The sequence below is a fragment of the Panicum virgatum genome, chromosome 3K, assembly GCF_016808335.1.
Source record: "Panicum virgatum strain AP13 chromosome 3K, P.virgatum_v5, whole genome shotgun sequence".
NCBI classification, from domain to species: Eukaryota; Viridiplantae; Streptophyta; class Magnoliopsida; order Poales; family Poaceae; genus Panicum; species Panicum virgatum.
Genome location: NC_053138.1, coordinates 16,338,767 through 16,445,568, shown reverse-complemented (window position 1 = coordinate 16,445,568; position 106,802 = coordinate 16,338,767). Strand labels below are relative to the sequence as shown.

Below are 106,802 nucleotides of genomic sequence, written 5' to 3'. Positions count from 1 at the left end.
CTTCACAAGCCTCTCATGTGGGACGATAGGTACGCACCGTACCTCAAACGGCTGGATTCGTCCCTTTGGCGTGGTTGGTCAAGGAGGGGCTCCCCAAGATGGATAATGCAGCTTTGATAGCACTTGTGGACCGGTGGAGGCCTGACACACACATATTCCACCTTCCCGCCGGTGAGATGACAGTGACACTTCAAGATGTGACCATGCTATTTGGGCTTCGTATAGATGGCAGAGCCGTGACGGTACCATCTCTCCAACTGGATGGAGGGATACTTGTAATGGAGTTTGTTGTAATGTGCTATAACTATCTGGCTCCCTTGTTGGTACTAATTGTGGTTGGTACTAATTGTGGTTTACCTATTTCTTTATTTTTTTTGTTGTCTATACAGTTATTACCTCTTGTATTCAATTTTACTGTTAAAATTGCCGTCTCTAAGTGATTGCATGCAAGTCTGACAGAGAATATGTTGTTGTAAATTTTTGTCCACCTTGAAATATTTAGAACAACCTTCTTACAACTTATTTTGCTTGGTCCAAGGTAATTATCAGATACAGCAAGGAGTCACGCCATTTATATTGGCATGACAAGTTGGCAAGGATTTGCCTGGGCTAAATCTGGAAGAGTCGCGCCAAATGGAATGGCGCGACTCATTGAAGAGTCATGCCAAGACGCTCGGCGCGACTCATTGGGGAGTCGGTGTGGCGCCGACTAGATCTGGCCTAGGCCAATTATGTACCAAGTAGTCATGTCAAAGGAAATGGCGTGACTCTATGATGAGTCACGCTTTGGCCGTCGGCGCAAGCCAATTTAAAAGAGCATCTTGGCCCCTAGTGTGTTTTGGTGGATTGATTGACACCACGATTAAAGGGCTAACTATCTTGTTGAGTATATGAGCAGGAATTGATTAACACAATTGTAATCTATGTGATGAAATGAATCAAGATTCAAGACACATGCTCATATGACAAGATGAATGACATGTTCTAGTATGAGAATATTAACAAGCAACAGCTACCATGGAAATTGGGATATGTATCAACGATAATGAATTTATTAGTATATCCAAATGAAGCTTGTTGACGTAAGTGGAATTCAAAATGACAAGCCAAGGTATTGTGAATGAGACAAAGGTGTATGCTTAGGCATAGTCTCACAATTGGAGAAACTTATCATAAGAAATGTATGAGATAGTTGATGATCAAGCTAGCATGAAAGAAATGATATTCATTGTAATGGCAAAATCAATGTGAGTTCAAGAGGGCTCTTGAGGATAAATGGATGAGATCGAAAGGCGTGTTTCTAGAGGCTATGTAAGCAAAGGCTTGGCATGAGCAAAGAAACCGATAATGATCAAGTCCAAGAATTCTAAGAGACATGAAGAATTTCATATTGACAAGTGTCATTCATTAGAGAAGAAAAATTGCTTGTGGATCAAAATAGTTTTCATTGTAAGTTAAATATGATACAAGTCTACATGAAGCTATATGTGATGCAAGGATGAAGAGTTGGAATTTGGGAATGGGTTTCTAGGTACTAAGCTTGGAGAAGGGTAATTGTGGTTGTGCCGAGGAACCAATGCTAGGGTGACGAAACGTTCTTTGGGTTCAACTTGAAAAATCTTGGTCATGTGTGGTGTTCATGTTGGAAAGTATCAATCTTTCTAGAATCTTATTGTGAAGATGGTGACTTGAACTAGAGGTGGATTTCATTCAAAGATAAAGGTTCAAGGTCACTAACTCAAGGAAGATGTGCTCAAAGTAAAGAAGCCAAGATTGGATGCACACCTCAGATTGTGATTGATCAACACACGGCATAGGATGAAAAAGAGAAGCTCGAGAAGTTGAAATGTAATTTATCTTTGATCTTGAGTTTAGGTATGCCGTACTATCAAGAGGGATGCATCACAATGGTTTTTGGTGTAGTCACAGTGCTCAAGTAACCCATGTGAGTTGAGAGAGACACAAAAGACTAACGTACACATATTAACTTTGCTGCCAGGGCAAATCCGGAAGTTCCGGATTTGGAATCCGGAAGTTCCGGATTTGGCACACGTAGTACTAACGGCTAGTTGGTTTGAAAATCCGGAGGTTTCGGGTTGTAGAATCCGGAAGTTCCGGATTCTAACTGTCACATAACGGCTAGTTTTATTGGGACCAGCTATTTATACCCCTTAGCCCCCTCCTTAGTGGGCAGCTGTTTTCAGGCTCCATTCTGTTGATTGCTGGTCGTCCCAAGAAGCTTGGTAGCCATAGTTGAGCTCTCCCCAACCTCTCTTTGTGAGATTGTGTGATTAGTGTATATCCTTGAGTTGGGTTGAGAGAGTGATTGCTTGAGAGCACTAGAGAGCACAACAAACCTTGAGCACTTGAGATTAGCCGCGGTTTGTGTGATTTGCATTTGTTACTCTTGGAGGTGAAGCCTCCTAGACGGCTAGGCGTCGCCGGCTAGCTCCCAAGGATTGTGGTGATCAGCGGCAAGTTTGTTGCAGCACCGATCTTGTGCCATGAGGGCGCATGGTCATATAGTGGAAGGAGGAGATAGCTTGACCTTGGGGTCGATATAAGCTTCCTCAACGGAGACTAGGATTCACACGTGGGTGCACGGGGTGAATCTGAACTTCGGTAAAACAAATCCTTGTGTTCATTGCATTTACATTTGTTTTGTGGATTTGAGGAGCTCTCCATTAGACACTTGTGTCTTGGAGATATTGTGTTTTCGTATGTGCATGATCTGTGTGAACCTGCTCAATGAACTTCTCTGACCAGACTCTACAATTGGGGTTTGAATTTACATTCATTTTTTAGCGCTACTCTTTGTGTTCACTCTGTTCTGAGTGAACTCGGAAGTTCCGGATTGACAAACCCGGAAGTTCCGAGTTTACCCACTGTCTAGCCCAAATCCGGAAGTTCCGGATTTGAAACCCGGAAGTTTCGGATTTGGCAGACAGTGAATTTTATCCGCTGCGTTTGAGTGAAAATTTGCAGGTTCGCCTATTCACCCTCCCTCTAGGCGACATCACGGTCCGACATCACGGTCCTTTCACAATTATGTGCCAACTTATCACACCAAGGGAAATGATGCGACTCCTTGCAAGACAAGATACTTGATTGGCCACCACAAGATTGTCGATATCACATTACAAGATAGTTGATAGGACATCCCAACATATTTGATAGCACATTATAATATACTTGATTGCGCAAAGTGTCATCCATTACACGTCTAATAATAGTAGTACCAATACATGACCACAAAGTGCACATTAAGAGTCCACTACAAGTAGTTAAAGATTACAATAGTCCACAACACAGTAATTCATGTGGGAATAATTCAAATTACAACAGTTCATGATAGATACACAAGGTCCATGTGCATCAACAGACGCTCTCTTCGCCTAGTCGAAATTGCTGTCGTAAAGGAATTGAAAATATCACAGACGAAATTAAGGGCAAAGGGACGGACGGAGAGGGCAAGATACAGAGAGGAGGTAGCAGTGCGTATCTTTTACTAAAAAAAGGTAGCAGTGCGTACCTGCGCGGAAATAGCTGCGCTTGCAGGCGTGCTTGCGGATCTTGCCGGAGCAGCGAGCTGTAGGACGGAGGCGACAGCGCGGTAACAGGGGACTGCAACGGGGAATCTGGGACGACCGGTCGAGATGCCAGCGAGCCGAGGTGGAGCGCCAGTGCACGGCCCCGGTGGGAGGAGCGCGCTCGGGTCAAACCCTACATAAACCGTAATCAACTCAAACCCTAAAAAATTCACGAAATGGAGAAAAAACAATCGGTTAGAATGAAGGAGTTACTTTCAAGGATCTGTTTCCCTTCGTTTCCCATTCGAATCGGGTGGAGGATGGAGTGGATCTAGAGGGAGAGGGGGAGTGGCGGCGCCATAGAGGTTAGGTCGAGTGGGGAGTGGAGGAAAAAAGAATGGGGGGAGGAGGAAGAGAAGGCTGACTGGGGTGAACCTGTATAAGGCTGAGTCGCGCCACATGCTTTGGCACGACTCACTCGCGCCAAAGCATGTGGCGCGACTCAGCTTTGCCACGTCAGAACCACTGGCACGCGTGTGCCAGCGTGGCAGTTTGGTCGCGCCGAAACATATGGCGTGATCTGTATGAGCTATTATTAAAATATTAAATTAAAAAGGATTAAAATTAAAAAAAATCGGGAAGCGGTCGCGAAGGCTACAGGCACCGATCGACAATTCGAGGGGAGGGGAGGGCGTCTTCACCTACGTACTTTTATATTGCGCACGAGGGGAGCTCTAGTTCATCACGCCCGTATCACATCAGAGCATGTTTTATAATTTCGCCCGCTCGTCGCCGATTGCGGGCTGCAAGGCGCGAGGCAGAGGAATGGGTCCCGCAGCTCTTCAATGCGTAGATGCTTGCTCATCCAATCGCGTCGCGCGAGGCGCGTTTTCGCCGACCGCGGCCGGCGCGTAGCTACGCGCCCGTTCCCTCTTCTCTCTCCGTTTCTCTCCCCTCCACGTTGGATCTCGCCCGCATCTCACCTCTTATAATACTTGCTCTCACGAGCCAAACAATCAAACAGCACCATTTCAAAGGAACAGGTCACCTCATCATTTTGCATTTTTCTTTGCTCTGTAGTGACTGGGATCGGATGTGGTCTCTCTTGACAACTGGACTCTGGACACGCGACAGATGATTTGACTAACACAAAACGTGCCGGCGTCGTACGCATCGTGGCAGCCTTGATTTCAATTTTCAAATCCACGTGCACAAGCGCAATGCCGCTGAGGGGTTGATGTGTACGGGTATCGCGTACTCTACCGCCGTCCTCTCTCCTCCCGGGGCAGAACAATGTGGATAAGGGCGGTGTGCGCGCGGGGGGTGTAGCAAAAGTGCAAGGCCCACGAACCTTTTGCAGCGCGCGCGCGCGCCCGCACACTCATTGCTGGTGCGGTGTGCACGCGTGCGGTCAGTTCACGCACGTTCAACTGCGCGTGCCACAAAGCATGACCATTTGCTCCCCGCTTGCCAAGTTGCCAGTTTCAGGGGTGCATGCTCAGGCAGGACGCGACGTGACACCGGCGTTGCGCCACTGCTAGGCGCCTACTACTACTCGGCGGTGGCGCGGCCAGGCACACACCAATCACTCTGTTCGCTACATCCAACTAACAGTATTTTTCTTTCACACCAAACCAGCACCAGCCATCAGTTATCAGCCAACCAACAATATTTTTTTCTCGCAACAAATCAGCACCAGCCACACCACAACAAACAGAGCCAATGTCCTGCGTGCGCCGTGCGGGGCTTCGAGCCTAATGCGCCCGGACCAGTGGCGGCGGCGCGGCATCTCGACACGTCATAGAGACATAGACCACCATTCGTCCGCGGCCGGCATTGTGGGGGCTTCCTCGAAAGGCGAAAACGACTTACGGACGGACGGGCGTGTTGTCTCGTGCGCACCTGCTGACCTGCCGCGCCCGATCCCGCATGTTTTCTGGTTTCCTGTTTGAGTTAATTCCCTGAATGCCATCAAAATTTAAGACAATTTCTTCAATGCCATCAAAATTTAGATCATCCCTTCATTGCCACTAAAATTTTACTTCAATCCCCTCAATGCCATTCCGTGAGTCTGCTGTTAGAGTGACCATTAAATGAGGACAAAAAGACGTTATTGCCCTTGTAATACATGGATGGCGGCGCCCCTCCAGTGGTGCTGCGCACGGTCGTGGGCGGAGCTTCTCCGAGGCCCTCCCGCGGCGACGGCAGCCCTCGGCGGCGGCCGGCGGCGCCCCCTCCACGGTGACGGCTCATAGCGGCGGCGCCCCTCCACGGCGGCCCTCCCGCGGCGACGGCCCATGGCGGCGGCCGGCGGCGCCCCCTCCACGGTGACGGCTCTGCTCTTGGGTGGCCGCTGCGGCCCCGCGCCGCCGCTCTCGGGTGCCCGCTGCGGCCCCGCGCCGGCTCCCGGGTGCCTGCCGCGCGCCTTGGGAGAGCAGTGGGGAGGGGAGTGGTCCCGCGCGCCGCCGCTGAGGGGAGGGAGGGGGAGATCCGCGCGCTGGCCGCCACGGCCCTGCCCACTCGCCGTGTGCCGTCGACCTGAGCTGCATCGAGGGAGGGAGGAGGTAGTGTGACATCCTGAAAATTCACTAAACAAATCATGCGCTAAGTTGTTTGTCGTTGAGCTCGACTCTCTCTTAAACCCTGAACCCTAGATTTTCTCCTGAACGACCGACACCCGAATTCATTTCGTGTCCCATCTCTTCCCATCCAACGCGACGCGTCGCGACCGACCGCCGCGAATCCCGCTCCCTCTTTTTCCTCCTTTCCCCCCTGGCCGCGTGCCCCGTTCCCCGTGGCCCGCACCCGCGTGGCGACGCCACGCGTGGCCGACTGCAGCCGCGGTCGCCGCTGGCGCGCACCGCCCCCCCCTTTTTCCTTTCTCTTTTTCCCCTTTCCCCCATTTTTTTTTCTTTATTCCTTTTTCCTATTTTCTTTTTCCTCACCCCCCTTCTTTTCTTTCTTTTCTTTCTTTTCTTTCTTCCTTCTCCTCTCTCCTTCTTCCCCGACGCGCGCCTGAGCCGCTCCCAGCCCCGGTCCGCCAACCCCGCGCGCGCCTCACCTCCCTCCCGCACCCGCACGCGCCTGCTCCCACCGTGCGCGGCGCGCATCCACGCGGCCGCCATCACCGCCGCGCCGCTCGCCGGGCCGCGTCCCGCCCTCGCCGCCTGCGCCACCGCCCTGTGCTCGCCGCTGCCGCTCGCGTCCCGTCACCAGTGGCCGCCCACGCACGCCGCTGCACGCCCCGCCGAGCCAGTCCACGCACGTGGACCGCGTGCTCGGAGCGCCGCCGCGCCGCCCGCCGCTGCCAGGCTGCCCGCACGCGCACGCCGCGGCCTCCCCGCCCGCGCCTCCCCGCTGCGCCCCGCTCCGCTCAGCGCCGCTTGCGCGCGCACGCACACGGAGCGCCGGGCCGTGGCAAACGCGTTGGGCCGCAGCGACGTGAGCTCCGCCGAGCCCACGTGCACGCCGGGCCACGCCGCGCGACGCCCGCCGCTACCCTGTCCGGCCGCACAGTGCGCCACTGCTCGCCGCCTCGTCGCCTGTGCTACCGCCGCACGCCGCTCCACGACGAACGGACGCGGCCGGAGCACCATTACTCCGACCCGTGCCGCTCGCCGGCTGCCTCACCCACCCTCACCTACCCCGCTCCGCCTCGCCGACCTAGCACGCCTATAAAAGAGGGCGCCGGCACCGCTCCTCCACACACCAAGTTGTCACAGCCGCCGCCCGCCTCCTCCCAAGCCGCAGCCGCGCCGCCACCGCGAACCGCTCCGCCCAGTGCCGCCCGCTCCCGCCGAGCCGCCTCTGCGCAGCACCCCAGCTAGAGGTGAGGATGGGGATCGATCCGTCGAAACCCTCTCTCCCTTTTCCCCCCGGTCCCGGCCGCCCCCGAGGCCCGGAGCGGCCGGATTGACCGCCGCCGACGCCCCTAAGCCGCCTCCTCTGTTCGGCGTCGGGAGGAAGGGGATGAGTGGCCGTTTTGCGTCTAGGCCCTCCCTCTCCTCCCATTCTATTAAGGAACCCTTTCCCCTTATAACCCTTTTTCAAAAAGAACCCTGCCCTTTGTTCTAATTTCAAGTAAACCCTTTCACATAAAAACATAATTCCAAGTATACCCTTGACCCTTCCAGTTTAGTCCGAAGGTTTCTAGAAATTTCAAATAGGCCCCTGCCTTCTCAAGAAATAATTACCACTAGGTCCCCGATTCCTAATCTAGCCCCTGAACCCTCACAAAACCTATCATTTCATGCGCCAAAACAACCTCGATCGACCCCAAACTTTATCATACCATTTCTAACATAATTTTGGACCGTGCCTTTAGCAAACCACTCATAGATGTTACTTCTAATTCTATATTTTATGTTTCTCCGTTTCGAGCTCAATGATAAAACTTGTTTTTCCTGTTTCTTGATTGTATGTTTGTTTGTTTGCGTCGTAGACCACGGAGTGAACGAAGGAGAGCCCGTCAACGAGCAGTACTGTGAGCAAGAGAACGAGGACCAGTTCCGCGACCCCGAGCCCGAAGGACAGGACTTCCCCGAAGGCTTCGAAGACGGCAAGTCCAATCCCATCCTTTGATGCATGTTTCTGTCCTAGTTTTTATGAACACAACCCAATGGCCTGTTTTATAAAGTTGCATATGTTTTACTTGCATGAAAACACGGTTGGATAGCCACCCCTTGATTTGTGTTGACCATTCCTTGACCACCTAGATTAATGTCTGATTTTGCTTGGACGTTAATCGATATTAGAACGCTTAGGACTCTACTCATAATATAATTTATTTGATAAAGAAAATGTGTGCGTGTGGGAAGGGAATAAAATGTGGATTTTCGAAAAATGAGTATGGGCGAGATGGACGGCATTTCTGCGTGATTTGCCGATTGGTGTGCTTGTGCCTGTGTGGCAAGGCAAAGAAGGGAGATATCCATCTTGTCGCGTCTAAGGACCGAGTTGGTGTGTCATCTCACCTAACTCCACTATCGTGCAAACCACTCGACCGTTGTATGGGCAACGGCGTAGCATAAATCCCACTAGTTGGTGTGGTAGCCATCAGGAGAGCTGAGAGCAACGGGTGACTAAGGAAAGGGATAAGCCCTGAGCGACTTATGCCCGGTTATACCTGAGTGAACGGTCGATGACCCCTTGGTGCATCCCGTGATGGCTAGTCAGGCTTAGCTATGGTGGGTAATGGCTATGTTGGGATCTACACCGACACGACGGTGTTCGAGTTGTGGTATCCTACTTGTGGGCAAAGTTGCACACCTCTGCAGAGCTATGAATCTATTCGAATAGTCCGTGCCCACGGTATTGGGCGAGTTACGGTGTGGTCACATAACTAGTGTTTCTTTGGGATGGGCTGGTGTGAGTTGTTTTGGATTTGTGTCCGGCCGTTGTGCCGTGTGCTACGACGGACGGGGAGTCCGGTGGCAGATTTAAGATGTGAATTCCGTGTCGCTACAAAAACCGGTTTTCTAAAAGGATTTTCTTTAAAATCAACCCTGCTTAAAATATCGTTTTTCTGCAAATTAAACCATAACCTTACCCTTGATTTACCTATGCATATTACCCTGTTTTAACCCCTCCGTGGGTGTGGTTGGACTTGCTGAGTACGTTTGTACTCACCCCATTCTCACTTTTTACAGAAGAAGACCCGGACTTCGTTCCAGACGACGCCGAGTAGGGTTATCGTTCTACACCCAACCTTGCCTGTGGAACCGGCCCTGTCGAGATGCCTCCGCTGTCGCAGTACTCTGAGCCCGTAGTAGACCCTATGTGGTTTGCGGTCTGGTGTTATGTTGTAGCTTGGTTAATAATTATTATCATCTGTATCGAGTGTCCGCCAAGGTTTGTAAGGTTTTGAACCATCTGATGTAATAAATGTGGCATCAGCCTCCTGGGACTGATGATTTGTATCACATTTAAGTCTTCTCTTATGAGGGGACGCTTCAGGTGGTATCAGAGCCGTAGGTTGGCCGTAGGACGTGACCCTAGGAGCGAAACCCGTTTTTAGACCCTTTACCTTAGGACTTTTCTATCCTTAATCCTTTCCTCACACAAACACTTACCTTTGGTTCTTGCCCTGTTCTAGATGGCTGACAATGGATGGATTGGCGGAATCTGTTTCGCAGAGCCCGGCCTTCCCAAGTTGTTGATACTCAGCCTGGAACGCATCGGAGTTGTGGATCCACCAGAGTTTCTCTATCGGGAATACGACTCCAAGGGTACTCTTCGGTGTGACCTGATGATCTTCATAGCAAGAAGCACCCGCTATCCTGATGTGGACCCTTGGTTCATCTCCACCACTGGATTCCGTTTCCCGGATACCTATCGGAAAGCCGCCCGTAAAGCCCTGCGACGGCTCCGAGTGATCTACAAGCATCACCTTCAGCGGACTCCTATGGGATTTTTCCCGCCGACTGAAGGAAGAGGACGCACATGGATTGCCAGGATGAGAGGACTTGGAAGAGAAGAAGAAGACCTAGAAGACACGGTCTCTCACCTATCCATCTATCTCACCGGTCTGGACGAGCTCTATCGCGAGCAAGCAGCACAACTGAAACAGCAGGTCCACAGAGCAGAAAAAGCAACCCAGGAGATGGAGGAACAACGGTCGAGGACTTTCCACGCCGAGTATTCCCTGGCTGCTCTCCAAGTCCAAATGGATGAAAAAGAGGCAGAATTGGAGGAGCAGCGGACAAGGGCCGCACGTGCCGAGAACTCGCTAGCCGCTCTCCAAGCTCAGTTGCGGAGATACGAGGCTCGCTGGGGAATAGGTGGATGGATAGAGGAAGACGAAGAAGAGGAAGAACCCATGGAAACCCATTGGGACGTTGGCACTCAGACTGAAGAGGAAGAACCCGAAGAAACCCACTGGGATAAAGGAACTCAGACCGAGGGTGGTGTGATGGATCAGTACCTTCCACGGAGGAAGCGCTCCTTTAGAATTGAGGAAGAATCCCCATGATAGGAGTAGTCTCTAAGCTAGAACCCTTGCTCTAATAATCATGTACCCATGAAGTTGTACCCCATCGTGTTGCCATAAATAAAAACCATCTACCCCTTTTGTGTACCGCAAATATTCGCGCAAGATATTCACTCTATCTTTATTTTCAGATGGCTGAGGAAGGATGGACCCAGGGCGACTGCCAAGCTGCACCTGGCTTCCCCAGCCTGTTGATCAACGCCCTAGAAAGCCTTGGCGTTACGGAACGCCCAAGGTACTACAGCAGAGAGTACGAGCATCATGGCACTCTCCGCTGCAGGGTGATCATTGTCATCGCCAGAAGTGAGCGCCACCCCAACATCCAGTCGTGGCGAGTGACCGCTACGGGATTCAGGCACCAAGACACCTATCCCTTGGCCGTCAGAAAGGCACTTCGGTACCTATGCCGGATTTTCGAAGAACACCTTGCACCCACGCCAATGAGGTTCTTTCCACCGGCCATCAGGACCCCTGTCTGGGAAGCCCGCATGAGAAGCCTGGAACGGCGCCGCCATGAAGTAGACCCTTTGTACCAAGTGGCTAACTATCTGGCCGCTTTGGACCAACTCTTCGATAAGCAGGCCCACTTGCTGAGGGAGCAGACCAATCGTGCCGAGCAAGCTGAACTCGCGGTGAGGCTCCAACAGGTCCGAGCAGCCCAAGCCGAGGCAAGAGCCGCAGCCGCGATTAGCAGCGAAGCAGTGGCACAGGAGAGCCTCAGACAGGCCCGAGACCGGCGCATGCAAGAATGGACCAGGAGTGGGACCCCGGTTCCGGCCATCGGAGAAGATCATGTTTTACTTGGGACACCCGTCATAGGATGGGGAACGCTCTTTGGAAGCCCTCGAGCTCCACCCGAGAACCCCGAAGGGTCTACTGCTGTCAGAGAAAGAGAAGTTGCTGCTCAGCCCCAAGAGAACGGGAACCCGGAGGACGACGAGCCGTTTGTTTCCCCGGAAGCTCGTATCACCCCAGAAGAAGACTCGCCCCGCGAGTAGAGTGTCCAACCCTACCCTGTTGTTGTACCCTTCTAGCCCTTTTCGGTTTAAGTTGTACCCTTAGTTTGAACCTGTACCCGGACGTGTAGTACGTGTTCTAGTCTTGTTTCCGTGTTGTACCCTACCTCGCTTTAGTAGAAGTTGCTTGTTTGCCTTGTTGTGTGCTTGTTGTGTGTGTGCCTTTCGGCAGAAGGTTAATTCTGCCTTTTTCAAAAACACGAATTAAATAACTTAAACATCACCTAATCCCAATCTCACAAAAACCCTACCAAATCTGCAGATGGTTTCCCGAAGCGTCACGAGGGCCTCCCGTGTCAGGGACCCTGCAGCTGCTGATGCAGGAGTACGCCTTAACGGGCAAAACCATCCTCAGGAAGAACAAGAAGTGAGTCAGGGCAGAGGAGAAAATCAGGATGCACAGCTACCACCACCACCACCCTTCGTGGACCTGGCACAAGTGATCCATAACCAGACTCTCATACTGGAGACACTGGCCAATGCTCTAATGAACAGGCAGCCACGAGAGCAGACCTTCAACGACAAGCTTACAGCTTTTCTGAGGGCTAAGCCACCTACTTTTGCCGGATCCAGCAACCCCTTGGATGCAGATGATTGGCTCCGCGTGATCCAGAGGAAGCTCGAGCCGTTTGGGTGCCAGGATCGAGATAAAGTCCTCCTGGCAGCACATCAACTCACCGGGACTGCCTTAGCCTGGTGGGAAAATTACTGCGCTGCTGCCAGAGATGCCTCCACCATCACCTGGAATGAATTCGTGAGAGAGTTCCGCCGCTATCACATCCCTTCAGCTACCATGAAGCGCAAGGCAGATGAATTCCGCGCACTTCAGCAGGGGAATATGACGGTAGAGGAGTATACACACCAGTTTATGGAATTGGCTCGCTATGCACCAGACGAGGTGAACGACGATGAGAAGAAGCAGGATATGTTCAAGAAGGGACTAAATCCAGAACTCAGGACCCTGCTCACCCCGCAGATCTATCCTGACTTCAATACCTTGATGAACAAAGCAATCCTCACCGAGAAGGCCAAGAGTGATGAAAGAAAAGATAACAAGCGCAAGTTCCTGGAGAGCAAGGCCCGCCAGCAGGATCGTTCCCAGAAGGCCAGAAGCTTCAGTTACAATGCACCAAGGTCCCAAGCCCCAATGCAGTACAGAACTCAGTCGCAAGCAACAGGACCACGGGCCCCTAACACACAGCCCAGAAGCCAGAACACCATGAGGGCCTCACAGAATAATGCGAGCCAGGTCACCAATAACAACAGCAATGTGAGGGCCTGTTTCAACTGCCGAGAGACAGGGCATTTCATCGCCGACTGCCCTTATGCCAAGAACAGGCCAGCTACTTCAGCCTTCTCCAACACAGTAAACGGACCCAAGCCAGTGCTGACCGGTGCCAACCGAGTGCCCCTCCGTGGCAACAGCAACAACAACAACAACCAGCAGAGGCAACCCCAGCAGTCTTTTGGACGAGCCCGCGTCAACCACATCGACGCACAGGAAGCTCAAGGAGCCCAGGGCGTTGTACTCGGTGAGTACCTAGTTAGCTCAACTCTTGCAACAGTACTGTTCGATTCTGGAGCATCACACTCATTCATATCCTCGAGTTTTGTGGAGAAACATAAAATACCTACAGTACTACTAAAAACACCCCTATTAACCCGGACGCCCGGAGGAGACATCAGGTGTCAACTGGGTTGTCTACGGGTAAGGATCAATTTAAGTGGGGTAGAGTTTTTAGCAGACTTAGTAGTGCTTAAGTCAGAAGGGATAGATGTGATCCTCGGAATGGACTGGCTGAGCAAACACAATGGCCTCGTAGGTTGTACGGACAAGGTAGTCCACCTAACAAACCCAGAGGGAGTCCGAGTGACCTGTCACACCCGGGAAAGTGGAGCAAACCCGATGGTGTTTAGCATGGAAGCCAAGTCCTTGGAAGAAGTCCCAGTAGTGAGTGAGTACCCCGATGTCTTTCCTGAAGAACTTCCCGGTATGCCACCAGATAGGGACATAGAATTTGTCATTGATCTTGTTCCTGGAACCGCCCCCATAGCCAAGAGACCCTATAGGATGGCAGCCTCTGAGTTGGCAGGGTTAAAGAAACAACTAGAGGAGTTACAACGAATTGGCTTCATCAGGCCAAGTTCGTCACCTTGGGGAGCCCCGGTTCTATTTGTCAAGAAAAAGGATGGAAGTATGAGGTTGTGCGTTGATTACCGGGCACTGAACGAAGTTACTATCAAGAACAAGTATCCTCTCCCCAGGATCGATGACCTTTTCGACCAGTTAAAAGGAGCCAAATACTTTTCCAAGATTGACCTGAGGTCCGGTTATTTTCAGCTCAAGATCAGGGAGAGCGACATTCCGAAGACAGCCTTTGTCACCCGATACGGACAGTTTGAGTTCACAGTAATGTCATTTGGACTGACAAACGCACCGGCCTATTTCATGAACCTCATGAACAAAGTGTTTATGGACGAGCTAGATAAGTTTGTCGTAGTTTTCATTGACGACATACTTATTTACTCAAAGAGTATTCAAGAGCACGAGCAACACCTGAGAGTAGTTCTGGAGAAGTTAAGAATGCACAGGCTATACGCCAAATTCAGCAAGTGTGAGTTCTGGCTGGAGAAAGTAGCCTTCCTTGGTCATATCTTGACCGCGGAAGGAGTGGCAGTAGACCCCGAGAAGGTCGAAGCAGTATCCAACTGGCAGCAACCAACCAATGTCAGTGAGATCAGGAGTTTTCTCGGATTAGCTGGGTATTATCGGAGATTCATTGAGGGATTTTCCAAGATAGCCCGGCCCATGACAGAGCTGCTCAAGAAAGAAAAGTTCACCTGGACGGAGTCGTGTGAAAGGAGCTTCCAGGAGTTGAAGCGAAGATTGACGACAGCCCCAGTGCTAACCCTGCCGGATATTCATCGGGACTTTGTCATCTATTGTGATGCGTCCCGACAAGGATTGGGTTGTGTACTGATGCAAGATGGGAAAGTCGTTGCATATGCTTCCCGTCAACTCAGGACCCATGAGCAAAATTACCCGACTCATGATTTGGAACTTGCAGCCGTAGTGCATGCACTCAAGATCTGGAGACATTATTTGATTGGAAATAAGTGCGAAATCTTTACCGACCATAAAAGTCTGAAGTATATCTTCACCCAGCCAGACTTGAACTTGAGGCAAAGAAGATGGCTAGAATTAGTCAAAGATTATAACTTGGAAATTCACTATCACCCTGGTAAAGCCAATGTGGTAGCCGATGCCCTAAGTCGGAAATCCTACGGGCCCAAGAACGACCATTTACAAGAGGAAATGGCACGATTAAATGTGCACATTGTCCCTCGAGGTTCCAGCCAAGTGCTGAACGTTCAATCCACTCTAGAAGAACGAATCAGGAAAGCCCAGAGAGCGGACAAGGGACTGATGGAAATCCGGAAGCAAACCGGAGAAAATAAGGCACCAGACTTTAGAGTGGATAATAGGGGAACATTGTGGTACAAAGATAGAATTTGTGTGCCCCAGAAGGGAGATTTCAGGCAAATAATCATGGATGAAGCCCACAACTCAGCCTACTCTATTCACCCAGGATCCACCAAGATGTATATGGACTTAAAACAGAAATATTGGTGGAATGGGATGAAGGCAGATATTGCACGATTTGTCGCCCATTGCGATACTTGCCAGAGAATCAAAGCTGAACACCAGAAGCCGGCAGGATTGTTGCAGCCCCTACCCATTCCGGTTTGGAAATGGGATGAAATAGGGATGGATTTTGTGGTAGGACTGCCCAGAACCCAGAAAGGACACGATTCCATATGGGTAATAGTGGACCGACTCACTAAAGCGGCTCACTTCATACCCGTACGGACCAACTATGGCGGAGAAAAGCTAGCCAAGCTATATGTGGAAAATATAGTGAAATTGCATGGTGTGCCCAGTCGAATTGTTTCCGATAGAGGGACCCAGTTCACCTCTAGATTTTGGAAAAGCTTGCATAAAGCTATGGGCACCAAGCTAGACTTTAGTTCCGCTTATCACCCGCAGACAGATGGTCAGACAGAAAGGGTGAATCAGATTATGGAAGATATGTTGAGAGCATGTGTTCTCACCTATGGCAAAGATTGGGAACAGAGTTTACCCTATGCTGAGTTCTCATACAATAATGGGTATCAAGCAAGCTTGGGCATGTCACCGTTCGAGGCTCTCTACGGAAGGAAATGCAGGACCCCTCTGATGTGGTCAGAAGTTGGAGAACGTGCTTTAGTCGGGCCCGCCCTCATAAAGGAAGCAGAAGAAAGAGTAGCCGAGATCAGAGAGAAGCTGAAAGCAGCCCAGTCCCGACAGAAGAGTTACGCTGACAAGAAAAGGCGGGAAATAAGTTTCAGTCCAGGGGATTTTGTGTATCTCAAGGTTTCACCCATTCGAGGAACCCGAAGATTTCAGGTACAAGGAAAATTAGCCCCTCGGTACATTGGACCATACCGAGTTCTGAAGAAAGTTGGAGCAGTAGCATACCGTTTGGAACTGCCAGAAGAAATGTCAGATATACATCCAGTGTTCCATGTCTCACATCTAAGAAGATGTTTGAGGGTACCCGAAGCAGAACATGTGCCAGTAGAAACGATAGATCTACAGCCAGACCTACGATACCAAGAAGTACCGGTCAAGATTCTCGACACTGTCACCAGAAGAACCAGAAATTCTGAAGTACGGATATGCAGAGTCCAGTAGAGCAGACACGGAGTAGAAGAAGCGACGTGGGAACGAGAAGACGCTCTGAAGAAGGAGTTTCCCCACCTGTTTAGGAACCAGCCGAATCTCGAGGACGAGATTCATTTTAAGTGGGGTAGGTTTGTGACATCCTGAAAATTCACTAAACAAATCATGCGCTAAGTTGTTTGTCGTTGAGCTCGACTCTCTCTTAAACCCTGAACCCTAGATTTTCTCCTGAACGACCGACACCCAAATTCATTTCGTGTCCCATCTCTTCCCATCCAACGCGACGCGTCGCGACCGACCGCCGCGAATCCCGCTCCCTCTTTTTCCTCCTTTCCCCCCTGGCCGCGTGCCCCGTTCCCCGTGGCCCGCACCCGCGTGGCGACGCCACGCGTGGCCGACTGCAGCCGCGGTCGCCGCTGGCGCGCACCGCCCCCCCCCCCTTTTTCCTTTCTCTTTTTCCCCTTTCCCCCATTTTTTTTTCTTTATTCCTTTTTCCTATTTTCTTTTTCCTCACCCCCCTTCTTTTCTTTCTTTTCTTTCTTTTCTTTCTTCCTTCTCCTCTCTCCTTCTTCCCCGACGCGCGCCTGAGCCGCTCCCAGCCCCGGTCCGCCAACCCCGCGCGCGCCTCACCTCCCTCCCGCACCCGCACGCGCCTGCTCCCACCGTGCGCGGCGCGCATCCACGCGGCCGCCATCACCGCCGCGCCGCTCGCCGGGCCGCGTCCCGCCCTCGCCGCCTGCGCCACCGCCCTGTGCTCGCCGCTGCCGCTCGCGTCCCGTCACCAGTGGCCGCCCACGCACGCCGCTGCACGCCCCGCCGAGCCAGTCCATGCACGTGGACCGCGTGCTCGGAGCGCCGCCGCGCCGCCCGCCGCTGCCAGGCTGCCCGCACGCGCACGCCGCGGCCTCCCCGCCCGCGCCTCCCCGCTGCGCCCCGCTCCGCTCAGCGCCGCTTGCGCGCGCACGCACACGGAGCGCCGGGCCGTGGCAAACGCGTTGGGCCGCAGCGACGTGAGCTCCGCCGAGCCCACGTGCACGCCGGGCCACGCCGCGCGACGCCCGCCGCTACCCTGTCCGGCCGCACAGTGCGCCACTGCTCGCCGCCTCGTCGCCTGTGCTACCGCCGCACGCCGCTCCACGACGAACGGACGCGGCCGGAGCACCATTACTCCGACCCGTGCCGCTCGCCGGCTGCCTCACCCACCCTCACCTACCCCGCTCCGCCTCGCCGACCTAGCACGCCTATAAAAGAGGGCGCCGGCACCGCTCCTCCACACACCAAGTTGTCACAGCCGCCGCCCGCCTCCTCCCAAGCCGCAGCCGCGCCGCCACCGCGAACCGCTCCGCCCAGTGCCGCCCGCTCCCGCCGAGCCGCCTCTGCGCAGCACCCCAGCTAGAGGTGAGGATGGGGATCGATCCGTCGAAACCCTCTCTCCCTTTTCCCCCCGGTCCCGGCCGCCCCCGAGGCCCGGAGCGGCCGGATTGACCGCCGCCGACGCCCCTAAGCCGCCTCCTCTGTTCGGCGTCGGGAGGAAGGGGATGAGTGGCCGTTTTGCGTCTAGGCCCTCCCTCTCCTCCCATTCTATTAAGGAACCCTTTCCCCTTATAACCCTTTTTCAAAAAGAACCCTGCCCTTTGTTCTAATTTCAAGTAAACCCTTTCACATAAAAACATAATTCCAAGTATACCCTTGACCCTTCCAGTTTAGTCCGAAGGTTTCTAGAAATTTCAAATAGGCCCCTGCCTTCTCAAGAAATAATTACCACTAGGTCCCCGATTCCTAATCTAGCCCCTGAACCCTCACAAAACCTATCATTTCATGCGCCAAAACAACCTCGATCGACCCCAAACTTTATCATACCATTTCTAACATAATTTTGGACCGTGCCTTTAGCAAACCACTCATAGATGTTACTTCTAATTCTATATTTTATGTTTCTCCGTTTCGAGCTCAATGATAAAACTTGTTTTTCCTGTTTCTTGATTGTATGTTTGTTTGTTTGCGTCGTAGACCACGGAGTGAACGAAGGAGAGCCCGTCAACGAGCAGTACTGTGAGCAAGAGAACGAGGACCAGTTCCGCGACCCCGAGCCCGAAGGACAGGACTTCCCCGAAGGCTTCGAAGACGGCAAGTCCAATCCCATCCTTTGATGCATGTTTCTGTCCTAGTTTTTATGAACACAACCCAATGGCCTGTTTTATAAAGTTGCATATGTTTTACTTGCATGAAAACACGGTTGGATAGCCACCCCTTGATTTGTGTTGACCATTCCTTGACCACCTAGATTAATGTCTGATTTTGCTTGGACGTTAATCGATATTAGAACGCTTAGGACTCTACTCATAATATAATTTATTTGATAAAGAAAATGTGTGCGTGTGGGAAGGGAATAAAATGTGGATTTTCGAAAAATGAGTATGGGCGAGATGGACGGCATTTCTGCGTGATTTGCCGATTGGTGTGCTTGTGCCTGTGTGGCAAGGCAAAGAAGGGAGATATCCATCTTGTCGCGTCTAAGGACCGAGTTGGTGTGTCATCTCACCTAACTCCACTATCGTGCAAACCACTCGACCGTTGTATGGGCAACGGCGTAGCATAAATCCCACTAGTTGGTGTGGTAGCCATCAGGAGAGCTGAGAGCAACGGGTGACTAAGGAAAGGGATAAGCCCTGAGCGACTTATGCCCGGTTATACCTGAGTGAACGGTCGATGACCCCTTGGTGCATCCCGTGATGGCTAGTCAGGCTTAGCTATGGTGGGTAATGGCTATGTTGGGATCTACACCGACACGACGGTGTTCGAGTTGTGGTATCCTACTTGTGGGCAAAGTTGCACACCTCTGCAGAGCTATGAATCTATTCGAATAGTCCGTGCCCACGGTATTGGGCGAGTTACGGTGTGGTCACATAACTAGTGTTTCTTTGGGATGGGCTGGTGTGAGTTGTTTTGGATTTGTGTCCGGCCGTTGTGCCGTGTGCTACGACGGACGGGGAGTCCGGTGGCAGATTTAAGATGTGAATTCCGTGTCGCTACAAAAACCGGTTTTCTAAAAGGATTTTCTTTAAAATCAACCCTGCTTAAAATATCGTTTTTCTGCAAATTAAACCATAACCTTACCCTTGATTTACCTATGCATATTACCCTGTTTTAACCCCTCCGTGGGTGTGGTTGGACTTGCTGAGTACGTTTGTACTCACCCCATTCTCACTTTTTACAGAAGAAGACCCGGACTTCGTTCCAGACGACGCCGAGTAGGGTTATCGTTCTACACCCAACCTTGCCTGTGGAACCGGCCCTGTCGAGATGCCTCCGCTGTCGCAGTACTCTGAGCCCGTAGTAGACCCTATGTGGTTTGCGGTCTGGTGTTATGTTGTAGCTTGGTTAATAATTATTATCATCTGTATCGAGTGTCCGCCAAGGTTTGTAAGGTTTTGAACCATCTGATGTAATAAATGTGGCATCAGCCTCCTGGGACTGATGATTTGTATCACATTTAAGTCTTCTCTTATGAGGGGACGCTTCAGGTAGGACGGCCGGCGAGGGAGGGGCTACGCCCGCCGCTGCCGCTGGAGGGAGCAGGGAGGGTGCGGCGCGGAGGGGCGGCTCGCCGGCGGAGGGAGCAGGGTTGGGGCGGCGCGGCGGGGCGACTCGCTGGCGGGGGCGGCGAAGGGAGCAGGAGGGGTGGCGCGTCGAGAAAGAGAGAGGATAGAGTTTCCTTCCTGGGGTTGGGGAAGATTTACAAGGGTAAAAACGGAACAAAAAAAATTGGCAGATGCAGTTTAATGTTTCGGCACAGTTTTTTCACGAAGCAGTGCACCAAATCTAACGGAAATGGCATTGAAGGGATTAAAGTAAAATTTCAATGGCAAGGAAGGAATGATCTAAATTTTGATGGCATTGAAAGAATTAGCTAAAATTTTGATGGCATTCAGGGAATTAACTCTTTCTGTTTCGCGTACAGGCCGGGCGGATGGCCGACCTTTTCGTTCTGCCTTTTTCTTTGAGACTCCTTGATTTGATCTGCCTAGTTTTTTTTTATTAATGATCTGCCTAGTTTTGGCCACAAGTCATGCAGACATTTTCCGATCAGCACTATTTTGCCCAGCGAGATATGTGGGCTACGGTACGGCCTCTCTATTCACTCCGGGGGGAAACTGGGTGTTGGGCCGCCCCTGCTAAAGTCGGACGAGTTCCCGCTCGCTACCGCGCTTTTTTCTTTTTTATATTTTTTAAAAATAAAAATTTTAAAAATATATGTCAGTTTTGAAATATTTCAAAAATACTCCCCGGTCGCCCTCCATAGGGCGACAGGCCTTAAGTGTAATTTTTTTTCTTCAAATTCGCAATGAGGTCCCTAGAAAAAAAAGCCCTGTCGCCCTCCAACGGGCGACAGGGGCCTGTAGCCGCCATTCCCTTTGTCATTTGAGCATAAAAATTCAGAAAAAAAGAGAGGGGTGAGAAGAAGAAAAACGGCGAAGCTCTGCCGAATTGCGTACTTTTTGAAATGGTGGAAGGTCACTGCTATTGGGTCACTTATGTCTGGGCAAAGAATGCCACATTTGGGAAACTCGTGATCGCCGTGCTGAGCAGTGGCAACCTGTGATCTCATACTCGCAGCTATATACAATATGATTCCTATTTTGAGCTATTCGAGCGTGTAGTCCCGTTGGGGGGGGCGACAGGGCTTTTTTTTCAGGGACCTCATTGCGAATTTGAAGAAAAAAAATTACACTTAAGGCCTGTCGCCCTATGGGGGCGATCGGGGGTATTTTTGAAATATTTCAAAACGGACATATATTTTTAAAATTTTTATTTTTAAAAAATATAAAAAAGAAAAAACCACCTCGCTACCGGACCCCGCCCGGCCCAGATGAAACCCGGAAACCGCCGCCGGGCTCTCGCGCGGCCCCGCCCACCGAAGCGTCGGCTCACGCACGGCCGCTCGGGCTCGCCATCTTCGCGGGCGCCACGTTGTTGTAAGTTGTAACTTCATCGTACCACGCCGCCGCAGCCGGGTCGCCGCGGGAGAGTGGAACGCACGGCCGCCGGCGGGGCGAGTGTCGGCCGCGGCCCGCGGTGGGGTGGGGCCTCGGCACGGCCGTGGGGTTGACCCTGCGAGCTTGCTGCTCTTCACAGCCCGCGCAACCGTGTCGCCGCGCTGGCGCGCGCTCGGACTCTTCCGACGCGGCCGAGCACGGCGACCGGGCACGCTACTTCAGTTAACCATTCCAAGTCAACCACCGTATCTGTGTGCCGAGCCCGAGCTGCTCGTGCATGCACGCACGCCGCTGCGCGCGCACGTAGACGACTCCACCGTACGTGTCGGTCCGCGCCCGTGCACGCCCGCGGCGCGCTCGCGGACTGGCTCCGAGACACCAGCCAGCCGGACAGGGGGACGCCCGCACCAGGCATCGAGTTTGTGTGTACCACGCTACCGCCAGGACTGTAGCGATGACGGCGTAGACCGGGAACCGTCTTGTTCGATGACTTTACAGGCAAAATTCAGGGAAGGGAGACGGGTTTTTAACGGGACATCTTTGCTAATTTCCTGCTGGCAAGAATGCTTTTCTTCGCCTTATTAACAACGCATTCCTCTGTTGACAAACTTTGGGTTTTGCTTTCTTCATCGAGTAGTAGTACTCCCGGTTAGGCCAGCCGTCCCTTGCTTTCATCGGTCAGTCTGCTCCCCTCTTTACCCTGTTTTGGGGGACATCATGGTATCTTTGTCCGCAAACAAAAACCTGTATCAAACCGCGGATAGGCTGATGTAGTTACCAATGGAACATGAGTACCTGACAGCGACCGATTTCTCTGTTTCGCTGTCTGAATCCGAAGGAACTTCACATCGGTTCCTATGTGATTTTCTTTGTAGGATGAAATGCTACCTTCTCCGGTCCGAGGGATCCTAATCAATTATGATCCATGCATGTGGTCTTCAACGTGGCACTTTGATTGGAGTAGTACTCAAGTATTCATAAAAAATATATTATTTCTAATGAAAATGATCGTGTAACATCAAAGCATGTTCCATGACAAAACTATTAGTATTATCAACCATATGTTTTCAATCTATACGAGTTTTAGACATTAATGATTAAAACTAAAAATGTTTGACATTGGATGGATTTAAGAGCAAGTATTATAATGGGAGACTAGCTGGCTTATATCTACGTGGATGGAAGAGAAACGAAGAGAGAGAAGCAGATGGGCGTTTCGCGAAGCGCCGCGGTGGCCGGCAAAGAGATGATGTGCTGCTACTGGCTGAGCAGCCCTCTATACATTTAATAGCGGTGAGCCCCGCCATCACGGCGCGTGCTTTATCGCAAACAGTGGCGAGGAGCGAATCTATTAGAATTGCTCTAAATGGACCTTTTCCGAGCAGAATTCAAATCGTCTTTTATTTAGGATAGGAAAAAGTCTAAATTACTCCCTAAACTATAGCCAAAGTTTGGATAACCCACTAAACTATTGTTTAGTTCATTTTACCTCCCAAACTATGCATTTTGGTTCAAATTACCCCCTAATACAATTTGTCTTTTTCATTTCTCCTTGCATAGGTCGAGTCTTAAGCTGAAATTTTATAAGATGATAGTACACATCATAACACATCTTAGAAAAATATATCATAATTTATTATTATTATTTTGATAGGTTAAGATATTTAATAATAAATTAATAATTGGAGTTCATAATTATATGAAAAATAATGATGAAAATTTTATACCAATTTTTTAATATGCATTGTGATGTCCACTACTACTGTACAAAATTTGAAATTAAAATTCAACTTGTGTATGGAGAAACAAAAAAAAGACAAATTGTATTATGAGGTAAAATGAACTAAATTGTATAGTTTAGGGGATAAAATGAACCAAATTATAGTTTAGGGAGTTATCTAGACTTTGGCTATAGTTCAGAAGAGTAATTTAGACTTTTTTTCTTTATGATATGAGGTAGAAGCGTATCGTTCCTAATAACGAAAGCTATAACTAATTGGAGCTTTCAGGTCATCTTTCATTCTTCTGAACGTCCTTTTCTGAGTATGCTTCTGCGTATTCTTGTAAGCAACGTTCAATATCATTACTAAAAGTTTTCTCTCTCTTTTTGTTAGGTCCCGCCAAACTGTATAATATATTATCTATCCATCTCTAAAACTTATCCCTTTTTATATTGCCATGTTTGTCCAAGACCGCCATCTCATGTCAGAATAATTTGGTTTTGGTCATTGGCGGTCTTTTAAAGTGCAACTTTAGCTAACTTTTTTTTTACAATGTACCCATTTAAAACATGTAGAGTTGCAATGCTATGATGTGAGTATTAATTCTTCAAGGCGATCCTTCCATTGAATTCAACATAGGAGCTTAATTCTAGTACTCAAGAGAGATATTGATTGGTGTTTCTTTTTTTTTCTTTTCAAAACTAGTCGCATATACTGCAGAAAACATTGTTTGAGAACACATGGTTTGTATGAGCGAAAGTTACTAGTGATAATTCTTTGAAAAAGTTTAGTACAAGCATCTTACTTTCTTCTATAATTTATTGGAAAAATTAGATAAATATAATATCACCACAAAGTTTGTAGCTATCAAAGTGGCATTGTTTTGCGTCCTTCCAGTGTTACTAAGCAAGAAAAGTATCGAAAAGTATCAAGTTTGGGCAACTATGGAGTTGTAGTAGGTGCAGTAACTTGTGACGCCCAATATGAACGGTACAAAGCGTGGAACCAATCTCCCTCTTCTCCTGAAGAAACTTTTGCGCAGTCAACTGGCTACTGGTTAACGACGTTAATAATATGAAAGGAACCGGTCATTCCACGCTAAACTGGTGGATGTAAAATGAGACACGACTGCGCAAGAGACCAAAGCTAAACAACTGAAATGCCTGACCTAGTATATCTGTATATGTATTTTTCTTTTCACAAAAACACGGTCGTCTGTACAATTTGCTTACCTCAAGTAAGCATCTTTTGGAACTCCAGTTCAACTGAATGCTCCAAAATTGAAACGAAAAAAAAAAGGTAAAGCGCGTCCTTGAATCGCATCTCAAAAAAAGCTCTGCCACGCCACGCCTGTCCTAGGCTCTTGACGACAGGTAATGCTCCTCCTCTATGGTCTCTAGCGTCGGCCTCCTCCTGGTCCTGGCCCGCTCATTGCTGAGCCGGTGCTTGAGCGCGCCGAGTTCCGCGGCCGCCGCGCCGTCCACCTCCATGTCCTCCAGCCGCAGCCTCGGCGCCTTCTCCTCGGCGGCCGGCACCGCGGCCACCCCGGCGGGCGGCGCGTCGTCCGACACCTTGGCGGACGACCGCCGCGCCTCCCTGGTGGACGTGGCGGCCAGGCGTGCGGCGTCCGCCGCCGCCAGGGGCGTGCCCAGGCGCTTCATCGGGAACGCGGCGTACGCGCCGCCGAGCTCGAGCTCCTCGTCGGCCGGCAGCGCGGCCAGGCGCGCCCCGGCGCTCGCGGCGCGCGCGTCGACGAGGAAGTGCCCCGGCGCGTCCATCATCAGCTCGGCCGCCGTCGCCGGGAGCGCCACCTGCCGGACGCCGCCGTCGGGGAGGATCACCCTCGCGCCCCTCCCGCCCGGCGCCTTGGCCAGCGCGCACGACATGTAGTTGCCCATGGCCGGTCCAGCACCCAAGAGAATCCGGACCAAATTGGCCTGGCTGGCTGGCCTGTGGGTCGAGGCAAGCACTCCGAGTGCGAGATGAGAGATCGTTGAGGCGGGTCGGGGTTTGGTCGGCGCTCCAGCCCTGGCGGCCCTGGCCGGGGACGCCGCGGCTTTATATAGAGCGGGCCGCGCGGGGGAGGCGCTTGGGAACGCGTGCGGGCGAAGGCGAGTAGGCGACGGTGATGGATGGCAAATGAGGGGGGAAAAGGAGGCGTGTGTTTGGTGGGTGGTGGTGGTGGCGCCAGCGCGCGCGCGCGTTCCGGACTCCACTCGGACTCGGGTTCGCTTCCCGTGTCGTGGCCTCGTGGGTGATGGATGGGGTCCGGTCGTCGGTGGTTTGCGCGTGGGGGCGTGTTGGGGGCTGGGCGGTGGGGAATTCTCCCGGCTTTGCCCTGCTGGGGTTTTCCGTTGGGGACGCGCCGTCTCGGCGGGCACCTGGGGGGAGGGAGCACTGAGTAGTGAGCCGCAGCCGCGTCACGGAAAGAGGGTCCGCTCGGTTGCCATTTACAAGGCGCGCCGCGCGTGTGCCCGGCCGGCCGGTCGCCGTGCGCTGCACCTGCACCCGGTGCTAGGATTGCGTACACTGCACAGTGCCCCGCTCTGCTTCCACTGTAACAGAATGTTTGTTGGGGCGGCCGCTGGGAGTTTTCGGGTCAATGCCGACACCTCGTCGGGAGATGTCAGATGTATAATACGTATCTCTTTCAGGTTTGCTAGGAAAATTCTCCGCGTGAGATTCATCTAGGATGAAGTCGCTATTACCCAACCACCTTTTATGCAAAGACTATTGACCTATCTAGCGGCTCTGTCATATCTTAAATTTGGGGGCACTGATTATCCACATGTAGTCTAGCTAGCTTCACAACACATACCAAGCTATTCAAATTACTTGTATGTGTTGCTCCTGATGAAATGAGCAACACGTGTGGCGATACTGGAGAATTTGAACTCTGCTTTAATTTTCTTGCACACAATTTTCGAGGATGTTCGGTTTGTCTTGCCTCGGCTTGTTTCGACTTATTTCCTCTCACAGAATATTATTCATTCTACCAACTTTATACTATTTATGCAGTCAACTGAACAGTCTCTTCAGCTCATGAGGGGATTTTTGGTATGTTCTACACGTTTGCTAGGAAACTCCCGTGAGGCAAGTACAGAATGAAGTCGCTATTAGCCAACCACCTTATACGCAAGGCTGCTGACCTATCTGCGATACCGTTCTATCTTAATCTCGGCTACAATGATCGTCCACATATAGTCCTGCAGCTTAGGCTGTGTTTAGTTCGCGAAAAAGTTTGGGTTTTGGTACTGTAGCATATTTCGTTGTTACTTGATAAATAATGTCCAATTATAGATTAATTATTCTTAAAAGATTCATCTCGTGCTAATCAGTTAGATTGTGTAATTAGTTATTTTTTAATTATATTTAATGCTTTATGCATGTGTCCAAAAATTCGATGTGACGAGTATTGTAAAAAAAATTTTGGGAACTAAACAGGGCTTAGTATCTTCACATCGCGTTCCAAGCTGTTCAATTTACTTGTGTCGGTCCTGACAGAATGAGCGACAGATGGTGGTCTTGAAGACCTTCGGAGTTTGGAGTCTGCTCTCATTATCTATCGTTCTGCCACTGTTTTTTCACAGTTCTTTCAGATTTTTCTCATCTGCTCGCTGACCTAAAAGCTCACATCGGCACCGCAGCGACTTTCAACTCTCACCGCCATGCCATGAGAAGCGCAGGATTGTTTGTTGTTGTGGCTTGAAGTGTTCCAGACTCGTCGGTAAGAGACGAGTCCTTTCGTCTTTATCTATTTTCTTGGCATCTGTCTTATTGGACGTCGTTTTCCCTGTGCAGTGTGCTACCTACTATAACCCAAGTGAGTGCCCTGATCAACACTTCCACAATTTAAACGTACCGGCAGTGTGCAACACACTTGTAACATGCAGGAAAACTTCGGACGGTCTGCTCTGGAGCGGCGAACGGTCCGCTAATGGTAACACCCAGATATTTATCTAGTTGTAGGACCCGGCTATCATCTCCTCCATCTTCTCCTCACATCGACCAGAGACGAGCGGAGCTCGTTCGCTCGCTCCACCGTCGTCCTCTTCCTTCGATCTCCTTCCTCCAGCCACCATACCTCGATTTCTTGCGCGAGCATCTTTCCCAGCACCTCCTCCACCTTCCCCAACCCCAGCGCAGCTTCTTCCGGCCGGAATCGCCCCCGCCACCACCGGTCACCATTGGAGCCCGCTTGAAGCTTTACTCCACCGTCGATCCGCTTCTCTGGTCATCCTCCGCCCGAACCGACCGCAACAATGGATTCGTGGTGAGTTATTTGTGCTCCCCGGCCTTTTTCCCCTTCCGTTGTGCGCCGCCGGCGCCGGTGAACGGCCGCCGCCGCCGCCGCGCTTGCTGCCGCCTGTCGTACGATGTAAAAAACGAACCGCGGACGGTCCACTCAGGGGGGCCAGGCAGTCCGCAAGTTAGGTTAGAGTTTGTCCAGAGGCGTTGTATTTCTGGTGGTCTCGCGTAAATGAATCGCGGACGGTCCGCCGGTTAGATTAGAAATTTGTCGAGAGACGTTGTTGTCTCTGGTGGATTGGCAGAGTGAACTGCGGACGGTCTGCTAATGGGGAGCGGACAGTCCACCGTAGAGCTTGAATTTCGTCCAGAGACGTTGTTGGTTCTGGTGAGTTTGCAAGGGTGTACTGCGAACAGTCCGCTACCGGATCGCGGACAGTCTGCAGTATAGTTTTAAGTTTATCCAGAGACGTTGGTAGTTAGGGTAGGTCGGCAAGGTTGAGCTGCGGGCAGTCCGCTGCCGCATAGCGGACAGTCCGCCAGCTAGTTCATTTTGAGTATGGTTCTTTTGTAAGTAGGGAATTTTAGCTGCACTAATTTGTGTCATATGCTTGTGCATTAATTGGCTTTTCATATATATTCATGCATATGCATTATTGCATCTTATTTAGGTACGCTAGATGTACACGTGTGGACGTGAAGCACGCGGTGTTGGAGTCGACCCACAAGACGGTGTTCGACGGATATCGCCAGAAGATGGAATGACCCGCTGAAGCAACCAAAGACCCGACCCAAGGTCGGAAGGGCCCAAGGCCTTGATAGTATTAACACTAATTTAGTGTTACCCCCAGACAAGCCCCGGTGCACATCCTATTATTTTAAATTATGACACATATATGTCTCTATTACTTGTGCATCTGGTTTAGGAGTTGTTTGGAACCCTAATTGCATGACCCCTAGGTTTTCTTGAGTTATACTAGTATGTATAGGACGATAGAAGTGCTATGCTTAAAGGTTCCCGGTAGAAGACGAGTGATCTCTTATCACTCGCGAGATATAGGATGTTTAGAAGTCGAATAATTTCCGGTTACTCGCGAGATGTAAGATATATTTATATTCTAGTACATGAGTTGTGTATTTGATATGGAATGAATAGAGAATTGAGACCGGACGGGAATGATAAAGATATGTAGGTATGGCAGCAGGACAGGGTTCCTGGGTGTCTTAGTTCCGTCTGTGTCGATTAAGGACCGTACCGTTGTTGGCCCTGGTGATCATGTTGAATTGTACTAACAGCATGCCGGGAGTAGGAGGTAGTCGAAACGGGTAAGCCGAGTACTGCTTCGCTTCGAAAGTACAGAACTTCATCACCACCCCTTAGGGCGAGTCGAGTAGTCGCGGAGAAACGGGATGCATATGTTTACTTTGGTGGTCTCACGTTGAGCTCGACTGACTATATGTAGGTGGGGCGGTTCTGTAGTTCGAGGCGGGGAGAGGAAAGGTCGGTGCGTGGGGTCCGACGGGGCTTTTGCGTGCCGTGTTGGTTAGGTCCACCTTGCAAGGTTAAATCGGATCGATTCGCCGTCAGTCGCTCTCGGATATGAGCACCTTGATCAACTGCGTCACATCGTAGTAATATGATATGGAACATGGATTATATTATATATGTTGATGTCTACTTTGAATTGTGATTTAATACTCTATCATGTTTGCTCTAGTTTGGTTTATGCAAATATTAAATCATGGTTAATCTATATAGAACCTGGAGCTAAAATATTGAAAATAAGGATCCACTCTTAGACGCCTTTCTGCAAAATAAACCACCAGCCATAAAGGTTTGCATGTCTAGATATGTGGGCTAAGTATACCCAATAGTCGGGTAAGTCTTGCTGAATATTAGTATACTCATGGTTTGTTGTTTACCCTTATTTCAAGTACAGGAGCTAACCCGGATTCACATCGGTGGGCTCGATGTGACGTCCTGTCTTCACGCCTCGGTAGTTCTCGATTTATTTGGTTTATTTTATTTGTTCTCTAATTAAAAATGCTCCTCAGGTTAAATTCTCGCTGGCTGCTATCCTTTCTTATGTTTATTCTAAATGGAAAGCGGTTTTGTAAATAATTTAAAATTAATTATTATTGTTGTAAAATTTTATCATGCTGGTACCGTCTGCGCTCGCCGTCGTGCGAGACTACTGGTGTGTTTCGATCGGCCTGTGGGTTGGAAACAGGCTGTCAGGTTACACTTAATTAAGCTAATACGTCTGATGTGTTTAAATAATGGCGGTTACGCTTAATTAAGCCGTTTAACCGGGCGGTTCTGTCGCAACACTGTCCTGCGCGCCTACATGCTCGCTGTGTGTCTGCTCGTTCCCTCTTGGCCGTTTTAGCAGAGATGCCCTCTTTTCCTAATCTGGTGACAGGAGATAATGACAAGAGCCGACAGGTTCCAGCCTCTAGGCATGCTCACTTGCCCTCCTGTCGCAAAGATCGTTTACCCTTATACTATCCTACTAAAATACTGTAATTGGTACACCCCTGGGGTCGGAAGCCTCCAGAAAGAACTGAAACTCTGTGCAAGTCTTTCCAATTTGAGGTGGAAACATCCGGCAGTGAACTAGTCCAAAACTCTCCTACCGCACCACCCAAACCCACCAGGCCACCACACAATCGCAAGAAACTTTCTAACCGGGACAGGTAATCAACCAACCGACACTTTTATTGAAAAAATAACAATAACCGGATGACAAATCACCTTGATAAAACTCATGCTATATTAGATCACAAAAGACCAGTTCCATAAAGCTAAATTAAATAGTCTTCCCAAGTTCACATCCAATCGCCTGGGACTCTGGAAGTCTAACAAACCGCTGCCTGTGACAGAGATGCTCCTGTCTGGAAAGCTAATGACTGGCTCGGAGATGGACGAAAAGGATAAGTGCATGTTGACCACGGGAACCGCATCACCTCAAGGCTGATGGTGATCAGCAGCTGACATGATCCTTCATCAGCTCATCATCAGAATGTCGCCGACGAAACTGCCGGGAACCTGCAGCCGGGGTGACCGTGATCGCTTGAGCAGACAGAATGATAGAACTGGTACCAGGCTATGAACGCGCACCGCCGTGCTGTACCAGCGCGTGGACTGACTGAGCGTCTGAGCTGCGGAATCAATCGATCACGTTGGAGAGGTGGGGTGAGCGCGAGCGTCTGATTGAGTGATTCTGGAACGATGGAATGAACCTTTTTTTTGGGGGTGGGGGGGGGGGGGGGGTGACGAAACGATGGAATGAACCTGAACCATTTGGTTTGACCTTTGAGCTAGGTCTTGCGTGGTGCTAACACAGTAGCCAGGTGGCCTCGCTGACCTACTGCTGCAGCTTGGCACTTTTGAATATGCCTGTGGTGTGGCTTGCAAAGGGTTGACCTACCCTCAGTATACGTTTAGTCAACCCAGCCTATTAGTATCTTCACTGCTAGTCCAGCTTATCCCATGTAAATATGTACTAGTTTTTAGGTCCAAAAACAGAAGCATTCATCCCAATTTTAGTGCCAACCCTGGTGGCCACCGTGGAAGGCCTTTCGGGCTCTACCCTTGTGTCTGCTGCTCCAAAAAGGGTAACAACTTTGAGGCTTGTCTACACTCTACAATGCAGAACTCCATCAGAATTTCACAAGAATTTCGCATGAAACAATTGTCCGGCGTCAACGACTCAAGCGTCACAACATGCACCCAGCCCTTTGTGCGCCTTGTGAACGGCAAGGGACATCAGAGTAACAATGTGTGGGTTGGTAACATGGTTACGGTTTGAACTAGAGAGATGTTCGCTGCTGTCGACCCAGACATGCACAGGCGTCTCTGAAAAGATAACTACGCTTAAAGGATTCAGACATTCGGCCATATAACAGAAGATTTCCCAGCAGTCTTGATAATCACAAGCGACTTGTGTGGTACGATAAACTCATGTTTCGATATGTTTTGGAAGCAACAGAGCTCATTTTGCATCAATAATGCATTGGCTAGTGTTTTCTGGGGTAACCCAATGATTTTTAGGTCAACCCAGAGTGCATATTTTTCCCACTAGATTCAGTGGGTTGGACACTGATTGACCCAAAACCGACCCAGTTGCATGGTGAGTACTCGATATATCCTGAACCTCAAGCGAGGTAAGCTCTGTTCTGTCAAAGACGAGCCAGACTGATGAAGTTTTCCTGGGCTTGTGGCAGTAAGAGCATGTGTGTTTAGTTGGTGAAAAAGTTTGAATTTTGGAACTGTAGCACATTTCGTTCTTACTTGACAAATAATGTCCAATCATGAACTAATTAGGCTTAAAAGATTCATCTCGTGCTAATCAGTTAGATTGTATAATTAGTTATTTTTTCAACTATATTTAATGCTCCACGCATGTGTCGAAAAATTCGATGTGACGAGTAGTGTACAAAGATTCGATGCCTAGGAGTTTTTTTGTTGACACTGCCATAGCCTAGGTGTCGGCGCTGCAAGTATTCTGGGTGTTCAGTTCTTGCACGGAAACCCCAAGGGCGTCAATCAAATGCTGTATTCCTGCTATGATCCGAGTCAGGGATTTGTAGCTGCAATGTCCCCCCAATCACTTGGGTTTAAATACAGACAGCTTCTATACTGCATTATACTGTCAATTTCTGAAACTCCACTATCTAAAGGTGCTTATTTTGCATTAGAATCGATTCAGTACTCAAGTCCATAACCATCTGAGGTCCAACAAGGGCCATTTTTCCTCTTTACCGATCTGCAGTATGCTCATCTAATGTAGCACTACAGAGTGGCTTAATTGAAATGGTGATCCGCTTCAATCCAACTGATGACTTCTTTTTTTTATGGACAAATATTCATGGACCCATCTCAAACAACGGTCAAGTGATTCTGCCCAGCAGTTGAACCATCATACAACGTTTGCAGTATTACAAGAGTGAAGAGTAGAAAATACCGAACGGCCAGTTTCAGGAACAAGCTAACTTCACAGTGCAAACATTCCAACCATACAACAAACAAAGCTGGCAACCTACAAACCACAACGGAAATAGAACCTGGAGATAACATAATTTACCAACCAGACGCCATAACTTCATGGTCTGATGGATCTGTATTACAATGGGCACAAAGTTTCTGGAGTCATGTAATTTCAGTGCAGCCAAAATCAATGTCACTGCTGTTGCTTATTTTGGTTGTAAAGTGGAGGAACAAAAAAAAAACATCCCTCAGCAGGAGATGGCTCTCCAGCTCGTCCTGCCTAACTGCGAAGAACATAAAAGCTTCAAAATCCAAAAATGGAACTTGTACAAGAGGTTCAACAATCAAGAAGCCTCCTTATGAAGCAGACTCCTTGGCGATTTTCTCAGCCTTGGCAATGACTTCCTCAATGCCTCCAACCATGTAGAATGACTGCTCAGGGAGGTCATCGTACTTACCGTCCAAAACACCCTGCACAACAAAAGATTCTTCAGCCAAAAAAGGACAACTTGAATATGCTTAAGGTTTACTTAGCAATATTGGAGAAACAAAAGCATCATCATGCAACAAGTAATGTAATGGAGTTTTCTTATGAAACTGAAAGTTATGTCTCAAAGACCAAGTATGGTAAAGATCAAGTAAGATAACACATTTCCAAACTGCAGTTTCTGAACAATAACTGTGGTTAACAAGTTTACCTGGAAACTCTTAACACTCTCCTTGAGCTCCACATACTTCCCAGGTGCACCCGTGAAAACTTCAGCAACATGGAAAGGCTGGCTCAGGAAACGTTGAATCTTCCTTGCACGTGCAACTGTCAGCTTGTCATCTTCACTGAGCTCATCCATACCCAAAATGGCAATAATATCCTGAAGATTTTTGTAATTCTGAAGAACCTTCTGAACACCACGAGCAGTGTTGTAGTGATCCACACCCAGCACATGGGGAGAAAGCATTCTGGATGTGGAATCCAGTGGGTCGACAGCAGGATAGATACCAAGCTCAGAGATCTGCACAGGAAGCACCCCCATGTCATAATGAGCACGACAAATACACAATGCACCAACCTACTAGACCAAATGAACAAACCTGTCTTGACAATACAGTTGTGGCATCAAGATGGGCAAAGGTAGTAGCAGGAGCAGGATCCGTCAAGTCATCAGCAGGCACATAGATAGCCTGGACAGAAGTAATAGAACCCTTCTTTGTTGTCGTAATTCGCTCTTGCAGTCCTCCAAGATCAGTTGCAAGGGTCGGCTGGTATCCCACAGCAGAGGGAATACGTCCCAGAAGAGCAGACACCTCAGAGTTTGCCTGATAGCAAGAGACAGCAACAGTACCACCAGATTTAACATCATGACAGTATTGAAATGAGTAATTAAAAGACAATCAGAAACATATTGATTGCAGACCAAGAAATATCCAGCAGAAATTACCTGAGTAAAGCGGAAAATGTTGTCAATAAACAGGAGCACATCTTGTCCTTCAGCATCACGGAAATGCTCAGCAACAGTTAAACCAGTCAGCCCAACACGAGCACGAGCACCCGGGGGCTCATTCATTTGCCCATAGACAAGAGCACACTTGCTTTCGCTCTGCCACAAAAACCAATATATAAGAGAAGAATAGCTTTGATATGCCAAGCCCACAAAGAAATTGAGAAATAGAAATAATTTACCTGCTTGTCACCTAGCTTAATGACACCACTTTCAATCATTTCCCTGTACAGGTCATTACCTTCACGGGTACGTTCACCAACACCAGCAAACACTGAGAAACCACCTGTATACGAATGAACAGTTATCACAATCAGAGAATGAATAGGCAATTTAGTCAAATTTAACATGAAACTCAACGCAATACCAACCATGGGCCTTAGCGACATTGTTGATCAACTCCATAATAAGGACAGTTTTACCCACTCCTGCACCACCAAAAAGACCAATCTTTCCTCCCCTTTGGTAGGGTGCAAGAAGATCCACAACCTGCATATGAAGGAACCATCACACTATAATCATAAAGAGGAAATCACTGCAATCGAGCTACTGTGTGGAATCCCAAATCACAAAGGTTACAGGACAATCAGACAACTCTACCTTAATTCCAGTAACAAGAATTTGCTGCTCAGTGGCTTGCTCCACAAAAGCAGGGGCTTCACGATGGATAGGGAGGAAGTGGTTTGTCGCTGAAATAAAGAAACATAAACAAGATTACAAAAGCTCTCCCACAGGCATCTCAAAGAAAAAATACATTATAAAGTCCAGCTGCTTACTTATGTCACCCTTCTCATCAATCGGCTCACCAATAACATTCATAATGCGTCCAAGTGTAGCCCTACCAACAGGCACCTACAGAGAGGAATAGGTTTGAAGTCAGCAATAAGAGTGAAGTAGATTAGCCTGACAGCAATACAAATGTGAGATACCGAAACCATTAAGGTTGCAAAATCATATTTTAATTAAATCATCCACATAACATTATAATTGCAAATGATACCAAAAACAAACGCAAGGCAACATTATTTGGAAATATAGAAACGGCAGTAAGTCATAACGATACATAAGTTTATACACCATTTAGCCACAAGTCACCAACTAACCTATCAAGGATCAGATAGCGGCAGAAGATCTGAAACCTAGTCACTGGCTACTCAGATCTGCGTGCACATATCAAATCTAGCACTATAGGATCCACATTTCATCAGATCGAGCCGTACCATCACAAAATGGAAGAAATGGAGTGTGTCCTTACGGTGATGGGGGAGCCGGTGTTGAGGACGCGCTGGCCGCGGACGAGCCCCTCAGTCCCGTCCATAGCGATGGTGCGCACCATGTTCTCGCCAAGGTGCTGCGCCACCTCTAGCACGAGGCGGATATTGTTGTCGAGCACCTCGAGCGCGGTGAGGATGGGCGGGAGCCCCTCATCGAAGCGCACGTCGACGACGGCGCCGATGACCTGGCACACCTGCCCGATGGCGCCGGCGCCGGTGAATTCGTCGGTGATCTTGCCGCCCCCGGTCTTCCCGGTGGCCGGAGGCGGGGTGGCGGGCGCCGCCTGGGCCGCGGCGGACGAGGCGTAGGTGGCGGCGCGGTTGAAGAGGTACCCTGCCGGCGACGGGCGGTGCGGTGGCGCGCGCGGGCGCGGGGCAGCGGGCGAGGCCGCCCGGATGCGGGAGGCGGAGCGGAGGAGGGAGGAGACGACCCGGCGGGACGCCATGGCCGGAGATCGCCGGAGACGCGGTCCGGATCTAGGGTTAGACTTGGCGCTGGTTGCGGCGGCTCCGCGAGAGAGGGGGAGAGGGAGTGACGCCGGGGTGCGGGGGGAATAAGTGGGGGGAGATATCAAAGAGGGATCGGCGAGTGGACCTGGTCTACGGGGACCGCGAAGCGTGGCGGGGCAGGCCGTTGGTCGTGCGCTGTGTTCGCTGGCGCTGGTCGTGCGCTGTGTTCGCTGGCGCATGGAGCTGGTCCAGTGAACGAGTGGGTGCCCGTTTTGGAGCTTTTCGAGGATGAATTTGTTGCTTGGTTTTGCAGCAGCTGGAATATATGCTTTCTTTATCATTTCCGCTGTGCTGCCATTTGGTGCAGACCACTATACGTTTTAATTAAAATCGCGTTTTATTTTTGCAACTTTGGTCGAAATATTATAGTAGAATATTGTTAGGTCAACGTATGGTGTCTCACGGAATCGTCGATAGCAATGTTTGGTTACGATTATATATGTCAGTACGTGGAAGTCTTGAAGCGGACGTTTTGTTTCGTTGTGGTTCTAGAATTTAAAGTCTCGAAAATTTGTCTATTAAATTTTGGAAAATGCTTATAAGTATAGAATTTGCATACATAGGTTCACAGGGACTAGAGGTGGGTGTGCGTATGTAAGTGCTGAGTTATACTCTGTAATAACAAATTTGTTGGATTCTACAAAAAATAAGTAGAATGATTAGGCCTGTGGAAGGCCCAACAATCTGTCATCTGTGGGCCGTGGTGATGCAGCATCTCGCGATCGTCGCTTCAAAAAGAAAAATTCTAGCCCAGCCGGCCCAGTTGAAGACATCATCAGACAATAAAAAAAAAACAGGTGTCGTATTTTGTTAGGAGATAAAGAAAAAGATAATTCACATCTGTCGACCAATTCCATATCTAGAGGCGAATCCAACGGTTCGTATGTTTTCTTTTTTTTTTTGAGGGTCACGGGGGAGAGTATCCCCCACCTGATATATTGAGGGGGCTTTGAGCAAGCCAAATGCTTTTACATCAAAGTTTGAGCACTTTTGAAAGAGAAACTGAAAATATACATGGTGGTTGTACTACATGGGAGATAGGGATTGGCACCAGGCTTCAACTACACAGCGATCTGCACACGGCCACCTGCTCGGCCAGAGCTTCGCTTCTTCTATGCAGTCCGCCCAGAAACGAGTGAGGGAGGGATCCAAGCTTTGGAAAATCACACCATTGCGGTGTTTCCACAGCTGCCAACATATGAGGAGAATAAAGCAGTTGTAGTACTTCTCCGGCACGGCGTCCGGACGAGGGACACACCACAGATGCCTCACACTGCACCCCGCTGTGTCGACATGAAGCGATGTCCAGACACTAGAAGAGAAAGGGCATCTGAAGAGCAGATGGTCACAGTCTTCCACGCCGGCCCGGCATACTTCACAGGTTGCATCCTGCACCACATTCTTCTTCAGGAGATTTGCTCGACACTGTATGCGTTCTTGCACGAGTAGCCAAGCAAAGAACTGCACCTTCGGAGGAGCCCTGTTCCCCCAGACGAAAGCATGGAAGTCGCACGGTGGCGCCCCTGCCGCCACCATGGATAGCTGATAGGCAGGTCCAGCGCGCAGCACCCCCTCGGCATCGCAGAGTGGCGAGCTTCTGCGATCGTCACCGGGGCGGAGCCGCACCCGAGTCAGAATTTGGCGGAGCTGCTCCAACTCTGCGGCCGCCCGGGCAGTGAGGCGTGGAACCAGGTAGCGTTCGAGGCCGCCTTCCACAGCCATGGCGACCGTGATGTCTTTGGTGGTGGCGTGTGTGTATAGCAGTGGGAAGAGATCCTTCAGTGTTCCCATAGAGAGCCAGCGGTCCTCCCAAAATGCCGTAGAGAGCCCATCCCGCACCTCACAAGTTGTGATAGCCCGATACATTGGCAGCAGGGAGGCAAGATCACGCCAGTGTGTGCCCACGACCTCGCCATCCATCGTGACCAGGTTCATCTTGGCGCGCACCCATTGCCCCCAGACCGAGTCACCTGGGGTCTGAAGTCGGTGTAGGAGCTTCAGCAACAAGCACTTGTTCTGCATGGCCAGGTCCTTGATCCCAAGGCTGCCCTGTTTCTTTTGTTGGCAAGCCTTCCCCCAGGCGACGAGGCACTGAGCACCACTAACTTTCTCGTCGCCGGCCCAGAGGAAACTGCGCCGCCGTGCGTCCAACGCGTCGAGGACGCCTTGGGGAAGAAGCAGGGCAGACATGGCATGCACCAGCTGACTGTCCATAATAGAGTTCACAAGAACTGTCCTCCCCATTGGGTTCAAGAGCGTAGCCTGCCAGCCACTCAGATACTTATCTGATTTGCAGATCAGTGGAGCAAAGGCAGACAGCGGCAGCTTCGTGTTGGATAGCGGCAGCCCTAGGTAGGTTTGGGGGAACGCCCCTTGCTTGCAACCCAGGATTTGAATCAATTCCTCCGTCAGACCAGCCGAGACATGCATAGGAACCAAAGTGCTCTTGTTGTAGTTGATTTTGAGCCCAGTTGCAGCCGCAAAGCTGTCCAACAAGTTCTTCAGGTTTGTTACATCGTGGGCGTGCGCACGCACCAGCAGAAGGGTGTCGTCCGCATACTGTATAACTGGGCACGACAGACTGGGTTCGGCGGGGTAGTGCACAGCCCCAGATTGCTTGATAAGTTGCTGCAGAACGTCGGCGACTAGAAGGAACAGGTAGGGCGATAAGGGGTCGCCCTGCCGCAGCCCGCGCTTGCAGGAGAACCACGGCCCGGGCATTCCGTTTACCAGGACAGCAGACTTGGACGTAGTGAGAATGTTATTGATCCAGCTGCGCCAAGTGGGGGGGGAACCTCTCACGGCAAGCACCCTGTCCAAACTCCCCCAATCCACCGAGTCGAACGCCTTGGCGAAGTCCAGTTTGAGTACCAATGTGGGGATCTTCCGACGGTGGCAGCATTGGACTAGCTCCACCGCATATATGAAATTCTCCGAGATGGAGCGCCCTTTGATGAAGCCCGTTTGATCAGGATCGATGAGGTGGGGGATCTCGACTTGGAGGCGTGTGGTCAGCATCTTCGCCACAATCTTGAGGGAGCAATTTTGCATGCAGATGGGTCGATAATCCCCGGGTTTCAGAGCTGTTTGGTGTTTTGGCAGCATGGCGATGTATGCACGGTTGAGGCGTTCCAGGTCTGCAGTTCCCGCCTGAAAAGCTTCAGCGAAGGCCATTACCGTGGGCGCGGCGACGTGCCAGGCTGCGGCGTAGAAGCCCGGGCCAAAGCCATCCGGGCCGGGGGAGCTGTTGCGGTTCATGGCGCGCACGGCCATGCGCGCCTCGCCTTCAGTGAACGGGGCAGTCATGGCTGCCGCGTTCGGTCGGGCAGCGTCGAGGTAGAGGCCGTCCAGGTCGAACGACCAGGCGGTGTCCTCGGCGACGCCGAGGAGGCCCCGGAGATGCGCCGTGAGGGCGCGCGTTTTGGCATCATGAGCGGTAACCACAACCCCGCCGAACTCCACGCCGTGGATCTGGTTGCGGCACAACCGCCCGCCGGCATGCGCGTGGAAGAACAGGGTGTTGGCGTCCCCCTCGCGAAGCGCACGGAACTTACCGCGTTGTTTCCAGTACGCGGCCCGTTCTCGAACGGAGAGCGCCAGACGCTCCCGACACTCATGGCGCAGAACCAGTTCTCCTGCGGACAAGTTGCGTGCTTCCTCAAGGATGTCAAACATGTAAATAACAAATTTGCAATTTTTGTGGAGAGTTGGAGGAGCGCGCATGCGCTTGGCCCAAACCTTTGCCGCGCACCGAACCGCTTTCAGCGAGCCAACCAGCGCGCCAGCTGCATCGTCAGAGACACCTTCGTGCCAGGCCGGGAGCACAGACGGGAGGAAGTCCTGGTGATGGAGCCAGGCATTCTCGAAGCGGAACAAGTTGGGTTTCGGGATGGAGGTGGAAATGGTGAGCAGAATGGGCGTGTGATCAGAGGTTGGTTTTGGAGCTGACACGAGTGTAGAGTTGGGAAAAGCAGTGCTCATCTCAGCGTTGAACAAACGCGGTGGTTTGACCAGGTGAACAACTTGTCTAGCAGGGGGATGTCAATAAGTCCCAGCTTGTGGATGGAGTCATTGAAGGCGTCAGCGAGCCGAGTGTCAACGGCCCCACTGCTGTCGTCACTCGCACCCCTGGTAAGGTTGAAATCCCCGGCAATAACCCAGCTCCCCGAAATTTGGGCGGCAATCTCCTCCAAGTCAAGCAGGAAAGCCAGCGAGTCCCGGTGATCAGACGGCGCGTACACGTTTGTGACGGTGAACGCGGCGCCTGACGTGGTGGAGGTGAACGCCAGGGAGAGAGTGTGTTTTCGAGCAATGAAGGAGTGCAAAAGGACTGCCCGAGGATCCCAGGCAGTGAGGATCCCACCACGGGATCCAGACGCGTCGACGCAACGGAAGAGCGAGAGGTTTGGCGGGAGGAACGCACGAGCTCTGCGTTCGTCCACGGCGCGCAGTTTGGTTTCCTGTAGGCAAACGATGTCTAGCTTAAGCGACTGGATTAGATCGCGCACAACCCTACATTTGTCAGCATCACCCAGACCACGCACGTTCCAGGAGAGAACAGAAAGCTTAACAGTTTTAGCATTCATCAGCACACTGAACACACCAGGATAGCATTGCGGTTAAGACCGCAGCCAAGCCGCCATGGCAGCAGGCCAGGACACTAACAGAACCACAGACTAACAACGAGGATAGGTAACCAGTAACAGCAACGACACGACTCGCTAAAGAGGGGCTAGAGATGCGAAGCCTAAGCAGCCCAGCACAACAGACAGCAACGACAGGCGAACTAGTGCTATCGCTAACAGGGAAGGGCAAAGCGATCCGCACGACGGTACCCTTGAGTTCAATCATGTGGCATAGTGGAGCGCCTTGTCGAGAGCAGCAGCAGTCTCGTGGGTGACCGCAAGAACACTGTCAAGAGCACGCGCAGAAGCTGCGCCCAGCCCAACAGCCTCAGCCAGCTTCTTGAGGTCGGCAGCACCAATGGGTTGCTTGGTCTTGTGCATGAGATTCTTCTTAGCGACGTGCGTTTTCACAGGCTTGGAGCACATGGCCAAGCTTTCCTTGAGGGCCTTCAGTTGGGTGGCCTTGGCGGTGGAGTGGACGAATGCCCCGTTGGTTTTGGCGGCTAGGCGGGAACTGTTCCTCGTTCCCACCACCTGGGTATCCTTTGCTATGCGAGTGCGCCTTTTAGCAACAACACGCGGGGGCAGTGATGGCAGGGTGGGCGAAGGCGGTGGCACTGCAGGTGGAGGCGGTGCATGCAGCGAGCAGTAGGTAGTAGAGCGGTGCGAGGTCGCAGGGGATGGGGGCGGCGCAGGTGGTGTGGTGGTGTCCTGGTGCCAGGTGAGCAGGAGCGCAGGCGTCGCAGAGAGGGCGCGTGGCGCCGGTGAAGCGGCAGTGGCGGCCAGGCGTAGGATGATCGGGAAAGCAGGGAGCCGCGGCATGGGGTAGGCGTTCACGAACCCAAAGCAAAGGATAGCGGCACCAAAGAAGGCAGCAGGGTGGAGGGGGTCGGCTTGGGCTGGCGCAGGTGGGGCAGGTGGTGGAGCTGGCCCAAAAAGTGGCGGCGGCTGCGGGAGGAGGCCCGCTCCCCCGGCCGGCCCCGCTCCCCCCTGCGGAGCAGCAGGAGGCCCAAAGAAGGGGATCCAAGCCCCCATTCCGTCGAGCTGGTCCGCCCTAGGCCAGATTTCCATGGTATTCAGGCGGACGACAGCTCCACGCCCGCTGCGAGGGTTCGTATGTTTTCTTCAACCTCTCTTTGACTCGTACAGTCTTACTGGTATCTGTTATCTCTTTCAACTCCTTCCTACATCCATCGTCCACTGTGCATCAGCACATTTCCCGAGTTTTTTCCGAGGTCCTTGCACTTTTCCAGTCCACACTTTCTACTGTGGAAGTGGAGTAGATTAAAAAGGGCATCCGCGTCATAAAAAAAACAAAGACCAGCTCGGGATAAGGCCTATCAGTAGCAGGTGTTATCATATATACCAATACTCAAAACTTAGTAACTGCTGGAGCGGAGAATTGTCAAAGTAATGACACGCCTTTTTTATCTCATTAAACTTTTTTCTCATTTTTTTCTCATAAATGATTCTATCATGTATTTGCTGATGTAGTATAATATTTAATAGTTAGTATGACACTCTTATCATACTTTCATTAGAATTAGTGTAACAAGACGAAATTCGCCCAGTGCTAGACCGCGCCACGAATCATGCGCGCCTGCTACAGTGCTACTCAGAGCCCTGGAGTCGTATGACCATCCCGCTCTTGAGACGGGACCGGAAGTGCAAGGGTGTACTACTTTACCCCCACGATGCGAGGACTATGCGACTCACCCAACCGACTAGAGTTGGATAAGGAGATACTCGCGTCAACCGTTCCCAACAAGGCTCAACCGTTGAGGGTACGCCCAGCTTGCGCGTGGAGACTTAGTTCCACCGATGACATCTCTAAATTTTCCTACACATAGTTCCACTCGGAGACCCGCTAATCCTCCCTGCATAGCCCTTCGCCACGTATCTGGGACTGGGCCCCAATGGTTAAGTCAAAAAAAAGGTAATTGGCTCATCCATACCATTATATTGGATATGTGGTAGCACGGAAATGTGCTCAAAGCCGATGGCATCCACTCGGTCTTTAATCGATCTAAGCGGACTATGCCCATGCAACTTCATTCTCTAGGACCTACAATTCCGCTCGAATCTCGGTACTACCACTTCACTAACAACCAAACCAAACTAGTGCGATCAAGAATTAACAGTAAGTGTGATATTCCAGCCATTCCTTTCTAGTAAGTAATATAAATATTCTAAGCAGGGCTAAGCATCTAGTCAGGTTAATTGATTAACTGACTAACTAGTGCCAAGAACAAGGATAACAAATCAAGGAAGGATAATGCATGCAGATAGGTACAAGAATGCAATACATACATATTATATATAACCCAACATTATCCGGTGATATAACTAAACTAATTAAATTAAATAGGTGCAAGGAATTATACTTAGCTGCTTGCCTTGGTTAACTTCGGGCTCGACCACGAACGGGACTCCGGGTTCAGGCTCAATGGACTCGGTGGGCTCCACGGGTTCGACATCCGATGGTTCGGTCACTAAAATGCATGAATGCGATGCAAGAATTAAGAAATGAACTTACACCATAAACATAAATTATGGAATAAAATAAGCATGCAGAGGACAATAAAACAAACTCATGAAAATTGGTTTTGCATCAAAAGCATTTTCCTATAATTAATCATGAATATATTAGTTTTCAGCTATTCAAAACAAGATAAATCGGAAAAGGTATGCAAACTTAACTAAACAAATCCAAGAAAATTATCATAGATACTATGCATGAAAAGAAAACTAACAAAACTAGTTTCACCCTTTTATCACTTTCCAACAAAAATTTCTACATTAAAATATTTTCAGACAAAACATAAGAAAACACGCTAAAACTTTAACAAACACTAAGGAAACATATGAGCAAGTCACACCATTAGAAATTATGCTTCACAAGGAGTCTAACAAAATTTGGTTTGGAATTTTTAGAGCAATATACAAAAAAAATAAGCATTAAACACACTTTTGCAAGATAAAACTATAGATAAATCTACAGCGGACATGCAAAAAAAATATTTTTCTTGAGTAGATCTAAGCTAGAGGAATCCAACAAAACAATTCTTATATTTTTTTGGAGCTATACACGAATTTCTATGGATTTTGCAAACTTGCTGCTTAAATAAACATGCTTGAAAATGCTAGGGGCACACAGATCCGGCCACACCAGCCAGGCCAGAGGCCGACAGGTGGGCCTCACGGGCAGGGGCTCCCCCGGGCCAGGTCAAGGCAGGCCGGTGGCCTTGACCCGGGGTGCACGCGGCCAAGGCGCGCCGTGGGCGCGGCCACGGCGTACACGCGACGCGAGGCGGCGCGGAGAGGAGGGGCCGGAGTGGGGAAGGGAAGGCGCGCACGGGGTGGAGGGAACAGCGGCGAGCCTCACCGGCGGTGACGCAGGCGAGGAGCGGCGACGGACGGGCGGCGCGGCAGCGTTGGGTGGCGGCGGACGGCGAGCTCTGCCGAGAGCCCAGCAGGGAGGGGTAGGAGGCCGGGTGAGGGCCCAAATCGGTCGAGGATGGGGAGGGCTAGGTGGTGCGCGCGCTAGATTGGGGAGGACCTCACCGGCAGCGGTGAATCACGGCGGCGACATAGCTCAAACCGCGGCGGCCACGGTGGAGCAGGGCTAGGGTTTGGGGTGGGGGAACAAGGAGCCCGGCGCGGATAAGGAGATGGCGAACGAGTGGAGGGCGCTGCGGATAAGGATGCACGCGGAATGAGGATGGCCAGCGCGTGGCGCGAGGTTGGCCGGTGGCGGCGACGCGTGTGACGCGCCGAGCAGAACAGGGAGAAGGAAGAGAAGGGGAGGCTGACGGGTGGGCCCGGGCGGGAAAATAATGAAAATAAGTTTGAAATTCAAAACAAAGGTGTTCCCAAGCTCAAAAATTCACCAAATTTTTTCTGGAGATAGATAAAATCACCAAGAACACAATGCAATAAGAATCACTCGAAAAGCTTTTGTAATTTGGTCGCGGAAAATAGAACAATGAGACTATTTTTGAAATTTCCTTGAATTTTGTGGCTCGGTTCAAATGTCATAAAATCTTGTAAAAATATATTTAAACCAACATTTGAAATCTAGTATTTAAATAAAATTTTTGGGGACCAAGTTGCAAAATAAAATTTGAACTTTCTAAACGAGCACATATTCAAACATACACAAAAATTATTCAAACATGTGCACATGATGCTTCATTATGCTTTGATAATGCTCATGATGTTGTTAACTAAATGTTAAGTATGTTTTTACATTTGGGGTCGTGACAATTCCCCCCCCCCTTAAGAAAATCTCGTCCCGAGATTTCGTAGGTAAAGAGGAAGGGTTAAAGCTCCTGTTGTATTGTTGCCATATTCACCTAGACAAGAAAAACATTAAAGGGATAATGTACAAGAGCATGGGTGGAGTGATGTGGTAGGATATGTCTAGGGTTTCTTCGGTAGCATTTTGTACACATATAAGAAAGTAGAGGTTAGTTTTTCATACAGAGGGCATGATGTGGTGTGGAGAGCTATCTAAATATTTTCTTGATGGTGATTGGGTACACACATGAGAGAATAAAAAGATGAACTTCATATGAGCAAGTGGGGGTGGTTTTAGGAACAAAAGGGTGAAAAATTGTCACAATTATATTCCAACAATATTATAAACGTATGAGTGCATGCATGCGAGGTATGAATGCAACATGTCGTCTCCTCACATCGTGAGCACGCCTTAACATTCTAACACTCACTCACGAACCGAAACAACCGCATTGTCCAGCAGCGCTACAACCCTCCTACCAACCGCATTGTCCAGCAGCGCTACAACCCTCCTACTAGCACTTAGGACAATGGGTGACTCCCATCCTCTCATCTCCCTTAGATGGCTCAAGGCACAAAACATTTCTAGGATCCTCTCACCGGCAGGTAAGCATAAGGGTTCTTCTAAGCTCTCGATGCTCATGATGAAGTCGAGCTATTGCTTCACGATCCACCTCTTGAATGGCCGCGTCCGATGAAGTTGCTCTTGCTTGAGAGTCGTAGGCTTCCGATCCAACCACCATCCTTGCTTCAAGTTGTAGAGTCGTCACGCAGTCCACCATACCATTCACGAGAATAGACTTAATGCTTGAACATCCATATGTAGTGTGCCCTTCTTACTATCTCGTTGAAAAGCGTGGGAAAACAAACCATGTCCGAAGCACTAGTCTCCAAGGTCAAGGTGAACTAGGGGCCATATACTCATGAAGAAAAGAGGGATTAAGCACATTTTGATTTAAACAAAAGAAGCAGTAGAGAGAAAATAAGCTCTAGGATAAAAAAAAGAAGGATAGCAATTATCCTTAAGTTCAAGTTTTAACAAGAAATAAATATTAGTGTAAGTAATCAAATTTTATTTTACCCTCACCCCACTAACCAAATTTAGGTTCACTTTATGGAACCTCAGCTCTGATACCCGTTGTGAAAACCGCCCAATTTGCACTCGGTTTAAGTGAAAATTATTGATTAATCCATTAAGATGAGAGTTAACACGTGTCCGTCTCTCGACACGCCACGTGTTAATCCACATCTCAGAGGCACTTAATCAATACAATTCACCTAAAACGACCGCAAATCCGGTAGTCCCGGTACGTGTTGGCCACATGCCCAGGATTAAGCACACGTACCGTTATACAAGCACGTACATTGCCGATGATCCACAAAGAGCAATTTTACACATTTAATATTACAAGTTCGATATAGGTGAGTTCAAACTTTCTTTACAAGCCTTGGGCTCACGAAAGACATATTAAACAGAAACTTAAAGTTTATTGAATTTACATACTCTCACGGAGTTCAGCTACGATAAAACATACTTAAGATGATGATGCCTTACTCAAGGACATCACCGCAGCCGCAACGACCTGCTCCTCCCCCGCATTAGGATCGGCGGGGTAGAAGTGGCCGAACACCACTTTCGGCTCACCTGCAACTAGGTTTAGAAAGCAACCTGGGTACAAAAGGTACTCGCAAGACTTACGCGATTAAATAAACAAGGATCATGCAATGGCTCAAGTAAAAACTTTAAGGTTAAGTAATTATTGCATAAACATTAGCTCTGTACACTATCACCTATCAGAATTAATTAATATTGCACAAACCCCCATACAATTTTAGTACATTAAGAGTATACAATATAATGAGTCACAGAGGTGCCATGAATCATTTCCATCATAACCGGAACTTTCTACGAAGAGTTCAACGGACAAAGAGCTTGCTCATAACCGAGAGTGCGGCGATTCGAATTGATTAAAACCTTGCAAGGGTGTACTACTTTACCCACACGATGCGAGGACCATGCGACTCACCCAACCTGCTAGAGTTGGATAAGGGGACACTCGCGTCAACCATTCCCAACAAGGCTCAACCATTGAGGACACGCCCAGCTTGCGCGTGGAGACTTAGTTCCACCGAGGACATATCTAAATTTTCCTACACATAGTTCCACTCGGGGACCCGCTAAGCCTCCCTGCATAGCCCTTGGCCACGTATCCGGGACCGGACCCCAATGGTTAAGTCAAAGAAGGTAATTGGCTCATCCATACCATTATATTGGATATGTAGTAGCACGGAAAGGTGCTTAAGGCCGATGGCATCCACTCGATCCTTAATCGATCCAAGCGGACTATGCTCATGTGACTTCATTCTCTAGGCTCTACCATTCCGCTCGAATCTCGGTACTACCACTTCACTAACAACCAAACCAAACCAGTGCGATCAAGGATTAACGGTAAGTGTGATATTCCAGCCATTCCTTTCTAGTAAGTAATATAATTATTCTAAGCTATATTCTAAGCAGGGCAAGCATCTAGTCAGGTTAAGTGATTAACTGAGTAACTAGTGCCAAGAACAAGGATAACAAATCAAGGAAGGATAATGCATGCAGATAGGTATAAGAATGCAATACATACATATTATATATAACCCAACATTATCCGGTGATATAACTAAACTAATCAAATTAAATAGGTGTAAGGAATTATACTTAGCTGCTTGCCTTGGTTAACTTCGGGCTCGACCATGAACGGGACTCCGGGTTCAGGCTCAACGGACTCGGTGGGCTCCACGGGTTCGACCTCCGACGGTTCGGTCACTAAAATGCATGAATGCGATGCAAGAATTAAGAAATGAACTTACACCACAAACATAAATTATGGAATAAAATAAGCATTGAGAGGACAATACAAGGAACTCATGAAAATTGGTTTTGTAGCAAAATCATTTTCCTATAATTAATCATAAATATATTAGTTTTCAGCTATTCAAAATAAGATAAATTGGAAAAAACTTGTAAACTTAACTAAACAAATCCAAGAAAATTATCATAGATACTATGCATGAAAAAAGCTAACAAAATTGGTTTCACCCTTTTATCACTTTCCAGCAAAAAGTTCTACATTAAACTATTTTCAGACAAAACATAAGAAAACACGCTAAAACTTTAACAAAAATCAAGGAAACATATGAGCAAGTCACACCATTGAAAAGTATACTTCACAAGGAGTCTAACAAAATTTGGTTTGGAATTTTTAGAGCAATATACAAATAAATAAGCATTAAACTCACTTTTGCAAGATAAAACTATAGATAAATCTACTGCAAAGTGACATGAAAAACAATATTTTTCTTGAGTGGATCTAATCTAGAGGAATCCAACAAAATAAGTTTCATATTTTTCGGAGCTATACACGAATTTCTATAGATTTTGCAAACTTGCTGCTTAAATAAACCTGCTTGAAAATGCTAGGGGCACATAGATCCGGCCACACCAGCCAGGCCAGAGGCCGACAGGTGGGCCCCACGGGCAGGCTGGGGGGCCTTGACCCGGGGTGCGCGCGGCCAAGGCGCGTCGTGGGCGCGTCCACGGCGTGCACGCGGCGCGAGGCGGCGTGGAGAGGTGGGGCCGGAGTGGGGAAGGGAAGCCGCGCACGGGGTGGAGGGAACGGCGGTGTGCCTCATCGGCGGCGACGCAGGCGAGGAGCGGCGACGGACGGGCGGCGCGGCGACGTAGGGCGGCGGCGGACGGCGAGCTCTACCGAGAGCCCAGCAGGGAGGGGGAGGAGGCCGGGTAAGGGCCCAAATCGGTCGAGGATAGGGAGGGCTAGGCGGTGCGCGCGCTAGATTGGGGAGGACCTCACCGGCGGCGGCGAATCGCGGCGGCGACGGAGCTCAGACTGCGGCGGCCATGGTGGAGCAGGGCTAGGGTTTGGGGTGGGGGAAGAAGGAGCCGGTCGCGGATAAGGATGTACGTGGAACGAGGATGGCCGGCGCGTGGTGCGAGGTTGGCCGGCGTCGGCGAAGCGTCAGAACAGGGAGGAGGAAGAGAAGGGGAGGCTGACGGGTGGGCCCGGGCGAGGAAAATAAAGAAAACGAGTTTGAAATTCAAAACAAAGGTGTTCCCGAGCTAAAAAATTCACCAAATTTTTACTGGAGATAGATAAAATCATCAAGAACACAATGCAACAAGAATCACTCGAAAATATTTTGTAATTTGGTCGCGGCAAAAAGAACAAAGAGACTATTTTTGAAATTTCCTTGAATTTTGTGGCTTGTTTCAAAAGTCATAAAATCTTGAAAAAAATATATTTAAATCAACATTTGAAATCTAGTATTTAAATAAAAATTTGGGGACCAAGTTGCAAAACAAAATTTGAACTTTCTTAACGAGCACATATTCAAACATACACAAAAATTATTCAAACATATGCAAACATGTGCACATGATGGTTTATTATGTTTTGATAATGTTCATGATGTTGTTAACTAAATGTTAAGCATGTTTTTACATTTGGGGTCGTGACAGGAAGCGCCGACCCAGCTATTGTCGAAATGGCACCGCCACACGGAAACGTCCAACGGATCCGAGTTGGAACGCATGTCTGCGCAGCTAAGGCAAGAGTTTGACAAACACGCGGGAGCTAGCTGGAGTGTCCGACAGTATACTGCCATGCTGCAGGTTTCATCGTGGAATGGATTTGCCTGAATTTCCGACGGAGAAAGAACACCTGCCACTTCAGGCTTCAATCCTCACGCCGCTAGCGTTTGGAAGCACGTGCTCCACGGAATCAGAAGTCGGAGCACGGGACCTTTAGCACCCAAAAAGGTGGCAATAATTATCAGTAAAAACGTCCTTCGGAAAAAATTACAGGTAAAAACAAAACGTCATTTGACCACACATGACCATGGTTAAAACTTAATAAAAGCGAAGCCTTCCAACGAGACGACATCGCGCACCGAAAAAAAAAGAAAAGAAAAACTCGTGTGGTCGGGGAATTTAACATTTTACTATTATAACGATCGCTACCTTTATTTTTAGCACTACAGATTTAACATCGAAGAGAAAAAATATTTATATTTTTACCACTCTTACTCACGTGGCACGCCAGCAGAGCAGTCCAGCTCGTATCCGAGGCAACATAGTAGGGGAAAAAGACCGTGGAGCCCCTGGGCTCTCTTCTTCCTCCAGCCAGTTTCTGCGGCCACGCTCCGGGCAGCCGAGATGCGGAGGGAGGCCGTGGCCGCGCCTCGCCGAGGTGCTGCGCGACGACGAGAAGTGCGTCCGCGTCATCGCCTCCGACGTCCCCGACGGCGCGTCCTCGTCGCGCTGCTCGAGTGCCCCGACGCGCACGTCCAGGAGGAGGCGCTGGAGGCGGTCTCGGTGATCGCCGGGTCCGACGCGCACAGGGGCGACCTGGTCGTCGGTGGCGTCATCGCGCCGGTGGTCCGGGTCCTCGACGCGGGCGCCTGCAGCGCGGCGGCGCGGGTGCTCTGCAGGCTCACCGAGAACTCGGACAACGTCTGGGCCGTCGCCGCGCACGGCGGCTCACGGCGCTGCTCACCGTATGCGCGGACCACGGCGCGAGCGGCGGCGAGCTCGTGTGCGCGGCGTGCCGAGTGCTGCGGAGCCTCGCGGGCGTCGACGAGATCAGGAAGTACATGGTGGCCGATGCCGGGGCCGTGCCGGCGCTCGTGTCGCTCTCGCAGGGCGCCGCCACGGACGACGCGGCGCAAATCCAGTCGATGGAGTAACTCGCCGCCATCGCCTCCAGGGGGAACGGCTCTGCCAGGGAGGCCGTGATCCAGGAAGGCGCCGTCGAGTCCCTCGTCCGCGCGCTCGACCCGTCCTCCCCGACCCGCTCCTCTCAGCTCCTTTCTTCTCTTCTTCCCTCAGACACCAAGCCCCAACGCGCACCAGCTCCCAACTCGCCCACACGCCATTTGCCCAGACTCAGAACGCCAACGCGTGCGACGGCCATGGCGTGGCGCATGGCAGCCAGCCGCTCTGAGGCTCCGCAGCCCCGACAGACACCCAAGGTAGCAGCATCCGCACCCCAGGAGCACGCCTAGGCCCCCATCCTGGCCCTGGAAGCGCCGTAGCACAGGGCTCGACGGCGACCCCCATGGCCACAGCTCGGCCACGGCGGCGAGCCCGCGTTCCGGCGAAGACACGCACGGAACCGGCCAACCAAACCCACCTACACCATCTTCACACCTCACTTCCGCTTCTAGACCACGCCGACCTAGCCCAACACCACGGAAACCCCCTCCTCACCGGCGACCTCACCTTCACTGAACGGTGGTGACCCGAGGTTGAAGATGATGGCGGCGCTTGAGTGTAGGGTTGAGGAGGCAGGACAGTAGCTTGATGGATGGGTTCATGACTCCTAGACACAGGTTCTAGCGAGTGGGTTGGGCGGATAGCGGACGGACGGCGGCGGATTTCGCTGGAGACTGCGATGGTGGAAAAACAGAGCGGTGGCAGTGAAACGGACGAGCGCGAGACGGGAGTGCAGTAATTCATTCAAACACTTGCCGCCCAACGCCGGGCCACCTCCTGCTGCTACGTCCGGCGGAGTCCTGGCATCGGGGCTAGCGGCACCGCGCGCTAGGCACAGCGGGACTGTGGCGCGCGGCGGCGCAGCGGGAGGCTGCGGGGGACCCCGCCCGCGACGGGCGCGTCTACAGCGTGGCAGCTGCGGCGGCGTTCTGGCCTGCGCGCGCGGGTCACGAGCCCCGTGGCGATGAGTGCGGCGGCCGGCGGCAAGGCACAAGGCGGCGGCAGGGAGCGCCAGAGCGGGGACTCGACGCCGAGGCCGAAGATGAGGAGGTTGCAGGGCGCGTGGTGGAGAAGAAAGAAGCTAGGGGCATCGGCATTCATTTGCTTGTTCGTGCTGACTCGGATCCAGCGTGGAGCGACGATCTGGTGTGCCACGCGAGCAAAAATAGTAAATATGTATTGATTTTCTTTCTATGATGGTAATTCTGTAGTGCCAATTTTAAAGATGGTATCTCGGGAGGAGCACTTCGTTATAATGGTACAAGTTAAATGCCCCCGTGTGGTCAAAAGAGCCGCGATGACAAAACGGAGGGGAGCAAAGCCAATCCATCATGCCGTACGACCGCGGAACGGAACGGGGGCCGACGCGACGGGCGCTCACGGCGGCTCCATCGGCCGTACCCGCGGGCCCCGCGCCCCTGGCTATATATTCCGTAGCCCGGCAGCTCATCACCCGGTGCCGTCTCATACTTGCGGCTACGGCTACTCGGGTCAGGTCGGAGTCTCGGAAGAGAAGGTTCTTGCGTGCGTGTGTAAGCCGCTGCCTGTGCGTGCCGCGTGCTCGTCTCTCGGCCGCCGGCTGCCGCGGCCATGGGGCGCGCGCCGTGCTGCGACAAGGCGCGCGTCAAGCGGGGGCCCTGGTCGCCGGAGGAGGACGAGCAGCTGCGGAGCTACGTCCGCCGCCACGGCATCGGCGGCAACTGGATCGCCCTGCCGCAGAAAGCAGGTACACTTTCCGGGCCCAGACTCCCTCCTCTGCACTGAACGAGCGGCGCCGCGAGCCCGATCATCATGTTCAGTTCTAGCAGCGACCCTGGCTCCTGGTCCTGGGGCGAGTGAAGATTTCGAGCAGATTTTCTGAAGTAAATTAGCGTTTCCCCCACAACCTACTTGTGATCCTCAGGGCTGAACCGGTGCGGCAAGAGCTGCCGGCTGCGGTGGCTCAACTACCTGCGGCCGGACATCAAGCACGGCGGCTACACGGAACAGGAGGACCAGCTCATCCTGTCGCTCTACAGCTCGATCGGGAGCAGGTGGGTTCGCGCTGGCAGCGTTCTAACATTAACCTCTGCGATTCCCGCCACCGTGCGAGCGTGCAGCTGACTGATGATCGAGCTGCCGGTGCGATGCCAGGTGGTCGATCATCGCGTCCAAGCTGCCTGGCCGGACCGACAACGACGTCAAGAACTACTGGAACACCAAGCTCAAGAAGAAGGCTGCGGCGGCGGCCGTGGTGGGCGCCACCGGCGGAGCCTTCGCCGCGCCCGCCACGCCGCCGGCGCTCTCGCCCGCCTCCTCGTCCGTGACCAGCTCGAGCGGCGACGCGCGCTTCGCCGCGTACCCGCCGCAGCCACAGGCGCAGCAGCACCAGGGGCTGATCCGCTTCGACGCGCCGCGGAGCACCGAGCTCGCGCCCGTGCCGCCCGTCGCGCAGCTGGGCGGCGCCGCCTGGGCGTCGTCGTCCGCGGCAGCGGGCGGCGCCGTGGCGGCGCTGGACGACGACGTGTTCCTGCCCGATCTCGTCGGCGGAGGCGCCGTCGAGCAGCTGTTCCCGTACGGCGACTTCTACGCTGGGCTGCAGGACCGGGCCCTGGAGCTCTCGGCGTGCTACTTCCCCAACATGGCCGAGATGTGGGGCGCCGCTGCCTCCGACGCCAAGCCGCAGGGCCTCTGCAACACCTTGACATAGGAGTTGGGGCTCTGCTTGTGGGGGATTGTCGCGCGGAAAAAAAGCTTCGATTGCTCCATTGACTTGTGGACGATTGGAGAGCTTGATCCGTCGCGCGAAGGTACATAGGATCCGTAGCTCCCTGGCTGCTCCTCACTGCTTCTCCTGTCATGTCTCTCTCTCTCTCTCTCTCTCTCTCTCTCTCTCTCTCTCTCTCTCTCTCTCTCTCTCTCTCTCTCTCTCTCTCTCCCTCTCTCTCTCTCCCCCCCCCCTTCGCGTGGATACAGACCGTGGCTGGGTCGGTATTTTGCCGTCTATTATACATGTAAATTGGTACGATTTGAGATGTGAATTATGCTTTGCTCGACGAGAGTCTACTCTGAAAACCTTATCAGCTGATTGATACGCTTGTCAGCATGCACAAGTAGACGAGCCGTGAGAACGATGTGGTGTGGCTCCTTCCTGCCGCCGCCGCGCTGATAGCCACAGCTCTTGCGCGTCTTGTCTGTCCCCGTCTCGCTCCATGCTACTCCACTGACCAGTGACCATGGCGGTCAGTGACAGTGCAGTAGTAGCTCGGTGCCAACCAGCAGGGGAGGCTGCCACTTAGGATCAGTGGCCACTGTTAGCCTGTCGCACAGCGACACAGCGTCACTGGTAGCATGCGCGCATGACTCGCGCCCTCGTACCATTTCCGTGTTTCCCTCGACGTGCTCAAGGGATGCCTTCTGCCCTTCTCTTACCGTGGGCGATCGACGAGGAAGCCTAGGATCGGAGGCGATGTGTACCGGACATGGACCAGTTCGCAAGGGGCTCGCTCGCTGTTGGCAACGCATGCGCACACAGCGCTCGGACTTGACCCGTTCACACGACCCTGCCCCTGTGTATCACGTTACAAAGTAGAGTAGTATTTTCTTTGGAGGGCCCGCAAGAATTTTTTTCTTCTTCCGATCCCCCCTTTTTTCCTTCCGGGCGGCACGTACGAACTGATCGTAGTCAACCAATCTCGGATCACATGGTCATGGAGCCGTGTCATTTTATATTGATCGCACTTACGATCGCTGTCTGTCTCGTAAAGTGACCAGCTCGGAGACTTCACGGGCACGACTAGAACGGGGGACCCGGGGCCTTAATTGACCGTGGCAAGACGAGAGGGAACTAGTACTCCTCTAGTAGCATGTAGCATCGGTTTCGGCGAAGCTTCCTTCTTGACGATCCGAGGGCCTTTCGGCAGTGTGCCCTACGAAGATTTTCCGTTGACGTATTGCGAATTTACATGGAAAAAAAATCACCGCGTTGTGACGATGAAATCATATTGACAGTAACCAAGTTTGAACGTTGCGTCACTATACGGAGACCAGTCAATTAACTGGGATTATTACAGCTTGACTAGTAGGGTCCGCACGTGTTTTAGAAAAACTAAATAAAAGAATTATGTTACAAAAAATATATATTTATAGCCATATCTACCATTAGTTTGTGGATACAATATTTAGTACATTGTTCGATACAAATTTACCCAAAATAAAATTTTTGAAATATACAGATCATATGGACATGACCATACATACATACAACCCATTAATGACATCGCAAGAATTATATAGGAGGGTAAAGGTAAGAATAAAATATTTGCATTGATCATATCTTGATTGTAGCACATCTTTTTTTTCAGAAAATCCACATATGAATGCCACATCTAACATACATATTATAAAAATTTAATGATGCAGAATCTTCACACCATATCACCAGAATTTAATTTCCAACTCATATCCCATTTATGATGGACTTCGGTGTCACTACAAACGATTAAAGTTCCATTAAGTAAAAAAAATCAATCAGATTAGCCCTTTCAATTTATAATGTATTAGTGATAACCAACAACATCTACACTAAAAAAAAGATACATCATATGAGATACCTTCATTTTGAAGACCGTAGAATATCTCTGAAAACAATATTTTTGGTTCTTCTGCCGGTGGGATCAAGATCTTTGTTAGGTTTAGCTAGCATCCATATAGTTGAACGTGAAACACCTCTTGATAAGACAACGTATAGCTGTCCATGAGAGAAAACAGGATCTGGAAGATAGATCACAATAGTTGGTATAGTTTGACCCTGAGCTTTATTTATATTAATTCCAAAACTGAGTCTTATTGGAAATTGTTTTCTCTTGAACCTGAAAGGTAGTGAAATGTCTTTTGATGGAAACAATAAAATCCTTGGTATAAAAACTCCATTTCCAGCATACTGTCCACTTACAATTTCACAGTCAATTGCATTGTCTTTAAAAGCCTTCACTATAAGTCGAGTTCCATTGCACAGTCCATGATGGTGATCCAGATTTCGAAGAAGTATGACAGGACAGTTCTTCTTAATTTTAATCTCATGCGGAGGAAGACCATTTGGAGTAATTGAGTTCAGAAAATCAAGAGGATAGTTATTAGTTGAGTCATCATCTACAGAATCATGACTGTAGTAAACACTTTCTTCTCCAGGAAACTTTGCAATCATCATCGCGTTGAGGCTATCAACATACTCATTTCTTATTGACAAGATAGCACGCTCGCGCATGTAACGGATGGAGGTGCAGTTGTTAGCTAGATTAGTGTAACGACCCGAAAAATTCACCAAATAAATCACACGCTGAAATTTTTCAAAACTCTTTTTCATCGTTGAGCTCATTTAATTCTAAACCCTAAACCCCTCCCTGAATTTTCCGCCGTCCCGACACCCGACTTCATTCATCGTTCCACCCTTTTTCCGCTGACCGTACTTCTCTCTTTTTCCTCGCCGACGTCCCGTCCCGCGCCGCTCGGCGGCCGGTCGCCCACGCGCGACCGCCGACCGCAATTAGCACCGGCCGCACGCGCACGCCTCCCCTGGCCCGCGCACCCCGCGATCGCCGCCGAAAGAATCTCTCCCTCTCTCTCCTCTCTTTTTCTTTTTTTTCCATTCTCCTTTTCTTTTTCCATTTTTCTTTTCCCTTTCTCTTCTTTTCTTTTCTTTTCTTTCCTCCTCTCTCCTTTCTCCATCCTACCGCGCGCGCCTGGCTCGGCTCTCTCACCCCCTCCTCTCCCGTGCTGCACACCCGAGCGCCGCCCGGCCCGACTTCCCCCTGCCGCTTTCCCGCGCGCGCACCTCTCCTCCCTGCCGCGCGCCACCCGGCCGCTCCCTGCTCCCGCACCCCGCCGCGCCCATGCACGCACCGCTCCCCACCTCCTGAGCGCGCGTACCACCTGCACCGCTCCCAAACGAACGCCGCCCGGCCCGCGCACCACGCCGCCCGGCCCGCGCACCACGCCGCCCCGACCACGCCCGCGCTCACGCCCGGCCCGGCTCACCCTTCATCTCCCGCGCGCCGACCCTACTCCACCGCCCGCACGCACGCGCGCCACCCCGGCCGACCCCACGCGCGGCCCGCGCAACCGCACGCCGCGCGAGCCGCGGCAGCACGCGCACGAGCTCGCCGCGCCTGGCACGCCGCGCCGCGCGCGCCGCGACATGCACAGCACCCTGTCTCGTTGAGCCGCTGTGCCGCTCGCCGCCTCGACGCGCACGCGCCCACATGGTCGCGCCGTTCGCCGGCCGCCCCGGTCCCGCTCGCCACTGCTCCTGACCCCGCCCATGTGCGCGCCTGCCCGCGCCGTGACACGCACACCTGCACCGCCTCGGTCCCCTGCGCGCGCTCGCCGTCCAGCCCGCCGCTGGCGCCCCGCTCTCGCCGCTCGCGCCTGTGCCGCACAGCGCCCGGCCCCTCCCCCACGTGGTCGTACGCTGCCGAGCCGTCGCTTTACCCCGGCCTCGCCGTCCACGCCGCCGCGTCGCGACGCAGACGCCATTAAGGCGCCCCGCGCCGCTCGCCGGCCGGCACCGACTTGCCACCGCCTCGCACCCCTCCCCACCGCCTTCCCGCCGCTATAAAGAGGCCCCTGCCCCGCCTCCGAGCTCCGCAATCGCCACCACCACGAGCCACGCCTCCTCCCTGACCTCCTAGCGCCACCACCACCATCGCCGCCGCCCTCGAATGTCGGCCACCGCGGAGCCGCCTCCACGCGCTGCCTCTGTCTAGGGTAAGAGGTGCAGTGGGACCCTCTCGCCTCCCTCTCACTCTCCCTCCTCACCTTGGCCGCCATCGACCCCCACCGCGGCGTCACCATGGCCGCCGCCGCCTACTGACCGCCGCCGCCATGAATCCCTGCCCTGCGGGCCTACTGTCCCCAAATCGAAGGGGGGAATCGACCCCTCGGGTCTCTCTCTCCCTTTTTCCCTCACCCAGAGCCGCTCCCGGGCCAGACCGCCGGCCCAGGGCCTTCGCCGGCGACGCGCCGCCCCCTCCCCTGTTTCCCAGCGCGAGGGGAGGGAGAGGACAGGGCATTTTGCCAAAAACCCCCTCCCCTTCCCTCTATTCTTTTAAGAACCCCTCCACCCTTTTAACCATTTTGCAAAAGAAACCCCCCCTTTTGTTATATTTCAAAATAGATCCTTCCACCATATAAAACTAATTATAAATAAACACCTACACCTTTTCAGTATGTCCCGGTTATTTCTAGAAATTATGATCAAACCCTTCCACTCTTAGAAATAATTACAAACAGGTCCCTGACCCCTTATTTAACCCTTAAACCTTTATATAACCTATCATTTCATGCGCCAAATCACCTCGGATCTACCTAAAACTTTACCACACCTCTCATGACATAATTTTGTCCATGCCATTAGGAAACCGCCCCAAAATATTATCCCAAACTCCACATCTTAATTATTTCCAATTCGAGCTCAATGATAAAACTTTTATTTCATTTTTCTTGATTGTGTGTTTGTTTGTATGCGTCGTAGACCACGGTGTGAACGAAGGAGAGCCCGTTGACGAGCAGTACTGTGAGCAAGCGAATGAGGAGCAGTTCTGCGACCCCGAGCCCGAAGGACAGCACTTCGATCAGGACCTCCTCGAAGGATTCGAAGACGGCAAGTTCAATCCCATCCTTTGATGCATGTTTTGTCCTAGTTTTTACAAAATTGCATATGTTTTGTTTGCTGAAAACACGGTTGGATAGCCACCCCTTGATTTGCTATAATCATTCCTTGACCACCTAGATTAATGTCTGAATGTGTTTGGTTTGGACGTTAATCGCTGCTAGAACGCTTAGGATCTCATACTCAATACAATTTGTCTTATAAAGAAAATGTGTGTGTGTGTGGGAAGGGATAAAAGTGGAAATTTTCGAAAAATGAGTCTAGACGGGATGGATGGCATTTCTGTGTGATTTGCCGTTTGGTGTGCTTGTGCCTGTGTGGCAGGACAAGGAAGGGAGATATCCATCTTGTCACCACTAAGGACCGAGTTGGTGTGTCATCTCACCTAACTCCACTATCGTGCAAAGCACTCGACCGTTGTATGGGCAACGACTTAGCATAAACCCCAGTAGTTAGTCTGATAGCCACCAGGAGAGCTGAGAGCAACGGGTGATCAAGGAGTAGGGATTAGCTCTGTGTGACTTATGCCCCGGTTACAACCTCTGTGATAGGTCAATGACCCCTTGGTGCATCCCGTGATGGCTAGTCAGGTCTAGCTAAGGTGGGTAATGGCTTTGTTGGGATCTGCACCGACACTAAGGTGATCGAGTTGCGGTTACCCGCTTGTGGGTAAAGTTGCACACCTCTGCAGAGTTAAGAATCTATTCGAATAGTCGTGCCCATGGTACTGGGCGAGTTACGGTTTGGTCACATAACTAGTGTTTACTATGGGATGGGTTGGCGTGAGTTGTTTTGGAAATGTGTCCGGCAGTTGTGCCGTGTGCTACGGCGGACGAGGAGTCCGGTAGCAGTTTAAAACTTGGATCCTGTGTGGATCAACCCCTCGTGTTACTTGGTACAAGAGAACTGGTTTTGGAAAATATTTTCTTTCGAATGAACCCTTACATAAAATATTGTTTTCGCAAAAGTAAACCTTAATCTTATCCTTGAATTACCTTGTGCATATTACTCTGTTTATACCCCCTCCATGGGTGTGGTTGGACTTGCTGAGTACGTTTGTACTCACTCCATTCTTAATTTTTACAGAGGAAGACCCAGACTTCGTTTCAGAGGACGTTGAGTAGGGTACCGTCCTGCACCCAGCCTTGCCTGTGGATTAGGGTCACCCGCAGGAGATACCGCATGACGCAAGACTGATGATTTTCTCTTTATATTTAATATCGTTGCGTGTGTGTGGATTGTAATCCTCGCGATAGTGGCGCTTCTCTGCTCACTTCCACGTAGAATTGTACGGTAATGAACCATCTGATGTAATAAATGTGTCATCAGCCTCCTGGGACTGATGTTTGTAACACATTTAAGTCTTCTCTTATGAGGGGACGCTTCAATCAGGAAACACATGATCGATGAGAGTATCAATAGACTGATCATCATTATGTAGCAACGCTGACTGGGGTGTGTCTGTCAATGCTGCCATCAAAATCTTTCACAGTTTATCTCATCATTATGTAGCAACGCTGACTGGGGTGTGTCTGTCAATGCTGCCATCAAAATCTTTCACAGTTTATCTATCACATAATATTTTGCATATATATTTCCTAAATTATCTAGCAACATGTAACGAACCAACAGATTGTTTGTTTGCCTTCTTTCGATGATAGTTTTCTCTCTTCTTCTTTGCATTGAGTTCTACCTTCTTATCTGGCGGCATATTTGCATAACGTTCTCTAGCTTTTTGACGCCTAAATTTTCTTAGATCATCATCTAACAATCAGATGTGGAGAAATATCAGAGGTGGAGAAATATGGCGTCAAAAATATGCTTTGAAATACTTGTCCTTCAAACAACTAATGTCGTGGCACTCACCATCTTCAAAAACTCTTGCTCTTTTTTTAGAACCAGAATCTTGATTACGAGAGTTGGTTATATCCCCAAGCGGAAGACGGTTTTCGTCGTAATCGCGGTGCGCCATTGACGTATACCGTGGTTGTCGGTGTGGTCGTGCCGTCCGGCTTTGTCCGCGGTGATTGGTAGCGCGTTCACGTTGTACAGCGTGATCCTGGGTTTAGGGCACCATTGGCAGCGACGGCGAAGCAAACATGCAAGGGTGCTGCAAAAGGACGGCCAGCTAAGGTTTACGACGTGCCAAAAGGAAAGACGGCCGGCTAGAGTTTAGGGTTTACCTTCCAAGCAGCGCCGGCGCAATCAGCTCGACGGCAGGCGGACGGCGTGCGGCAGATGGATCGGTGAGAGAGGTTGCAGGTGGCCGCCGGGCGGTAGGTGGATCAGGCGAGTGCACGATCATACGACGGGCGGCGCACAGGTGGCCGGCGTGCGACAGGTTGATCGTCGGGAAAGGTCGCAGGTGGCCGACGACGTGCCAAAAGGAAAGACGTCCGGCTAGAGTTTAGGGTTTACCTTCCAAGCAGCGCCGGCGCAATCATCTCGACGGCGGGCGGGCGGCGTGCGGCAGATGGATCGGCGGGAGAGGTTGCAAGTGGCCGCGGGGCGGCGCGCAGGTGGCCGCCGGGCGTCGCGCAAGTGGCCGGCGGCCGGTAGGTGGATCAGGCGAGTGCACGATCATGCGACGGGCGGCGCACAGGTGGCCGGCGTGCGACAGGTTGATCGCCGGGAAAGGTCGCAGGTGGCCGGCGGGAGTCGCGCAGCTGGCCGATGGCGTGGCGACCAGGCAGCGAGGACGGTCCGGGCGACGCCGGGATTTTACCACGGCGGCGTCGGAGCACAAGCCGGGATGATACGCGCGAGCAGTGGAGGACCAGTTTGCAGGCAGCGTGAATGGAAAGTTTTCATGCAGCTAATCACGGAAGAGGCTAATCCCGAAGGAGGGTAGACGATCAGTTTAAATTTCCAGGCAGCGTGAATGGAAAGTTTTCATGCAGAGCTAATCACGGAAGAGGCTAATCACGAAGGAGGGTAGACGGGGGCGGGTAGCTGGAGGCGCGGTGCAAAATTTTTTTGCCGATCGGCGGGATCACTTGGCGCCGTGGACGAAAATCTGTCCACCCTCTCCCCTGTCAAACTTTTTTTGCTTACATGTGGGCCTTAAAAAGATTGTTTGTGAGGGGGATGAGTAGACTAATCTAGGTAAAAAATATTTCAATTCTTTTGGTTCCTTATAGTATAGATAGATTGGTGTGGTAACTTTCCGAGCTATTGAAGCAAGGCGCTGTTCCACGTTCCATCTTGATAATTAGGCATTGCAGTACTTTCCTTGGGCAATAAAAAAAACTAAGCCTTGCGTCATCCATTTGTCGTCACATTAGATCAAGGCTTATAATTTAGTTTGTTGTTGGCTTTATACTAGTTTCACGTCACTTACAGCCCATTTAACAGCCATACAAGTTATGGTTGATATAGGCTCTGTTATTAATATATGGTCCATCTCATCCCCTCACAAGCTATCTTGGGACTTATATCTCAGCTGGTTGTTGCAAGTTTATTGCCCGCTTATGTGACCTTATAATACTTAAGAAAAAGTCTAAATTACTCCCTTGAACTATAGCCAAAGTCTAGATAACCCTCTAAACTATAACTTGATTTGACCCCCTAAATTATGCAATTTAGTTCATTTTACCCCCATAATACAATTTGTCCTTTTTGTTTCTCTATACACAAGTTGAATTTTAATTTCAAATTTTGTAGAGTAGTAATGGACATCACAATGAATATTAAAAAATTTCTTATAAATTTTTCATCGTTATTTATCATATAACTTTGAACTCCAATAATTAATTTATTATTATGTATCATAACCTATCAAAATAATAATAAAAAATTATGATGTATTTTTTTAAGATGTATTATGATGTGTACTATCATCTTGTAAAATTTCAACTTAAGACTCCACCTATGCAAGGAGAAATGAAAAAGACAAATTGTATTATGGAGTAATTTGAACCAAAATACATTGTTTTGGGGGTAAAATGAACCAAACAATAGTTTATGAAGTTATCCAAACTTTAGCTATAGTTTAAGAGAGTAATTTAGACTTTTTCCCAATACTACACTTACCACCTTCTCTCTCGCCGTCAGTTTACTGCCTGCTGCGGATTGACTCAAATGTTCAGATGCATTGAATTCAGAGTGGTCTGAGTGGCTGTAAAAAAAATCAGCAAGACATATAACGACCTTTTCAGATGGGAAAGAATAGTTGTTGCGTGCTGTTTTTGTGCAGAAACGTAGCACGAAAATTAAGTGAGCCTTTGCGCTAGATAAAATCATGCAGCACGAAGTGAAACTTTGTTGTCTCGCAGCAACACTCTGTACTGATCCCATGACGTTTTATACTCTGTTTTTTTAAAAAAAAATGGAAACGGTTTTATACGCTGCATTTTGCTCAATTTGGAGCTCGTTGACGTTTTCTCTTCTGGTACACTCACTGATGACGTCTTTATGGTTCGCTCGGCTGTTGGTGCCCTGCTGACATCGACTCTCGAGGATGGAGGAGAGGATCCGCGTAGGCGTTTCGACATCGGAAGTAGGTGGCGACACGCGACAAGTCAAGACAGGTACGCGTGGATAATCGATCCCTCCGGGGAGGGGACTTTGTTCTTACAGGTCTGCTCACAGTTCAGGACGGATTAGGCCGTGTTTAGATGACACCCCATAAATCCCGCAAACGAAAAAAAGTCACATCAAATATTTCGACACATGTATGAAGTACTAAATGAAGTCTATTTATAAAACTTTTTGCATAGATGTGTTGTAAATTGCGAGACGAATCTAATGAGCCTACTTAATCTATGATTTGCAGCAGTGATGCTACAGTAACCATCCGTTAATTATGGATTCATTAGCATCATTGGATTCGTCTCGCGATTTACAACCCATCTGTGCAAAAAAAATTATAAATAGACTTTATTTAGTATTTCAAATTAACAAGATTCTAACGCAAAATTTTTTTGCGCGTTGAGCTAAACACGGCCTTAGGCCCTGTTTAGTTCCCTTCAAAATTCCAAAACTTTACAAGATTCCCCATCACATCGAATGTTTCAACGCATGCATGAAGTATTAAATGTAGCTAAATAAAATAACTAATTGCACAGTTAGATTGTAATTTGCGAGACGAATCTTTTGAGCCTAGTTAACCCATGGCGGGACAATAATTATCAAATACAAACGAAAGTGCTACAATGTTTTACACCCAAATCTTTACGCAACTAAACAAGTCCTTATTCTCTCCGTGCTGGCAGGAGAAAACGATGAGGAGAAACGACATGCAGGTTGCTTTGCTTTCATTGCTACTCCAACGACGACCTAACTACCACCCACCAAACGCACTGAACGTGCCGCGTGTATTTTTTTTATCAGTTGGAATAGACGCATGCAGGCTGCAAAGACGAAAATCAGATCGGGTTCTCGCAAAAGCTTTTGCATGGAACTAAGGTACTCATGGGACCATCTGCGTGGAAGCGGAGCAGCACTGTCAAGTGTGTCAACTGTTAAGATAAAACCATGCATGTGTTAAGCTAGAAGTATGAGTTCCTAGCGAACCGACTACCAGACATAGCATAACTAGATTCCGCTATAAGAAAGGGACTCATATTTACGGCTAATATTTTCCAAACTGCGAGTGAAAATTCAACCAATCCTCAAGCAAACTTGGTCGTTGATTGCATTAGAAAGTACTAGACTTCTTAGAGCTTTCAAATGGTGCAATGCTCCTATATGCAAGTAGGTTCCTGGTTGCATTTAGTAATTGGCATTAAAAAGTCAAAATGTACGCAAATGAGAGGATAGACTGTACTTATCTCATTTACCCCCTAGGGGCAGGACAGGACACTCCCAAAATGGTTGACCAGTCAACCCACGTCCTATGACTCACTGCTCCCTGGGGCCGTCCGCTGACCTCCGCTAGGCCTCCTCGCCTGCTTCTCGACCCCACCGCTACGGCACCTGCGCCTCCCCGCGGTCACGGCCAGGGCCTACTCTTCCACGACGCCGCGGCGGACCAGAGCTACGACGGGGACGGAGCGCGCCTACGCCGAGCAACTGTAGCATCAGCAAAAGCGACGGGCGTGGTGAGTGGCTCGCAGCGGCAGGCCCCGCGACCGCGAGAGGAGCAAAGCTGGAGAGCGACCAGCACGGCCTCGCTGCTGTCTCTTTCTCAATCGGTACCCGGCCTGAGGATCACATGATCAAAAAACTGAAAAAGCCCGCGTCTCGCAGTATCTGCATCACCCGACGCTCTTAACCTGTCGGTAAAGGATGCGCGCTTTTTTCTTCAGGGAAAAAAGGATTCAGCGACGCCATGATTTCGAGGACTTTTTTTTTGAATTTTTTCGTGTCGTCAGTTTGAATGTTTCATCGCCCATTAAACACATGCCTCACGTCCTCCTGTGCGGACTGTGCCACTAGAAAAATATGCCTCAGAGAATTGAAGACTACTACAGAGCCTTGCTGTTCCAACAGGGATAAGCCATTGCCTTCCGGAACAGGACCTACAGGCTAGAACAGGCAGCGAAATCAAAAGGCCAAATTATGCAGAAAGTTGGAGCCTTTGACCCTGTGACAAGCACTGCAAAACAAACAAAAGTTAGGCGCGGATTGACAACCATGCACGCATAGCATATAGCATCACGAGAAGGGGCCCCTATATTCTTTCAAAAAGAAGGGCCCCCATATGGAGCTATACTTAACAAGCGGCAACGACCGGTGATCTCTCCCAATCAACTGCCGATCGATCTCCCTTTTAACAACTGTACGCACTTGCCAGAAACATATAATCCCTCGCTCCGAGCGATCGATCCCTTGCGCTTGTCGGTACCGGGCCATGAATATTCCACAAAATTGCCTCTTTAATCAGGGCACCCTGCGAGATGTAGAGGGGGGGTTTTGGCATAGGTTGGGGAGGATAACTGCCTTGTCTAGTCCAACATGATTATTCAGGCGTCGTCGGCGTCAAGCCGGAGCTCAGCTGCTAATTTGGCTAGCTGCACGCCCTTCCCTTTGTAATTTTGTCTCACCGGGCATATTCTCGTAGGCCCGTTTCTGCCTTGAGGTGGAGGGTTTTTTCCGTTAAGAGTCACCCTGCATTCCTGCTGATGCAGGATGCGAACTTGCGAAGAAATCGCTTTCTGGTTTTCAAACAGGTCCGAGGAATGTTCTCCGGGCAGGCAAATCCGCGAGGCCCAGCAGGTCAAAAGTTCAGTGGCGATCGATAAGGAGCAGTTTGTTTACTGCTCCGAGGACTGTTTGGTATTGTTAATTGGTCCCTACTTTCCTTGCTTAGAAGCGCAGGCACCAAGGGGACCTCGCGTTCTGACCGACCTCCCTTTTGGCGAGGGCCGGGCCTGCTCGAGGCATCTACGACAGCCGGCGCCGTTTCACACCAGGCGGTTCTATCCTCCCCGTCGCCGGGTCGCCGTGTGTAGCGAGCTCTCCATAAGGCACCCGGATTTTCGCATGGGAGCGGCAGCTGGGAAAGGCAGAGAGCCGAAAGCGACGCGCGCGGAGGCCGGCGGGCGGCGGCTTTGCCTTCGTCGCGATCGAGCGTACGGGGGCGGGGGCGCGGGGCCGCCCCCTGCGAGACGAGTCGTGTCGCAGCGGCAGCGGCTAGTGCGCGTGTGGGTCTGCAGGTTGACGAGCCATGCTATGCTACGCTACCCCGGGCGTCCGTAGCGGTGCCGTGGCCATGCCGCTTGTGGCTGCGCGTGCTCTTGGTTTCCGCTGGAGCGGGAAGGGTGACCGCCTGACCGGCGAAATGGCACCTGCGGCCGCGCCGTCGCCGTCGCCAGTCTCCGGCATGCCACTGACGAGGGACTCGTGGCATGAGATTTATCACCCTATCCCTTAACATTTACCTGTCCCCAAGTGATACCCCAGGCACTCTGAATCTGAACCGCCCGGGAGCCGGGATTCAGCTCAGCAGACGCTAGAATGTCTCTGAACGCAAGCATAGGAGCTCTGAAGGATTCTTCCATCATCAACTATACTGTGATAGAACCGCCAAATTAAAACTCTAATTAAGCATAATGGCCGTCATTTGAACACATCGGGCGCATTAGCTTAACGGCTTAATTTGGCGATCCTTTCTCAACCCACGGCCCGATCGAAACAACACCGGTAGTCCCACGCGAAGGTGGGCGCAGATGGTACAAACATGACACAATACTTAAAAATACAAGAGCGAGCACGATATGAAACATTAAGTTTTACAAACGGAGTTCAAATACATAAATAATTTACAAACCTAACTTTACAATAGACCCGACTGAAGTTCAAATATAAAAAATCCTACAACTACTCTATCTTTCACCAGTTCAGCTCCTTCAAGACCGGTCAGACCGGTTCTACCAACCGGTCGGACCGGTCGGCACTGCCTACCGACTCCACCGGTCAGACCGGTCCCACGGACCGGTCAGACCGGTCTACACAAAACAGAAAGGCTGCACACTCAGCCCACAAGTGCACAACCCGACAGCACCCTAACCTAAGGGTCTCGCTCCTCGACCTGCCACCCCTCTGCGTCCCGGCGGATGAACTTGACACAACAGGGGCAGAAATCGACGTCCGGGTGTCCTGAAATAATAATTGTGGCAACAAACCCTGAGTATACTAATACTCAGCAAGGCTTACCCGACCAGTGGGTATAACTTAGCCCACATACCTAGACATGCAAGGCTTTTGACTGGTGGTTTATTTTGCAGAAATAGCAACTAAAGGTGTATCCTTACTTTCAATGTTTTAGTCGCATATTTTATATAGCTAGACTCTCACTAATGTTTGCCTATCTACACACACATGTGGAGCATCCAATTAAGATTCAGAATTTATATCCATTTTTATATCTCTAATACCCTAACTCATTCGCTATGGTGTGACAAAGAGATCAAGACCCTCATATCCGCGAGACACGGCGAATCGATTCGATTTAACCTTGCAAGGTGGACCTAACCAACACGGCACGTATTTGCCCCGTCGGACTATACATGCCAACCATTCCCCTCCCCGCCTCAAACTACAGGAACCAGCCCAACGACATATGGTCAGCCGAGCTCAACGTGAGACCACCAAAAGTAAACATATGCATCCCAATTCTCCGCGACTACTCGACTCGCCCCAGGAGTTGGGTGCGGGTTCCTATACTTTCGAAGCAAGGCAGTACTCGGCTTACCGGTTTCGACTACCTCCTACTCCCGGCATGCGGTTAGTACAATTCAATCCCCGATCAGCACTGCCACATCCACCGGTCCTTAATCGACACAGACGGGGCTAAGACACCCAGGAAGCCTGTCCTGCTGCCAAACCTAATACCATCATCCCCGCCCGGTCTCACATCTCCATAAACCATTTCAAACCACTTCAACCATACTGATGTACGAAGATAGTAATGCATCTCGCGAGTAACCGGCAATTACTCGGCTTCTAAAGTTTTCCTGTGTCTCGTGAGTGACACGAAGCCACCCGACTTCTACCGGACTTATTTAGCCTAGCACCGCTATCGACCTAGACTTACTAGTAAACTCAAGGAAACCTATGGATTATGCAGCTAGGGTTCCAATCAATCCCTAATACATAATGCACAAGTAATAGATAAAACATATACGTAGTGAGTCATAATTTAAAAATAATAGGACATGCACCGGGGCTTGCCTTGCATCTGCTGCACCACACTGGGGTTAGCCGGGCCTTGGGCCGACTCCTCGCGAACCTCCTGCGGCGGGGCTTGCCCCTGGGGCTCCTGTGACTCCGCAACCACCTCGTATACGACCTCCTCTGCCGCGGCTGCTATACGTATGCATATGCATATGTCATGAGAAATGTATGCAAGATTTTATAAAACTACAAATAACCAAAAGCCAAAATAAAATCTAACTATTTGCACCAACTAACCCTAACTGAACCCTTCTCAGCCCTACTATACCGATCAGACCGGTATACCCCAACCGGTCAGACCGGTCCGGCCTGTACACAACTCGAGACCAAAAATCCGGAGTATCCGGGCGTATACTCGGAGTATCCGGGCGTATACTCGGAGTATCCGGAATCCCGAGTCCGGAGAACCCGGACCTAAGCTCAGAGTGGCCAGGTCACTACAAACCCATAGTATCCAGACAAATGGCCGGAATCTCCGGACCCATACCGGTCAGACCAGCATCCCACACCGGTCAGACCGGTCCTACTTAACCTAGCCACGCTACACGCTACCGGTCAGACCGGTACCTCCGACCTCTGACCGGTCAGACCGGTCCTAGGCAGACTAGAACCTAGAAACCTTGGCGCGGCGAAAATCGCCCACCAACACCAAATACCTTCTAAGCACTAGCATCCTGGACATATTTGGATGTGTTCTACCAGAGGAATTCGACTAAAACTTTCTAGAAAACGAGATCGACCCAAACTCCTAAATTACCTTGAATGAGTCCTTTCCACGGGGAGAGCTTGAATCTCCTGCCCCCCAGGGATGGAATCGAGGAGAAGACGATCCCCCACGCTGATTTATCCTTCCCCGGCCTTGGAATCCAATTGAGAGAAAGGTTTTTGGCCCTAGGGTTTAGGGTGAGGGAGAGAGCACGGGAGAGAGTGAGAAGGAGAGCTGGGGCGACGGGTGAGGGAGAGAGTGAACCAGTGAGTGAGGGAGTGAGAGAGTGATTTAAATGAAGTGGGGCCCAAAACCATCAACTCGGTTAGGCCGGTCAGACCGGTCGCTCATACCGGTCAGACCGGTCCGGGCCAAGCTGACAGGAAAAGTTTTGGTTTGTGCTTTACCGTGTGAGTTTAAAACTAATCACTTTAATTGACTTAATTACCAAGGATTAATACCTGGGTGTTACATATACTACTCGTTTGCCGGTTTGTCCCGCCGCCCTTGAGATTCCTAGCTCATTTGTCAATGACTCCGGTGGCCACGCTCGGTCGCGATAACACGCGGCCAGCGAGACCGGTGACCGGAGGCAATCATTGGGGCCGGCGGAATTCCCAGCGAAGGTGCCGGTTCACACCGCGGCCGTCGTCCCTGGGCGTGTAAAAGATGAGAGAGGTGTGCGGAAACGAGCGGCATCTTTAGAAATTGTGGCGGTCTAGGTTTGAAACTGTGGAGACGTGAGCTGATGCCTGAATGATAGCCTCTTCTAGTTCTAGGCTTCTGCTTCTACTGGCTACCAGAGGATGGTCGCAGAGAGGAGTGAAGGACCACGCCACATAGGTCTCCAAGTGGCAGTATTTTTTTTCCTGATTGATGCAATTTTGATTTCCTGTGTTTGACAAGATGGACACAACTTGATGGGCCCGTCTTGTCTCAATAATGGCAGCCAAACAGAGTGTTGACAAAGCATGATTAGCACCCAAACCTGGAGCTGTCAAGTCTCATTGGAGAAGTTGAGACTGAATAATGGACGCACCAGCATATTATTAGCCCGTTTGGGTGTATGCCTGTATAGAGCCAGCGGCTTATTAACTGGATCTTGTAGGCGCACAGCCGTTGCGGATTTCGAGTGAGCAGCGCGCCATGTAGCGTGATCGGAGCCTATGCAGCAGAGCAAGAGGCAGAAGGGACCAGAGGATATTGTAAGGTTATTAGGTTTGCGTAGGACATGGCAGCTATGCAGTAGTATCTCCTTATCGCTTATGACAATGCTCTTTCTTTTTTAATGTTATCGTTTAGCAGGGTAGCAAAGGGAATCTTGGCATCCTGATGCATTTGACTTCATCCATCATCCATACATCTACATCCATTTTGTAGGGATGTTATTTTTCTTAAGGGCCGGATACTCTTAAAATCATCATGAACACGAAGCACAACCATAGGTCATCTACCCGCAAAAAAGAAAAAAAACCATAGGTCATCTCACACAAACTCGAGGTGATACAAATCTAGTTTTTTTTTGAGAGAGAGGGAGATGCAAATTAAGCTTTTTTTAGGGGTGCAAATTAAGTTGATAGCAAGGTACAAAATAGCCCGCTAATAGCTCGCTATTGTCCGCTATTAGCTTTTTAAGAGATCTCCCGCTACGCTATACAATATTTGTCCGCTATGTCCGCTATAGGGTTTTTTTAAAGGATTTAGTGATAATAAATGTCCGCTACTTCCGCTAAAGATGTAGCCAAAAAAAATAAAAAATCAATATAACTAGGGTGGACCATAGACAAAGCATCACGGGCACAGTTAGGCAGGCAAGAAACGTGTTGAGTCTATTTTAGAATGTTAGACCAATGATGCTTCTACTTTTATATGTATTATGAACGTATGGCTATGAAAAATTTGATAAAATTGGTTGCATTACCGATGTTATTGGCCACATTATGCATATTTTTTTTGCAAACCGCTAAATAGATAGCTCCGCTATAGCTTTCGCTATAGCTCTTTTAGCTTTTTGGAAGGGCTTCCGCTAAACGTCTTAGCCCGCGATTTTATACCTTGGTTGATAGGCAGGTTGTATCAGCAATTTTATGGGCCTAGGTCCATAAAAGCTACGGCCCACATTACAAGCCCAAGCTTATCACAAACTCAGCCCAGCCAATCCACCAACCGATCTCCACCGGCCGTCCAGGGCTCCAGGCTGTGCCCAGCAGAGGCCAGCACCTGACTCGGGCACTCGGGCAGGCTCCGCCGTCTCCTCCGCCGTCTCTCTTCCCTTTCCCCGTTCAGTTCAGCTTCGGTTGCCTCGCCGTTCGGGTTATTCCGCGCCTCGCTTCGCCCCCCTCCGCCGCAAACCTCGTCTCGAATTCGATCGCGGTGGGAGCGATCGGGGCGCCAGGATGACCGTGATCGACATCCTCACGCGGGTCGACGCGATCTGCCAGAAGTACGACAAGTACGATGTCGACAAGCTCAACGGCGCCAACGTCGCCGGCGACGACCCCTTCGCCCGCCTCTACGCCTCCGTAGACGCCGACGTCAACCAATGCGTCGAGGTGAGATCCCGTCCTCTTCCTCCTCCCCCCCCCCCCCCCCCCCCCCCCCCCCCGCGTCCGCGAACCGGGGGCACTCGATCTGAATCTGATGGTCTGTTTGGAATAGAAAGCGGAGGCGGCGAAGCAAGAGAAGAACCGGGCCGCGGTTGTGGCGCTCAACGCTGAGATCCGGCGCACCAAGGCCAAGCTCCTCGAGGAGGACCTGCCAAAGCTGCAGCGCCTCGCCGTGAAGAAGGTTGCCGCCCTAGTACCCGCATTGCCTCCACTTGAGTGTTTGTGCTAGATCTGCGAACTTTATGACTTTTGAGCTTGATTCTGTGCTTGCCAGTAGCTAAACTTGCTTGGACTGTAGCCGCCTAAAATTAGGATACGTCCGGCTGCAAGGGTTAGGGAGTCTATTGGTAAATGGTCCATTTCGCGAATTTTAGGATTGGTGTACTACTAGTGGCAGAATTTGTGTGTGTGTTGGGGGGGGGGGGGGGGGAGCTGGGTTTCGGTTAGTAGTTGCGACGTTTCTGGATTGGGAGTGATTAAGTGAGCCATGTAGGAGCATTTCTAGGATTGGTAGAATGATGGTTATGCACTGATTTTACATGCATGGGGAAATTTTAATGTCTTGGGTTTTGCCATCTTAATGGAATTAATACATATGCAAATTGGTTGATTGCTGCCTTCATCTGCTTCCACTGACATAGTTGGAGGTAGATTGTTGGTGCTGCTTCTTTTCTGATGTTATGGAACCCCATGCATGCCTTTTATTCATTCTTCTCGTTTCTTTACTTTGAACTTGCGGCACCATCTTTTCCCTGTAATCTGGATTATATGCTTTTCACCTGTGGATTTTTTAGTTCAGACTAGATGGCATTCTTATTCATGTAAACATAAAAGGTTTTATGTCACCCATTGAGCAAGCAACTGCTTGCTTGGTTTTCCCCATAAAGTGAATTATATGCTTTTCACCTGTATATTTTTGAGTTCAGACTAGCTGACATTCTTATTCACGTAAACATACAAGGTTCTATGTGACCCATTGAGCAAGCAACTGCCTGCTTGGTTTTACTTGTTCCCAAATGTGCCCCTTACAGCTTACCTTAGCATACCCTTATACATAGTTAGATTTGACAGCATTGATACATTCAGGTAATCTAGTTCTGAAGACTCCTTTTAACAGGTGAAAGGGCTCACAAAGGAAGAGATCGCGACCCGTAGTGATCTGGTTGCCGCATTACCGGATAGAATACAAGCAATTCCAGATGGTAGTTCTAGTACCACAAAGAAAAATGGAACCTGGGGAGCCTCAGGATCTCGCACTGGAGGAGCCATAAAGTTCGACACTACTGCTGGTTAGTGAATTTTGATACTTTTAGACCCTTTTTACTTTGAATTTCATCTCATTTGTTCCCTGTAACACCACTTAAAATACAGATGGGAACTTTGACGATGAGTACTTTAAGGGGACAGAAGAATCGAACCAGTTCCGCCGGGAATATGAGATGCGCAGAATGGAACAGGTAAATTTACTGAATCATTTTTCTTCTTTCTGTTTCATTTTATTTTCCTACAGTATGTTGGAGGCCCTGTTTGGCACCGCTTAACTTAAATTTTAAGCAAAAAAGCGAAATAATCCCACCAAATGCCCTGCTTCTCGAGTTGCTTATTCGGAACGCCACCGCGGAATAATCCTCCTCAACACTGCTTATGGAAATGCTGCTCCGGCGTCGCTTTTCTCTAGGAGCCCCGTTCCTCCCGTCCCCCACCCCCGACCGGATCTGAATCGAAGCTCCCTCCTCCCTAGCATCAGTCACCGGCCCTCTCATCCGCCCTAGCGCCGGCCGTCGGCCCAGCCCTGCCTCCCTGCCGCCGGCCGCCGGCCTCTCCTTCCTCCCTGCCACGCCCGGCCGCCCTCTCCTCCCTGCTGCGCCGCCGTCCAGGAAGCGTCGTCGCCCTCCCTGGCTCCCTGCATCGAGGACCCCAAGAAGCCTCGGTGCCTCCCTCAAGCCAGCAGGCAGCACCGCCCTCTCCTTCCTTCCTGCAGTTGAAAAATTGAAATTGGTGGGAATTAGTGCAATTGAAATCTTGTTACTACTTTGTGCAGCAGAAATCATGCCTATATATATTGATGCCGCTAGAAATTCCTACCAATCTTGCAATTTATAGATGGAAAAAGAAACACAAGATAGATAATCTATCAGCAATAATCAGGACAGCCAAACACCTTGCTTATTTCGGACAGCAGATTCTTCAGATCGCGGCTTATCAGATAAGCCTGCTCAACTTTTAAGCGAGTTTCAGAAAAGCTCTCCCAAACAGGTCCTCTGTTTCTCATATGGTGTAACCTGTCTTTGGCAATGAAATTCTGCAGGATAAAGGTTTGGATGTTATTGGTGAAGGGCTGGAAACTCTGAAAAACATGGCATCTGACATGAATGAGGTTGCTTGTTGTGCTATATTTTTTTTATATGATATGATTCGAATAAGTTATGGACAGTTAACTGAATAGCTGTGATCATCAGGAATTGGACAGACAAGTTCCTTTGATGGATGAAATGGATGACAAGGTCTCTTATCTTGTGGCCATTAGTTTTTGTAGGCTTCATCTGTATACTGTCCAGCAATACTTTTTTTGTGTGTATAATGTTGATTGTAGGTGGATAGAGCCAATGCAGATTTGAAGAATACCAATGTTAGACTGAAGGAGACTGTTCTTCAGGTAAAACCTAGCACTTACCTTTGTGCTCTTCCTAACTAATGCTTGGTTAGCTGGTGACCTCATAGCTCATACTGGTTGTTTTCCACATTGACTTGTTACCAGCTGAGATCGAGTCGCAACTTTTGCATTGATATCATCCTTCTCTGTGTCATTCTTGGTATTGCGGCCTACCTTTACAAGTAAGTAATTTTCATTTGCAACAAAATTCAGTTTCATTTCCAAAAAAAATTGTTGGTATGATTACCAAATGAACCTAGATATGACATTGTTACTATGACTGTGCTGAGATTTTCTTTGGTTTGTGTATGTTGGAGTGCAAGAGTTCTTTATGCCATGCTGGTCTGCGATATATAGAGCTCATTATCTTGCTTTCTGTTCTTGTTTTGCAGCGTGCTAAAAAAGTGAGACAGGATCCAGTTGTGGCCCCTGTGTTATTACGGCTCAACCTATCAGTTCTTGGAGTGATGAGTAATGACGTGTGCTCGAGCGATTTGTGTTGTCATATCTCTGTATTATTTGTGGTGTCCCGCTTGAACCTTAACTAGGGTTTGTTGAAGTAGCACTGCGTGTGCGTAAACTGGAGTCTGCAGATATATCTTCTGTACATTTGGGAGTAAATTTCCTAGTGAGGAGTACACGGCGTCATTCTGTGTGGACCATGCAAACGTGCTCATGTATATTCCGTCAGGTCTTCCATCGGCATCTCCATCTTTATGTTGAATCTGTCTGGTTGGTTGGTACCAAGAGCAGTGCTACCGGAATACATGTTTCGCATAATTTGCTGCTCCAACTCGACCGTACTCCAGGTCTAGCTCGCATCCGGGCAGTTCACTTTTCTGCATTCTCAATGTCAGTCACGCAAGCACTGGCCCTGTTGAGACGTTCCTGCGTGGACGTTGTACTGATTCATGCGTTCCAGAGGAAGACGCCTTTTGCTCGATCAAATCCTGCATGGGAGCTGAATTGATTCCAGCGATACAAAAGGAGTCTAGTTTGAACCGAAATCAGTCGGTTTCCACCATATTTTCGAAATTCCCAGCATCTAAATAAGGTCCCCCACACCTAACCTTCCGAATAAGGGAAGTGTAGTTCACTTCCGTAGTTCTTCAGTTTCAGCAGCGGTTGAGCCTCGCCAGGTCGTCTCTCCCTCGCCACCGTGTGGACGTGTGGTGTGCCCAGTGCCCACTCGGTTTCTTTGATCTGGGCTCTCCGGCCTCTCCCCCAGCTCTGCCCTCTCCACAGACTCAAAACCTCGGGGCTCCGGGGGCTTCTCCCGCCAACCCAATTTCGCTTCCCGCCGCGAATCCCCGCACCACGCCGCATTAAAGCCCGCCCCAAAGGCCGCGCCCTCGGGCAGTTCGCGGACCCCCCGGCCAGAAATCCGATCCCCAGCCGCCGCGGCTCGCTCTCGTCTTTTCGCCCCCTCCGCTCGAGCCCGCGCGGCTGCTACCGGAGGCGGCGGCGGCGATGAGCGCCGTGAACATCACCAACGTGGCGGTGCTGGACAACCCCACCGCGTTCCTCAACCCCTTCCAGTTCGAGATCTCCTACGAGTGCCTCGTGCCCCTCGACGACGGTACGGCATCCGCCTCACCCCTCCTCTCTTCCTCCTTTCTAGGTCCCCGCGATGCGTGGCGGCGGGGCTAGGGTTTCGCGCGTCTCGAGATCGGTCACTCCGGTTTTGCGTGGGGGAAAGAGAAACCAGCTGACGGCGTTGGGTTTTGCTGCATATAGAGGTCGGGATATCAGGAGGGGCGTGGGAGTCGAGCGCTGCTGCATCGATTTCCTTCCACTAATCCGCATCCGCATAGATTTTTTTTCCCTGCGTATGGTAGTGTTCTAAATTGTTGTCGCTACTTTTTGTTAAGTGAACATTGTAGTTCCGTAATGGAGGACACGTATCCACTCACTAGTATGTTTTGGCTGCAGAAACTGATCTAGGGATCACGATTGGTAGGAATTGGTTAACTTGTAACTCATTATTGATTCATGAACGGTAAGAAGAGTTAGAGAATTCGGTTGAGGAAAACCTAACTTTTAATCCTGTTGTAGAACTCACCTAGCCTGTTTATATTTGTTTGTTAACATCTCTTGATAATATTTAACATCAGTTAAACAATGTTGTAATATTTGTTTGTTAACATTATGCGTGATGCAATTCTGTAAATAAATTTATTCCGCCCATTCTGAAAATTTGCCAGCAATCTAGCATTTGTGGGTCATACATTGAAGTTAGAAACTATTGAGATGATGCTATTGTTCTTTTGTAACCTCTGCTTGTAGCTGATCATTATTGAATCCACAGTGCATAACTATCATATTACTTGTATGTATACCTATAATAATTAGCAATTGTTAACAACAAGATAGCTGATTGTAGAAATCGAACTTTGTGCTATTGGATTTGACACTGGTGAAGTTTTCTTTTCAGTCATTAGTTCTCTTCTTTCTATTTTGATTTTGGTGATTATCGTCTCGACTATGCGGTGGTTAATTTGCTGACCTCTTTGAGAAGCTACATGATTCCTTGAGATCCTGCTATATTGAAAAGTCATTTGACTGGTGTGTGTCAGTATCAAGAGAAATTCTGGTTCAGGGATGTTTGCTTTCCGTGCGAATGTGGTGCTTTGCTTTCTCCCCTTCTTTTGGCTCCAGTTTGTTGATAGTGGCCATAAAGCAGTACATCGTGATTGGTATTGGTTAGAGATTTTACAGATATGCTCCTATCAAGACTAAGGTGCTAATGATACAATTTATGGCTTTATGCCATTAAAAATGTCTATTCTGAACTCTGACCCTAGTTTCAATTGTCACACAATGTTTATATTTCCTTCAGTACCATAGTTGTATATATACATGATAATCAGTACAAGGAAAGTACACAAAATAATTCAATTGGATCTCCTCAATTATTCTATTAATATGTTTTGATTTCTCATGGTCTTTTATTTTGGGTATTACATTTTTTAAATACATGTAAAGATCATGATTGTTTTCATTTCAGATCTGGAATGGAAGCTTATATATGTTGGATCCGCAGAAGATGAAAACTATGATCAACAACTTGAGAGTGTGCTTGTTGGTCCTGTCAATGTTGGGACCTACCGTTTCGTACTCCAGGTAATAGTTGTTGTGTTGTTCTATTCTACTTCAAAACATTCACCAAACACAATAGATCCTGAACTACTGGTTCTCTGGTAGAATAAAAGCACAAGCACTGCTTGTGACTTCTCTGTTTTGTTAACCTTGTAGGCTTGTTTAGTATATCTAAATTTGCATCTGCCATCTGGAAAATGATATGCCATAGCCATTTCCATTGCAGGCTGACCCACCGGATCCCTCAAAGATCCGTGAGGAAGACATAATTGGTGTGACCGTGCTGCTATTGACATGCTCTTACATGGGCCAGGAGTTCATGAGAGTAGGTTACTACGTGAACAACGATTATGATGATGAGCAATTGAGAGAAGAGCCTCCAGCAAAGGTGCTAATTGACAGGGTTCAGAGAAATATCTTGGCGGACAAGCCCCGGGTCACCAAGTTCCCTATTAACTTCCATCCTGAACCCAGTACAAGCGCGGGACAGCAGCAGCAGGAACCCCAGACAGCCTCGCCAGAAAACCACACAGGCAATGGTGATGGAAGCAAGCCTGAAGCTGACCAATGAGCACAGTTTGGTGTGCTAACATTTTGGTATGGGTCTTCCAGGATGTGCTGTAATATTTCATATGGGATTTCTGGTTCCACATTGCTCTAGGATCATGGTTCTAGCACTTGGTGGTTCTTTAGAACTGTTTGCTCTGTAACTTGAGTTGCGAGTGCCGGGTGACTGGATGTTTCAGTAGGACCAGAAGAGTACTCTCAGCATATTCTCTTGCAATTAGAGTACTAGAGTAGTATTTCAGCCTAAACTATTGGCTGGCTATTCATCAGCTTTGTGGTATACTAGATTCTAACTGGTGAATCGTTTTGCTCACTTGGCAAGTGTGATGTAATGACTTGTAATTGTGAGCACACGCGTATTTGGTCCCAGTTTTCATGGATCGGTTACATTTCCATGAGAACTGAGAAGTGGCCGTTTGCCCAGAGTCTGATGCCGGCAGCGTTCCTCCGCCGTTGGAGTAACACGTACTTGCCACACAGTACTTGTCTTCATGCCGAATGCACTGCTCAGATCAAACTGAATTTGTAGCCGATCTGACGAACAAGTGCAGAGATGCACACCGGGTAATTGGATGAACATGTTATCAAGAGGACATGAATTAACCCGGTGCAACCTGCCATACTCATCTTATGCTGCTACAGCTAATTCAGAGTGTCGTACGCTACTGCTTCACATCAATGCGAAGCCTGATCGAATACAACGATAAACAGGCGCTCCTGGAACTGCAAATGTAAGCAAACACCGCCCAAAAAAGAAATGCAGAGGAGCTGTACCCTCATGCTGCACCACGCTCCGTCTTCCTAAATTATTTGAGGTTCAAACCTTCCAGGATGATCTACGTGAATATTTTACACTTTTTGGTGGCCGTAGGCCGTAGCTTGATGATGAACACGCCTTCTCGTTCCAGTGTGAAATTTTTACATTTTCACGGAATGTTTTTATGGTGATTTTAAAGCATTTTTTTCGTGCTGGTTTTCAGTGTAGGCAAGTTATCCCCAGGTGCCCGGTTTGTAACGACGACGATCCCCGAGAACATTTCGCTATTGATTCTCCCTCTTGCGTGTCGGTGCGAGGATGAAATTTTGCATGATTAGACGTGGAATGAACACCCAGACTCCACCAATTTTCACAAAATTGCACTCAAATTCGTCATAGAAGAGGATGTAGTAGTTTGAAATGTTCTGCTGCCTGGCTTTCCATAGTTAATTTCTCGAGACGGAGATCACGCAGGAACAGAGAAACCGATCTGGTTTCTTCAGAAATTATGATTGGTCCCTTGCAATACAAAAGGACAAGGAAAAAAGAAGAAGAAATTATGCATGTAGCTTTGTCTTGTGTTTGTGACTACCAGCACTTCTCTGAAGCTTCAGGAAACCGACAGCGCTTTGTTGGCTTCGTCGATAATTGAGGGCAGCGATCATAGGCAGCCCGCTATTCCATCATGCTGCCTCCACTTCTCCGTTTTCCTTTTTCGGATCAAACGCACTGCCTGGTCCATTCCGTGCATTCAGAAAGCAGAAATTTTCATCCAAACATGCTCTGAACACCTCATCGTCCTCCCGGCGATGCTTCGAGATCGCTTCCAAAGTGGAATAGCATGGGGGCGCACCTGTAGGTTCTGTGCCACGCACACTGCCAACCTAGGATCTGCATATCACCAGCGAAAACACCATTCCACATGCCCATGCGACCACAGGGGCTACCGTGACCATCCATTGCATGTGTGGGCCCGGATATGATGTTCCTCTGTGTTTGGTTTGGGGTGTAAAAAATTTCGCGAAAACTTTTTGGCCCTTTGACCACTAATTTAGAGTATTAAATAAAGTCTAATTATAAAATCACCTCCACAACCCTCCGTGTAAATCGCGAGACGAATCTAGTGAGGCCTTTAACTGCGTGATTAGAAGATGGTTACTGTAGCATCACTGTAGTAAATGATCAATTAATTACTGTCATTAGATTCGTCTCGAAAAGTTACGCCCATCTCTGAAAAAGTTTTACAAAAAGACTTCATTTAGTACTCCATACATGTGAGATTCTCTTATCGAAAACGTGCGCGTAAAATTTACTGTACTAACCAAACACGGCCGTAGTGGTTGAGATGTGGTCTTTTGACCGGGTTCTCGCAGGGGCATTTATGGGAATCAAAGGAGTACACGGGAACCTTATCCTTCCGAGACAGTCCTTTCCCCAACGCGGCTTTCTTCTTCCTCTTGCTTCTGCGGCGCCTGCTATGCCAAGGCGTGCACCTCGCCCTCCCGCTCGGCGCGGGCCCTAGTGGCGGCGATGGAGACCGCCTGCAGCTTGTGCCGCGCTGCGACGAGCTGTTTCTGGAGCGCGACGAGCGTGGCGGCGGACTGCTGGTTGTCGACGAGCAGCTCCTGGATGCCCAGATCCCAGTTGACGAGGTACTACTCTACAGCTCCGCCGTCCGCGCCGCCCATGTGCGCGCCCGCCCTGGAGCTTGCCGAAGCTCTCTTCTTCCCCAACTCCGGCGGGTTTAGAAGAGAAGGGGTTCGGGGAGGCCGGCCGGCCAGGCGGTGGGGATGGCAGGAGGGCGGCTTTAGGGTTCTGGCGGTGGGGGAGGCGGTTGGGCCAGGTCGGGGCGGGGGCGCCCATGGCCGGAGCTCTACGCGGAGGAGTACGAAGAAAGAGAGCTCGCTACATTTTCATTTGAGGAGAGAGAAAGAACCAAGGAAGAAGAAAGAGAGCTGGGTACATTTCCGATTTTATCCTTTCAGACTTGTGCCGCACCGGACACCACCAAATACTGCGTGGGTCCATCTTGTTTCCCGAATCTCCATACACAGCCTGGCGACCCCAGGGGCATGAGGAATTTCCGCGTCATATGACCAGCACCGCCACCACCAAACTGTCCAAGTCCAAGTTCCAACCGTACGAGCGCATCAGCGCAATGGCAGGCAGCACAACGGCGTCTCGATCCGGACTCTGGGAGCCCCATGCCGCCGCACCGCCGCTTGTTCCCTCCTCCTCGACCATGCGATCTGCCACCTGCTGCGCAAGGATCAGTAAGGGCCTGATTGGTTGCCCGGATGCGACTTGCTCGTGATTGGTTGCCCGGACCGATGCTTGGACCTGGCTCTCGCGATGCAAAAAGCCTGTGGCAGCCTGGCTCAGCAGATACGAGGAAAACGAGCGTTTCCCCGCAGCCTGGCTCGCGCGGGCGCAATAAGAGCTCAGACACGTAGAAAAATCTGTCCGACACACGTGCATCCACCCATCCAATCACTTTCTCCTCTCAGCTTGGCTACAAAGAACCGGCCAACCAAACTAGCTTATCTCGCATGCATCGGGCCTGGCCAACCGTGGCCTGGCTCCCTCATGCGAGCCAGGTTCACTCGAGAAGTGAACCAATCGGACCCTAAAAGTGATTTGACGCCGTGGAGCGTGAGGGTGTCCGGACAAAAAGACACCGCCCCGCATTTCGTGTGAGGAATGATGGGCTCTGGCGACGGGCTGCTGACGAGGTGCCAAACTGAAAGTGGATCGAGATGCAGACACAACACAGCTCGACTCGCTCGTTAGTGGCTCGACTCGTTATAGCTCGTTATACAAACGAGCCAGAAAGCTAGCTCGGCTCGGCTTGTTAGTGACTCGAGCTAGCTTATTTGGCTCGCGAGCCAGAGTATAAAAATATTTACATAGAGATAATAACCGTAAATCTGTAAAAAAACGCACATCACATGCATATTTAAAGTGAAATAAATAAAATAATGTGAATTTTGTAATGAAAAATATAAGTATGTTATCATCCATGATCATGATCAATCATTATTTGTTGATTGTTTCTACTAATTCATACAATATTTGTTATTTATCTTGGCTCGTTATAGCTCGCGAGCAGCTTACGAGCCAGCTCGAGCTGGCTCATTATAAAACGAGTCGAGCTCGAGCCGAGCTACTAACGAGCGAGTCGAGCGAGCTAGCGAGTTACGAGTTTTTAGTCCAGCCTTAGATGCGGCCATGAACTTAAACGTGCAGCGGGGGCAGTGCCCGCATGGATAAAATTGTTTTCTTGAGCCTTCTGTATAAAACGAACTGAACTCCGATGAACTGTGTTCAGTTTAATCTTTTTAGAGTTCTTACATTGAGCAATTAATTGATTGATTAATTAATAAAGGCGGCCGATGCCTGGATAGACGATCGTTTCGGTTTTGTGTTTATCCGAGTAGTAGCAGCAGGCTAGCAGTTGTCTGAATCTCTTCAGAAGTCCAAACCGATAAGCATTTGGTTGTATCAACATGCTCAAACTGGTGGCTAGCTTCTTTGGCAACTGAGGACGGCGACCTAGCATGGCCACAGCCCGTTTTGGGGAACACTGCTGGCACCCGCCGGCGGTTGCTGCTCTTCCTGTGGTGCACCATGAGATAAGCATAGCATGCATGGCCTCCACTCCAGTCTCCACTTCATAAAAAAAATTACAGCCCTGCTCGCCAAGTCACTGTAACACCCTAGGTGTTAATCATCCGTAATTAAGACTAACTTCGGCCATTAGCTTTAAATCTTCATAGTTAAATCGCTAGAGAAAAAATTTTCTGTCAAAGTTTTGTTAGCTCGGGCTAGACCGGTCCGACCGGTTTGAGCGACCGGTCTGACCGGTTGGGAGTCTTTTTAATTCCCTTATTCTCCCCTGGTATTTATCTCTTTCACTCAGCTCTCTCTCTTCTTCCTCCAGACAGAGACGAGCAGAGCTCGTTCCACCGCCGCCCCTTCCATCGATCTCCTCCCTCCGGTCGTCTTGCTTCGATCCCTTGCACATAGAAGTTCCCCACCGCCTCCTCCACCTTCCCCAACCTCCAGCCTAGCCTCTCCTCGGCCGAATCGGCGAGAATCGAAGCTCCAAGCCTCCATGGATAGTAGCTCCGCCCCTCACCGTCGATCCGCCTCTCCGGTCGTCCTCTGCCCAAACAAGTCCCCAAAATGGGTTCGTGGTGAACTCCTCATCCTCCTCGGCCTCTTTCCCCATGGATTCCGGCGCCGAGCCGCCCGGGACGCCGCCGGCCATGGCCCTACGCCATGGCTCGACTAGGACCGGTCTGACCGGTTATAATAACAAGTCTGACCGGTGGAGCCTTTTATTCATTTGACGAAATTTGCAGGTTGCCTAACAAATTAAAGAAAAATCCTAAAAATACAAAATTAGTATTGTTTGAATGCTTAGATCTAAATCTCCAGGGGAAAAATATTAATTCTTGTGAAATGACCTTTTTTGCCTCCGATAAAGTTTAGGTTGTGTTTTAGAATTGTTTAATTATTTTCGGTAAATAGGTTAGTCCAAAAATTATAAAACTAGGGCAGTGGCTTGCTTTAGGAATGTGTAGTTCATTGCAAAAGTTACGAGTCTAGAAAACATCGTTTAGTATGGTAATCAACATATCCGTGTACTAGTATGTTTATTAGATAATAATTAGTTTATGTTTAAAAAAGATATTGGCGCATACAATTAACACATTTTATCGGTGTAGTGTCATGCTAATTTTTTATTCATCATTAGAATGCACGGATACTCCAGAAAATTTGTACCCGGACAATCTGGGCTAAAACCCGGAGTCTCCGGACGTGTGGGTTTGTAGCTTCTTAATTGTTAAGTTCATCCTGAGTAGCCTTAAATAAATAGTCTTAGTAATAAGGACTAGCTTCTTGTACGAAAAGTTAATACTTAATTATGAATTATTTCTAAACTAGCATATTTCCCAATCAATTAAAGTATTCCTTTTAAATAATCCCTTAGAGTTGTCTAACTATTTTAGCTTCATGTGTGTTACTTCTTTGAATTCACCCCGAGGATGATTGAGTAAAGAAAGAGTCAGTAGCTGTAGCTTGCAATATATATACTTAGGACATTGCTCAGTTAGGACCGGTCTGACCGGTCGGAGGGACCGATCTGACCGGTAGTGTGCTTGGGGTAATTTGGACCGGTCTGACCAGTCTGTTGGACCAGTCTGACCGGTGTGGCGACAGCTGAGCGGGTAGGGTTAGGGTAGTTGGTCCGAATCATTAGCAATCCCCCTCAGTTATGGGTTATTTTTTGTAAATGTGTCATTCATATATGCATTCTCTCATATCATATGTATATGCACACATGTAGATTCCGGTGCATGCAATCTCGTGACTGTGGAACAGGCGTAGCCGTGAAGCCCAAGAGGTAACGAAGCAGGATTGAGAAGGAATTCGTGAAGGCCCGGCCCAATGGTCGGAAGGGCCCAAGGCTTTACTAAAATTAACACTAACTTAGTATTACCCTTAGGCAAGCCCCGGAGCACAACCTATTAATTTAAATTATGACAATCTATATATATATCTATTACGTATGCATTACGTATAGAAATTGGTTGAAACCCTAGTTGCATGATCTCTAGGATTTCTTGAGTTTATACTAGTATGATAGGACGATAGTAATGCTATGCTTAAGAGTTCTCGGTAGAAGTCGAGTGACATCTTGTCACTCGCGAGATATAGGATATATAGAAGTCGAGTAATATCCAGTTACTCGCGAGATATAGGTTATGTCCGCTGATATTATAGTACCTGAGTATTGTAATGGAGATGGAGATGTGAGACCGGGCGGGGATGATGTATAGGTATGGCCGCAGGACAGGGTTCCTGGGTGCCTTAGCCCCGTCTGAGTCGATTAAAGACCGGTCGTTGTCGGCAGTGCTGATCGGAGATTGAATTGTACTAACCGCATGCCGGGGGTAGGAGGTAGTCGAAACCGGTAAGCCGAGTACTGCCTAGCTTCGAAAGTACAGAACTTCTACCCACCCCTTAGGGCGAGTCGAGTGGCCGCGGAGAATCGGGATGCATATGTTTATTTTTGGTGGTCTCTCGTAGGGCTTGGCTGACTATATGCAGGTAGGACGGTTTTGTAGTTCGAGGCAAGGAGGGGAATGGTTGGTGCGTGAGGTCCGATGGGGCATATACGTGCCGTGTTGGTTAGGTCCACCTTGCAAGGTTAAATCGGATCGATTCGCCGTGTCTCGCGGTCATGAGGGTCTTGATCTCTTTGCTGCATCGTAGCAAAATGTTAGAATGTGAGTTATGTATATTTATATAAAATATTGAGCACATTGAATTATTTTTGCTTGCATCACTATGATTGCTATAGTGGGTCTATGCAAATATTAGATGAGAGTTCCTTTATATAGAACATGGAGCTAAAACAATGAAAGTAAGGAATTACTTTAGTCGCTCTTTCTGCAAAAATAACCACCAGCCAAATGCCGTGCATGTCTAGGTATGTGGGCTAAGTTATACCCACTGGTCGGGTAAGGCTTGCTGAGTATTAGTTGCTCAGGGTTTGTTGTTTACCCTATTTCAGGTTTAGGAGCTAACTAGGTGTCATATCGGTGGGCTCGATGTGGCGCCTTATCTACACGTCTCGGTAGTTCTCGAATTATTTAGTTTGTTTTATTTATTCTCTAGTAAAAATGCTCTGTAAGTTAGATTTTCTTCCGTGCTGTCATTTCTTTTTGCAAATTTTAAATTTAAAGCTGTTTTTGTAAAAGCCTTAATGTTATTTTTCTATTTTATAATACTTTATCATGCTGGTACCTTCTGTGCTCGCCTTCGTGCGAGACTTCTGGTGTGTTTCGATCGGCCTGTGAGTTGGAAACAGCCTGTCAAGTTACATTTAATTAAGCTAATGCGTTAAATGATGGCGGTTACGCTTAATTAAGTGTTTAAACTCGGCGGGTCTGTCACAGTCACGGAGGGGGATAACCATAAGAAACTTCACTGGTTGTGCATTACGCGTCGATCGGCCGCCACTTACCGGACCAGCACTCCTTTCTCTGAATCGAAGCTCAAGAAATTCGATGGGCTTATGTGTTCTGTCTGGATCGACATGCTTAACTGGCTTTTCTTTCTAGCAAACCGTGGATGGATAGCGGCTGCAGACAGTCTGTCTGTTCTCCGGAATCCTGACGCCACCGCACCGCCGCCGCCGGTGGTTGCAGACTTGCAGTGACCTTCCCTAATCCCTATCCGTGCGTGGTGCACAAGGGACGAGCACATGCACGGTTTCCATTGCTGCTGCTTCGTAGAAACCGGGCTTGTTTGTCGCGACAATTCTCCATTCATAAACTAAAGTAGAGGATCATGTATAGTTATCATGTCTGACATCATTGTTGGGGCTATAAAATTTGTGGAGCATATGAGTTTTGTCACTGCGTGCAGCACGTACTAATGAGTGGCCTAATCATGCATGATCAGCGAAATGCCAATACAAGTTGCTGCTGGTGCCGGCGCCGCCTGTTTCCTTCTGCGCCGAGCAAACCCATCGTCTGCACACGGATCGACAGGCGAGTGACGTGCGAACAGACGGGAAACTTTGTCCGGGTATGAACAGGAGGAATAATTCCAACCAGCAAGGCGCAGAAGCGAAACAAAACGCCACGGCAGCGTTCCTGCCCGTCTCTGCTGCACCTCATCAATTTTGGGCCTCCTGTTTTCGGATCCTGAAGGCGCAAAGTTATGCATGCATGTGCAGCTCCACTACGAACACGATTTTCTGTCCCAGCCCTTTTCTTCTGGAATTCTCGTGTTTCAAGCATAAAACTAATGCGATATTATTTATAAGTATAATGCAATACACCCCTGTCGCGCAATCTTTTACCGGGCCCAATAATGGACTTATACCTTTGTTGAGCAAGATATTTTACAAAGTTGTGTATTATCATATCATCTACATGTGTGATTTTTTCATTGTTCACCTAAACGGTAAACACTAAACGGTCGGTGTGGGTCTGTGTAGCGTGTAAACGGCGTACACGGTGTGTACACGGTATTACACGGATTACACATTTTAGTACTATATTGATAAAAATAATTATAATAACATGTATATATGTCTAAAAGTGACTAAAAATAATTTTAATGACAAAATTTAAATAAGTAATTTTAACTGAGAATGAGTATTGAAATGTTTTGCATGCGCCTTGCACGAATTAAAATTGAATCCTTAAACAGGCCTACGAAAGACATGCTCTATCTCCTAAACAGCATGCTACTCACCTATTCAGAACGTTTTTTTTCCCGTGTCGTGTAGCCCGTGTAATCCCGTGTAACGTGTAATGTACCGTTTAGGACCTAACTGCACAGTAACACACCGTGAACCGTTTACACGGCGTGTGCACAGCCCTGTAGCCCGTTTAGGCGAACATTGGGTTTTTTAGTAAATTTAGAAGATTTTTTTGCCGTGGTTTGCACAGATTTTCACGAAGATTGTGGTTTTCACTAGATATATTCCTAATATACTAAGCACTTTTTATGGGACGGAGGGAATACTTTGTACTATATAACTTTTGTTTTGGGCCATAGTACAAAGTAACTACTAAGTACTCTCTCCGCTCAGAAATGTGAGAACTAGTTGATGTACAAGAAAACTACCCGACCTCATTGGGTTAGGACTCTGATAGTACTCGACTAGGAGTTTCCATGTACCCTGTCCTCCCAGATTATATAAGGGCGGACAAGGACCCCTCCAAAGCGGACGATACACATCGAATAACACCTAAGGCAATACAAACCACACACACATGACGTAGGGTATTACGCTCCGGCGGTCTGAACATGTTTAAATTTTTGTGTTCCTTGCACCATCGCATTCTGATCACGGCGAGTCCCTGCCTACAATCAATCTCTTCAAGGGTATACTTCGAAGAGCTTGACGGCTAAACACCGACAATATCTCCATCCACAAATTTACGGCAAATGCAATATTTCCTTACACAAATATAAGAATCTTTAAGTATGAAAATTGTCTATAAATATAGTAGGTATCTGCAAGATACTTTGCAAGCACTTAAGCCGACCACGGTGACAAAGAGTAAATAAGGAGAGAGAGGGAGAGAGCAAAACGTCTCTTTGCCTATCAGACAGCAGGTTTAACCTTTTTGTTGTGAAATCTACACGTGGGTTTCAAGTGCCCGCGTGCGGTCATATTTTCTAGATTTATTGTAAAAATTAATGATGATTCTTTGGGTATTTGTCAGCCATTATTTTTTTTAAAAGTATGAAGTTTATATTTTAGAAATAAAATACAAAACTTTTCTTGAAAAAGATCAAAGCTTAGCCTGATTACGTTTTTGTGAAAAAGAAAATACATGCTTAGAAATAAGAGTCCCTAGGAGATAATCATCTCCTTATAAATAATCTAATTCTAAAACAAAGCTAGGTCTGCTAATAAACTTTATTTCATGCCGGATAAAATATAAAATATTTTTTCCTCTCTAGAATACCGTTCTGTACACTCGGCGCTGACAGCGCGCAGTCCGTCTCCATTAAGAACCCCCTCCCCGGCGAGCATCCAGACGTGAGACGAACGCGACTCGAGTTGAAGAGGCGGCGGCGATACAGAGAAACGCGACAGGTCGAGAACGGCGGCCGCCATGGAGGACAGAGCACCGCTTCTGCTGCCGCAGTACACGTTGCGGGACGGCGGCGACGGACGGGAGGAGAAGTGCGGCGGCGGCGTGAGGTGGTGGAGGGACCTGGCGCGGGAGGCCGGCAAGGTCGGGTACGTGGCCCTGCCGATGGCGGCCGTGAGCGTGTCGCAGTACGCGGTGCAGGTGGCGTCCAACATGATGGTCGGTCACCTCCCCGGCGTCCTCCCGCTCTCCGCCTCCGCCATCGCCACCTCCCTTGCCAGCGTTTCCGGTTTCAGCCTCCTTGTACGTTTCACATTAAGCACTCCGTGCCTTCTCATCTCCTCCGTTTTTAAATTCGTTGCGCAATCCTGTTCGCTTGACAAGCGTTTCTCTGTTTGTTCTGCTTGTCACAAAAAAAGGGGAAGGAATTAGAAAAATATTGGATTGAGATTTGGAAGCCGTAGATTGTCTCTTCTGCTAGCTATGGTATATAACCTTGAAATTATGCAGTGATTCTTCAACATCTGGCATCGTGTTTGGAAACAGGAACTCAAAATTTCAGAACCATGCTTAACTTCTTCGATGTAAGAAATAATCGCATCTTGTATAGTGAAGTCACGATTTAGCTCACTGAATCTGCTGAATAGTACACACTGCTGTTGAAGCTCTTTGCATGGATGGCGATTAGTCATTCTTCATGATTTCGTCAACTAGAGTAGACTTTTGCAGAATGGTGGTACATAAAACTAATTATGCTCAATTCAACTTTCAAGCATAAGCGTGCCCTTGTGGCCTTGTCCTACACTCTTGGCTTAAGCATGTACTTACTATATCAGAACATCCACTTAGCATCCTTTTTCCCTTGTACGGTGATCTTCTGATGTAATGAAATGATTCGCATATTCTTCAATTAACTGATCAACTTATGTACTTCTGAATCAGATTGGAATGGCAAGTGGATTGGAAACTTTATGCGGCCAAGCCTATGGTGCAAAACAGTACGACAAATTGGGAATGCACACCTATAGAGCTATAGTCACACTCATAGTTGTGAGCATTCCAATATCACTTCTGTGGGTTTTCATAGCCAAACTCCTCATCCTCATAGGTCAAGATCCCTTGATCTCAAAGGAAGCTGGGAGATATATAGTCTGGTTGATTCCAGGACTCTTTGCATACGCAATCAGCCAGCCTCTCACAAAATTTCTGCAGTCTCAGAGTCTGATAATTCCTATGCTTTGGTCCTCCATTGCAACACTGCTCCTGCACATTCCTATTTGCTGGTTATTGGTGTTCAAGACCAGTTTGGGGTATATTGGAGCTTCTTTGGCGATAAGCTTATCATATTGGTTAAACGTAATTATGCTTGCTGCTTACATCAGATGTTCGAATTCTTGTAAGGAGACCCGTTTGCCTCCTACAGTTGAGGCCTTCAAAGGAGTTGGTGTGTTTCTGCGCCTAGCTCTGCCATCTGCACTGATGCTGTGGTAATTTCTGTAAACATCTTTCTCTTTTTATGTGATAATTCTGATATTGGGCTAATAACGAATTATCTTTCACAATCATTATAGTTTTGAATGGTGGTCCTTTGAGATCCTCATTCTTCTCTCAGGAATTTTACCAAATCCAGAACTGCAAACTTCAGTTCTTTCAATCTGGTAAGTATGTTTCACATATGTATATTAACATGCTATTGCAATACATTGCATTTTTCTAAAATTATTTGCACTGTTTATCTGTGTGCTCTTCATCAGCCTGACGACTATCACGTTAATCTATACTATACCTTATGGGCTTGGAGCGGCTGCAAGGTACGAAGAAGTTTAATTACTCCTAGCTGCTACTTTTCATTATCAAGACAAAGTCGTAATTAAATTTGTTTGTATTGTCCAACGAGCAGCACTAGGGTAGCAAATGAATTAGGTGGTGGTAACCCCGAAGGAGCTAGATCAGCTGTCCGGGTTGTCATGTGTATTGCCGTGATGGAGGCGGCTATCATCACAGTAATATTGTTGGCATCACAGCACATCTTGGGCTATGCATATAGCAGCGATAAGGAGGTTGTTGCGTATGTCAATGCAATGGTTCCATTTGTGTGCATCTCTGTTGCTGCTGATAGCCTGCAAGGAGTTCTATCAGGTCACATCTCTATACTTCCTTTAGCTAGTTGATCTGCCTTTCCTTCAAAAGAGTAAAGAAAAAAAAATCTTCCTGGTCTTAAAACCTCAAAAACACATCTTCCAATTATACCAGTAAAGTATGAAACAAACTTGTTATCGGTCTTTACACCAAACTAAAACGCCCTGTACCCCTTAGTTTGATCTCTATAATTCAATCTGTGTGCTCTTGTCAATTTTGGTATGAAGCCCTATCAGGTGGCAAGTGACCATTACAGTTTTGTCAGTCGTGCCAATGTCATATACCAGGTAACACGCCGCTTCTGTTCTTAGTTTCTTCCACGGTACTAATGCTATTCTGTGTTGTGGAAGCAAAATTTTGTTACTCGGGGAGTTACTTGTTTATTCCTTCGAAAATGGGCTCTTACGTGAACATGGATGCCGGTGTTTTCATCAACACGCATCTAGCAGAGATGTTACCGTAAGCAGGCTCCACATCACTACGTATGCAAATTACACCTTTCTTCTAACTAGTGGTATTCCTGTCTGCTATATATTTTGGTTCATTTCTTCTTGTGTGTTTGGGTACATAAACATCCATCTGAATTCAAACTTGTATGAGTGTGGTTGTCATTTCAAGTGTTGGATGATTGACAACGCTAACTTCAGTACAGCTCCTAGCGACGTTGGTGCTAAATGCTAACGCATGTTATTTTTTATCATCAGGTATTGCTAGAGGATGCGGGTGGCAGCACTTGGGCGCCTATGTCAACCTGGGCTCATTCTATCTCGTTGGGATCCCAATGGCAGTCTTGCTCGGCTTTGTTCTAAAGATGGAAGGAAAAGGGCTTTGGATAGGCATTTCCTGCGGCTCCATTGTGCAGTTCTTACTCCTTGCCACCGTAGCATTCTTCAGCAACTGGCAGAAGATGGTTTGTCCTTTCTCCAGACCACCAAGCCTTTTCTGAACTAACGCTGATCACACGTATAATAATTTGTGGCCTAATGACCTGTTGCCACCTTTGCAGTCCGATAAAGCGAGGGAGAGAGTTTTCAGCGACGAGCTGTCAGACAAGGTACCTTCGGAATCGGATGGATCGGAAATGCCTTAATTTTGGCACGAGTCCTCTGATCCCTTAACCTGAACGTGAAGAAGCGCACGAGATGATATACAAGAGAAAGTGAAAAGAAAAAAACACTTACGGAATTTCCTTTTTCTGCTGCCTTGCTTTGGAGGGACTCTGAACTCTATGTACAGGGGATTTGCTGAACGCTGACCACTTCTGTGTTCTTTGCTGGTGTTGTTTGAAACTGGGACAGTTGTATCAGAAACACGACATATGATGATTATATGGTAGATAGGAGCAAAAAGAGCTTTGCTTTTGTTTGGTTGCCATTATATGCTGTGCACGGGGCCGCGTTATTCCGCTCGGGCGCGGTTCAGCGGCCGTCAGCTCGACTTGGGTCGGTGGCTTTCCGGCCACTGCAAGCTTTGCATAAGCGGTGGTGGGCAGCGAGCCGCCGCCCCTGCGAAAAAAACGGGAGACGGGAGCTATAACGTGCCATCGATACGACGCATGACGCTGTTGCCGCAAGTGCCAAGGAACAGCAGAGTGACACAGCATGCAGACAGGTGTAGATCAGCTATGTCGATTTGGGCCATCGTGAGCACTGATCACCTTTGCTGCTCCGAGTTTTCTCAACCAGGAACAAGTTTGGCGAGAAACAAACTTGCTCCCCAATTTTATATACCAATATAAACATCGTGCGAAGACCCGGCGTATACGACACATGATTATAATCTCAGTGGATGTACGGGTTTCTGTTTCGAAATTCAGGATACAGCACAACTCAAGAAGTACTGAATGTAAATCACGAGCCATAACACCATCATCAGTTACATACCATTATACCAATTCGTATGATCAATCATCGGACAAATACAGAAGACAGATAATACATAGCTCAGGCTGCTCTGCTACGGGCATGACACCATAATATTGGCATGCAGAGATATCTGCCAACCAAAAGTAACATTACACATACTGTAAAACTCCAGATGTGTGTTGTTTATCTCAATTTTCAAAGTAATTTATTCCGCATCTCATGCTAGTGATAAGCTATTCCTCAACAGAATAAGAGGAAACACATGATTTAATGAATAGCTGAAGGCCGTTGAGGCTCAAAATTCCAGTTACAGTGCCGGCCTTCAGCCCTTCAACCATGTGAAATGAGCAGCACATGGAGCCGGGCCAACATGAAAATCATACGGTTAAAAGATTGTCAACATCACCTGCACAAAGCAACAGCATCTAAGTTGCATGTATATAACAAAATTGCTTCAATGGAAAAATTACTTCCAGTCAAGACCGAACAGTATGTTGTGATTCACAGAAAGAAGAGCAAAATGTTACCCATATGGGCATCTTTGTCTAAAATCAACAGATTCTATTATGAATGAACTAAGTTACTACGTTATTTCAACTAATTGGCTGCAAGTTCACAAAATCATCATAGCAAATAGCAATGCACTAATTTGTTGTTGTCCCACTAGCTCACAACTGATGTCTAGTAAGCACTGTCAAACGGCAGTGACACTACACAATGACTGAGTGATAGACACATTCGAAGATCACAAGACATTCGAAAGTACTAAACACTACGAATCTATAATAGTACGCCACATCATCGTCCACAATTTCACTATGCCACTCACATCCTTGCACTTAAAAGTTGACTTGAAATGGAGCATAGATTTGCAGGATCTCACCAGTGAATGGCGTGCTCCGATCAGTCCATGACAACCTTGGCTCCAACAGCCTTCATTCGCTCGACGATCGCCTCAGCATCCTCCTTGGATACGCCGCCCTTGATCACCGCAGGCGCCTTCTCCACCAGCTCCTTGGCTTCCTTCAGCCCCAGGTCAGTGAACGACCGGATCTCCTTGATCACCTTGATCTTGCTCGCCGCGTCGAACGCCTCCAGCCGCAGCTCGAAGATCGTCTTCTCGGCTGCCGCCGCAGCCTTCTCTCCAGCCGCGCCGGCCGTGCCGCCGCCGCCGCCGCCGCCAAGCCCCGCAGCGGAGTTGAGGATGGCGATGGGGGGTGCCGAGGGTATGTCAAGGCGGCGGAGAAGGAGAGAGGAGAGAGCGGCGGACTCCGCGAGGGTGAGGGAGGAGACGTCCTCGACGAGGCGCCACACGCGGTCGGACGGAGGCGGCCGGGACGGGGAGGATGGGTCAAAGGTGGAGAGGTCGTAGTCGGTGGGAAGCTTGCAGACGTCGATGAGCTCCTCGGCCGAGGCGGTGGAGAATGCCGCAGAGAGGCGCTGGCGGCGGAGGAAGAGTCGGTGGCCGGAGCGGAGCATGGAGGCGGCCATGGCGGCGAGGCTAGGGTTCTGGCTGCGGGATGCGGCGCTCCATAGAGTTGGGTTTTGGAAGTTTGGATCCGGGCAAGGCCCGTGTAGCAAATTCGGCCCATTATCCTTACAACAAGGCAGAATTTCTTCTGTAATAAAGATAAAGAAAATAAGCTGTCAGGTTGGGCTGAACTTGGCTAAGCACGTTTCAAAAAAAAAAAAAGGCTAAGCAAGCGGGACAAGTTGATGAATCACTCATTTCGATCTGGAAATAGACCCAGTCAGTTGAACTCGAACCATTGTAGGCTGTATTCCATGCAAAGCAAACATCTATACACAGATCTGACAGCCTGTTCGGTTCGCTGGGATTACCAGCCGGCGCTGGCTTATTTCCTCTGTAACTACAGTGCTTTGTGAGGAGAGAAGCACCCAGACGCTACAGTGCATTAAGCTGGGAGACGCCACCGGCCCCACCAGCCAGCCGCTGAAGCCCCAGCCAGCGCTGGCCGGAGCCAGCCTCTGTTTTCAAGACGTCGCCTAGGCGTCCAGGCGGTAGAAAAAGCTGGGCGTCGGGGTCGCTTAACCAGCATCCGCCTTGGACATCGACGGGTCGATTTGAGCCTGCAGAGCAGAGAGGGAAGGGAGGGGAAGCGGCATAGAGGAAGCTGCGGGCGGCAATAGCTCACCTGGAGGGGAGAGAGGGAAGGGAGAGACGCTGGGCCCGCGCCGACGTCACCGCCTCCTCCCGCGCCGGCCGCCGTCCTCCGCCGCGCCCGCGCCGGCGTCACCGCCTCCTCCCGCGCCGGCCGCCGTCCTCCGCCCTGCGCGCACCGGCTTTTCCATCCGAGGGGGAAGAGAGATGGGGCGTCGGGAGAGAGGGGATTGGGGCAGCTAAGGAGGAGGAGGAGAAGGAGGAGGCGGGCAGGCAGCGGCGGCTGCGACGCGGGAGGAGGAGGAGGCGGACAAGCGGCGGCGATGCGGTCGAAGGAGAGGTTGAGGCAGCGGGATGGGAGGAGAGGACTGAAGACGCGGTAGGGTTGGGATAAGGTGGAGGCGGGAATGGGTTAAATTGGGCTGGGCTCATTTGATGGGCCTGTTTTCCAACTTTAGGCCCAGTGGTCCTCTATTTTTTCTTTTCTTTTACAGGAAAATATATATGTTTTAGAGGTAAATGAATGTATTTTACAAGTAAATAAGACGTCGCCTCGCCTCACCGCCTAGGCGTCCGAGCGGTGGCGCATCGCCTCGCCTCGCCTTACCTCTTTAAAAACATTGGAGCCAGCGAATCGAACAGGGCGTGAATATCTGAGGATAATGCACCAATGGAACAGGAGACGACTACATTTTGTACCATAGTAATTGCCAGAACGGTGAGAATCTCAAGAGTACAACAACAAAATGTATCTATATCAACCTCAGTTTCAGTACCAGTGTGGCTGCTGGAAATGACAAAACACAATAGATACAAAACATCAAAAAAAATGAATTGCTACAGTTCATGAGGTTTGCTAGAGTACATGTCTACACCGACAGATCTGGTACACAGGTCTCACTAAAGTTCATATCAATTACCATTTACCAATACAAAACTGAATATAAGATGAGCTCAAAGCCATGTGCGATGTCAGGAGAAATCCCAAGTCTGCTTTCATTCTTTGGAGAGTAGCTCTTTCTTTGTCCATCAGAATATGTGAACAATGTCATAAGCAAATCTAGATCTTGTCAAGGATGGACTCAAGCAAAAAAACAAAGGGCTAACACCAAAACAGTTGAAAGATGCAAAAATAAACATGTTCATGAGTAGGAAAATAGGTCGCGGGTGCATGAGTTCTTTTTGGCAATTGTCTAAAAATATAGATTTTCATTCCTTTTCCAGCTTGACAAACAAATCTAAAATATTAATATGTTGCCCAATATTCAGCCATTAGATTCTGAATAAAGGTTTACCATCCCATATATTTGTCATATTTCAGGTTATTTATCAATCTAATAAGCATGTAAAGAAAAAAAATATAGTATGGACAAGAGTGCTTAAATCATCAAAGGATACGACCAAAACAGCACGAAGGACTGCAAAAGAAAATACATAACATTAGAACATCTTATTTCAAAAAAACATTAGAACATCATTGAACTGCATGATAAGCCATAGAATATCGACATGGCAGCAAAAAGGCTTACCATGAGGCCGCCAAAAACTCCTTCGATTGAAATCCTGCTCCAACTATCGAAGTATGTCTGCACTGAAAACTTTGACTTTGCTAAAAGCCCAATTGATGAGACCATCATTATCAGAAAGTAGAAGACAAATCCCATCAGGCCTGTGAATCCCCAGATTCCAGCAACAACTCCACCAATGATCGACAAGAATGTTCGACTGTAACATGAAGATACCTCTTGTTTAGGATCAATCATCATTTAAAAAAAATGAAGTAGCAAATTAACCGAGTATCTTCAACAGGAAAAACCCTAAAAGAACTAACAGGGGAAATCGAAGAGTATGCCACACAGAATAAAATCATCATGACTTTTACATTGTGCCCAAAGCCTGTCTAGTGAACATTACAGTCATGTTCAACCAATTCACCTGATCCTAATTCCACACTAAGTATGAAAAATATTTTCTGCATATCCATGTTAATGAACATTAAGCATTAAAGCTGAAGCTTATGTTCAAGCGTAAGAATAATACCACAAAACCCTTTTGCATAACAGATATTCGTATTCCTAGCAAATCTAAGGGTAGTTTTCAACCTAAAAAGGAAGTTTTGGCAAATCATTGCTCATGGATAAATATGTAAGACTGCTTCATTTTTATTATTCGTCAAGCATTGTGGAAAAATCAAATCCTTACTACTAGCAATGTGGCTTAACATAGCAGGAAGAACAAAGCAGATCCTGTTAACTCGATGCAGCAGATTCAACCAGGCAGCTAATGAGAGCACCAATTTACTGATCATAAAATAGTTAGCTAACCTGTTTCTCTCATGTGACCTTCCCACAAAAATAGGATGGCTGCTACTACACATCACATCACAATTGCATGAGAAATATTTTCCAGTTATCATCCACTTGACCACTCATTGCTCCCCTCTTCCTATCTAATCGACACTAAACACTATACTGTACAATTTTACTAGCAGACTCCCTAATTCACGGGGAACGTAAAGTTACCTCGTGGTTGCAGTACCTAATTCAAGAGATCCCGCTAGATCCAGATCAAACCTAACAGTAAACTGAGGGCACCAGATCGGATCGAGCGCGTGGGGAGGGAGCGGGCGGAAGAGAGAGACAGGTACCTGTAGTAGATGGACTTGACGTTGCTGGTGAGGTTCTCCGTCTGGAGGATCGGAACATCGTCGGAGGAAACGCCGCCGGCCGCCGCCATCGCCTTGACCGTTTTTCGGTACTTGCGAGATTCGGAGGCGGAGGCGGAGGCGGAGTCTGGGGCGGCGAGATTTCGGCTTGGGCGGCCCGACTCTCCACGGGGATGTGTTGATGATATTTTGCACATAGACCCTCCAACTATTATGTTTCTCGTGACTGAGAAGACTGAGAAGTTGCTCGTTGTAGACTCGTACTGGTTACTTGGATCCAAATTCTAGTCTAGACCAAAATGAGCCAAAGTTCCAAATGCGCTGGACCAAAATATTGGCATGTTCTAGAATTTTGGTTAGTTGAAATGAAGGAGGGGCAGTGCATCTAACAATTTTTGATGAGTCTAAATTTTAGATCAACCAAACGCACAACGTCTAAAATTCTAGACTAGGCATCCAAATTTTGAAACCCAGTAACCAAACAGGTCCTAGCCTGTCTCCACTCTTCGAACACTGGCGGGCGTCTACCAAGAGTTAATATTCCCGCTTTGTTAGGGGTTTAGTTAGTACTCCTATGCCCCTTAATATCTGGTATAATTTCGTAAGTATACTACGAAACGGTAAGATCCTATTTATATGAACTAAGTCTCAATGTTAAACTTTAAGTACATATTAGCACTTATATATATACTAAAAATTTTAAATCTTAATTGAGTAAAGTTTAGTTCATCCTATTACCATTTCTATTTGAATAAGTTAGTTCTAAAGTTTGTTTTCACCTATTCGTACTTGGATCCAAACACAACCTCGTGTTAACGGCTTCTATGGCTATATTTAGTTCCAATAGCCTGCAGCAAAACGGACTTTACCCTTTTTCTGCAATAGCCTGCAGCAAAACGGACTTTACCCTTTTTCTGGACGACGTCGAATCTTGTCCTGCTTCGGCAATCCGCGCCAGCGAGCCAGCACGCACGATTTAGGCGTGGTCCTCGGTCCGTAGCTCCTTTGCCATGGTTTGGCCCCGATTCTGTGCTTGGTTTTGCGTCATGGCCTCATGGGCGTGAGTCGTGAGAGTCCTCCTGCGGGCATCATCCCTCCACAAGGACCTGATTCATGGCGTGCCGGTGCGGTGGTGCCCTGTGATCATGCTTGTAGTGGTCCAAATCCGATGGATTCTTAACCGTCATGTGCTAATAATGCCGTTTAGAATCCTTGATGTAATCAAATGCACGAGGTTGTGAGCTGTGACATGTCCTGTGTATGCGATGTGTAGTCTCCAAACGAATGGTGGGTCCAGTACCATGCTTCCGCCTTCAGTAAAAAAGATTTGTTGTCTTCTAGATGAAAGATTTGTAGTCTGTAAACTTACCAAGCGGAAGATGTAACCAAATATTTGCTGTGCTACAGGGGCGGACCCAGCAGATGAAGCCGCCGAGGTCAGCTCTCTATCACAATGTTATCATCTCCACATATGAACAGTACAAAGCAATATTTGGTCACTGATTTTGTACAAAACCGTTGATGTCAACTGACATCAATCATTACACGTAGCTCCGCCCCTGCTGTGCTACACGAGTGTAGCATCTTCTCCGTATCATAATTTTTTTTCCGTGAAATGTATCACAAATCTACTTGGGAGTATTTCTTCTTCTTTTTTGTCCGGAAATCATGAGTGCTTTGTTTGTATTCCAAACTTTAGTGAGGGGCTACTAATTACACCAATCATATCAAGAACTAGTTTGGTCATTGATTCGCGCCAATCAAGAGCTGGCTTGCTTTTAGTGACGGGCTCAAAAGACCTTTTAGTGACGGGCATAAAAGACCTTTTCTGGTTAAACATACGCAAATGGCTCAGGGCGTGAGGATACGTTTTCCGGTTTGACCTTTGCCTTATTTAAATAAAGGACAGTAAATGGCATCAGCTTCTCTGGTTCTGCAGAAGAGAGGAATCTTTGGGCGACATCAAAGAATCTGATGCCAAAGCAACGAAGAATATCCTACCGGCTATTATCGTGAAGGAACCAAAACCTTTTTGTGCGGCTGATCGAGTAATTGGGGCGAGAGCTTTGCTACCAATGTACACTGCTACTTCATCAGTACTATACATCTACCAAGCTATCACCCCATGTATGTTCATGAATTCTAACTTTTTTTTTTCGAAGATCACGAATTCTAGAAAAAAAAGAGACTAATTCAACTCGATCATGATAACCTTTAACTAAATTTCGCCTCGAGTTTGAAAGCTTCTCCAAACTCTTACCGTACCGAAAATCGAGTTAAACACCCGACCATTGCTCCAGCCTCCATGCAAACAAGCAGCAGAATTTCTACTTGTGTCCGCGATCATCCCACGTCCGGAGCCAAGCTCTCTTCTCGTCCGGATTCAGGGACAGTGAAACTGAAAGCCCGTTCCTAGTTCCTACTGCCAACAGCAAACCGGCGGCCGCAGCGAAAGGCTGGACGGAGAGAGCACTCGGGCGCCACGGCATCCTTCCTGTTTAGGTGAGGTGACCCGACCATCAACTGTCTGCCGGGCTCGGCACCCCTTCTCCTCCCCAGCCCGGGCGGCCTTGTCCGCCTGCCTGGCCCCGCGCTCCGGTAGCGCCCAAAGGAGGAGGGGCCTTGGTGCGGGGGCGAGCGTGCGGGTGGTTGACTGCACGGCCACGATCGCGCGGGGTGCGGATCGTACGCCAGCGGCGCGCTTGTCGCCTTGCCCCCCGCGCGCGCGCGTACGAACGGAAGCTCCCATCCCGGTCTCGGGCCTCGCCGTGTCGCCGCTCCCCTCGTCGCGGAGCTCGCCCCGTCTCTGTTGACTGTTCTGTTCTCTTCTGTTCTTGCCCGCCCGCAGGTGAATTATTGGCGCGGTGCCGTTCTGCTTCGACGACTTACTTTTCAGGTGTACCCAACATTCACCGTCAGTACACGCCGCCTTGTGCTTTTTTTTCCAAAAAAAGGTTTAAAAACGTGGATTTGCCGTTTAGCGAGCTGGGTGGGCTAGGCTTATCTCAGGGGTTCGCCACTTCGTTCGTCTTCTCTGGCTCTCTTATTTAGGCCAAAAGCCAACGTGTTGGTGCCATGTTGACTTCCGAAGATCCTTCCAAAAGGCGTTTTATCCAACGCTGATGGTTGCTCATACAACAGGTGTCATTACGCTAAGCTAAAGCTACGCCGAACCAAACACGCAAGATCACAGATTTATTTTAGCCACGATCGGCTGAAAACAAAAGAGGCAAGCATGCGGATGCAAACAGACCACCTAGTAGTAAAATCAGCTCGATGCTTTACGGGTCCATCCGTCCAAGGAACACGGGTGGTGGCACCCTTTGCCTTCGATTAGCCACCTGCCGCCGCAGCCTAAATAGTCCATTCATCCGGAAATATAAGTCATTTTATTTTATCTTAAATTAAAGTAGTCCAAATTTGATCAAATTTAAAAGAAATATATTACAACCTAACATATCAAATGAGTAAATTATAAAAATATATTTCATAATAGATATATTATTCTCATTTGACATTCAAAATACTATTACTCTTTTCTATATATTTGATTAAATTCAGAACAATTTAATTTAGAGTAAACTACAACATCTTACATTCCCGCATTTCCGGACGGAGGGGTACGTGAATCGCAAGCCACTTGGTGCACGGAGATCGGCAGGCCACCAGGCCCTCGGCGAGAAGCGCACAGATACATGGGAACAAAAGTAGTTGAGACCTCGACGAATAGTACACGCCCTACCCGGGCGAGGGGTGCCATGCCAGCCAGCCCCGGAACCCGGGACCCTGCCAGAGCGTCCGGGGTACACATGGGGCACCCCGAGCGGGCACCCGGGGCGGCCGCTCCCCCCGCTGGCGGCTCGCTCCGGCGGTGCGGCGCCGCCGGTTCCCGAGCCCCGGCCCCGGCGACCGGGAATCCGGCCCGGACGCGTCGCGTTTACGCGGGGGAGGCGCGCGAAAACCACGGAACCGAGCCGGGCACAGATTAACCGGGAGCCCGCCCCCCCATCGCGTCGCGTCGCGCCGCGCAACCTCCGACCCTCTCCTTTTAAAGACACGGCGACCGCCACGCCACCCTCCCTCGCCTTCTCCACTTCGTCGCCCGCCCGCCCGCCTCCCCTCTCGTCGTCCCACGGCCTCGCGCGCGCCTTCTCCGATTCCCGCGCTCCCGGCGGCGGCGCGCGTCCGGCCCGGCGGCCCCCCTCGCCGAAATTCGCTTCGCGCGGGCGTCGCCGCCGATTGCGTTGTCCGTTGTGGCGTCCCGTCGGATCGCGTAGGGCAACCGCACCGCACGGCTAAGAAAGGTTTCGCGGCGGCTCGGTTCCTCGTCTCCGCGGTATGTATGTTGCGCCATCTTGCATGTAGAATTCTTTTCCCGTCTCCTTTTTATGGCCCCCGGCGGGTGCGACGGCAATCCGTGCTTGCTGACTCGGTGCTGCGGCGGCGGCGGCTCCGGCATGGTAATTTGGCGGTTTGGCAGGACGTCCAACTCTGACAGGTGTTGGTTCCGGCGGTTTCTGCTGTCGCGGGCTCAGACTCAGAGGGCGGCCGTTCCCTCTTGATTCGGGCGGCGCGCTGAGGACGCGCCATGGAGGCGAAGCAGCAGCGGGCGCGGCACGGCGAGGAGAGGCGGCCGCCGGCGGCGACCGATGGCGCCGCCGCCGCCGCCGCCGCCGCCGCCGCCGAGGAGTACGACCCGTGGACGGCGTGGCTCTACAAGCCGCACACCATCTCGGTGCTCCTCGTCGGCGCCTGCCTTCTCATGTAAGCGCCCTCGAATTCTCCTCCTCCTCCTCCCCTGTTCCTCAAGCAGAGAGAGAAGGAGAGCCTTGTCTCGTTTCGCCTTTGCCACCGTGTTCGTACTGCCCCGCTTGATGACGGAATTTTTACGGGTGCGAAAAGGCCAGTGCTAGGGAAGTACAAGAGCTGCCAGGGATACCGGGTGCTGCAACAGTGTCAGAGATGAAAGGCAGCCATGTACTCTTGTGGCTTGGTTTTATTTTCCCTTTTTCCTAAAAGGAGTTTGTGGGTTGGAATTTAGTGAATATGTGCGAACGGATCGAGCTTCTGAATAATTGGAGGATGATCAATGGGTGGGCACGTCAAATACGAGTGGCTGTGGAGAACCAGAGTCCTGCTCAAGTATCTCATGCCAAAACTGTTATGAAACTCTCCTGGAAATGAAATTGCCTGAAATTTGCTCTATAAGCTGTCTTACATATTATTTTCCTTGGGCTTTTGTAAGCGTGTGCAAAATAAGAGGTTTATTTCGGTTCATTTAGTGGTAGTAGTAAGATAAATAACCATACTCGTTGAGAGTTTTCTTACTGCCTCCTTAAGAAAAAATGATACCACTTCATGTGAGGAAAAATTTGTACCAATTAAGCTTGGACCTGAATCTAAGGTACAGCCATTAGCTGTCTAACCCCAGTCCCAAGTTATCCCCGAGATGTGCCACACGGGACATGCACTTCATGAATGATTTGTAGGCTGTCGAGCGGTGGATACGATACCAACCGTACCATGGGGCATCCTCCTTTTCACTTTCTCGTGGTGCCATCTCATCTGACCTCAGATTAAATTGTTCTTCCCTTTCAGCTGGGCAAGTGGAGCACTTGATCCTGAAGGCGCTGCTGCTCACAGCAGCGTGACATCAATCAAGAGGTATGACCGAATCATTTCAATATTTACTTATTACCTTGTTTAAGCAGCACTGAACTTTCAAAAGTAGAAATAAAAGAAGAAGCAGGCTACTTTTCATCTATTCCAAACGTAAAAGATAATCATGCCACTATTACATTCTGATGCTGCCTTTTGGACTCGAGCTGTTTTACCTCACAGCAGTGCACAATGATTGGAGAGAGTGAGTGATGCTGACTCATCTTCTCTTACTGAAACTTTCCAGGGGTGTCTGGGCTATGATTGCAGTCTTCCTTGCCTACTGCACGCTTCAGGCACCTTCAACGTGAGTAATTTTTCCTTCTTCTTTTTTAATGGAATCAAACATTGGGGCTTTATCAGCGCATCGCTTTTTTTGTCATGTTGCTCTCGAGCCACAGTTGTGTTGTGCATATTGTGGATCAGGTAGACAAACTACCATAGGGACACGGTGCCAAGGCATCTTTACTGTCTGTACTTGCTGCAAGATTTCTGTTCTTATCTCCCTGACCTTGCAAAATATTGCCTTGCAGTCCATAGCCATTTTCAGCTCCCATAAATCTATCATACATCAGTATAGATTGATGCGCTGATATTTTTGGACGATACTGATTCAGTGCCCTGGCAATTTGTCACAGGATACTTATTAGGCCCCATCCTGCTGTCTGGCGCTTGGTGCATGGACTGGCTGTCGTTTACCTCGTCGCTATTACCTTTCTTCTTTTCCAGGTTATCTATACATATTCAAAGTTCAAAAAAAAAGAAGGTTATCTACATATGTGGTTCAGTTGGATACTATTCTGTTGGCATCATTGCCTTTGGTCCAAATGACTTGTTTAATTTGAGCACATCAAGTCGAAGGGCATTTTAGCTAACTAATCTGTGATTCTTATTTGCTGCTAATTTTCCAGAATCGTGATGATGCTCGCCAGTTCATGAAACACCTTCACCCTGATCTTGGAGTTGGTAAAATCTCTGGTTAAATTCACAGGAAATATAAGATTTATTTTTCAAATAAAATGTTGGCAGTAAACATTTGTTTTCAAATGCAGAATTGCCGGAGAGATCTTATGGAGCTGATTGTCGTCTGTATGTTCCAGAAAACCCTAAAAACAAGTTCATAAATATTTATGTATGATTTTCCATATGAACCTTCCTATTCTGTGAAGACGCACATGCTTTGGTCATCATTATTGCTACTACTCTATTAAACTAGACTGTCTGATCTATGTATAGGAGACATTGTTTGATGAATTCGTTGTTGCTCATATCCTTGGGTGGTGGGGCAAAGCTGTAATGATACGAAATCAACTTCTCCTTTGGGTCTTGTCCATTGGCTTTGAGCTCATGGAGGTTAGATCTGGGTGCCGTACTGGAAAAGACTTCAAAGTTAACTTTTCATTCTTGTCGTCTCTTTGACATGGAAGCATGATTACTATGACATTTTGCAGCTAACGTTCAGACACATGTTGCCAAACTTTAATGAGTGCTGGTGGGATAGCATTATTTTGGATATCTGGATCTGCAATTGGTTTGGTGAGACATTTGAAGATAGTTAATGTTCATGTTTCATACTTTTGGTTACCTTACTGATATTAATGTGATCTGCTGTTGATCAATAAGCTAAGTAATAAGCATATTAAAGTAATCGATATCTTCTCCTTTTGCATGATTTTATACATTTTGTTTTTTGCATTGGATTCTATCAACTGTTAACTTCATAATATTTAAGATTAGCGACGTATCCATAAGTCAAAACGAAAAATAAAAAATAGTACATGTCTGGCATGCCTCTGACATCTTGTTATTTGACTAGAATATTTAATGTTATTATATCACCTGATGCCTAGAGAGTAAACTTTCTATTGAGCAAATCAAGATCTTAGTATATTGAATACTCATGGCCCAGGGAACCTAAGAAGAACTGATGTAATTTCTAGTATTATTTGATGATGAGAATTATATGTTTTTGACTGAAATGCTGCTATTTTTATGGCAGGTATTTGGGCAGGAATGCACACAGTCCATTACTTTGATGGCAAAACATATGAATGGGTTGGACTGAGCCGCCAGCCAAGCATCATGGGTAAGGTATGTTCACCGAAAATACATTAGCAGGCGAATGGTTTCTCCATCTTAAAGCAGGGTAATTTCGTTGCAATTGTATCCTTGTATTGACAAAGCCTTTGTTCCTGAATAGATCTTCTTTTAGAATGCATCGAATCAAACTTTCATAACTTTTGAACCAAAACTATGACATCTAGTACGAAAAAAGTATGTTGTTTATGTATTTTTCCAAACAGTTTTGAGAATGAACCAACACATGTTTTAGAGACTGCTGAAGTGCTGGTGTCTGAAACATAAGAAGAGCAGTATCCATGGTTGTCCACTGGGAAAGAGCAGATTTGGACAGCGCAACAGATATGTAAAACAGGCCCACTGGGAAAACCTCACATGTTGTCCATGGTTTGTTCCATTGCACTTTTATCACCATGGCCCTGAATCCCTGATCTTCTATACTTGTTAAGTTTCCATTGGATATTGCTTTTTTTTCATAAGAATTACACACCATGGATACTGCTCTGATTTAGGACAGCACCTTGTCAAAGGACAGTCCAAGACAAGTGACTCCAAAGCAATGCAGTTTACTGAGCAAAAGTAAATTGCTTTGACTTCTTGCATGTGAGATGCCAGACAACATGTGAGGTTTTCCCAGTGGGCCTGTTTTACATATCTGTTGCGCTGTCCAAATCTGCTCTTTGTCATTATTGAGCCTTGAGTTTCTTCACAATTTTTTTCCCGTACAGTTGTGCATTCACTGTTATCTTATAAACTGGATCGACATGTGAATAGTAACATCTATTTCAGACAACCAAGCTTGCAATCAGGCTTGCCCACATGTTGTCCTAGGGCCAAACAATTGTAGCTATTATTGAGTTTGACTCGAAAACTTTTTCTATCATAGCACATGGAACAGAATATCAAATAGTCTAAAAATTGTTTCAGAATGAATATTTCTAATTAAGCGACATCTCTGTGTCCCAGCTGTGCTATTTACTGTTGTGCTCAGCCGCAGCAGTTTATGGCTCTAGCCACTGTAGCAGTAGCTTGTTACCGTTGCAGCTGCAGCTACAACAATCTCTTCCGAATGCCTATCATAGAACTGAGTTATAAACACAACCTAATTATTTCAGTTATGTTACTCCTGAGAAGTACGAATTACATTGACATTAACAAGTTTCCCCCCTGACAAATACATTACCAAGTTGAGAATTCTTAGTTTGAATTGATTAATCTAGAACTTCAGCATTATCTGTGCAGACTGGCAGACTAATTTACTCTCTTTGCTTGTCTTGCAGGTTAAAAGATCACTAAGCCAGTTCACCCCTGCACAATGGGATAAGGATCAGTGGCATCCTTTCATGGGGCCACTGCGATTCATCCAAGTGCTTTTCCTCTGCGCCGTCTTCATGACTGTGGAACTCAACACATTCTTTCTCAAATTTTGTCTATGGATTCCTCCAAGGAACCCCTTGGTCGTGTACAGATTGATCCTCTGGTGGCTGATTGCCATCCCAACCATCCGCGAGTATAACTCCTACTTGCAAGACAGGTTAGCCTAATAGATATTCAGTTGTTAGCAACAACACGCATGCACAGTATTACGCTTTCTTGTTGGATAATTGATGACTGATCTTGGTTTTAATCGCCACAGCAAACCAGTGAAGAAGGTTGGAGCCTTTTGTTGGCTCTCTCTGGCTATTTGCATAGTGGAGCTACTTATCTGCATGAAGTTTGGGCATGGTTAGCTTCCACTTTTCAACTTTCTTGTCAGATATAGCACTGATAATCCAGTGTGTGATGATATAGTTGATAAAAAAGGTATGTTTTGCAAACTGTTTGCCTGACATTCAGCAAATCTGAGCAGGGCTGTTTCATGACCCAATGCCTACCTGGTTGGTTATCTTTTGGAGCTCAGTGGGGATTGCGCTTGTGATTTTCTTGCTTGCATGGTCATGGAGGAATCACCAAAAATTCCGGAGAAAGCAGCTGTGATAGATTGCAAGAATTTATCTTAGACAATTTAAAACTCGATTCCTTTCTTGGATACAGGTGCTGTACATATGTGATATGTGATGTAACTTACGTATTAGGGGAGCCCATTTTTCTGCAGCTCCTGGCAGGAACTTGGTTTGTCAGCTGTCACAGTAGTATATGCCATAGCAGTGCTCCTTTATTTCAAAAAAAAAAGTTGTCACAGTAGCTCATTGCTGCCAGCATGAGATTTGACGAATAATTGAGAATATTGCAGCATCAAAATCTGGTGTAATTAATCAAATAAAGCAAGATCATCGAATGTTTAGGTTCGAAAGTTCTGGTATTCAGTTTCTCTCAACACTTTTGTTTTTTAACTAGGAAAAGTCTATTTTTGTCGCCTAAGTTTAGTTTGGCTCAACACTAAAAACTAGAAATATTTGACCATCCAACAATCAAAACTATTCATATTTGACTATTTAGCTATTTTGATGGGTGGTTTTGGTGATGTGAACGACATGTGGAAGTGGGGGCCTCATGTCCTCTTTTTTCTGTTCTCTCTCTTTTTTTTCCTCCTTTTCTTCCCCTCACACTGGATGCGGTCATCACTGGCTTTTGTGTGGGGATGAAAATGGAAAACCAGATGAGGTGGTTCTAGCACCACCGCGAATCGAGTTCTCCTACGAATCAAGTTTAGCATCTGGCAAATTGAGCTCACCTGGTTGTGCATCAAGCATGCCCGAGGGAGGTTTTGATAGTTGGATGGTAAAATTTTTCTAATTTCAGAGTTGGACGCTCAAAATCAAAGTCAACTCTCAAGCGATAGTTTGAAAATATTT

At 48.9% G+C, this 106,802-nt stretch overlaps 11 protein-coding genes and 1 long non-coding RNA gene across 16 annotated transcripts; 5 read left to right on the top strand and 7 right to left on the bottom strand.

Annotated features, from left to right (window-relative positions):
* Positions 1-24,122: 24,122 nt before the first annotated feature.
* LOC120697910 lies at positions 24,123-25,030 on the bottom strand. Its single transcript, XM_039981290.1, has one exon. It carries the CDS (start codon positions 24,871-24,873, stop codon positions 24,331-24,333), a length of 543 nt encoding a protein of 180 aa, XP_039837224.1. The 5' UTR covers positions 24,874-25,030; the 3' UTR covers positions 24,123-24,330.
* A 7,228-nt stretch (positions 25,031-32,258) lies between these two features.
* LOC120697909 (ATP synthase subunit beta, mitochondrial) lies at positions 32,259-35,639 on the bottom strand. Its single transcript, XM_039981289.1, has 9 exons — positions 34,965-35,639; positions 34,486-34,561; positions 34,310-34,398; positions 34,081-34,198; positions 33,892-33,995; positions 33,650-33,808; positions 33,303-33,527; positions 32,912-33,223; positions 32,259-32,684 (listed from the first exon to the last, which is right to left on the bottom strand). Exons 1-9 carry the CDS (start codon positions 35,427-35,429, stop codon positions 32,571-32,573), a joined length of 1,662 nt encoding a protein of 553 aa, XP_039837223.1. The 5' UTR covers positions 35,430-35,639; the 3' UTR covers positions 32,259-32,570.
* Positions 35,640-36,519: 880 nt separating this feature from the next.
* On the bottom strand, positions 36,520-39,474 carry LOC120700648. Its single transcript, XM_039984897.1, has one exon. It carries the CDS (start codon positions 39,472-39,474, stop codon positions 36,520-36,522), a length of 2,955 nt encoding a protein of 984 aa, XP_039840831.1.
* Positions 39,475-40,340: 866 nt separating this feature from the next.
* On the bottom strand, positions 40,341-41,153 carry LOC120700647 (neural Wiskott-Aldrich syndrome protein-like). The gene has a single exon (XM_039984896.1). It carries the CDS (start codon positions 41,151-41,153, stop codon positions 40,341-40,343), a length of 813 nt encoding a protein of 270 aa, XP_039840830.1.
* A 10,142-nt stretch (positions 41,154-51,295) lies between these two features.
* LOC120697908 (transcription factor RAX2-like) lies at positions 51,296-53,238 on the top strand. The gene is made up of 3 exons (XM_039981288.1): positions 51,296-51,919; positions 52,097-52,226; positions 52,327-53,238. Exons 1-3 carry the CDS (start codon positions 51,784-51,786, stop codon positions 52,880-52,882), a joined length of 822 nt encoding a protein of 273 aa, XP_039837222.1. The 5' UTR covers positions 51,296-51,783; the 3' UTR covers positions 52,883-53,238.
* Positions 53,239-70,367: 17,129 nt separating this feature from the next.
* Positions 70,368-74,167, top strand: LOC120697906 (syntaxin-71-like). The gene is made up of 9 exons (XM_039981286.1): positions 70,368-70,717; positions 70,824-70,952; positions 71,889-72,060; positions 72,143-72,228; positions 73,080-73,148; positions 73,231-73,275; positions 73,365-73,427; positions 73,530-73,606; positions 73,817-74,167. Exons 1-9 carry the CDS (start codon positions 70,562-70,564, stop codon positions 73,830-73,832), a joined length of 813 nt encoding a protein of 270 aa, XP_039837220.1. The 5' UTR covers positions 70,368-70,561; the 3' UTR covers positions 73,833-74,167.
* Positions 74,168-74,631: 464 nt separating this feature from the next.
* LOC120697907 (histone chaperone ASF1B-like) lies at positions 74,632-77,513 on the top strand. Its single transcript, XM_039981287.1, has 3 exons — positions 74,632-75,003; positions 76,432-76,547; positions 76,750-77,513. The coding sequence occupies exons 1-3, from the start codon at positions 74,895-74,897 to the stop codon at positions 77,092-77,094; spliced, it is 570 nt and encodes a 189-aa protein (XP_039837221.1). The 5' UTR covers positions 74,632-74,894; the 3' UTR covers positions 77,095-77,513.
* An 807-nt stretch (positions 77,514-78,320) lies between these two features.
* On the bottom strand, positions 78,321-79,898 carry LOC120701256. The gene is made up of 2 exons (XR_005686015.1): positions 79,170-79,898; positions 78,321-79,077 (listed from the first exon to the last, which is right to left on the bottom strand). It is a non-coding gene; the product is annotated as an uncharacterized LOC120701256 (long non-coding RNA).
* Positions 79,899-87,322: 7,424 nt separating this feature from the next.
* LOC120697904 (protein DETOXIFICATION 14-like) lies at positions 87,323-90,988 on the top strand. 5 transcript variants are annotated; one of them, XR_005684611.1, is made up of 8 exons: positions 87,323-87,782; positions 88,422-88,966; positions 89,051-89,137; positions 89,234-89,290; positions 89,380-89,618; positions 90,323-90,528; positions 90,625-90,759; positions 90,801-90,988. XR_005684611.1 is itself a non-coding variant. In XM_039981285.1 (7 exons), the coding sequence occupies exons 1-7, from the start codon at positions 87,501-87,503 to the stop codon at positions 90,706-90,708; spliced, it is 1,500 nt and encodes a 499-aa protein (XP_039837219.1). In that variant the 5' UTR covers positions 87,323-87,500; the 3' UTR covers positions 90,709-90,980. The 5 variants fall into 5 exon arrangements, 1 of the variants encoding a protein (XP_039837219.1); XR_005684614.1 differs by adding an exon at positions 89,846-90,100 and having other exon boundaries at positions 90,625-90,979; XM_039981285.1 differs by having other exon boundaries at positions 90,625-90,980.
* Positions 90,989-91,455: 467 nt separating this feature from the next.
* LOC120697903 (50S ribosomal protein L7/L12-like) lies at positions 91,456-93,053 on the bottom strand. Its single transcript, XM_039981284.1, has 2 exons — positions 92,367-93,053; positions 91,456-91,889 (listed from the first exon to the last, which is right to left on the bottom strand). Exon 1 carries the CDS (start codon positions 92,972-92,974, stop codon positions 92,387-92,389), a length of 588 nt encoding a protein of 195 aa, XP_039837218.1. The 5' UTR covers positions 92,975-93,053; the 3' UTR covers positions 91,456-91,889; positions 92,367-92,386.
* Positions 93,054-94,336: 1,283 nt separating this feature from the next.
* Positions 94,337-96,471, bottom strand: LOC120697902 (ER membrane protein complex subunit 6-like). Its single transcript, XM_039981283.1, has 4 exons — positions 96,253-96,471; positions 95,135-95,330; positions 95,004-95,023; positions 94,337-94,665 (listed from the first exon to the last, which is right to left on the bottom strand). Exons 1-4 carry the CDS (start codon positions 96,465-96,467, stop codon positions 94,635-94,637), a joined length of 462 nt encoding a protein of 153 aa, XP_039837217.1. The 5' UTR covers positions 96,468-96,471; the 3' UTR covers positions 94,337-94,634.
* A 3,884-nt stretch (positions 96,472-100,355) lies between these two features.
* Positions 100,356-106,309, top strand: LOC120697901 (CDP-diacylglycerol--serine O-phosphatidyltransferase 2-like). The gene is made up of 13 exons (XM_039981282.1): positions 100,356-100,606; positions 100,751-101,034; positions 101,869-101,934; positions 102,176-102,235; positions 102,567-102,657; positions 102,840-102,894; positions 102,981-103,060; positions 103,165-103,281; positions 103,380-103,464; positions 103,928-104,019; positions 105,288-105,541; positions 105,644-105,732; positions 105,857-106,309. Exons 2-13 carry the CDS (start codon positions 100,859-100,861, stop codon positions 105,982-105,984), a joined length of 1,293 nt encoding a protein of 430 aa, XP_039837216.1. The 5' UTR covers positions 100,356-100,606; positions 100,751-100,858; the 3' UTR covers positions 105,985-106,309.
* The last annotated feature ends 493 nt before the right edge of the window (positions 106,310-106,802 follow it).

Bases quoted from the DNA above. Each gene is read 5' to 3' on its own strand.
- LOC120697910 (XM_039981290.1), bottom strand. From the start codon at position 24,873: ATGGGCAACTACATGTCGTGCGCGCTGGCCAAGGCGCCGGGCGGGAGG.
- LOC120697909 (XM_039981289.1), bottom strand. From the start codon at position 35,429: ATGGCGTCCCGCCGGGTCGTCTCCTCCCTCCTCCGCTCCGCCTCCCGC. The intron at 34,199-34,309 runs GTAGAGTTGTCT...CTTCATATGCAG, and splicing joins TTCTTGTTACTGGAATTAAG to GTTGTGGATCTTCTTGCACC. The intron at 33,996-34,080 runs GTTGGTATTGCG...ATTCGTATACAG, and splicing joins CAATGTCGCTAAGGCCCATG to GTGGTTTCTCAGTGTTTGCT.
- LOC120700648 (XM_039984897.1), bottom strand. From the start codon at position 39,474: ATGAGCACTGCTTTTCCCAACTCTACACTCGTGTCAGCTCCAAAACCA.
- LOC120700647 (XM_039984896.1), bottom strand. From the start codon at position 41,153: ATGGGGGCTTGGATCCCCTTCTTTGGGCCTCCTGCTGCTCCGCAGGGG.
- LOC120697908 (XM_039981288.1), top strand. From the start codon at position 51,784: ATGGGGCGCGCGCCGTGCTGCGACAAGGCGCGCGTCAAGCGGGGGCCC. The intron at 51,920-52,096 runs GTACACTTTCCG...TGTGATCCTCAG, and splicing joins CGCCCTGCCGCAGAAAGCAG to GGCTGAACCGGTGCGGCAAG. The intron at 52,227-52,326 runs GTGGGTTCGCGC...GTGCGATGCCAG, and splicing joins TACAGCTCGATCGGGAGCAG to GTGGTCGATCATCGCGTCCA.
- LOC120697906 (XM_039981286.1), top strand. From the start codon at position 70,562: ATGACCGTGATCGACATCCTCACGCGGGTCGACGCGATCTGCCAGAAG. The intron at 72,229-73,079 runs GTAAATTTACTG...GAAATTCTGCAG, and splicing joins AGATGCGCAGAATGGAACAG to GATAAAGGTTTGGATGTTAT. The intron at 73,276-73,364 runs GTCTCTTATCTT...TGTTGATTGTAG, and splicing joins TGGATGAAATGGATGACAAG to GTGGATAGAGCCAATGCAGA.
- LOC120697907 (XM_039981287.1), top strand. From the start codon at position 74,895: ATGAGCGCCGTGAACATCACCAACGTGGCGGTGCTGGACAACCCCACC. The intron at 75,004-76,431 runs GTACGGCATCCG...TTTTCATTTCAG, and splicing joins CCTCGTGCCCCTCGACGACG to ATCTGGAATGGAAGCTTATA. The intron at 76,548-76,749 runs GTAATAGTTGTT...TTTCCATTGCAG, and splicing joins CCTACCGTTTCGTACTCCAG to GCTGACCCACCGGATCCCTC.
- LOC120697904 (XM_039981285.1), top strand. From the start codon at position 87,501: ATGGAGGACAGAGCACCGCTTCTGCTGCCGCAGTACACGTTGCGGGAC. The intron at 87,783-88,421 runs GTACGTTTCACA...CTTCTGAATCAG, and splicing joins TTTCCGGTTTCAGCCTCCTT to ATTGGAATGGCAAGTGGATT. The intron at 89,138-89,233 runs GTAAGTATGTTT...GCTCTTCATCAG, and splicing joins ACTTCAGTTCTTTCAATCTG to CCTGACGACTATCACGTTAA.
- LOC120697903 (XM_039981284.1), bottom strand. From the start codon at position 92,974: ATGGCCGCCTCCATGCTCCGCTCCGGCCACCGACTCTTCCTCCGCCGC.
- LOC120697902 (XM_039981283.1), bottom strand. From the start codon at position 96,467: ATGTGCAAAATATCATCAACACATCCCCGTGGAGAGTCGGGCCGCCCA. The intron at 95,024-95,134 runs GTAAGCCTTTTT...TTTCTTTTGCAG, and splicing joins GAGTTTTTGGCGGCCTCATG to TCCTTCGTGCTGTTTTGGTC. The intron at 94,666-95,003 runs GTATCCTTTGAT...GACAAGATCTAG, and splicing joins TCCTTCGTGCTGTTTTGGTC to ATTTGCTTATGACATTGTTC.
- LOC120697901 (XM_039981282.1), top strand. From the start codon at position 100,859: ATGGAGGCGAAGCAGCAGCGGGCGCGGCACGGCGAGGAGAGGCGGCCG. The intron at 102,658-102,839 runs GTTATCTATACA...CTAATTTTCCAG, and splicing joins TTACCTTTCTTCTTTTCCAG to AATCGTGATGATGCTCGCCA. The intron at 103,282-103,379 runs GTTAGATCTGGG...GACATTTTGCAG, and splicing joins TTGGCTTTGAGCTCATGGAG to CTAACGTTCAGACACATGTT.